At 40.7% G+C, this 144,179-nt stretch overlaps 5 protein-coding genes and 1 long non-coding RNA gene across 15 annotated transcripts in view; 3 read left to right on the top strand and 3 right to left on the bottom strand.

Moving 5' to 3' along the window:
- The window catches only part of LOC116335550 (glucosamine-6-phosphate isomerase 2), a 10,942-nt gene extending 2,025 nt beyond the window's left edge, over nt 1-8,917 (top strand). The window contains exons 4-7 of the mRNA XM_031759278.2: nt 340-522; nt 5,331-5,515; nt 7,290-7,464; nt 7,968-8,917. Coding sequence (XP_031615138.1) covers nt 340-522; nt 5,331-5,515; nt 7,290-7,464; nt 7,968-8,026 — 602 coding nt within the window. The 3' untranslated portion in view covers nt 8,027-8,917. The remainder of the gene's footprint in view (nt 1-339; nt 523-5,330; nt 5,516-7,289; nt 7,465-7,967) is intronic.
- Nucleotides 8,918-12,593: 3,676 nt separating this feature from the next.
- gabrg1 (gamma-aminobutyric acid type A receptor subunit gamma1) lies at nt 12,594-39,311 on the bottom strand. Of its 5 annotated transcripts, none has more exons than XR_005609461.1 (11): nt 39,090-39,311; nt 25,771-25,931; nt 24,124-24,191; nt 23,327-23,547; nt 23,007-23,089; nt 22,068-22,205; nt 20,861-21,013; nt 18,470-18,669; nt 18,364-18,381; nt 13,275-13,408; nt 12,594-13,190 (listed from the first exon to the last, which is right to left on the bottom strand). XR_005609461.1 is itself a non-coding variant. In XM_039603712.1 (11 exons), the coding sequence occupies exons 1-10, from the start codon at nt 39,125-39,127 to the stop codon at nt 13,370-13,372; spliced, it is 1,119 nt and encodes a 372-aa protein (XP_039459646.1). In that variant the 5' UTR covers nt 39,128-39,311; the 3' UTR covers nt 12,594-13,190; nt 13,328-13,369. The 5 variants fall into 5 exon arrangements, 4 of the variants coding, with proteins under 4 accessions (XP_039459646.1, XP_039459645.1, XP_039459644.1 ...); XM_039603712.1 differs by having other exon boundaries at nt 13,328-13,408; XM_039603711.1 differs by having other exon boundaries at nt 12,594-13,408.
- A 910-nt stretch (nt 39,312-40,221) lies between these two features.
- On the bottom strand, nt 40,222-44,180 carry LOC120434766. Of its 3 annotated transcripts, none has more exons than XR_005609342.1 (5): nt 43,615-44,180; nt 43,342-43,416; nt 42,584-42,808; nt 41,309-42,171; nt 40,222-41,133 (listed from the first exon to the last, which is right to left on the bottom strand). It is a non-coding gene; the product is annotated as an uncharacterized LOC120434766 (long non-coding RNA). The 3 variants fall into 3 exon arrangements; XR_005609343.1 differs by having other exon boundaries at nt 40,222-41,961; nt 42,042-42,171; XR_005609341.1 differs by having other exon boundaries at nt 40,222-42,171.
- A 2,475-nt stretch (nt 44,181-46,655) lies between these two features.
- Nucleotides 46,656-53,324, bottom strand: commd8 (COMM domain containing 8). Its single transcript, XM_031759279.2, has 5 exons — nt 53,233-53,324; nt 50,823-50,978; nt 48,754-48,906; nt 47,377-47,532; nt 46,656-46,928 (listed from the first exon to the last, which is right to left on the bottom strand). The coding sequence occupies exons 1-5, from the start codon at nt 53,296-53,298 to the stop codon at nt 46,908-46,910; spliced, it is 552 nt and encodes a 183-aa protein (XP_031615139.2). The 5' UTR covers nt 53,299-53,324; the 3' UTR covers nt 46,656-46,907.
- A 250-nt stretch (nt 53,325-53,574) lies between these two features.
- Nucleotides 53,575-106,706, top strand: atp10d (ATPase phospholipid transporting 10D). 4 transcript variants are annotated; one of them, XM_039603003.1, is made up of 23 exons: nt 53,575-53,876; nt 58,476-58,861; nt 62,971-63,165; nt 74,887-75,091; nt 76,369-76,454; nt 76,825-76,931; nt 78,204-78,335; nt 78,488-78,600; nt 78,784-78,928; nt 81,496-81,710; nt 83,821-83,994; nt 87,193-87,847; nt 87,985-88,082; nt 91,022-91,148; nt 91,230-91,414; nt 94,338-94,617; nt 94,843-94,919; nt 95,249-95,374; nt 96,252-96,452; nt 100,002-100,082; nt 100,215-100,319; nt 101,125-101,312; nt 106,259-106,706. In XM_039603003.1, exons 2-23 carry the CDS (start codon nt 58,581-58,583, stop codon nt 106,440-106,442), a joined length of 3,960 nt encoding a protein of 1,319 aa, XP_039458937.1. In that variant the 5' UTR covers nt 53,575-53,876; nt 58,476-58,580; the 3' UTR covers nt 106,443-106,706. The 4 variants fall into 4 exon arrangements, with proteins under 4 accessions (XP_039458937.1, XP_031615135.2, XP_039458936.1 ...); XM_031759275.2 differs by having other exon boundaries at nt 78,784-79,036; XM_039603002.1 differs by lacking the exons at nt 53,575-53,876; nt 58,476-58,861; nt 62,971-63,165 and adding an exon at nt 65,032-65,589 and having other exon boundaries at nt 78,784-79,036.
- A 5,388-nt stretch (nt 106,707-112,094) lies between these two features.
- On the top strand, nt 112,095-137,535 carry dapp1 (dual adaptor of phosphotyrosine and 3-phosphoinositides). The gene is made up of 9 exons (XM_031759285.2): nt 112,095-112,256; nt 114,412-114,534; nt 115,035-115,168; nt 115,349-115,479; nt 116,038-116,085; nt 116,273-116,335; nt 122,937-123,022; nt 128,470-128,557; nt 136,785-137,535. The coding sequence occupies exons 1-9, from the start codon at nt 112,198-112,200 to the stop codon at nt 136,806-136,808; spliced, it is 756 nt and encodes a 251-aa protein (XP_031615145.1). The 5' UTR covers nt 112,095-112,197; the 3' UTR covers nt 136,809-137,535.
- Nucleotides 137,536-144,179: the final 6,644 nt, after the last annotated feature.

Below are 144,179 nucleotides of genomic sequence, written 5' to 3'. Positions count from 1 at the left end.
GATCAGGTTATGTGTTCAGCTTAGGTGTCAGTGGTGACTTAGCCAAGTAAAAAGAGACAATTTCATGACACAGAAACATGCGACTTCAAGCTCAGAACTGCTCACTAAACCATTTATTTCTCATTGTAGTCCACCCCTCGGCTTAACAGGACTAAAATACTCAGTAGCTTTGGGCTAGCAGTAACAGAATGTACTAACATTAGTAAGTTGTATGAAGAGATTTTCATCAAATCTAAAGAGTGATACGCTACACGATTAGTTACTTTGAGCTATTTATTTCTTTTTCATTGTGCTTTTCTTACTAATTTCACTCTTAGTAAACACGTTTTTGCTGTTCAGGTCTACCTCGTGCTCATCCGGAGAGTTACCACTCCTACATGTGGAACAATTTCTTCAAGCACATTGACATTGATCCAGCTAATGCTCACATTCTTGATGGAAATGCACAGAACTTGGAGGAAGAGTGTCAGGCTTATGAGCAGAAGATCGCTGAAGCTGGAGGAATCGAGTTGTTTGTTGGAGGTCAGACGCTTGGCTTTTAATATAGACTGCACCGCAGTGCTGCGTGGTATGCAAACTATTTGTGAAAGTGTTGTGACTGCAGATTGTGGCTGTTTCACTACATTATTATTATTATTGTTGTTTCTATCTCTGCACAAGTGGAGTGGAATTTTTCTGTTGGGATATTATTAATATAAATAATACACTAATCGTATACAAAGAAATAAAAGAGCTTTGGCATGACTTAATCTTTGATTAGAAAGAAAACCTGTTAGCTTAGAGTAAACTGTATCTTTGCCACATCTCGTTCCCTGTTACTGTGCAAAGTTGCCTGAAGTCAAGGCAGTTGTTCTTTTCTGTGCTTGAGTCTATCACAGAGCTCCTCATTTGAATTATTTTGGCAAGTATGTTTTTTTTCTTCATCATCCATCAGGATTTACTCTTCTTGAATGTTTATGCTAATGTGCTCGATAGCATTACTTGTGTGCCCAGTAGCCATATAATTTAATATATGGCCACTGGGCACACGGGCTGTGGCAACCTCTTGTGAATAAGCGAGCAGCCAAAAATAGCTTTATTGTTACAAATGGTTTGGTTCACAAATTCTCTGTTCCATGTTGTTTGCTCTGTTGTTAAATTTGCATTATGTAAGTAAGTAAGGTTTATTTATTAAGTGCTGTATGGTTGAAGCAGTTCAATGATATGTGGAGTCATGTGACCGTGGAGGGCTCTGAAAGGATCACTAAAGTTCGCATGTGTCACATGGTGTCATACTGGACCTTTCAGAGGACCTGATGAGAAGCCTTGCAGCAGCATTGTGGACCATCTATAGGCAATCAAAAGATTATTTGCTCAGGCAGAGGAATAACCAATTGCAGTGATCAGGGCGAGATGAAAGCATGCGTAATGAATGCAGTTTTCAAGGATGGATCATTTGGCTATATTCTGGGGTTTAAAAGATATGTGACAATTGAATATCATCTGCATAACAATGGTATGAGATGTGTTCAAAGTTAGGATGTGCCCACACGGAAACATATATAACGTCTGTGTAGGTTCTCAGTTATCCAGGTCATGGCAGTCTAAGGAGCCTGGAAAGACAGCGACTTTAAGTTTCTTTCAAAATAAAAACTTAAGTCCAGCCAGTTTCTTTTCAAGATCCTTAGACAAGCATATATAATGCAAACAATGACCAGTGGAGAGTTGCAGGGAGGTAAATGGACTGATTCTTATATAGCGCTTGTCTACTGTCCCGGAGCTCAAAGCTCTTTATACAACATGCCACATTCACACACGCATTCACTCTCCGATGGATGAATCGGAAAGCAACTTGGGGTTAGTATCTTGCCCGAGGATACTTGGCATCAGACTGGAGGAGCCATGAATCAAATCCTCCGATCAGTAGATGACCTGCTCCTGAGCCAGAGCCACCCTTAGGAACCAAGGCTCAGGGAGCCCCAGACCCAGGCTTATCCACACACACACAGAAACTGCACAAAGACACATCCTTCCATAGGCCGGTGAACTGGACTGTCACCGGCCTCAGGCTCTTCACCTTTTCAAAGACAAAGCAGTCATTTAGATAAAATATTAGATATTGTTTACCTGTAAATGCACAAAGAGAATTTAGAAATGTAATTATTGTCAAGAGTGAAAAAGCACTGATAGTGTAATCTACAGCTGTGGCCAAACGTTTAGAGAATGAGAAGTGTTGTTTGTTTACAAAGTTTGCTGTTTCACTGATAGTTGTATATCATATTATATCACTTCAAACAGAGGTGATCCAGTAATGCTGCACTAATGAATTAGACTAACTATTCACTTTAGCTAAAGTTATTAAGTTAGCTAAAGAGTTGGGATGCTGTGTAAGACATAAATAAAGCTCAAATACAAAGGTTTGGACAGCGTTTTGCATGTTTCCCTACTGTAGAGGTCTCTGCAAGCATACAGGGCTCTGACAGGGTACAAGATGACAACTTTGGAATTCTACTAGAAACAGTCGATCATATTTGTTTGTCAAAGCTAAATCCAGGGCAAACTAGGCTAAATTAGCGTTTTTAGCTAACAGCTACAATAAGCATAAAAGTTACTGTACGGCTATCAATTGTTAACATGACGCTTGTTCTTATACATGTAATACATTTATTACCAACCTGAGAGTTTATCCGCTGGTCATTCGACATGACGAATGACTTCTGAAGTCTTAATTCAGCTCAAGACGCTGTAGAGTCCCGTCAGTAACACTTTCGGTCCGCTAGTAAAACGTAGTTCTATTAATCTGCGCTCGTTTACTCTTGAACCGGAACCGGATGTAAGTTCCAAAAAACTGAATTTTGGAACTGAAATTGAATGGTGAGAGTGAAACTGAAATTATTCGAGAGCTGAATTTGTAAAGGATAAAATGCAGTTTCAAAGCAAATGAATTCATTTTCAATATATAAAATTCAATTTCAATTTAGTGATGATCATTTTCAAACCATAAATTCAATTTCAAATTAGACTAATTCAAATTCAGTTTTCAAAAGCATTTATTCAAGTTACAATTCAGATTCAGTCTGAGCAATTCAAATTCAAATTTAACTTATTCAAATTCAGTTTCTGATGGCACAGATTTCTGCCCATATCCACCCACCCTCTACAGGGAGTGCAGAATTATTAGGCAAATGAGTATTTTGTCCACATCATCCTCTTCATGCATGTTGTCTTACTCCAAGCTCTATAGGCTCGAAAGCCTACTACCAATTAAGCATATTAGGTGATGTGCATCTCTGTAATGAGAAGGGGTGTGGTCTAATGACATCAACACCCTATATCAGGTGTGCATAATTATTAGGCAACTTCCTTTCCTTTGGCAAAATGGGTCAAAAGAAGGACTTGACAGGCTCAGAAAAGTCAAAAATAGTGAGATATTTTGCAGAGGGATGCAGCAGTCTTAAAATTGCAAAGCTTCTGAAGCGTGATCATCGAACAATCAAGCGTTTCATTCAAAATAGTCAACAGGGTCGCAAGAAGCGTGTGGAAAACCAAGGTGCAAAATAACTGCCCATGAACTGAGAAAAGTCAAGCGTGCAGCTGCCAAGATGCCACTTGCCACCAGTTTGGCCATATTTCAGAGCTGCAACATCACTGGAGTGCCCAAAAGCACAAGGTGTGCAATACTCAGAGACATGGCCAAGGTAAGAAAGGCTGAAAGACGACCACCACTGAACAAGACACACAAGCTGAAACGTCAAGACTGGGCCAAGAAATATCTCAAGACTGATTTTTCTAAGGTTTTATGGACTGATGAAATGAGAGTGAGTCTTGATGGGCCAGATGGATGGGCCCGTGGCTGGATTGGTAAAGGGCAGAGAGCTCCAGTCCGACTCAGATGCCAGCAAGGTGGAGGTGGAGTACTGGTTTGGGCTGGTATCATCAAAGATGAGCTTGTGGGGCCTTTTCGGGTTGAGGATGGAGTCAAGCTCAACTCCCAGTCCTACTGCCAGTTTCTGGAAGACACCTTCTTCAAGCAGTGGTACAGGAAGAAGTCTGCATCCTTCAAGAAAACATGATTTTCATGCAGGACAATGCTCCATCACACGCGTCCAAGTACTCCACAGCGTGGCTGGCAAGAAAGGGTATAAAAGAAGAAAAACTAATGACATGGCCTCCTTGTTCACCTGATCTGAACCCCATTGAGAACCCGTGGTCCATCATCAAATGTGAGATTTACAAGGAGGAAAACAGTACACCTCTCTGAACAGTGTCTGGGAGGCTGTGGTTGCTGCTGCACGCAATGTTGATGGTGAACAGATCAAAACACTGACAGAATCCATTGATGGCAGGCTTTTGAGTGTCCTTGCAAAGAAAGGTGGCTATATTGGTCGCTGATTTGTTTTTGTTTGGTTTTTGAATGTCAGAAATGTATATTTGTGAATGTGGAGATGTTATATTGGTTTCACTGGTAAAATAAATAATTGAAATGGGTATATATTTGTTTTTGTTAAGTTGCCTAATAATTATGCACAGTAATAGTCACCTGCACACACAGATATCCCCTAAAATAGCTAAAACTAAAAACAAACTAAAACTACTTCCAAAAACATTCAGCTTTGATATTAATGAGTTTTTTGGGTTCATTGAGAACATGGTTGTTGTTCAATAATAAAATTATTCCTCAAAAATACAACTTGCCAATAATTCTGCACTCCCTGTAAAGTGTGGACAGACGGGTGCCCCACCCAGATGCAGCAGCGCCCCCTGCACAGCCATCCCGGCCCCAGACAGGGTTTAGACCCACCTGCTCTCCTCCCTGCTTGTCCGTTTTAAAAGTGGCCTGGTGGGTGCATGTGTTGGTGTGCCTGAGTGTATGAGGTGTACAAAGAGAGTGTGATTGAGGGGACAGATGCAACGCAAGCATGAGCATTCGATGCGCCCCTTAAAGCCCTCGGGATCTGAGAAACACGTAAATGCACTGTACTTTTTTTAAAAGAGGGTCAATAACAGTCTGATTAAACTGCGTAGGGACACAGGCAGGCGTCAAAGAATGAGTAATTCTCTATAAACTCAGGGTCAGATGGCGTAAGAGCTTTTTGAACAGTAAGGTTGGCTGATTGTGGCAAATAAAACTTTTGAATTCCGTCAGCCGCTTTAGATGAAATTAGAAAAATATGTAGCCCTCGCATCTTTGACTGTATTGTTAAAGGAATGAAGTATTTAGAAAACTATGTGTAAAATTTCACCCTTGCAGCACCTACTACTGTGTCATAGGGATCAATTCATTCTTCGAATGATTGTAAACCTTTTCATTTTAAGCTCTTTACCACATGCTGCTGAATTTTGTTCTGTAGGTATTGGTCCTGATGGTCACATAGCATTCAACGAGCCTGGCTCCAGCCTGGTTTCCAGAACGAGAGTGAAAACCCTTGCAAAGGACACCATTGTGGCAAATGCTCGTTTCTTTGGCAATGACCTCTCCAAGGTTCCCACAATGGCTCTAACTGTTGGTGTAGGAACTGTCATGGATGCCAAGGAGGTCAGATTAAAAGGCACTTATTTTAGTCATTTGTTGTCCTGTTTACACACTTTACATGGAAAATATTTGCACAAATTTTACCTCTTGTGTGTGTAAAGGCCTTAAGAAAAGCCAACACTGAGAATTTTGACAGCGATGTCTTTAACGGCTGATGTTTATTGAGACTGTTTCTCTTCTGTAAGGGCTACTCTGTCTCACATTAAGTTGTAGAACATTTTCTACTCGGCCGTCTCCAGTTTGTACAAAAATGTTATCATGCAAAGTTTGAACATAAATAATGAGTGCTGAGAAATTTTAGCTTCATATATCAAATACTTGTCAAGATATACTTTTTGAAAAATGCTCCTCTGACCTCATTTCCAACCCTTTTTAACTGCAAAAGTTTGAACATTAATATCTCCAAACTTCCAACAAACCACTACAAACTGACTTTTTCACTAGTCTCTCTCACCATTAAAGACGAATCAGGATCTAATTTGGGATAGGTGCATTAAAAACAGTCTCTATTGTATTTCATTTATATATGAAAAAAGTCCAGCACTCCTATCACATACTTGATCACACACTAATAAAAAAACTTCAAGTTGCAAAAGACAATCTCTGAATAATCTATAGTTGACTTTTATAATGCTGCACAATAAAATGTGTCGACTCATTTTTAACATGGAAACAAAAATTAAGAAAAAGCTATTTTCATTAAACTGTAATCCTGAATTGAGCAAATACAAAAAGTTGTATCACAAAAACAATAGTCTAATCAAAACAGCAAAACATCTGGAGTTTCTACGTGGAACTGTAATTATAACTTAGAGAATGGTTTTGTTACATATATCATTGTATGCTTTAGAACATTTTCTGTTCTTCACATGCAGAAGTTTGTTTCACAGGGTTCTGAGACCAGTCTCTTTACATTCACATTATACTTCCCTTAGACCAGGGTTTGGCAACCGTCAACATCAGAACAGCCTTTTAGCTCCTCCTACCAAACAGGAGAAGAGCCCCACGGGCCTCGCGAGCCACAGGTCGCTGATCTCTGCCTTAGACAATATTACCAGAACACGGGGCATACATTTTCATTTCTATGTACATGATACCCAGTTATATTTATGTACATGAACTAGTTAAATTATAGGTATGTTTTAAAGACATAAAAGATGACCTGTCATTTTCCTCTTTTAAATGAAAAAAAGCTGAGGTTATTGTGCCTTGGCCTCTAGTAAAGCTGTGAGGAATCATTTTGGACCAGGATAAGTCGTACAACACACACATTAAACAAATATGTAGGACTGCTTTCTTTCGTTTGGATACTTCCAATTTTAGCAATACTGCACAGTTTCAGTAGTGTTGCTGAAAAGCTTATTCACATATTTATTTACTTGTAATTCATAATCCGACTGTTCTAAAACCTCCATGAAAACCCTCAGTCGATCCAAAATGCAGTAGCAAGAGTATTATTAGGGAGTCAAACAAGATCACATTTCCCATATTATGTTCATTGGCTTCCTGTTAAATCCAGAATTGAATTTAAAACCCTTCTTCTGACATAGAATGTCTTGCAGTCAGGCCTTATCTTAAAGAAGCTATATTACCACCCCATCCTGTTTGCTCTCCTATGAGCAAACACTGTTTGCTTTCTGATCATTGGACTTTTCTATCTAATATTTAGTTTCTGTAGCTTACAATATAAAGTGCCTTGAATAACCATGGTTGTGGCTGCTGCCAAATATAGTCATTTCAGTACAATAAAGCTTTAACACACTTTTCCTCTGCTCAGGTGATGATTCTTATCACAGGAGCACACAAAGCTTTTGCTCTCTACAAAGCCATAGAGGAGGGAGTTAACCACATGTGGACAGTATCAGCGTTCCAGCAGCACCCACGTACCATTTTTGTCTGTGATGAGGATGCCACCTTGGAGCTCAGAGTCAAAACTGTCAAATACTTCAAAGGTACCAGTCACTCCTTTTGTTTTACTGTTTTAATACCTGGTTATTTTTAACTAAAAAGCTACAATGCAGGGAACCCATTAGAAAAATGCTAAGTGACTTAAATGTGTACGTAAGTACAGGTATGTGAGCCAAAAAGACTGAAATGTCATACTTAAAGCGATCAAACAATTTAGCTTTAGCTAATAAATGATAAATGGGCTGGTTCCTATGTTTCTCTACCTGACTGCTTTTTACAACTTTCCTCATGCAACATATTTAAATATGCTGAAAAATGCAAAAGCTTGTAGAATAAAATCAACAATGTGTGGAAAACCTTAACTAGTACAATTTTTTTAACACACTTGTGTTTAAATTTACAGTTACACAAATAGACTGAGAGCTGGAAACTGCAAAATATATTTACTTATATATACTTGGTGTTAGATTAGCATTAGCTTGGATATTTGACAGGCATTCAGTCCACATCCCAGCAGTTTGTTTTACTCTTTTCACTTTTGTTGTAGGTTTAATGCATGTCCATAATAAACTGGTGGACCCAGTGCTCAGCATAAAAGACCAGTAAAGGAGCCAGTGACTAAGGAAGACAACTGAAGGTTGTGACCAATGATTTCAGGATTCAACATAACTGTTCCACGTCTGAAGAGCTGGTGTTTGAGTCCTTAACTGTGCATGTTGTTTATTCAGAAACTTACTTTGAATGTTATTCTTTTTAGACTGTTACTGATTATTAGTGAAAGGTCACTGTTCATTTATGTTGCGATGTAGTTATAACATGAGTTTACCTATCTGAGGCGTTTTGTTTAATATTTAACTAATTAAAACTAGTTCATGTTTAACTAGTTTTTTCAGGATTACTTTTTTCCACAAAGTAATGACCATAAACAAAACGCCCAAATTTGTTTGGTGGTTGAAGTGAACCTAGACTCTTTGTCCATATTCATTCCCAAAGTAGAAGGCAACAATGTGCGGACAATAGTTCAACAAAAGTAGCAAATGTGATGTGTATGTTGGTCAAATCTTGTCAACCAAATAAACACTGTACAAGCAGATATATTTTAGGGTCCTCGTAAATTAAAGAGAGCCTGTTACTGTCCAACAATAATTACCAGTCGGTGGATTTGAGTGTCTCACATGTGGAGACCATGAGTGGTTTTGAGCTGATGTTCCCAGTGTTAGAAGACTCTGAGATATGGTTTAATGCTCCTGTTCGAAAACCTTCTGTTGGGATGATTTTTTTTCACACTGCCAAAAAACAAAAATTAGTGTCAAAGTGAAAAACTCCACCCAGTTTTCTTTTACAAGGGGTTCATAACATGTGTGTCCCAGACACGTAAGGTGTTGGTTTCATACACTTACTGGACGAGTGTGTATTGCTATTGTAATTAATTAATGCTGTTACACCCGAGTGTACTGAAATGCAGTGTGACTGCAGCATAAATTTAATTTGTCTTAACTTTACTTGAAACACATTCTTGTATATGTGCATCACAATAACTGCTGCTTGACTTTTTGCTCCATGGATCCTTCTCACTTTGATGTGGCCTTCGAAGGAAAGGGCCAGTTTTGTAGCTGGCCTATTCCCTTATGGCAACTTACTGAATATGGATATTTATGGGTCTAATCTGACTATGCCTCATAGCAGGATTTCACCCAAAGCCTTGGGTCGGGCTCATACGTCAGTTTTGATTTGGTGGGGATAATTAACAAGTGACAAAATGTATTTTTATCACAGTCCTGATCATTTGACCATATATTGATACATACAAAACTACACATTTAAACCTGAACACGGATATCGCCATATGGGAAGACAGAATCACACTATAATGTCAGCATATATGTCATGATCTTGGTCTAAGTGGTCTTGTGTACCCCTACCAGAAGATGTTCACAGTGATTCTACAGTTGATGTTTACCAGCAGAATAGTGTAATGTAACAAGATGATCAGTTGAACTGAATCTGTGTTTTTTAAGTAAATTTGAAGACTATTTTTAAAAAAATTTTATTACACCAAGGGATTTATCACTGATATTGGTTCTGTCTGTTGGACTTTGGGAAACACATAAATAAAATGAAACGATATGATATGATACACTGCTGCTCTGTCCCTTATAGCCAGTGGTGTCAACCAATGGGAGAGGAATTTATTGCCTTTGGGAGAGCACTGAAAGAAGAGGAGCCCAGACTTATATCTGTAGCTGCCTTTGTTGATTTACATAATTTGTTTAAAGAGCAAACCAGCAAATGACCCAAAAAATGGTGTCAGTGGGTCAAAAACACTTGGCCAAGGTGTTGCCAGTGTTGCCCTAATCCAACTGGTTCCCATACAACTTTTAAATATGCTAGCAACCACAAGTAAGAGGGGGGCCAACAAGTCCTCAGCATCTCTGGGAACTCCTTCAAGACCATTGGAAACCATTTCAGGTGACGAAATCATGAAGCTCACCAAGAGAATGCCAAGAGTGTGCAAAGCAGTAATCAAAGCAAAAGTATCTAAAATATGAAGCATGTTTTGAGTTATTTCACACTTTTTTGTTTACTGCATAATTCCACATGGGTTCATTCATAGTTTGATGCCTTCAGTGTAAATAATCATGAAAATACAGAAAACCCATTAAATGAGGTGGTGTGTCCAAACTTCTGACTGGTAGTAGAACAGAATAGAATAAACCTTTATTATCCCACGGATGAGAAATTTGGATATTATACAGCTCTTATAACAAGGGAAATATAAAATGAAGACACAAGGTGGTCCTATATACACATAAAATGTACAGTGAACAAACAAGCTGATGAGTAGGATGACCATGTTAAACTGTGACTCTGACAGCTGCTGGTAAGAATGACCTGTGGCAGCGCTCCTTCCTACACTGTGGGTGTAAGAGTCTACTGCTGAACGAGCTGCTCAGTGCTCGTACAGTCTCATGCAGGGGGTGGGAGGTGTTGTCCATGATGGATGTTAGCTTAGACAACATCCTCTCCTCCCCAGTCTGCTCGATGGACTTCAGCGGACAGTCCAGGACAGAGCTGGTCCTCCTGACCAGTTAGTTGAGTTTCCCCCTGCCCCTTTCTGCCATTCCGCCACTCCAGCAGACCACAGCATAAAAGATAGCAGACGCCACCAGAATAGAATAGAATGCCTTTATTGTCACTATACGGTTGTACAATGAGATACACCACAGTGTCGTAAAATGTCCTTAGGAGTGTCCTGTTCACCCTGAAGGATCTCAGCCGCTGTAGCAGGTGGAGACGACTTAGACCCTTTTTGTAAAGTGCATTTGTGTTCATGGACCAGTCCAGTTTGTTATTGAGGTGAACACCCAGGTATTTGTACTCCTCCACTGTTTCAATGTCCAAACCCTGGATGTTCACTGGTGTAATAGGAGGTGGCGTCAATCACCAGCTCCTTCGTCTTGCTGGCATTGATGCAAAGATGGTTCTCTTCACACCAGCTGACGAAGTCATTGATGACCCCCCTGTATTCCAGTTTGTTTCCCTCCAACACCTGACCCACAATGGCGGTGTCGTCCGAGAACTTCTGGAGATGGCAAGTGTCTGTATTGTAACTGAAGTCTGCAGTGTACAGGGTGAAGAGGAAAGGGGCGAGTACTATTCCTTGTGGGGCCCCCGTGCTACAGACTACCACCTCAGACACACAGTCCCGCAGCCTCACATACTGGGGTCTAAATGGACTGATTCTTATATAGAGCTTTTCTTCTCTCCTGGAGTAGTCAAAGCGCTGTATACAACATGCCTCCTTCACCCATTCACACCCACTCATACAAGCACTTCTAAACTCAAGTGCAAACTAACCAACATTCACACAACTTGGGGTTAGTATATTGCCCAAGGATATTTGGCATGCAGGCTGGGGAAGCCAAGGATCGAACAACCAACCTTCCAATCAGTAGTTGATTTGGCATTATTTGAACTGAATTAAATTTCTCTCACTGGAGCCGTTAATGTGGCAGTCCTTTTGAGAAGCGATTGAGAAGCTTTTCCAGCAAGACACTGCTGCCATTGCTGGTCAGTTTGATGCTGTTGCTTTGTCTGACTTGTCAAAGCTGGCTCAGGGTTGCGGGATGAGCATTTTAAGCAGAGATGCCCAGATGCCTCCTCAAAGTCATCTTCTCCACTTCTTCTGGTAAGACACTGAGAGATGCTGGAGAGATTATGTGAACCATGAGACTAATCTCTCTAGCATTTCTTGAGCTTCTCCCAGGGTTTATATTTCCAAAACACCTCACCTAAGAACCGCCCAAGTCAGATGTCTCAACCACCTGCACTTGTCAAGAAACCAACAGAATGATGGACCTAACCGGTTTATTTATAATTCAATTCAATTCAATTCAATTTTATTTATATAGCGCCAAATCACAACAAAAGTCGCCTCAAGGCGCTTTATATTGTACAGTAGATAGCACAATAATAAATACAGAGAAAAACCCAACAATCATATGACCCCCTATGAGCAAGCACTTTGGCGACAGTGGGAAGGAAAAACTCCCTTTTAACAGGAAGAAACCTCCGGCAGAACCAGGCTCAGGGAGGGGCGGCCATCTGCTGCGACCGGTTGGGGTGAAAGAAGGAAAACAGGATGAAAGACATGCTGTGGAAGAGAGACAGAGATTAATAACAGATATGATTCGATGCAGAAAGGTCTATTAACACATAGTGAGTGAGAAAGGTGACTGGAAAGGAAAAACTCAATGCATCATGGGAATCCCGGCAGCTCACGTCTATTGCAGCATAACTAAGGGAGGATTCAGGGTCACCTGGTCCAGCCCTAACTATATGCTTTAGCAAAAAGGAAAGTTTTAAGCCTAATCTTGAAAGTAGAGATAGTGTCTGTCTCCCGAATCCAAACTGGAAGTTGGTTCCACAGAAGAGGGGCCTGAAAACTGAAGGCTCTGCCTCCCATTCTACTTTTAAATACTCTAGGAACAACAAGTAAGCCTGCAGAGCGAGAGCGAAGTGCTCTAATAGGGTGATATGGTACTACAAGGTCATTAAGATAAGATGGGGCCTGATTATTTAAGACCTTGTATGTGAGGAGCAGGATTTTGAATTCAATTCTGGATTTAACAGGAAGCCAATGAAGGGAAGCCAAAACAGGAGAAATCTGCTCTCTCTTTCTAGTCCCTGTCAGTACCCTTGCTGCAGCATTTTGGATTAGACTAAGTGAACAAAGAAAATCATTGTCTGTGATGCCGTGGCGTCATCAGAGAGATGACAAAGATTTTACAGGTTGTCCAAAGACACATGCAATCAGTCACAAAAGCTTACAGGGATCAGAAAATGCTGAGAGGTATACACAGAAACAGATTAATTCCAGTACTAGACTGGCAGAAATCAAGCAAGCCTTAAATGACTGAGGCCTGACAAAATGATCTGATGATGACTGACTGTTTGCTTCAGTCTTAAGAGGCCAGGATAATAACCTGATGAGCAACAGGTGAGCTAATCAGCTGATCTCTTACAGGTCAGCAACCAACAAGGAAGTGGAGACACCTTGACAAGCCACCTCTAAGGGAAGGCAACTGGACAAATGGAATCGGCAGGCAAAATCTGAAAGAACAAACGCATGATTAGGAGGCCCTCCTGCTCTTTTTGCTTTGCTGTGCCAACCAGAGACTCGATCTCCCAGGTGAGGGATCCAATGATGCACCGGGCTGGGTGGATCAGTTCACTCTCCATTCGGTGGGTGGGGTTCCAAGATTGTGAACTGGCGGGAGAGAGCATCTGGCTTAGTATTCCGGAAGCCTGGGTGGAAAAGGATCATGATGGCTTGACATGTGTTTAGTCATACTGCTGTTTGGCCATATGCCAGGTGATCAGTCCAAACGTCACAGAGATGTTCACCTCCCTCAAGCCAGTCCCTCCATTGTTCCAGTGCCAGCTTCATCACCGGCAGTTCTTGGTCCCCCACATTATAATTGTGTTCTGTGGGAAACAGGCGATGAGAAAAGAAAGCACAGGGGTGCATTTTATCAATCACTCTCTGGGATAACACTGCATCTGCCCCAGAATCTGAAGCATCGACCTCCACAGTGAACTGCAGAGAATGACCCAGTTGAGCCAGAACAGGTAAAGACGGAAACCAATGCTTAAGGTGGATGAAGGCTTCCTGGGCTGAAGTCAGGTTAACGGAGCAAAGATTTTTGTATAGATCCTGGTAAACCAGCAATAAAAGGCTAAAATGTGCTGTAACACTTTTCTGGATGTGGAAACCGTCCAGTCTACCATGGACTGGACTTTGACTGGATCAACACAAATTTGGCCAGCCCAGGACAGAAGCAGACTACATTTTTGTATCTGTGCAAAGATGGCAAAAATTTGTCTCAAAATTGGGTGTTGTTGTTGCAGGTTGTTACCCTCAATATCAAGTATCAGGACAAATGCTTCATGATAGATGGTTTTGTTTAGTTTTTTCTGTACCTTTTCTTTTTTATTATTTCTCCTTCTTGTTTTGGCCCGCGCCAGCTGTCACCTTTGGCATAATAAGACTCTGAGATAATAATGTGAATAACAAAATAAAATAAGATTAACAAGAGGAACCTGGAGTCTATAGTGCTCCTCTTGGCAAAGCAAATGTGTATGACACAACAAAGTCCAGGAGTGTGCTTGCTAAAACTGCCGAACAGGACAAGTTTAAAAGAAAATAGATAAATAATTTTATATAAGAAATATCATCAACAAAATATTCAATTGCATAAACAACAAGTTGCTAACTATCACAAGAAGCATGGCTAAAAGTAATTGTGTGACTGGATTAAATACACAAATTCAATGGCAGGCTATGAAATACTGATTGAAAAAACATGGTTAATATTGACTGACAGTTATATTAATCAGTGTCATCGGTGTCATAGGATTAGCATCATGAAATGTTTTAAAATTTCACATGATAAACATAAGGGAGGTTTTCCCTCTTCAACATCCAGTCATGTAAAACCATTGGAACCGTTTTTAGGCACTGATTTATTTTGTCACAGTGTATTGAGATAGTAGCCACAATACAATATGAGCAACAATTACAGAGAATGGCACTGTATCACAGATGTGTGAGAGATGTGTTAATATGGCTTGAGTAGAATGAACATATAGCTCTATACCAGTCTTCCTCTCACTGTGCTCATGATCACACAACATGCTTTGAGGTTTCTGGGCTGAATGAAAACAGCACTTTTTTTTTTAATGAGCTAATTTACAAAACAATGCTGTGGAAAATATTATTCAATCATTAGAGCAACTATTTAGTTAATCATTCCAGGCATTTGTAAGCAATAAACATTTGTTATATTTGTTTTAATAAATAAAAAGCATTGGAATCATATTATAATCATAATTTTAAAAGTTACAAGAGGGGTGTGTTGAAGCTGTGGTGAATGAAAGACCATCACATTTTCTAGACCCTATCTCGCCATAGACAAGCTATCAGTGCTAACACTAAAGACACAGCTTTGACAAAATGCACATTTTTTAATGAACGATTAGTAATCAAAAGCAAAATATTATTTTATTTCATCAGCACTTTATTGAAATGCAATCTGTCGTATTTAAAAGCACTGTCATGATGAGAGTCAGGCCACTGTTTTGTAAACCATATATATGTAATTTCCTTTTGGTACAGTAACAGGATTATAAGGCTGCATTAACTTCTACACTGCATTCTTTCATCTGAATGTGTTTCAGCTTTTAATTATTTTGACCTGAATCAGTAAAAATGACATATTTGACTGCTACAGAAGATCAGACACTTCTGCTTGATTTTTGGTTTAAGAGCTCAAACATCATTACTAATGACCTGTTATCTAATTTACTGTTTTGTTAATACTAATAACTGCAGTAATTCAAATTTTATATAATTTGGTTCGATCAGTGACGGTTAACTAGAAATGAACACACTTTAACAATAACTACACTGTCAATGTTTGCATAGATTACCACTTCTTTCAATACTTTTGTTTGAGAGTGAGATGTCTATTGACACCTCCAAGTGAGTAAATCATTTTCATGTCACCAATGTCAGAACAACTGTGTTATGGCAATATGGAAATGCTATGGCGTCATTTAATGTTTCTTTGGTGTATCTGAAAATGTACTAAACTATTATCTGTAGTTTTCTTATGGGAAAGTTTGGTGTAGCATATTTATATCTATTCATATTATCCCCAAGTTTGATGTTTTCTCTCTGATGTTTTAAAGAATAAGAATGGTCTGCCTTGCAATATAAAGTGACTGTTGTTGTGATTTGGCGCTTCATAAATAAAATTGAATTGAACTGAATGAATGCTGACCTTTGTTTTAATCTCTTTTTTAAAATAATGCTTTACTAGTTCTATGCAGACACATAGTATGCGCTAGCATAACTAGTGTATCTGTGAAGGTTCTCAGTCATCCAGGTCATTGTAGTTTTTGGAGCTCCTTAAACCATAACTAGTACATTTATTAAGAATGGGTATTTTTAGGAATGAAAGCTGTATCCTTCAACATTTACCTGTAATTCTTAGTAAGTATTTTTTCATAATGCTGTAGGTTCATTTCAGCACTTTGTGTTTGCACATTTGTTAAGCAGTAGGAAATTACCCAATCCTAAATGTATTAGTATACACAGTCATTGTTTATATAAAATCCAATAATAGAACTTATCTTAATACTGGCTAACATCATCACAATTGCGTAGTACTGAGCCCGTTCAAAAACAAAGTTTGAGCTTCATGATTTACAATATTTGTCGCAAATTAAAACTGCAGCGCTGCGGTAAGGTGACCATACTCCGCATGGCTTAGAGCAGCTGGTCTGGGTTTGAACCTGACTTCCCTTTCCTGTCACTCTTCACTGTAGCTATCCCCAAAAATTTTATTAACAAACTGCAGAGTGATTTCAAGTCTGTTATTTCTGTGGATGTGAGTCCCTGTTTTTTTGATGTGGCTATTTTAAGTAGCAACATTGAATCCAAAAATAGTTCTTTAAGGCACCACCTTCTCTTTCATCTTCTCCATCTGACATTTTTCTGTTGGTGCTGAGCACGATGGCACATTGTGCGATACTTTGAGGGCATCATGAAGAGAAATCTGCCTTAAAATGGTAAAGAATGTGTACAATATGATCCACAAGCATAAACTCAGACTTACAAATGTGTGCAGTGATTTGTGTGTAACTTTTGTGGACTCACTAATGCGTACACCAATCCAGACACAAATATGAAGCACGTAAAACTATTTTACAAATGCGTTCATCCAAATCTGAATAAATACTGACTATTTTTCCACAGTTTATTATGTTCAGCTTCAGCTGTGCGGTCACATTGCTTTGTGTCTGTATGTGGATTGGAGCCTGCATTTATGAGTCTGCAGAAGTTCCACAGAAATTGCTGATTTGTAAATCTTAGTTCAGGCTTGTGGATCATATCACACATTCATAACACTTTCAAGGGAAATTGCTCTCCGTAGTCCAGATAGCAATGTTATACATTCAGACAGCACTACAATATGAGAAACTTACTGTACAGTCCAATATCCAGCAAGTATGATTTCAGCTGGAGCCCTAATTTTGATTTGAGTATTACAAAACAACAGAAGACCAAAATATTAAGATCATAGTTTTGAGAACAGGGGTCCAAATTTCCACTGGCATGACTTAAACAGTGATATATGGTAAATAGACTTTTCTACCTCACTGCAAAATAGGCTCAAAGGTTTATGAGCCTCTGTTATTTCTGAGGAAAAATATGAAACAAAGCAAGCTTTAAGTAAAAATCTAGTGTATTGTATTTTTTTAAATTGTTGAAAGCTGCCATTAAAACTTTATTGAAAATGTTGTAACTCTAAGACAATGTTACTGAAAACATTTCAGTACGCACTGCTGTTTGTCATGCGGCAAAAGTCACACTGTGTTTTATATGCAGGAAAAATGTATAAAAGGAAATGCAAGTCTAGTTTGTATCTTCCTTTAAATTCAGAATTGTGCCTTCAGCAGAGCAACATCTTTATGATGTTATAATATAAAATCTGGCCTCTGTAAAAACAACCACTTCTTGACAACTCAACGTTTGGCCGATACTTTATCCTTTCTAGATTCTGAGCAGAAGCTGGTCCAGTTGACCTCACCGATCATAATGCTCCAGTTTTTCAGCTATTTAGCGACACGCTCCGTGGTCGTGTTGTAATGACCAATAGGATCATAGATTTCTCAAACACACTGCTGATATTTCAAATATTGGCTGCTGACCTGATGAAAATCAGTTTAGTTATATAATAATAGCTACTGGCTTTTCTAAAAGAGTTAAAAAAATCAAATAGTTTGCCATTATATATTACAGCTACAATGCACCTTCACAGCAGCAAGGAATAAACAAACTATATTAAAAAGTGACGCCAAAAACTCCTCCGTGTCCTCTCGAGTTTAACCTGTGCAAACATTTGGTGTCATTCCAAATGTCCATAACTATAGTTTCAATGAAATTCAGGGTTCTTTTCCTATTTTGACTTTTGCATCTTGCTGGAATCGGACGGCTGGTAACAGTAAGCCGTTAAAATGACTACCTCCTATTTCTAACTATATACAAGTAGCTCAGTCTCTGTGAAATATTTGTATATGATACGCTCCGGTTGTCCTTTGAGGTGCCAGTTTTATAAATATAAATAACCTATCCAATAAACCAGATTGAAAAGGCCAAAAGCAGTAGGAAAGAATATTCGTGAATAAGAATCGATCTTGGAAACTCGCACGTGCATCCTGTTTTCACGCCAGGCACCTGAACGGCAGTCGTCAAAGCAGCAAAAGAAGCTGGCACAGTCTTTTCCATCTAAACACTCATAAGCATAATCATCCTCCCCATGATAGGGTACAATGTTATTCATCTGCAACAGCGACGGGCTGGGTCGGATATTCACCATGCTTGATGCTTTCTGCTGTAGAGGAACACACACAGTCATTTTCCTGTGTTAGTACTCGATGCTGTGGCTTTAATGAAAAAGGGATCAAATAAAAATCTGGTACCTGTGTGTTGCTGGCTTTAGCCTTCTTTGTCTGTCTGTTACTGGTGAAATAGTGCAAAGTGCCATACTCCATAAGAGCAGCAAAGGTGAAGATGAAGCAGACAGAGACAAAAAGGTCCATGGCGGTGATGTAGGAAACCTTTGGCAGGGACTTCCTGGAGATGGTACTGAGAGTCGTCATGGTAAGCACTGTAGTGATACCTAAATGGATTGAGACAAATTTAGTGGTAGAATATCAGTCCTACAAATATTCATAGACACATAAACACAAGGTGGTTTAAATGTTGGACTTGTTTTTTAGCTTGACTTGAATAGAAGAATTGCAGGAGTATAAGCAGCAGCACCTCATAAGACTTCTATAAAGGAAACTTCTACGTTACAGGAACAGACAAGGAATATTTTTTTAATGTGTATGGCAACAACAGCGTTTACTTGGACATTGTTTTCTAACTTTGTCAAAAGCAAAATATAACAAATACATTTATTTATTTGAATAAATTACTTTTCGTTAGTCATCTAAATTATGACAGGACAAAGAAAAGGAAAAATAAAAAACTGTCACGGTTTGCGGGTGCAAGCCGTGTGGGAATTAATTAGGACCAGGCAGCGGCAGCTCAAGTGCAGGTGAGAATTTATTAACAGTGATACAAATAAACAGAAATGGCGGGTGACACTAACCGGTAAACCTAAACTGGGAAAACTAACAAAGCAAACCAGAAACGAAGATGCAGGGAGGTCCGAGGAAACACATGGAGAGACGCAGGGAGACCGAAGGGAAACAACACAGACGAACCAGCAACGAGGACGAGTGAACACACACAATAAATACACACCAGTAATCAGGGGGATGGGAAACAGGAGGAACACACCTGGGAGACATAACAGCTGACGAGGTGGGGAACGTAAACAGGACACACTGACATAAGACACAGACCGTCACAATAAAACAGGAACTACACATACAAGGACACACACGGGCCGAACAGAGTAAACACTAAACAGAAGAAGAACAGAACCAAAATCACACTAAATAGAAAAACACAAAACGCTGGGTCACACGGACCCAGGATCATGACAAAAACATATATACGTTATTCACCTATTTTACATGTAATAGCTGAGTGTTCAGTTTATGCACTAGTGTGTCCTTTTACTATATCACTGTGAATGGTCCTCCTCACGAGCACATGGTACATATGATGCTGGCAAGAGACACGGGAAGTGAAATAATATTAACTGAGTTTACCACAAAGCTTCTGAAGTTTCTAAAGAATTAGCATAGCAAGAGTGGAAGCATACAAGACAGAAAGAAATTGGAAGAAAGCTGATTCTGTTCAACATGAAGCAGCATTTCAGTGTCTTCATCATGCATTCAATGACTTCTTTAGTCTCGGCTGACTGCAGGTTTTCCCAGCCTTAAAAAAATGTAAATCTGCATAATTACCAAACTGGCACCAGTGACTAACATGGGCCATGAGGTCAGTTTCATGATCCTTAGTATACAAATTGCCATGACCATTGATCAGTGGTCATGAGTGCTACTCACAGAAGAGCCATTGATCAGTCTTTTCACATAAACGGCCTCCTTGCCTCCCTGCTCAGACCAGCAGAATGTGAAAGAGTCCAGTAAAAATACAAAAAAGTACAACTTTTACTGGAGTATTTTTTTACAGTAGTATTTGTACTTCTACTTAAGTACTACTTAAGTACAGCATATCTGTACTTTTGCCATCTTCACCTGTTATACGCATATAGATCAGTTTTTAAGTTTTGACTCTCATCGTCCACTGAAATACACATTGGGTGGGCGAACACCATCCCCATAGAGACAGCGAGCACAGAAGAAGAAGGACATCATATCAAAAAGACCCAGAGAATAGAGTGTATGCTGTAACTTCTACACTCAGGAAACCGAACAACCTCTGGCTATGACACGACACAGAGCACGACCTCGTATGGCCGGGTCTATTTAGACCTGCAGGCCAGTGGACACTGTCAATGATGAGGATGTGCTGGACAGGGAGGTTTGAGCAGTGATGAAACACTTATTCCACTGAAAATGCAACGGCCAGTTAAACAACTTTCAATTTAAGACTGACTGATTGTGAAAAATAAGGATAAATCTATTTATTGAGCAGAGAGTATGCAATCATCCTTTTCTAGTCCTGCACACCTTAAACCAGTGACACCATCACAGGGAGAATACTTCACCCTCAACTTTCAGATATCACAAACTGTAACGTGTGCTGTATAATTTATAGTAAGAATATTCAGAAGCTGATTACACCTTATTATATTTAAATATTTCAAAGATTAAAGGATATTACAGTAATTTACAGGAAGGGGACATTTACAGTCTGATTTTATCTGTGCCTGAATTAAATGATCAAACCTAGAGATGTTCGTGCTGGGACGGCGTCCTTGTTAATCCAGAAGGAGACCCAGGATAAAACCACAATCATGCTGCAGGGAATGTAGGTCTGGATGGTGAAGTAACCCATTCTCCGACTCAGGTCAAAAAAGATTGTCATGATGACATATTCCCCTGAAAGTTTAATAAATGAAGGGCAAAAACAAATTTATGTGATAACGTTGACTCTCTGCTTTCATAAAACAACGACAGCTAAATTCTTGTAGCATAACATTAAAGTCAACATTGATACTATGATAGTGACTTATAACAAATTTCTTGCACTATATAATTTTCCAGTCAGTGTTCGGGAATTCTCAATGGTGCTTGGTGCCAGACCCTCAGGTACTTAATGTTATATAAAAACACTGACAGCTTAATATCTACCTCAGTCACTCTCCCTGATCCAGCTGAGTCAGCAGTGGGAAAAATCTGCTTTTCACAGGAACTTAGTAACAGCAATAAGAGAACACGTAGTTTATTCCAAGAACATATCGTGTCTCTCCCATATATAATATCTTACTGGAACGGATATGTTCCAGATATCAAGTGGAAGACAGTCTGGATGATCCGCATGAATATCTGATGAAATTGAATTGAAAATTCTTCATAAATGTTATCCAGCCAGTCACTACATGGTAAAATTTCAAAGAGACATAAATACTAATTGCACTTTCTGTGGGGATCATCCAGAAACTGTGACACGTCTTTATGGGTACTGTTCTTCTACACACAGATTCTGGAAAGAATTTAGCAGGTTTGTCTTTGTCCATATTTTAAGAGAGTTTTCTTTACGATGGGAAAATGTTTTATTCTGTTTCTTTAAGTTCCCCAAGAAAAATGGAAAAAAAAAATTATAATAAATTTGTTAATACTTTTAGCAAAATGTTTTATCCATAAAAGTAAGTTTATTAATAAAACACCATATTTCTGTCATTTTCTTAAGGATGTGGAATTGTACATACAATCAATATCAGACTCAACCAACAAAAAGGCTCTCAAAACAATGTATATATGTGAATTTTTGCGTGTATTCATATAATTATTTTTTTTTAACCCTGGTTTTGTGTGTTCATGTTCTGTTCTTTTGTATACTTCATCTGTTCGTATGTTGTATACTCATTGTTTGTCAAATAAAGCTCATTTAAAAAAAGATACTATGATAGTGAACTTGGTTACAGTGTCTAACCTGATTGCGTGTGTGCGACATCAGAGGTGTTCCTCAACCCCACAAAGGCAAACTGGTAGAGTCTCCAGTACCGCTGGTCCGCCACCTCTACTGCTCGTCTCTGCCACTGATACATGATCTCGTTTTTAGGATAACCATCTGCAGCCCAAACACACATAACTGTAAATAACTGTGTTTTTGACAAGAAAGTACAAATGAGAGCTCCACCTGAGGTGCGTATTAAAAGAGAGAAAATTCTTTGTCAAAGTCTTAGTTTATTTAGACCACTATATATTCATCTGACTTCTGCTTGTAGTAGTTCTCTAATGTTTACATGTTTGAAGGTTTAAATGATTCAAAATGCTAATTTAAGGATGTCGTTCTAATACTTCTAAGGTTATGGGTTACATGTTAATAAAGCTTAAGAAAGGCCTATGTTTAGGAAATACAATGGCTCCAATTAAGATAAAAGCAAATATCAACTTTTATTTGCATTGACATGCTCAGACTCCATTAACATTGTCACAATGAGATAAACAAAAAAAACAAAAAAAAAGTATGAAAAACTGTTTTTACACCAAATGTCTGTAATGCGTTTGTCCTTCTTCTAACATTGAAGAAGCGAAGCTACAAAGAAGATTAAGACAACAATAAGAGATGAGCAGCCAAAGCACAATGCACGTGACAAATGAAACAGACAACATGACAGCACAGAAAAAAGTGCATAATTCATTAAGTCTGTCCAAGAAATGGGACTGTGTGGCTTCCTCTCCCTCTCTCTCCTGGTGAAGTAGATGATAGATTGGCACAAGCTTAAAGTGGCCAGCCTCAAGCAGATGGGGCATTGGGCAAGGAGAGGGCGAATAAAGGCTTAGTCGGTATGACTTTCTGATAAATTACAGAAACTGCAGTTGAGATGACAGACTCAACAATGAGAGGGGAATATGTTTGACCACCTACAGCTTGAAAACTCCAGTGGACACGAGTGCTCATCCATTGGAAAGTTATGCAGCTTAAGGTAACACTCCGCATTTATAGTCAACCTGACAAAAACAGAATTATGTCAGAAAAAATAATACGTCGGAATTGTTTTTCCCTGCCTAATAGTATTAAAGTCACCGTATGTTCTCTTTTTAAATGCATAAAAAACTATCACACTTTGACAAATTGGATTCACTTAAAAGAGAACTACATGACAAAAAACAGATGTACACACTAAAGCTGCACAAATGACAAATACTTTCAAAGACGTTAGCACACTGGCTACAAAACTGTCCTACCTTAATGTGTACATGACTCTCCCATTGCTCCACAACCTAAGGAGGCGGTTGGGAGTAGTGATCCAGTGGGCGTTTGATTTTCGGGAATTCCGGAAGAATGTGTCTGGAATCCATATTTTGCCTACCATGTTACTGTTGAGCATGAGCAGCTTCATTGAGCTATTGAACTTCAGACGGCTGTCATACCATGTCTGGGCAAAGAAGATGTCAATTGTGTATTCCTGCAACAGATTTTGGAATCAATGCAAATAAACCAGAACAATTTTTAACCAGTTACTAGCAGAATTTGCTTTTGCCACCTCGATAATGTGTTGCATATTTGACTACATATATATTCTATATCCCCTCAGCATGTTCTCTTATCACTTCTCTTTTTTCACTGAGATGTTATAAAAATGTCAAAAGTTTGTTTGAATGCTTCTGAATGACTTTGATGACACATTGACCATAAAGAGTGACATTAAATGATCAACATTCACTAAATAAGTGTTAAAACTGCTAAATAATTAAAGCAATTAGAATCTTAATTTTTGAGATTTTCGCTTAATAAGTATTTTGCACTTTGGACCACATTTCACTTTATTTAAACAGAGGTTTCCGCCTCCATTTCCTGAGGAGGACTCTTCCTCAGTGGGTTGAAGTTGAAAGCCATGGAAAAACATACCGTTAGGGGACTTCTTTGAAAGAGCATTCAAACTGTAGTATGAATAGAAGTTGTCCAGATACTGTTCAGGTTTGTAAAGACATTCAATAACCCTGGATAAAGAATCTAGAGATATGTTCAGAGGCAGGCTTACCATGTTGATAGGGTCCACTGGTCCAATGCTGTTGACATACACAGCTGTTTCAATCACTGTGGGCCTCACTGAAACACAACAGAGAGATACTGCACATCATTTATTTGGAGGTGGGGTGAATTTATGTTTACTGAAAGTCTGGTCAGAATTCCAGAAATGATGGAAAATACATCAGAGTCCTGTGTGCATATTAAAATATTTCTCAAGTATGAGAAAAAGATACAGGACATAATTCAGCATGCATCCAACTAACAGTAAAGTACACATAGGTCAGGTCACCAGCCTGTCACAGGGCTCATCATTAATTCAAATCAAAGATATATAATTAAAAAAATCTGTTTTAATCCACTGCTAGATAAAGCTCGTCTCTTGGACGATATTACAGAACTAATTTAGGAAAACTCTGCACACCTGAATCAGTGACAGGTGCATAGACCATATCTGTTAAACCACAGACCAAAATACCTTCTGTTAAGATAAAATAACCTTTATTAAGATAAGATAAGATAACTGTTGTTACTATTATTCCAAAAGTTCAAAATTGCCCTGAAGATCAACTCTATACAACCTGACAGCGGAAGACAGAAGCCGAAGGGGAGCTGATACTCATGACAGGACAGAATTTCATATGCAGAGCAACATTTATTAGTATTTGGTGAACTATATTGCCTAGCATTCTTCACAGACTTTACTTAGTAACAGTAATGACGTGACTCATTACTATTACTGAACTTTTAATTAAAAAATAAAGAAAAAAATACATTTTTTGTCATCAGTACAGTATGCAAATATTTATGATTAAATCTGAATTTATAAGAGTCTATCTAAATACTTATGGAATCATGCAGTGCTGACTAAATCACTGTTTCACTCTATAATTGTCATGGTTCTGGGTCTTGGATCCAGTGTTTCTGGACATTACTGCTTATTTAGAATATTCTATGTGATTCTGAGGTTCATGGCCTTTGGTTCTTAGTAATCTTCGAGTTCTTCCTCCCTCAGTCCTGTGTTTAGTCAGCTTTCTCTTCATGTTGTTTATCTCTTGTCTCAGTGTTTGGTGTTCCCTTTGTCTCCTCAGTCAGTCATGTCTGTCTGTTTCCCCCGGCTCTCTGTGTGTCTTAGTCTTTGTTTATTGTACTTCCTGTTTTATTTTGACAGTCTCTCGTTCTATGTACACTGTATCCTGTTTTCTTTCCCCTGTCCTGCTGGTCTGTATCGATTCCAGCTCTGTTTCCACCTGTTGCCCATCCTCTCATTATCCTGTCTGTATTTAAGTCCTCAGTTTCCTTCTGCTCGTTGTTATGTCATCCCAGTTTGTTGTGTGTTCCCATGTCTCCTGTGAACTCTGTATTTTCCCTCATAACCTCCGAGCCTCGTAGTTCTCTAGTTTTCTGTCACTAGTTTCTAGTTTTTTGGTTGTTCCTATTAGTCTTTTTGTATTTTTGTTTGTAGTATTTGTAGTTTGGAGCAATCTAGTTGCCTTCTTTAGTTTACTCCCTTTGTTTCCAAATGTTTTTGGGTCCAACCTCTGCCTGCCACACAGTGTTACATGACATAATGTTGTAATATCATCTTTATCGTACAATGAAAAGTCCCTTAAGATAACTATAATTGTGAATTTAGGACAGCTAAATTGAAGTGATATACCTCCAATATCAGGTCGTAGTTTGTTGTCATAACCTTGCAGCAGTTTATTAAGGATCAGCGTTACATCGCTCTCATAGACCTTTGGTGATAACACCCAGGTCTTATTTATGGGTACATCTTCATAGTCCTCTTCGTCCTGTTTACTGGGTCCAATAGCTGAACTGTGGAAGAGAAAACATTGTAAAAATCAAACACAGACACACACACACAGACACAAACACACACACACACACACACACATACATGTATACTACCAGCAAAACATTTGGACACACCTTCTCATTTAATGGTTGGTTCTTTATTTTTACTACTTTCTACATTGTAGGTACATACTGAAGACGTTAAATATATGACACAAGATATATGGAATTATGTAACATAGAAAAATTGATAAATATGTTTTATATTTGTGATTCCTGTAAGTAGCCACCCTTTGCTTTGTTGACAGAGCTGCAACCCTCGGCCTTCTCTCAGTGAGTTTCATGATGTAGTCACCTGACATGGTTTCTACTCCACAGGTGTGCCTGTCAGGGTTCGTTTGTTGCCTTCTTAATGACGCTGGGACCATCAGTTGTGTTGTGCAGAAGTCAGGTTGGTGCACAGCTGACAGCCCTATTTGACAACTGTTAGAACTCATATTATGGTAAGAACTAAGCTAAGTAAAGAGAAACGACAGTCCATCATTACTTTAAGAACTGAAGGTCAGTCAGTCCGAAAATTGAAACTGGCTCACATGAGGACCAAGAGTAACTTCTGCTGCTGAGGATAAATTCATCCGAGTCACCTGCCTCAGAAATCACAAGTTAACAGCAGCTCAGATCAGAGCCCAGATAAATGCCACACAGAGCTCCAGTAACAGACACATCTGTGCATCAACTGTTCAGAGGAGACTGTGTGAATCAGGCCTTTATGGTCAAACAGCTGCTAAGAAACCACGACTGAGGAAAAGCAACAAGCAGAGAGATTTGTTTGGGCCAAGAAACACAAGGAATGGACATTAGCCCAGAGGAAATCTGTGCTGTGGTCTGACGAGTCCAAATTTGAGATCTTTGGTTCCAACCGTCATGTTTTTCTACAACACAGAAAAGGTGAATGGATGGTCTCTACATGCATGGTTTCCACTGTGAAGCATGGAGGACCTCATGAAGCTCATCGAGAGAAGGCCAAGAGTGAGCAAAGCAGTAATAAAGGCAAAGGGGGACTGAAGACTCTAAAATATCAAACATGTTTTGAGTTATTTCACACTTTTTTGTTTACTACATAACTCCATATGTGTTCATTCATAGTTTGATGCCTTCAGTGAGAATCTACAATGTAAATAGTCATGAAAATAAAGAAAAAACATTAAATGAGCAGGTGTGTCCATATATATATATATAAAAACACCCAGCACGCCCCTACGGGCGGTTTATCCTTCAAGCTCGGGTCCTCTACCAGAGGCCTGGGAGCTTGAGGGTCCTGCGCAGTATCTTAGCTGTTCCCAGGACCACGCTCTTCTGGACAGAGATCTCCGATGTTCTTCCCGGGATCTGCTGGAGCCACTCGCCTAGCTTGGGAGTCACCGCACCTAGTGCTCCGATTACCACGGGGACCACCGTTACCTTCACCCTCCACATCCTCTCGAGCTCTTCTCTGAGCCCTTGGTATTTCTCCAGCTTCTCGTGTTCCTTCTTCCTGATGTTGCTGTCATTCGGAACCGCTACATCGATCACTACAGCCGTCTTCTTCTGTTTGTCTACCACCACTATGTCCGGTTGGTTAGCCACCACCATTTTGTCCGTCTGTATCTGGAAGTCCCACAGGATCTTAGCTCGGTCATTCTCCACCACCCTTGGGGCATCTCCCATTTTGACCTCGGGACTTCCAGGTTATACTCGGCACAGATGTTCCTGTACACTATGCCGGCCACTTGGTTATGGCGCTCCATGTATGCCTTGCCTGCTAGCATCTTGCACCCTGCTGTTATGTGCTGGATTGTCTCTGGGGCATCTTTACACAGCCTGCACCTGGGGTCTTGCCTGGTGTGATAGACCCCAGCCTCTATGGATCTTGTACTCAGAGCTTGTTCTTGTGCTGCCATGATTAGTGCCTCTGTGCCTATATATATATATATATATATATATATATATATATATATATATATATATATATATATATGTAATTTAACCCTTTAAAGCCAAGTGTATCGTACTTGATATGTGTTTTGTGAGGTTTTCAAACTTCTACATCATCAGCATGACTTTTTTTTAACCTCAAAAAATGATATAAATTGCATGATATGTTTTTAATCACTAAACTGCAAAAATATGGCTAAATTAAAACTCATGTGCAGCTTAAAATTTGATATATCTTTTTATATATTTTATCTAACAGTTCAACAAACACTCCATTATCAAAAAATTAAAGATTTCTGGCAGTTATTTCATGGTTCAGGTTTTAAAGTGTTAAATGTTTGTGTGAACTTGTAGTTTATGTAAAAATACCAGAAAATATACACCAGTCGCTCACAACAACCACTGAGAGGTGGACTGAATTACAATATGATCTATATATCATATATCTGTATCGCTTTAACATATAATAATGGCTTGATTACATGCTCAATCATTCAATTAAGGAAATCCCAGAAAGTTTATCCTGCCTATCTGGATGTTGTGTTTTCAGTGGGGAGAAACATTTGAAAACCTGCAGTCAGCTAAGAGGTCACCTGGATGAGTGACAAAATGTTCTTCCCACTGAAAATGCAATGCCCACATGAACAGAATCAACTTTCTGGTATGGCAGTCAGGTAGTCAGGGGAAATAAGAGTAGAGCTGGCAGCAGAGAGGCAACAGTATGTGGCTGGAGACTGAGTGGGCAGTCCGTTGTTGTCCACTGAGAGTTAGCCAAGGTTGCCACCCACGGCATGCCACTGTCGCCTAAGCTCGACTGTTCGCTTATGTCCTGAAAGAACAGAGAGCAGTAGGTGAACTGTAGAAGGTCCACAGTGTCTGGGACCACAGAGTTGATGTGTGTCAAGACCAGCTTATCAAAGCACTTCATGACGGTGTCAGGTACGCTATCTGGGGTACCACTTGGGAGGAGGGCGGGTGCACCCTCAGACTGAGAAGACAGCAGTCATCACATTGTGCCTGTCTGAAGACCAAAATGGAGGGGAGGCAGTTTTTAGGGGCTGGCTGCTTACTACTCCAGCTTTGCAGAGCTGACCAGCCCCTTAACCAGTCTCACCCCGAAGGGTGCTAACTGGCACAGCAGCGAGCCATTAACTAATTATGCCTCTTCTAGTTGTGGTGTGTGGAGAGAAGAGACCAGAGCAGGCGGTAGAAAGGTGACAACAATGGACTGGGCCGACTGAGTGCTGCTGCAAAGCAGTGAACAGTAGGAAAGCTATGTATAAATAACACCAACCAAGAGAAATGCTGTGTCTATGATGCATGTGTGAGGATTTACTTAGCGACAGACATGCTACCGTGAGGTTTAGGGTTAGCAAAAAATAAGCAAGTTAGTTTTCAGATAAAGATGTTCTGACTGAAACAGGTCTCCCTTTAAATACAAAGGTTTGCTAAACGTTTGGAAAGAAATTAAGAAGAAGAGACAGAAAGAAGAGAGAACTTAAATTCAATTTACCGCACCAAATGACAGCAACAGTCACTGAAGGTGGTTTATATTGTAAGCTAAAGACTCTACAATAACAAATAGAAATCCCAACAATCAAACAACCCCCTTTGAGCAAGCACTTGGAAAAATTGGGAACAAAAGACTCCCTTGTAACAAGAAGAAATCTGCAGTACAACCAAACTCAGGAATGGGCAGCCATCTGCCATGTCTGGTTAGGGATGATGGGAAGAAGACAGGATAAAAGACACACTCTGGAAGAAAGCGAGAGGTTAATAATCAGTAGTTTGTCTTTGAAATCCAAACTCGGAGCTGTTTCCACAGAAGAGGGCCCTGGAAGCTGAGTGCTCTGCCTCCCATTCTACTTTTAACCCTAAGAAGCACAAGTAAGTCTGCAGTCTTACAGCAAAATGCTCAATTGGGCTGTACTATCGGGTCTTCAAGATAAGATGGGGCCTGATTATTCAATACCTTGTATGTGAGGAGCAGAATTTTAAATTCATTCTGGATTTAATATAGTACAGTATAGGAGTACAGGAGAAATCTGCTCTCTCTTTCTAGTCCCTGTCAGGACTCTTGCTGCAGCATTTTGGATTAGCTGAAGGCTTTTCAGTGAGTTTTTAGGACATCCTGATAATAATGAATTACAGTAGTCCAGCCTGGAAGTAATAAATGCATGAATAAATCCCTAGCAAATGGTATGGGGACTGTAATTAATTTTAGATCACTTTAATAGTTAATTGCATACTGAGCACTCAGAATAAAATAAGTAGAAAAGTTGTTGAGAGTTGTTTGTGCAGACTTTGTGGAACGCCAAGTGTAGGAACCTAGTACGTAGCCTAAAGCAGATGACTCGTAAGCTGGAGAGGAAATGGCGTGTCACAAATTTAGAGGATCATCATTTAGCCTGGAGAAATAGTTTGCTGCTTTATAAGAAAGCCCTCCACAAAGCTAGAACATCTTACTATTCGTCACTGATTGAAGAAAATAAGAACAACCCCAGGTTTCTCTTCAGCACTGTAGCCAGGCTGACAAACAGTCAGAGCTCTACTGAGCCAACCATCCCTTTAACGTTAACTAGTAATGACTTCATGAACTTCTTCACACATAAAGTTTTCATTTTTCTCTTGGAGAAGGTATTTGAATTTGTCCCTTGTGGGACATCTGTTCTGGTGGCAGACCTGGCTGCTCGTTAACTGGATGCAGCTGCAGGCACTGCAAGCGAACAACACTCCCAGTTGCAGGAAAACCTTGTGGCCCAGTGTGGCCACAGCTCAACCACCTGTGCTTCCCATGGCTCCTTCAGTCATGCTATATAAGATGATGGAGACGGATGACTCACAGTCTTTCCTGAAATTTGTTAGGCCACAGCGGTGGGATGTAAATGGCTAGTGGCAGAATGGGCTGCATGCCTGCTTCCCGTACTATCTGGAGAGGCTCAGGCATCGGTGCTTTTCCTGCAATCTTGTGATAATGCTCAGGGTCATCACTTAACCTTTGACCAGGTGATAAAATGCCGTCCTAATGCAGTATAAATGTACGGCTATTTTGCAATGATTAGGGACAGGCTTTCTTGAGTGAGTAATGACACTTGAAGAAAACCCCTAGTTTTAATGCTAAAAAAAAATGCTATTTTTCACTTGCCTCATTTTAACCAGATAACTGGTTACATTGAATATGATAAAACTGTGGACAATTTTATGAGAGTTCTATTTGCTGGGTATCTGAGGGATGCCAGTTCCAAAAGGGTAGTTCCACCCTTTATCAGAAATCAAGGCCCCATTTGACCACGTGTTCAAAATGGATCTAACACGTTATGACAGCAGAATTTGCTTCAGGCTTGGGACTGTCAGCAGTGTCTGTATAACAGGGGACCTAGACTGTGACGGTTTAGACTGGTGCTTATATTGCTCCCTTCATTCAGCTTAAAGTTACTCACCAAGTGACAAGGTGCATTTTGTGGTCAGATGGAAAGTGGGAAATGTCAATTATATTCTGACAGGAGTAGAGCAACACAAATACACCATCTCAACCTTCTGAAAGCTTGGAGGGAGCGAGTGCCTGTGAGGCAGTGAGCAGTGAGTTGTGGTCTGAGGTACCACCTCACTCCTTTGTCATGACCATGTCACAACAGCCCAGAGAGAACATGTTGCAGCTTTGCAACGGTGGTTTGCTGATGTGTTCTTCAGCCATGCCATGATACACCACACTAATACGACATTATATTGAGTGTGACAGTGTAGTCATGACCCTAGAGATTGTAGGACCTATAGGACCCTGAACACAAGAGAAAAGTTCAGAAGGAAATGCTATGCTGGAGATAGGAGTAAAAGAAGAGTCTTGTACAGTGTAGCCCCATAGTTTTAGTCATGAAGAAAGATGGGCCAACATGGTTTTGTCTAGATTAGTGCATGGTCAGTATTAGGAAAATATATTTTCCAGTGCTTATTTGCTGTGTATTTTGTCTGATGCATTTATTGGAGATTATGTATCAGAATTTCAGGAGCAGGACCACGCCTCCAAACACGCTCCTTCCGGCTGTCATCTATATAGGTTCCCCCCGTTCTGCAAGCTGATCATTCTCGTTTAAGTGCCTCACCCTCCCTCCCTCCTTGTTCTCTATTCTTTAACTTCTTCGCTTCTATTTAGTACACGGGGATCTGCCAGGCCCGGGAGCCCTCGCCAGTCCCCTTTGAGGCCTTCCCCAAACTGCATCTCAATTCATGTCAAAGCATTCACCTTTACCTACTAAAACACTGTCAAACCTAAAATGAGGACGTGGGCCCAGCTAGTGAAACAACAGGCTATTAAAAAGGCCACTTTTCAGTTATGAACTGTGTCAACTTTAGCCAGACTGAAACTGCAGAACAGGAAGCTTTGTGCAGAGTTGCAGAGAACACTGCCTATTTTTATGCTGCTAAAAGAGAATAAGAGGAAACAGATTGGGGTGAAAGAGCGTTGAGACTGTAAGTGAAGTGTAAACATTAGTGCCTTAGAAGTGGTTGAACTTAACTGTCACTGTTGCAGGATAATATACTTTGCTTATGCAGACAGGGCGTGGACAGCCCTTTAAATAATGAAGCCTGTGTAGTTCCTCTTTGAGATCTATCGGACCGCACTTTGGGTGGTGTCGGGTGGATCTACCACATATGTGTTTAATAAATAATTGTTGTTGATTGGACCTGCTCTGAGTATTGGTTATTTATTCTCAGCACATCAAAAAAGAATAGGGACATCAGTAAGTTTGCAAAGAAAAGCGTCTGGACTTCTTTAAGTTGCTTGAAGACGTTTCACCTCTCATCCGAGAAGCTTCTTCAGTTCTAAGGTCAAATGGCCGAGAGTCCCAGATTTAAACCCAGTGGGAGTATCCCCCCAAGGAGGGACAAAGGACCCCCTGGTGATCCTCTAATCACATGCGCCAAGGTGTGAAAGCGGGTGTGGGACCTAATCAGCCAGGGTTTCGGGTGAGCCCATTGTGAAACCTGGCCCCACCTTGTCATGTGAATTCCTGAGGTCAGATGGCCCAGGATGTGAGTGGGCATTAAGGCGTCTGGGGAGGGAACTCAAAACTGGATTATAGATGGCAGACAGTTGGTGTCGTAAACCACCGCCTCTGTTCAAAGATGGTCGCTCACAGTGGACATAGATGGCCTCTTTCACTCCTCTTTCAAACCATCTGTCCTCTCTGTCCAATATGTGAACATTGGCATCCTCGAAAGAGTGACCTTTATCCTTAAGATGCAGGTGGACTGCTGAGTCTTGTCCTGTGGAGGTGGCTCTTCTATGTTGTGCCATGCGCTTGTGAAGTGGCTGTTTGGTCTCTCCAATGTAGAGGTCCGGGCATTCCTCGCTGCACTGTACCGCATACACCACGTTGTTCAGTCTGTGTTTTGGAGTTTTGTCTTTCGGGTGAACCAGTTTGTGTCTGAGTGTGTTGTTGGGTCTGAAGTACACTGGGATGTCGTGTTTGGAGAAAACTCTCCTGAGTTTCTCTGATACACCGCTACATAGGGGATGACAATGTTGTTGCGTCTGTCTTTCTTATCCTCCCTCGCTGGTGTCTGGTCTTCTTTTCTGTGCCTCTTTGCTGACTTTATGAATGCCCAGTTAGGATAACCGCATGTTTTCAGTGCTTCCTTTACATGTGTGTGTTCCTTCTTTTTCCCTGAGGCTTAGAGGAACAAGTTCTGCCCGGTGGTGTAGGGTCCTAATTACTCCAAGTTTGTGTTCCAGAGGGTGATGGGAGTCAAAGAGGAGGTACTGGTCCGTGTGTGTGGGCTTCGGTAAACTTCAATGTTGAGGTTGCCGTTCTCTTCAATGTGCACAGCGCAGTCCAGGAAAGGCAAACAGTTATCCTTTGTGTCTTCCCTGGTGAACTTGATGTTTTTATCCACGGCGTTAATGTGCGCAGTGAAGGATTCCACTTCTTGTGTCTTGATTTTGACCCAGGTGTCGTCTACATATCTGTACCAGTGGCTGGGTACTCTCCCTTTAAAAGAGCCAAGAGCCTTTCTTTCCACTTCCTCCATGTAAAGGTTGGCTACAATAGGTGACACAGGGGAGCCCATGGCACAGCCATGTTTTTGTCTGTAGAAGCCTTCGTTGTATTTGAAGTATGTTGTGGTAAGGCAGAGGTCTAACAGTGTGCAAATCTGATCAGGTGTGAAGTTGGTCCTGTCTTCCAAGGAGCTGTCTTCTTGTAGTCGTTTTCTGACAGTCTCCACTGCTTCCGTGGTGGGTATGCAAGTGAAGAGAGAGACTACATCAAAGGACACCATGGTTTCATCTGGATCCAGGGTAAGTTTCTGGACCTTGTCGGTGAAGTCGGTGGAGTTCTTGATGTGGTGTGGGGTGTTCCCCACGAGAGGTGCAAGGATGGTAGCAAGGTGTTTCGCAATGTTGTAAGTGGCTGAGTTTATGCTACTGACTATGGGTCTGAGTGGGACCCCTTCCTTGTGGATCTTAGGAAGTCCATAAATGCAGGGTATGGCATCCCCTGGATAAAGGCGGTGATATTTGAGGCGGTCAATGATTTTGTCCTTTTCAAGGTCTTGAAGGCAAGCTATAACTTTCTTTTGTAGCTGCTTGTGGGGTCTCGTTTTAAAGCTTCGTAGGTGTTGTTGTCACTGAGGAGAGTAGTGATCTTTGTGTGGTAATCTGTTGTGTTTAGGACCACAGTGCACCTTCCCTTATCCGCTGGTAATATAGTGATGTTGTGGTCTTTGCTCAGGGAAGCGACGGCCTTCTTTTCTTGTAGGGTGAGGTTAGACGGAGGGACTTTAGCACTGGAGAGGGTGGCTGAGACTTTCATCCTGATTTGCTCTGCTTCTGTCTGTGATAATTTATTAATCCGTATGGCGGTTTCTGTGGCTGTGATGAGGTCCACTATGGGCAACTGTTGCGGAGAAATGGCGAAATTGAGTCCTTTGGCTAAAACCCTCTTTTCAGGTTCAGTGAGATTCCGGTCTGAAAAGTTCTTTACCCATTTCTCCCGACTGTCTTCAGGTGTGTTTTCTTCTCTGAGTTGTGTGGTTTCAGACTGAGGAGTGTGGGTTTTTGAAAGCAAGGTGTGAAATTTCCTGCGTTGTCTTTCTTTTCCTTGAGAGTGTTGGGCCCGCTGAGCCTTGTCCACAAACTTGTGAACCTCTTCTAAGATTGGAGAGGGTAGAAGGGTTTCCAATTCCTGCAGAGTCTGGCTGATCTTGATCTGGAGCGCATCTATAGTGAAATGGACCTGTCTTATCCTTTCACTTAGAAGGTGATTCTGTGCTCTCTGTAGAATCAAGTCTGCCGGTGTATCAGAGAAACTCAGGAGAGTTTTCTCCAAACACGACATCCCAGTGTACTTCAGACCCAACAACACACTCAGACACAAACTGGTTCACCCGAAAGACAAAACTCCAAAACACAGACTGAACAACGTGGTGTATGCGGTACAGTGCAGCGAGGAATGCCCGGACCTCTACATTGGAGAGACCAAACAGCCACTTCACAAGCGCATGGCACAACATAGAAGAGCCACCTCCACAGGACAAGACTCAGCAGTCCACCTGCATCTTAAGGATAAAGGTCACTCTTTCGAGGATGCCAATGTTCACATATTGGACAGAGAGGACAGATGGTTTGAAAGAGGAGTGAAAGAGGCCATCTATGTCCACTGTGAGCGACCATCTTTGAACAGAGGCGGTGGTTTACGACACCAACTGTCTGCCATCTATAATCCAGTTTTGAGTTCCCTCCCCAGACGCCTTAATGCCCACTCACATCCTGGGCCATCTGACCTCAGGAATTCACATGACAAGGTGGGGCCAGGTTTCACAATGGGCTCACCCGAAACCCTGGCTGATTAGGTCCCACACCCGCTTTCACACCTTGGCGCATGTGATTAGAGGATCACCAGGGGGTCCTTTGTCCCTCCTTGGGGGGATACTCCCACTGGGTTTAAATCTGGGACTCTCGGCCATTTGACCTTAGAACTGAAGAAGCTTCTCGGATGAGAGGTGAAACGTCTTCAAGCAACTTAAAGAAGTCCAGACGCTTTTCTTTGCAAACTCCTTTGACTACGATGACCTGGATGACTGAGAACCTTCACAGACGGACATCAGTAAGGTTTCACAGTTTGATGTTTATCCCAGGGCCTAGGTCAACAAGCTCCTGGACTGGATTAGTACTGCTTGCTTTTTCACAACACTGGATATAACCAAGAGCTTCTGGCAGAGACCAAGGAAACATGATGTTATCCACTCCATATGCTTTGCAACAATTTTACACTCTTCCTTTCAGGATGTTTGGCTTTCCAGTGCCTTATGGGCAGGATGCTGGATGATGTTATCAATTCATTGCAATTCAATTTGATTTACACACAGTTGCCCCAAAGCAACACCTGGGCAGAGAATGTGCAGGGGTTGGCTGCAATCCTGGAGACCCTGGGGCAGGTGGAGCTTGGGGGTTGACTACTTCGTGGTACACATTAATCGTAAGCCGTTGGAGTGGGAGGCTCGACATAACACAGTAGAGAAAAAAAGCCTGGGTATTCAGTGAGTGGTCAACATCCTCCTGGAACTACCAATCAACCACTGTTCACACCACACTTCACTCCAGTGGCCACACCGCATGAAAGGTGCACGCAGATCATTCAGTGGTCTCTCTTTCTAGTCCGTGGAAGTACTCTTTCTGCAGTGTTTTGGATTAACTGAAGGCTTTTAAAGTAGCCTAGAAATAATAACTGCATGAACTAGCTTTTCAGTATCACTCAGAGACAGAATGCTTCTCTTTTAGCAATAGTAGGCAGATGAAAGACAGCAGTGCAACACAGTTGTTTATTGAGCAAGTTGAAGGACAAATCCTGGTCAAAATTTCTCAAAGGTTAGAGTAACTGTATAGAAACCCTATTAGAATAAAGCACAATAACCCTTATTCCTGAGCTTCCACAGAACTGTTATACCTATTTTTTTGGTTTGTTTCATTATTTTCTCTGTTGCTTTTCAATCTTCAGTGCTCCCAGTTTGGGTGACCCTGGGTCCACTAGAGTCTTCAATGATTCACACTCCAATGGATGCATCAGAGAGCAACTTGGGGTTAGCATCTTGTCCAAGGATATTTGGCATGCAGACTGGAGCAGACGGGGATTGAATCACCAACCTTCCGATTAGTAGGTGACCTGCTCTAACACCTGAGCTACAGCCACAAATATCCAGGATAAACAAATATCCAGGACGTCTGTCATCTCTGCTAAAATATTGCTAAAGTTGGAACTATCTCGTTTCAGACTGCTGGGAAACATGACCATGCATTTGTTAATTCTAGGCTGGAATTCACAGAATTCCAACTATAATCCCTTACAGACTGCTCCTTTTAAAACACTTTTATTAGCAGGCTTTTCTAAAAGTTCCCTGAAAGTTCCCATTGTTGCAATTTATGACCTTTTTCTTTCAAATAGGCTTCATAACACACGCTCACATCCACTCTGTTTATCACTCACAAACACACATGCACCCACACACCAACACACACACACAGTGAAATTATATATTTGATTGTGTACCTTCCCGTTTTGTCTTTCAGGTGTCGTGTATTGTTTGAGAGTGCTTTGTTACAGATGCAGCAGTTACAGACCCAGATTGTCTGTTTGCTTCATCCTGGATTTTTCCCCTCACCACCATTCTTTTCTCTTTTCTCGCTTTTCTCTCCACTTTTTTCGCCTATCTTTTGCCAATCTGGCCTAGACCCACTGTCTGCTCCAGCATAATGTCCACGCAGACAATAATATGAATAATAACACAACCAAAACATTACCAAGAGGAGCCTACAGAGAGTCTACGTTGGTCCTGTTGGGAAAGCAAATATGTTTGGCACAACAAAGCATTTAGACCATTAATCTGCTTGCTACAACTGCTGGACAGGACGGGTTTAAAAAAAAGTTCCCTGAAAAGACTTCAGCTGATCCAAAACGAGTGAGAGTGGGATAGATATCCTTTTTTTTATTACTCTGTTTTAAATCCAGAATTGTTTGTAAAATGCTTCTTCTGATATACAAAGTCCTGAATAATCAGGCCATATCACCCCGGCTTGGACAGTCTCGGCCGTTGTGTCCTTGGGCAAGACACTTCACCCGTTGCCTACTGGTGGTGGTGGTCAGAGGGCCCGGTGGCGCCAGTGTCCGGCAGCCTCGCCTCTGTCAGTGCGCCCCAGGGTGGCTGTGGCTACAATGTAGCTTGCCATCACCAGTATGTGAATGTGTGTGTGAATGGGTGGATGTCTGGTTGTGTAAAGCGCTTTGGGGTCCTTAGGGACTAGTAAAGCGCTATACAAATACAGGCCATTTAAAGACCTGTTAGTATTGCATGCCCCTTAGTAAAGCATTTTGCTTTTATGCTTATTTTTGGTTTGGTGAGTTTCCAAAAGTAGAATGTGAGGCAGAGCCTTCAACTATCAGGCTCCTGTGGAATAAGTCACAGTAGATGAATGCGGCTCCTTGAACCTGGGTCTGCTGTACATCAACTGATGAGTCTCTCTCCAATATATGTCTGTGAAGGTTCTCAGTCATCCAGGTCATCGTAGTCAAAGGAGTTTGCAAAGAAAAGCGTCTGGACTTCTTTGAGTTGCTTGAAGACGTTTCACCTCTCATCCGAGAAGCTTCTTCAGTTCTAAGGTCAAATGGCCGAGAGTCCCAGATTTAAACCCAGTGGGTCTCCAATATATGTTAGGTTTTTACCTTACAAAGTCCTTAAAGTGACTGTTTCAGAGAACTGGTGCCAGGGTTGTGTTAATAAAGCTCAAGTTGATTCAGAGTCATGACATAATTCACACCTTGGTGACAAAAGTCCTGATTATAAGAAGACTTTTGCGTCTGTCCAAGAACTAAATCATCAGCTATTCGTTCATGAAGAGACCCGAGATATTCTACTGATGTAACAAGACAGATAAAGCGTTATGGTTTATTACCTTCTCAGTAATAAACTTGTATGGAGGTCAAATAAAAATCTATTAGACGCGACGGAGAAAAAAACGCTGAAATGAAAGCAAAACATTTTTCCTGACAAAACAGCATCCTGCTATAAAACCACCACAAGAAAAACGCAGCGGATTATGTCGAGGACAGAGCGCAGAGGCGGCGACATCTGCAGTCATTACCTCAATTCGTTTGTCGGTGTTAACTGCCCCGATCGAGACATTGCTGCTCATTTGCATCAATACACACTTACCAGACACCCAGAAACACGTAGAGCAGCCAGTGATACATGTCTTTGTCTTGCGCTTCTCTGAAAAGCAGGAGTTTTATCCTCTCCTCTGGAGCGAAGCACACAGCGCTGTCCACGCCAAAAAGGGAAATCGCGGAATATCCGTCGAAAATACAGATGATGCTCAATGTAGCGACAGAACAATGTGAGATGGGTCCATGATATGTGTGGAGGGGGAGGAGGCTGCTGCCAAAGAGCTGACTCTGCTGCTGTAGTTCATCTGCAGTGCTAGCAACAGACTGTTCTGATAGATGCTGCACTGATAGCCCAGTGGTGTCACTGAATCATCCGTCCTTTTGTATTAAATGATCTAAAACCCAGCCGTTTTACCACAATGCCTTAAAGGACAGGTTTTATTTTATTGTATTACACTACAAGTCACAATCAAGGCTTCAGTGAATTTTATTCTAAACACTCGAGGCTTTTATTTGCCCACACACTCATTCACAGACAGATGCATAATGAGTTTTAGTGTCTAGCTCAAGGACATTTGGATGTAGGTGTAAAAACAGGGATCAAGCCATCACATGAGTGGGTGACCTCTGAACACCAGTCCTTCTGAAAGGAGGAAAACAGAGGTCATCGTGAAGATGTAGCCTGCTGCAGCGGAGTGCTGCTGTGCAATCAATCCATAATGTGCACGATCTGCTGTGCACACCCTGTCCACCTGTCCACTGGGAACAACCACAGGCCGTCAACCTTTGCTTGAACAGTTGATGAACTGATTCAGTGCTGTGTTCATGAATGGAGTTTTAGGAAAGAAGTTGCATTAATTCCACTCTATACTTCAGGATTTCTCCGTTTGTCAGCAGGTCCTTGAAATATACATATATATATATATATATATATATATATATATATATATATATATATATATATATATATATATATATATATATATATATATATATATATATATATACACACATATATATATATATATATACACACACATATATATATATAGGTACTAAAACCAGTATCACACACACACATCTATATACATCTATCTCTATCTACATGTAGTGGCTGTAGAACAGCAGTCACTGCAAGAATAGACACTTCTACATTTAACACATACAGAAACAGTCTGTCAAAATGTCCAAACTTTTATTCATCTGTAAAAATGGTTATTACAGATACTCCTGTAATTAATACAACTACAAGATAACAACCAAGTAAAAGTTTTTGTTGCTTTTGTTTTAAATCAACCATGATTTTTAACTGTGTTAGAATGGACTACAATTACAGCCATGACAGGCTGAATGTTTGTGGAATGCCGCTGTAGAAGGTAGGCACCGTTAGGTTGGTTCTTGGTTGCTCCATCCTTACAGCTGACTAATACAGTCCTCTACAGGTTTTGTCAAATAAAGCAGCCTGAAAATATGAATATATATATAGTAACATATAAGACTAAGAATGAACATAAAAATAAGAAGGAAATATGCAATGGGGCAAGAGGGAGAGATGAAAGAGAAAACTGGAAAGAAAACAAGAACATTGTAACTAATACTTTAACGCTGTGGAGACTGATGGTAATTTATCTGTCATGACGTCACGTTGCATTAGTGAATTAACATCAATAAGTTAGATAACAGGGGAAGCGGAGGAGAAGAAAAACAATGTAGTGGATTCTTATATGGAGTGGCGTCAATCAACCAGGGAGTGGTGCTGAGGCTGATCTGTTCATCCACAGCGACCACAGCACGGGAGCCCTTCTGAATGAAGATCCACTGAATGAGGATCAGGACCTCATGTCGCTCCGGAATCTCTTTGGGGAACTGGTTGTTTACACTAAAGTCCGTTCCTTTCAGCTGCCTGTTCCTTCTGCTTGAAATGTTGGAATTTGGTCACAATAGGACGCGGTCTTCAGGCATCATTCTTGCTGCCAGGCCATGGACACAGTGGAAGGTGATGTTCTTCAGCATGTCCTGTGGAAGCTTCAGGTGGGTCCTGATGAAGGTTTTAATGGTAACTTCTGCGTCCTCTTCCGCAGATTCCAGGATGCCTGAAAACACCAGGGGATAGTGTGGAAATCGACCATAGTGTCTTTTATTATTTTAAAATCATTATTATTTTACTTTCTTCACTGAGCTGGGTCACATGACCAAGTCTCGTAGCGAGGCGTTTTCAGCAGTGAGTGTTTCCACCTGCTGCTGGCTGAACACCAAACATTCCCTTACTGCTTTGGTGCGGTGCTCTTTGTCTGTTTGGCATGCTGAATAGAGGAGGAAACACGGTGCCGTTATTAATGTCACAGCCAAGGCCGACCTGGGAAAAAGACTCGATATGGAGAACACTCACGGAGGCACTGGTGAGCGTATTTATCAAAAACTCTTTATTTACAACAGGAAGAACTGATATTAATTTAGAGTGTGAGCTCTGAACCACGAAGCTACTGAAAACTGAGAGAGACTACCTACAGCTCTAATAAAATAAAGAGTACTCAAATGACAATGAACAGCATGAAACACTAGGACAACTAGAGTAGGGAAATTCAAGGGGGAATGTGCACTCGGAACAGGTAATGCAGCAAGGTGTCACGGAGAACTAGAACGAGAGGAAAACAGAGTTAAGAGCGAGGCCGATGGAGTCCAGATGAGAATGAAGTATAAACAGATCTTGTCTTACTTGGCAGGTGGAGGTTTTTAGGCACGAGAGGGGGAAGAGGTCTGGGTGAGGCAGTGCTGTTTCCAGGTGGGGTGTTACGTAGGTGCTGTGACAGGAGGGCAGGTGAGTGAAAAAGAGAGCTTTTTGCACTGAGCTGTCTCGTACTGACCGGCATCGGGATGATGGTGAATATGGCCAGCAGAGGAAATGACAGACAGCAGGATGACTGCAGGTTGAGAGCACAGGATTAATCTCACCATGAAAAAAATCTGTTTTGATGACTACTCCGTGACAACCAGCACTAACTGTAGGTAAGCTGAAGACTTGGCAGAGAGTAGGGGTGAGCGCTGGTCTTAAGTACTGACAGCTCAACTGCCAGCAGGTGTGGAGGCACGCAGGTATGCCGTGACTCCGCCCAGGGGTGGAAACTGAGACTCTGTGGAAAAAACAGACCATGACAGTTAATAAATAATAAATTGTAAAAACTTCTCCCATAAAAAAACCAACAGTGCCATGTTTGCATTCCCCACTGATACAAACAACCCCAGCACACACACACACACACACACACACACACACACACACACACACACACACACACACACACACACACACACACACACACACACACCAAACCACAGTCAAAGGTCCGGAGGTCAGATGTTTCACTGCTACTTCACTACTCCTCCCTGCTTGTCAAGTTAGATATTCTCATACGAAACATATAATCTATTAACTGAAATAACACTAACTAAAATGAATAAATAAACAGATAAGAGAAACACATGGACAAGAATTCACACATCAGTTCATTCAGAGTATAATTCTGATCACAAAAGCTGCCAGACCTTGTCTGTTTGTCTGTGACCTCAGCAGTCTGAGTCTCCTGAAAGACGGCAGCAGCTTAAACACCCGGTGTCCTGGGTGTGTGCAGTCCCGTAGGATGCTGCGTGCCCTGTGGAGACAGCAGACTGCAGCACAGGTCCTTCCGGGAGGGAAAAGGATGTCCAATGATTTTTTGGGCCATTTTTTTAATGACCCTCTGAAGTGCCTTTTTGTGTGCTTTGGTGAAGCTGGAGAACCACACACAGATGCAGTATGTCAGCACACTTTCAGAATCTCATAGCCGGCATTGATGTCCTATTGTTATCTGTCTATGACAAATGAAACTTGCTGTTCTGTGCTGCAGTCTGCTGGGAGGCAGCATCAGAAACATTAATGCAAAGAGATGGACAAGCTAGTGAGACAAGCTGACTGTGGACACGCTGGGGGAGGTGATAGAAAGATGCATGACATTAGAAGTCATCCTCAATAACTCTGATCACCTAGTTTATAACATCTTTATGGAACAAAAAAACATTAGTACTGGAAGACTCTCTCTCTCTCTGTGGTAAAACAGAGAGATACAGAAAATCTATGGCACCTACAGCTCTCAGGCTTTTCAGTTCTCATGGGATAGCAGATGAGCTATATGTCAGACATATGAATTTTCCTCTGGGATAAATAAAGTTATTGTCTTTCGCTGGTTACTAATTATTATTTAATTATCAAAAAAATATGCTTGAAGTTATCAGTTGTGGTCTTTATCAGGAAAAGGACTGAGCACCTATTAAGTGCTTCAGGGATTTGTCTGTGGCCTTCTTTAGGAAGTCAGTGATGTGGGCAGGGTCTTCAAGCATGTCTGAAAAACAGAGAAAAGGTTCCTTTAGCTCCAGTCATGCTCCGTCATCCTGCAAAATCAAACTCCACATGCAATTAAACCAATGTTGCATATCTAAAATATGTTGCATCTTAAAAATTAGATTAATTCAAAAAAGGAATTGGAAACCAGAGCACAAAGATTAGTGATTTTGACTGTGATATCAAAATGAAATCTTACCTTCAAACAATCCAAATCACAAACCTTTCCAATCTTTATATCCTAAGCCTTCCAAGTTTGCCATTCCTACTAAATATGATAAATTAGTCACTGTTCCTGTTGTCTATATGTGTAGTTTAGTTCTGTGTCTTTGTTCCCCTATTTAGTTATTGCTTCTCATTTCCTGACATTGCTTCTCACGGTGACATTTATCTCTTGTCCAGTGTGTTTGGTTTTACTTCCTCCCCTGCTTCTTTGTGTGTTAGTTTGCCCCAGCTGTCTGCACTTCCCTCCTACCTTATGTGCATAAGCCGTCTGCTGGTTAATTACAGAACAATCACCTACCAAAAAAGTACAGCTGAATGAGCTTGTCCCTTACTGCCTCGCTTCAAACCAAGACATTCTGCTCGAAAAGGTAGTTGAGCTCAATGCAATGATGCAGTTCATTTGTTGTCAAAGTGAGTTTTCATCTGCAGCTCCTCACACTGTAGAGAGCCCAGATGTGCCCTCTGCTCCGTTCACTCCATCTCCTCCACACAGAGCCCTCTGAAACAGCTCTGCCTTCACCTGAAATCTTTGCCGGTGAGCTGGAAAAAGGTCAGGGTTTTTTAACACAATGTATGTTAGTTTCCAAGCAGCTTCACTGAACATGTGCATCAGATTTTGCTAAACTAACCTATAACCTATATAATCTCTTGACAGGCAGAATGCTACGATGAACACAGGTTGTCATAAACTCAAATTCTGAGCTGTTGTATGCCAAATTTATTAACAAAGGGTGTTTTTGTTAAAACACCTACTTTGATGTAACCGCTCACTGCATGTACAGTTTGCTGCAGCAAAAGCAAAGTGTGGTGGATTATTCAGTGGACTGAAGGGTGGAAGGAAAAAAACACTTGGTGATGCTTTCCTCATTGGCCTGAGCAACCTGCAAAACATTTACCAGTTGCCCTTGATTAGCTTGTTTCTTTGTATGTAAGGCTTGATGACCACCTCCGAGAACAGCAGTGTTACCGGATCAGACTTACCTGGTGTGTCTTCTGCAGCTCCCATGCCGCTCCCTTAAGAGCAAGGCGCCAGTAGGGACCACCCGGTGGATGCCTTTAATTGTCTACTTTAGCTAGATATATTGCTAAGGTTTGCAACTGATAACAAATAAGTGTTCTATGTGTTGTTTTTATTATTATTAATTGGCTCCCTGTTAAATCCAGAATTGAATTCAAAATCCTGCTCCTCACATACAAGGTCTTAAATAATCAGGCCCATCTTATCTTAATGACCTTGTAGTACCATATCACCCTATTAGGGCACTTCGCTCTCACACTGCAGGCCTACTTGTTGTTCCTAGAGTATTTAAAAGTAGAATGGGAGGCAGAGCCTTCAGTTTTCAGGCCCCTCTTCTGTGGAACCAGCTTCCAGTTTGGATTCGGGAGACAGACACTATCTCTACTTTCAAGATTAGGCTTCAAACTTTCCTTTTTGATAAAGCATATAGTTAGGGCTGGACCAGGTGACCCTGAATCCTCCCTTAGTTATGCTGCAATAGACGTAGGCTGATGGGGGATTCCCATGATGCACTGGGTGTTTCTTCTTCACTCACTATGTGTTAATTTACCTCTCTGCATCGAATCATATCTGTTATTAATCTCTGTCTCTCTTCCACAGCATGTCTTTATCCTGTTTTCCTTCTCTCACCCCAACCGGTCGCAGCAGATGGCCCCGCCCCTCCCTGAGCCTGGTTCTGCCGGAGGTTTCTTCCTGTTAAAAGGGAGTTTTTCCTTCCCACTGTCGCCAAAGTGCTTGCTCATAGGGGGTCATATGATTGTTGGGTTTTTCTCTGTATGGATTATTGTAGGGTCTACCTTATGATATAAAGCACCTTGAGGCGAATGTTGTTGTGATTTGGTGCTGTATAAATAAAATTGAATTGAAGCCTCATAATTCTTTAACTGTGGTTCAGCTTCGAATAAAAAAAATATATGAGATTTTGGTCCAGACTGGCAAAATATCTCACACTTGCTGCAGATTTGTGAACTGAAGATCCATGATACCAATCCAGTACCATCATAGGTCCACTAACTGATTGAGATCTGGTGACTGTGCAACCTGTTGAGTACAGTGAAAGCAGTTCTACATTACTGTGATATGATGTGTACTCCAGTGTCCCTATCTGATGGGTACACTGGTGATAAAATCGTCAATAACAACACAATGTACTGCCTAAAGTTTAAACGGCACTAATGGTTCCAAAGTGTGCCATAGAAGTATCCCTCACACCTTTTATGCTACTAAAGTCACCAATATCTTAATGCATTCTCAATCATCCATCCAGTCACTTGGATGAGTGACGAAACGTTTCTCCAACTGAAAACGCTACGTCCAGATGAACAGAATCAACTTTTGAAGAATATCACCATTATCTTCCAGTTTTGGTAAGTCTGTGCAAACTGCAGGCTCACTGTCCTTTTGTTAGCTCATAGGAGCAGCACCCATGGATGCTACTGCTGTTGTGTCCAGATTAAGGTTCAGGACGATTCATATCTTAGGTGTACTGGGTATTTGAGTTACTGTTGCCTTTCTATCATATCAAAGCAGTTTGACTATTCCCCTCTGACCTCTGGCATCAATAAGGCCCAGAGAACTACTATTCACTGAATATTTTTAGTTTATTTTGGTGATTCTCTGTAAACCTGAAAGAAATCCCAGTTTCTTAAATATTAAGACCATTTGGCACCAGCAACCATGCCACACCGAAAGTAACTTAAATCTCCTTCCCTCCCATTACGGAGCTTGGTGTGAACTTCAGCAGGTAGTTTTGATGTAAAAAAATTTCTTAAAATGTATTTTCACTTTTGTTACATTTTAGATTACCAAATGTAGATTAATAATGTGTGAATATGGGAGTGACAATTTCAATAAGGTAAAATGAAATTAAACAGACTGTAAAATAAACATAAAAGTGAAAATTTCCCTCCTGAAGGGAAAACTAGTTTATCTCTTTTTGGTACTTTGGATTTACAGGTCAGTTAATACTGCTGTTAAAATCAATAAACACCACTTGATTCAACAGTGCAAAATGCAAAATAAACATTTATTGAACATGGTGCAAAAACCCCCAAAACAAAACAAAAACAAAGTGTTGGTATCCAACTGCTCCAGTACATGACGGAACATTCATCACATCATTATGGCTGGATCCTACTGGACCCTGTCCAAAATATGGGAGCTCCTCTTTCATAAACTTGAGGAACATATTATTGTTCCTCTGGATGCTCTGTGGTCTTCAATGAGATTAGTAATCCACAATTTTTCCATCATTTCAGCTGCAACACTACCTGCAAGACATGAAGACCATTAAATCATTACGACTGGGTCGGGGACTTTGTTTTCCCCGTGCCTGGGTGCGTTCTTTTTGGTTTGTCCCTCAGGCCAAAGACGTGCGTGTTAGGTTAACTGATGATCCTAAACTGACAGGAGATGTGAATGTGAACACAAACTGACCACATGTCGAGGGTGTATCTGGCCTTGTGAGTTGTGTGAGGCTCTAGCCCTCCTGTGACACTGAATTTGATCAAGCAGTTAAGAAAATGGATGGACAAATGGAAGTGCAAATATTTACTGTCTGCATAATAACTTTGGAAATAATTTCACACCCAAGATACTTGCATATGTTTAAATAGATGCTGCAAAGGGCTATAGTACTATATGCACTTCTAAGAAAAAGTGTATATAGTAGTGTTATAGTAGTGTGTATATATCTCTAATGCATTTAATATGTTTTACCTTATTAGCAGACTCTAATGAACTGATGAGCATGCCTAGCTCATCTCTGTTCATCTCCAAAGTGACAGGCCGGAGGGCTCCATTTTCTCGCACATCTAGACTGAGACTGAGCAGAGGCGTGTGGAGAGATGATATCTTATCACTGGACAGAGCTAACTGAAGAGAAAAAAAGACGAGAAAAAAAACATAGAAGAGATGAAATGTCTGTGTTTACTAAGGAAATCTGACAATGAATATGATCTTTGTCAATGCTACCAAACTTAAAGAAAATATTAAGAATTCAGCTCACTGACTCATGCAGCTGTCTTTGACCAATCAGTGGTATAAAAATTGCCGTCTACAAACACGAATGAAACATGAGCTATAAATGATCCCAGTGTTGCTGACAGATTGACAGGCATTGTTCCACTGTGCTCTGTCCAATATTTGTTTAGAATTATTTTTATTTGCCTGAATTTGTGATTGCATAAAATTATCCATATAATCCCTTATCAGTAAAGTTTTACATAGTGGTAGTTATGAACATGAACAAACATCTTGAAAAGGTCAAAATTTCATATTATCATTTGAAATGATTAAGTGATAACCAGCTCTGTGGGAAAAAACTTGTTCTGATTTCTATATGATCAAAAACCACAAAGCAAAACTACTAGTTTAAAGTTTGGACACACCTACTCATTCAAAACTGAAGATGTCAAAACTACAAAATAAAGAGAAAAATATTATTTAGCTAATTTATTTGAAACTTGATATTTCAGATTCTAGATGACCCGGTTCATCAGGCTGGGATTTGGCATTCAGTAACTAGACGCACTTTGAAACATGTTTGAACCTCTGCCATTCTCAGTGTAGTTAAGGCCATCACTTGGGTTTTGTACAGGTAGTGTTGGTGCACAGCACTAACAATAACTACTACAGAAATCCATGACTACACTACCAGTAACATGTTTGGACAAACCTTCTCATATAATAGTTTGTCTTTATTTTCATGACTATTTACATTACAGTAGATTCTCACTGAAGGCATGAAAACTATGAATGAACACATATGGAGTTATGTAGTAAACAAAAAAGTGTGAAATAACTCAAAACATGTTTTATATTTTAGACTGAGGAGCAGTTAAAGGTGGACAAGTCTCCTCCTCCTCTGTTTGCCTACTGCGTAGTACTCATAGGAATCAGACTTTTTAAACAGAGAGCCGATTCCAGACATTCCTGTACTGGGAGTGCCAGGTCGAGATCCACAACTGTAAATATTCAGATGCTTTTGCTTCTTTTCATTCAGTTTTGAATGTTAAGCTACATTGTGATGTTTAAATTAGAACAATATCTACAGTAAAAAGTAAGTCAGTTGCATACTGAAAAATAATGAGTCACCTTAAGTTGCCAATCAAAGTCCTGCAGAGTAGCAGAGGAGATGGAGTTGGTTCTGTCCAGCAGAGCGCAGCGGATCTCCTCTTCTCTTGCTCTGAGCACACTCAACACAACCTCAGCTTGGCTGCTGCTCACATCTGACAACTGAGAGAGAACCTGCACACAATCGGCCAGAGAAGACCTGAAAATCTCACCTAAAAGAACCCCACTCACTATCAGTGTTGGTCAAGTTACTTGAAAAAAGTAATCAGTAACTAATTACTGATTATTTCCCCCCAAAAGTAATCCCGTTACTTTACTGATTACTTATTTTCAAAAGTAATTAATTACTTAGTTACTTAGTTACTTTTTAAAAACACGATTTACAACCTGAATAGGTGATAAAGCGATAGATCTTTCAGCCCAATTCTACTTTTTCTGCATAATCCATCAAACAAAATGTAATCAAATGGAAAAGTCTCTTTTTTAAAACTTGTTTTATTAGTTTTAATCTTTTAACTTTATGCATCAAGCAAAAATTAAATTATATGCAACATTCTCTGACTGGAAGAAATTTGTTTAACATTTAAACCTATTTTCTGCACATTCCAGCACATAAAAAATAATATTTTTTTGTGTTTACACTCACTCTTTCAAATAGATGCAAGTAAAACACAGCAGAAAATAAATAAAATCAAAGACTAGCGGTCCTGTTGCTCTATTTTCACCTATAAAGCAGGACTGGGGTAGGCGGAGGTTTACCCTGGTGCAGGTGTGCCGCAGCGGTCAGTGGAAGAATCCGCGAGTTTCTCTGTGAATTTCACATTACGTCGTAGCGCACTCGCTGCTTGCTTGGACGTTTAGGGGTTTAAAAAGAAGTTTTCTTCCCACGCAGTGAACAGTGGACACTAATGTTTTTGTCACTTTTTTATGGAATCAAACTCAAAGGAAGGTCAGTACTTCCACGCTTTAAACGCTGCACGCTCATACTCTCTCCGCACTCGATATATTATCCATTGTTGATCTGCAGACAGCTGTTGTCATGAACGTCGCGCACTCGCCACGCCACTGTCATGAGACATTCTCGCAAAAATCACGGTTTTAGTAACGCAGTAATGCAGCGTTCCTACGGGAAAGCAACGGTAATCTAATTACCGTTTTTGCAATAGTAATCCCTTACATTACTCATTACTTGAAAAAAGTAATCAGATTACAGTAACGCGCCCATCTCTGCTCACTATACAGCGAGCTGATCTGTAACTATTATTAAAAGTAAAGACAATTTCTTCCTACATTAAACTAGGGTCATGCTGATGGTTGAAACCAAACATTTAAAGTCTCAGTTTCATAAAAACTGACTCATGACTCATTCCATGTTACATTTGTAAAATCTGAACAGAATCAGCTGTTTGAAATAGAGTAGTTCTGACATAGTGCTTTTCTAACCTACATGATCACTCACAATGCTTTACACCACATGCTTCATTCACCTATTCACATTTCTCGCTTTTGATCCAGTGACTGCATCAGAGGGAGCAACATGGGGTTCAGCACCTTCCCCAAGGACACTTTAGCACGTCGACTGAAGCAGCCAATCACCAGCCTTCTCTACTTCCTGACTACAGCTCACTCCCACACCTGCTATTCCCACGTGGTCTCACATCTAAGTACTAATCAGGCCTGACAATGCATTACTGTTTTATTATACAATAACTTTAGTATATTTGATTAAGATATACAAAATGTTTACAAAATAAAACTGTAAATAAAATAAAAATACATAAATAAAAATTTATGTGAAGCCAAAATCTTGTTTTTATTCATCATGTTTTTTAGAAGCAACTTTGATCACAAACACCTGTATTAGAATTTCAAAAATAACACTGTCTATGATACTGAGTCAAAGACACACAAATTGGCACCTTCGATGTTTGGATGGTAATGCTGAGTGAATGACCAATCGACTGCATGCACCAAACTGTGGCTAGTGTGTTCAACCCCATGTGCTCAGAAAATGTCACTGCACCAGAAACCACACGCAACCACACGTTCATATCCTTTCCAACCTCTTTAAACTTGTTTCACTTTCTCACCACTTCATCCGAGATGTTGTTGACCACTGCCAAACGGAACAGAGCTGTCAGCGAGTCCAGCAGCTGCAGCCACTCCTGCAGGCTCCAGGTGGCGCTGTAATCCCCCCTGTGAGGAGGCTCCCGCCCACACAGACTATCCACCACCCTGTGGCACAGCTAAACACAAGGAAATACTGTGAGGATCCTAGTTTGGCACTTGGTAGTGCGACACATGAAACATTATACTAGGCCTATTAATTTCATTTATACATATTTGACATTATCGTTTTGTTCTTTTGACTGCTTCCCTTTAGGGTTTGCCACAGGAGATCATCTGCCTCGGTTTCACCCCATCCCTAACCTAACCTCTTCCTCTTAGGTCTTTCTGTTTTCCTCTTTGGTAGTGTGTCATCAGTCACAGTAAGTAAAAGAAGGAAATGCCCTTCATTTTCTTTGCACTAATAAACACTGCCATCTGTAAGCTGCAATCACCAATGATTTTTATTTTTTTTATACTCAGACATATCATTATTGCAAATTTCTTTGAAATATTGTGATATGATTTTGTGGCTATATCGCCCACCCTTATTTTGAAGTTTAATTTAGGCATCACACACCATCTCCAGCATTCTAATGAAATTGTATGTACCAATTTATATCTTTTTAATTTATGCATTCATTTATGGTGAAACTGTTTTTAATCTATGTAAGAGACACACAAACATCAGATACCAGCGAACAGTGGAACAGGAATATGATGTAGTAAGGCTCATCTGCAGTCTGTATTGAAGTATTATCCCTGCTCTCCACTATCAAACATTAAAAAACTCACTAATTTACTCTTCTGTCCTCTATTCTTCTGTTTACGTTTAACAAGCATCAGTATCCAAGTAGAACAAGCTGACATTTCTTTTCAAATATCAGGATACTTCTGGGCAGGTAACTTGTCACCGTGACAAATTTATTTTCATTTGCAACCACCAGGAGCTCAGTAGTTTAGATGTGCTTCAACAACATTTCTTCTCAAATGTTTTGGATATTCAAAACCTGTCAAACCACGTTTACTGTTTTCTATTTAAAAAAGAAAAACCACATTCATCTCAGTTATATGCCTGTGTTACGCCCCTTCCTTTTAGCAGAGTCCCTGAAGCAGAGTCAACACAAAGAGAATGGTATTACAGTTTCACTAGTTTTCATGTTGACTTATGAGATTTGTTCACAATGTCCACTCTCCATGTTCCAGTATCTGCAGATTTGTCCATTTCAGGAAGTAACCACCTCCCTCCTGACTGCAAGTCAGTATCATCATCATTATTATTATTACTTTGTACTTTCTTACTTTGAGAACTTTTCAGAGCCTGTACTTTTTCACTTTTACTATAAAGTAAAAACGTTGTTTCAGTACTTTAGGTGTTACTGGAGTGTTTTTTCACCCAGGTATCTGTACTTCTACTGAAGTAAAGAAACCACAGAAACAAACCACACCAAAGAGTCTCCTCTCTTCCTCTCAGCACGAATGCAAGTGAGTCGAAAGTTGCACTTCCCAAAAAATACAATTTGACACCTTACCACCAGCTACATCAGTCATGTGACTTTTCCACCGATAAGGGCTTTCTTTGTGTTTGATAGACGCACCAACGCTTTGGTATTATCTGACCCATCACTACTCAAAGCGCCCTTTATACAAACACTTTCCCCCCTACGCTTTAAGTGTTTTCTACGACCAACCCTTTGATCAGTATATGACAGATGTCGTGCCAAGGTAGGTTGTTTCCCCGCCGTCGGGAGCGCGCGCTTGACTCCGCCTCCATTCCAACAACCAACTGTGGAAGTTTTACTTTAGTAAAACAGTGAAAGATGAGTGTCATTGCGTTACCGTTAAGTTTGTGGGTTACAACTGAAAATATTACATTTATTTTTTTTTCACATGTTATCGGACGGGACCATATTTAAGCTGATAATTATTTGCATTCTCCTGTAACTTTACTGTATAAAGAACTAAAACCCTCAAAATTTCAGGAGTAGTTAGTCATTATAAGAAGTGTTTGTGAACGGAAAATCAAGAATTAGGGACACTGTTTGTCCGTGATTTGGACAGATCATCACGTGATCCCGATGGAGGGGGACCAGATTCTGTCGGGGATACCTACCTTGTCACGACACCTGTCTCTACCTCCTAACCTGCAGCCATCCCATTATTATTATGTTGATAGAGGTATAGATGCTCATTCAGATAACACTATGTAGCAAGAACATTCAGAAGAAATATCTGGGCAATGGATGGGCTGCTAAACATATTCCTTCGCTGAAATATCGGAGCTCTCATAAAGAAATATAAAACATTAAGTTACATATCTTAGTATTTATGGAGGTACAATCGCCCGTGGCTCCAGTGGACATTTAGAGAACTAAATCACGTTTCACGACTTACTTTTCGGCAGTCCTTGTTAGCTAATGCACTCAGTAAAACCACCATGTTTTCAGTTAGTTCCGCCATCAGTACTGCTGATCAGCTGATGTTAGTCACGTGACTTACATTGTTGCGTTCAGAATGCTTCGGAAAAATAAACCCAAACACTGTAATCACCAAAGAGTTCAAGCAAATACTTAATAGACAGAAAATGCAGGAGAAATGTTTTATGCGGATGTATATCAACAGTAAAACTCTCACACTGATGACAATCTAATAATGTAGTGTAGCCCTGATTGCTGAAAATGTGGAAACATTTGCAAGGGATAGCTGCAAGCGTGAATTCCCACAGTACTTCCGTTAGATCATTTGGATGAAAAAAGCACACCCCCTGGTTCATAGATTAAAGATGGTTCACAGACTATTTCAGTTAAAGCTACTAACATGCTCCCGCCATTGAAGACAATATGACATTTGTGCATTTGCATTGGGGATTCGGTTGGACGACACTCCGCTGTAGAGCGAAAGCTTTCGTGGCTGAGCGACTATTTCTCACATCCTGCTTTGTTTCTCAGTACTGTCTGTCGACGATGTGACCGAATCTACAGGCTGCTTTACTGCGGGTAGTAACTTAAAATTGGGCGGCGTGAGGAAATAAACAGCAGGTACGTGTTTTCTGTGAATAACTGCCGGAGAAACATGTCTGTTTCTCAGATAGAGGCATGAACGCACTCGGGGGTTTTGTCCATTCATTACAGTAGCAACAATATAAGCAACGAACAACTGTAGGCCTCTAAGTTGCTGGACGGAGACACTTTCTTTTGTAGTTGGCCGAGTATCGATACCTCTGTGTAATCGCTTAATGCGGCCTGAGTGTACAGCTGATTGTGGTAGTGTCCCCTTAAAGCTGTTTCCACAACTTCGAGTATGGAGTCGTTTAAAGTCTTTACAGCCTCTTTAACTTCTAAGTTGTGCAAACAGGCGTGGCTTAAGGGTGCTGTGCGGTAAACGTTAGTTTTCTGTTTGATGTGCTGTAAAGACTTAAATGGGGACTTAATTAATCTGTGGTGTAAAGGTTAATAGTAGTAAAACAGATGGTCATTAGGGTCAGTTGTTACCATAACTCATGTTCAGGAAAGTCAGCAAACCTGTCAGTTATTTTTGCAGAAGTAGTGTAGAAAAACCGCTGTACGGTTAGCACCAGGCCGTGCACACCATAGTAAACTGAAGCTTGATTTAGACTTCTGCGGGAAATCGATGTCCTAACTCCGTAACCGGAAACTGCTCCGTACACCGCAACCTTCCACGCCATTAAAGTCATTTTTGTGTGCTGTGACCCGACGTGTAGCTACATTTCTGTGGAGGTGCACGTCAGGTCATGTAGAAGGTTACAGTGCAGGGTTAAAATGAGTTACCGTGTTGTGCCAAAAACTGATTTCCGGTATTTGCCAAAAACTGATTGCTCGTATTTAAACTGCTGTAAGTAACTTGTTGGGCTATAATATGTGAAACATATGTCAAATGCATCCCTCATGGATGACACAAAGTCATACTGAGCCACAAACAACGTTTGTGTAACAAGGTAGAAGGCGCAATCAGTTTTTGGCAGCGACTTTTTTAACTGCATAAATAAAGGTTATATAAAAATGTCATTAACATTAAAAATGTCTTTTGTAAGAGTAAGTTGGCCAAGAGGACAGAAGAAATGGCAGCAAATATTACAATAGTTTTGTAAAAATATTTTAAGTGGGGATAAAGGACCGGATTGGTTATAATGTAAGTACAATAACACAGACTTGTAAAGATACTTGAAAAAGCAGATAATTTTTAAATTCTATATATAACCCCTTTGTAAAAGCTGTTCTCCGAAGTCTATTTACCAACACACGTAAAGATATTACACATAAAAAATACACGGAAACATTGGAAATCAGTTTTTGGCAGGCAATCACTTTTTGGCACAACACCGGCAACAGTGAAAGTTACGACGTGAGAGTAAAAATAACATTTGCTCCTTCTGTCGCTCACCGGCCATTTTTTTTTTATTTGGCGTGTACAGCAATGTACACGAGCAAAATCTGCCATAAAAATCCCCATACAACAAATTATTTAATCAAATTGAGCCCTTTTCAAAGTGATCAAACATTAAATTATTTTCGGGACTGTAACCATTTAAATGCCAATTTAAGCATTTGAATTGTTAGTGTTTTATTGAAAAAACTCACAAAAACCGAAATATTTTCCATATAATAAATAGTTTGGTGATGGGGCATTGGCGGTGAGTAGAGTCTTGGACATGTCAAAGATCAGCAACACAACTGATTTGATTGCATTACTATTTTTTGTGTAGCGCTCTCCACACGTTTCTGGACAAAAATGCCCTTCTATTCAGTATAAAACCATGCATTCTGTCATGTCAGGGGTCATTTCAAAGAAAAGTGGTGACATCTGACATTTTTACTGTGTTCCACCAGTTTCAACCATTTCCCCCGGTAGGCCAATGTATGAAATTCTTGTATTTTTGTCAGTTATATTATGGAGCCGTGTGACCACCAGGGAGCCCCGAGAGTGATTTGGAAACATTTATTATGCAAACCGCAACAACACTGATAACTTCAACAACAGAACATGTGAAGTATGAACAAATTTGATGGGCTTTGAATATGTGTGTGTTTTAGAGAAACAGATAAATGGATTGAGAGAAGATGTGTGTGTTTATAGAAAAAATATTGCTGTATGAGGATTTTATGGCAGATTTTGTGTGTGTACATTTTTCTCCAGGAAGGTGTGGAAAGGATGCAGAATTTGAGGATGGCACGAGGATTAATAATAATAATTCACAATAATCCTTAACATGCCCGGATCATCCAGTTACAGACCCTGGGCACAAATGTCTGCTGGACCCTATATCCAACTTATTTTGCTGATCTGGTTTATATATATTTTCAGTAATTACAGATAAAACAAAAGTATACATGCACACACAGTAGTTGACACTGACTGAAGAAAATAAGAACAGCTCCAGGGTTATTTTGACAAAGAGCCAGAGCTGTCTTGAGCCAAGCGTTCCTTTTAACCTAACTGGCAATGACTTCATTAATTTCTTCACACATTTTAACCATTAGAGAAAAAATATTCACGACCATCTCACAGAAGTATCATTATTTAGTGATTGCTAGCAGTCAACAGCACTGATAATTATTTAGACCTCTGTGAATGATCTTTCTGAGTTAACTTCAGTAATTAACTTTCTTCAAACCATCAACATGTCTTTTAGACCCCATTCCTACAAGACTGCTCAAAGAAGTTCTACCATTAATTAATCCTTCAATCTTAAATATGACCAATCTATCTCTATTAATAGACAACATACCACAGACCATTCACTTAGTAAGCCATAACTTTACCTAGCAGCCTTGGCCCAATAAAATTCTTGAAAGAGTAGTTATAAAACGGCTTAATGATTATCTGCAGAGGTTTTAGAACTCATTAGAGTACAAAAAGCATTAGTGAATGTTAATATGGGCAAGAACAGTGGACTCATCTCTGTGCTTATCTCGGTAGACCTCAGTACAGCATTTATTACTGTTGACCATCATATTTTATTACAGAGATCGGAGCATGCTGTAGGTATTAAAGGTTCTTTGCTAACGTGTTTGAATCATATCTGTCTGACAGGTAGCTATTATCTAATCCAATTTGTTCATGTAAAGGAGGAGTCTCCTCCAGACACTAAGTTTAATTATAGAGGGTGCTGCGCTAGGCCTAATTCCTAATAATTTACATTATATGCTCCCCTTAGGCAGTATCATTCATTTTCATTGCTATGCGGATGACACCCAGCTTTGTCTTTCTATGAAGCCAGGTGACACACACTGATTAAACTGCAAACATGTCTCAGACACATTAAGGCCTGGATGACCTCCCTTATGAGAACTAACAATCTCTGTGATAAATGTTGAAACAATAACATGCAACTAAAAGCGTGCTTTTGAGGTGAGTCCACTTAGAAAAGGAATAAAAACATTTCAATGTATTTAAAATGCATTAATAAGTAAATAAGCAAAACACACATTTTCTTTGGATATTTGCTTCTTCATGTGTCGGAGCAGCAGGCGCTCAGCTGCTGCTGGCAGCCCGGCTTCTTCACTTACAATCAGCCAAAGTGGCTCCTACAGTTAACCTCTGGAGTAGCTTGCACATCATCTTGCTGTACATTGTCTCAACAACTTTTTCAGTGTTTTCCTTAATTGGCTGAACCCCAAAAAAAAAGAAAAAAGAAAGAAAAAAAAAATCACAATATTGCATATTTGTTTTTGTTTTTGTTTTTTCATTTTTCGCTGTCATTTCAAACCCTCCTTCAGCTTGTGTTATTCGTTTTGTATCATTTTGCTATTGTAAGGAGGGATGCTTCTGGCTGTACATTCAGATACAGGGTGTAGATGTACCAGTCATTCCACTCAAAAGTCTTATTTAATTTTTCATACTTTTCTAAACAGCAAATGGGGAACTGAGATCCTCCGCTCTGCCATTCAGATGTGCTACTAGCACGTCAGGCTTCCTCTTTGATGCTCAGATTTTGCGTGTTTTTCCAAACTGACATTGTATCATCATGAAACATGAGGGGAACTTCTTTAATGGCAGGATTCTCATAGTGTCACATCATTGGCATTATGCTTTTACCCCACTGATAAGAAGTACACGGTTTTCCTTTTATCATCTATGTACTTTGTCTTTTTACTCAGTCAGTATGTGAACGTCTGTATTTATCAACACAATACACTCAGAAATGACTTCTTCTGGTTATCATGCATAAGAAACCTAAAGAAGACAGTTTGTTTAGACTTTTGTTTAAACACACACAAAGGTTTAAACTTCAGAATTACTTAATTCTAACGATTATATTCTTATTCAGTTTTACTGAGTCTTGATTAGATTAAAGCAGGATTAACTATCAGTAAAAACTCACACAGTCACAGCACTCTGTGTTACGTTACACCCACAAAATCTGGATTTGATCAGAATCAGAATACTTTAATAATCCCTAAGGAAATGATGTAGGCTACAGTTGCTCCAAGACAACAACAGTAACAGACTAAACCAATTAAACAATACAATATATTGCAAAGTTTACAAAATATAAGAAATAGCTCTAATATATATACAAATAGTTCAATTTAAATATTAAGAATATTACAGAGGCGATTGATTGACATTTAAGTCTAACTTGTAAAATAATAATTTTTGTCGTTTTCTCCTTCTAGGATGGTGACTTTGTAAAAGACCATCGTGAAGCACACAGAAGCCAAAGGCCATAAAAAGCCTGGCCTTAGTACCCTCACAGCCCACCTAGCACATCTGCTGCATAGATGGAGCGGCTGCGCTGGGTGCAGCATCGCTGCCAGCAGCTGCTGGCTGGAGACTCAAGGCGGGGTTGGTACTCGGATGGGCTGCACAACAGCAGCTTGCTGAACACCCACGACCCTCGAGGGAGGGTCTGTGGGAGGCAGAGAACGATATTTCCCCGCAATGGGCTTCACCAACAGGATTATGAGCGTGTATCCAGAAACTACAAAAGCAATGCAATCTCCACTACCAAATACACCTTGCTGACTTTCATTCCCATGAATCTGTTCGAGCAGTTTCACAGGTCAGACCTGACAGTTATTTTGTTTTTCAAACCTGTTATTGAGAGCTGGTCTTTACCAAAGGTTTTCAAGTAATTGCCACTGAAGTAATTCTCAACTGTGCATGAACTCCACAAACTAAGAACATTACTGAAAATGTTACTTTTTTATGGCATGAGCAAACCGCGACACTTTTGCCCACTTACTATATACTTTACATAGCTTCTGACATTTCCAAGAATGCAGCATTCTACTCTTTGGAATGTGTTTCCATAGATGCTCATTAGTTCCCGTTGTAATGGCTTGGTCACTTTTTTAAGAACTCCTATATATCACCTTGCTTTTTGCTGATATATTAGATAAATTTCAACATTTCAGTTCTTCCAGCCTTCATCAGGTATATAGGCAACACTCCTGAATTCTCATTTATATGTAAATATCAGCCATAACATTATGACCACTTCCTGATATGGAAGGTAAAGGCCAAAATGTCGACAGGAGCATTAGGAGCTGTAAACCTGAAACTCTCTCTTGTTCAATTGTTCTCTCTCATATACCTCATATATTGACTGATTGAATCTCTCTAGATATCAGTAGCAACCCATCCGATCCAGAATGAAAGGAAATCTAACCATAGATATCCACAAATTAGGTTCTGAAAGTATTGTCTTCTTCCCTGACTCTTGACGGAGGCGGTTGCTTTTTCTCCTTCTCCCTCTCCCTCCCTTGTCCTTCCTGCTTGGCTTCTCATGTCTTTTGTCTTGCCTATCTCTAACCCTCAGAGAGTCTCCCAGACTTGTTCTCTAAAATCTAAAGAATTATGGATTTGATCAACTGGTCCCTTAACGAAATTGACAACCTCTTCTCGGCGAGAAGCTGGGGCTTGAGAGAGCCCGATTGTCCTGTGGAGACGTTTGCTGCCGGATACTTGATGGTCGGTTGCATCGTGTGTCTGGCGACACTCTCAATGGAGGACAATGAACGACATCTACCGATTTGGAACCATGATAACAGAGTTCTGGCTGATTGGAGCTGGCTCGGACCTGGCTTATCGAAGAACAAGAAGCTGCTACAGCAGACTGTGTTTATTGAACGCAATATGGGTAAGATCTTGGAGGTGGCACTGCAACGGGAATTGAGAGACCTGGTGACCAGTGAAAATTAGACCAACTGCAAAATCAGATGTAGTTTGTTTCGCACTAACCAAAACAACTACCATCTTCATCTCATGGGCCCCCCTGGCGCCAGCTGGATGCTCGAGGCAAAAGCTGACGGGAATAACAATTCTCCCTTGGATAACAAAACTGTTGTTGTGACTCTTCCCCCTCCTTCAAGGCCACCCGCGTCGACTGAAGATTGTTGACTTTTGCCTAACCGGGTGAAGGGACACTTTGTCTCGTTTGAACACGGAACACACGCACACACACATACGCATGTACACTGACACAGACCTACACTCACCCCCCCACCCCCTCCAAACACCTTCGAAGCTTATGTCTTCTATGTTGTGAGATGTGATGATTCATGTGGTTTTTTTTTTGTTTGTTTTTTTTTTCTGTTCTCAAACTGATCTCCCTGTTGGAGCTCAGTCTGGGGGGAGTTCTTTTTTCTCCTCGTCTTTCCTCATGTTGTGCATTTTCCATTGTTCGGGTCTGGGTCGCTGCTTGTGCGGTCAACCGGCCAGTCAGCTGAGCAGTTTTGTGTTCTTCAACATCATGCTGCTCTGTTGTATCTTAATTGCCACTTGGGGATAAATAAAGTCTCTGACTCTGACTGACCTGAAGGTGTAAAAAGGCATACAAGGTCCTGACACCTGCTAAAATCTCAGTAACTAGAAAGCAGTCCCACCACTTGGCCTATAGAAAGAATTCAGACAAGAAACATCTCATGATGGCTAAATCCACTCAGCTCTCTCGAGACTTTCACAACCTTATTGTGGCAAAACGCACTGATAGCACTGGTCACCGAATAATTTCTAAAATACTGAAGGTTCCAGTGAACACTGTTGGGTCTATGATCCAGAAGTGGAAAGAACAATTTCACCATAAACTGACTACGACCAGCTGCTCCATGCAACATTTCAGACAGAGGAGTGAAGAGAATTATTAGAAGAGTTGTCCAAGAGCCAAGGACCACTTATGCAGAGTTACAGGAAGACAGATACAATTGTTTCAAAGTAAACAATCAATAATGGACTTGACTGCCACGGCCTGTATACAAGCTCACCACAGATTCCACTGCTGAAGAAAAAGAAAGTTGAAGAGCATTTAAAGTTTGCTGAACAACATTTACTCATGCCTGTGAAATACTTGGAAAATATAGTCTGATAAGATGAGACCGAAACTGAACTCATTGGATGCCATAAAACACACCATGTTTGGAGTTCAAAAGGCACTGCATATCACCCCCTATGTAACTGAAGGAAGGATGAATGGAAAAACATGAAGACATTCTTGATATAAATCTGCTGCCATCCGATAGGATGATGAAGATGAAATGAGGGTCTATGTTTCAGCAAGACATTGATTCCAAAATAAGGCAAGGAAGCTCTCAGTTGGTTTCAGAGGAAATAAAACTGCTAGAATGGCCCAACCAATCAGCTGGCCTGAATCCCACTGAAAATCTATTGAAAGAACCAATGCTCAGAGTTCATGGATGGTGTCCACAGAACCTTCATGATTTGAAGACTGTTTGTGTGGGACAATGGGCATGCAACTAGTTTCTCCATACAGGAGGTGTCTTGATGCTGTCGTCACCAACAGAAGCTTTTGTATGAAGTATTAAATGAATTTCAGACAGCGTGTTCAATACTTTTTCTCTGTGTTATTTCTCATTATTATAGATAATTAATGGACATCCTGGTTTGATTTCCTTTCATGGGTTGGATGGGTTTTTATACTGACATCTGGTAAAGATTTCCTGTCAATAGCACGTCCAATACTGATTTTGCCCACTCTATATACTGGAATAGGCCTAAGGCTAGGCAGCCGGGGACTTCCCATAGTGCACTAGGTGTTTGTTCTTCATTCACATCTTTTCATGCTTTTTTTATACATCACTATATGAATTTAATAATAAGTTATTAGTAATCTCTGGTTCTCTTCCACATTATGTCTTTTGTCCCATCTACCTTCCATCATCCCCAAGCGGTCTTGGCTGATGGTGCTCCTCGCTCAGCCTGTTCTGCCACAGGTTCCTTCCTGTTAAAAGGGAGTTGTTCCTTCCTGTTGCCAATTGCTAGCTCATAAGTGGTTGTCTGATTGTTGGGGTTTTATCTCCTTAACAATTAAGCACTGTATTGTTGTCATTCACCTCATTTATTTTAGCATTCAGCTGAAAGTGAGACACTGTGCAACTCCATACTGCTAGATTTTTTTTTAGTGCTGCTAGTAATGAGAAATAAGAGAAGGAGAATGCAAAGTATGTGTTCAGAGTTCTCATTTGTGTAAACTCACTTGACCAGTTTTCAGTTAAATAAAACCATACAAAGCAAAGCTCTTAGTGTAGCAATACCCTTTTCACCTATTATCCATGTCATGCTCACTAATGCCTCTCCATACAATTACATATGCTGGGCTTCTCTATAGCTCCAAAAATGTAGTATCCAAAGCTGAATTTCAGAAATGGATTTGTCAGGCCTGTTTTTACAGTTTTTACCTTAGACCGTCTTCACTGACAGTGGTTATAGGAAGTGTTCGGAGTCCATGCTATGAATCATGTCTTATTTTAATTCAGGGCTGCTTGAGAACCTGAAGATGACCAGTTTTGCTTATCAGCACTGTACTTTTCATTTCTGTGATTTCCTGACTTTTAATGATTTTAGTTACTACAGAGGATGAATTTAAATTCTTTACAATTTGAGATTTAGATAATGTTGAACTTCTGAGAGGCTCACCCCTTTTTAATTTAGTCTTTGTTGATTAAATTGAGTCAACTGTTGTTGGTGCTATATAAATAAAATTTAATTAAACTGAACTGAATTGATATGTCAACTGGATTAACAGAAGATGCATACTGGTTATCCAGTACACCACATCCATGATAACTGGTCACCACTCATTTGGCTTCCCTGCTGCAGTGACATTTTGTGACTTCCATGTACTAATTTGCCCCTCTGCTCCTCTCTCTGTAGGGCTGCAAACCTCTATTTCCTTTTCTTGACATTGCTAAACTGGGTGCCAGTGGTTGAAGCCTTTCAAAAGGAAATTACTATGATTCCTCTGCTGGTGGTTCTCATAATTATCGCCATCAAAGATGCCCTGGAAGACTTCAGACGCTACTTGTTTGACAAGAAGGTTAACAACAATGTAGTTCGAGTATTCTGTGGGTAGGTGAACCTTTTAATCTAAGGACCAGTTCATGGGGAAATGCCATTTTCGTACTTGCATTAATATAGATTAGAATAATCCGTGGAATAGAATAGAACAGAATAGCCCTTTATTGTCATTGTACATTTACAGCGAAATAGTGGGTGCCCCACGCCAACTGTGCTGGAATAAAATATAACTAGTAGACAGCATGGGTAAATGGCAATCAGGAGAAATCTTTACAATCAAGAGGGATATGTGGGGCACACATTAGAGAAAGAGAATTTAAAAAAATAACAGTTTTCTGTTGCCTACATTGTACAGGGTAACTTTGCCTCCACAGCTAAACAGTAAACACTGTTTATACCATCGTTATACTAGAGAGTGGGTAATTCAGTTAATTAATCCAAGTATCATCAGCTTAAATGTTAATTAATCTCTGCTAGACCAACGCTGAGCATAAGAACCACAGCCACTGTGTATCAGTCTTTACTTTGAATTCTCTGCATTATTACAAACTAACCTGTTTTTCCTGCACAAAACTTCCGAGTACTTTCATGCAACATTTGAATAACATAAGTTTGTATATTTTGTTATGCAGGACATTTCACAATATGAAAAATGATCAAACCAGATAATAAACAAATCCCACGTATGATTAAAATGATGACTTTCTTATCTTTCTGCATCTTTGAGTGAAGTTTGCGCTCTTTCTTTTCTCTCCCTGTGAAATACAGCAGCTGGACCTTTACCTAGCAACACACTGTGCGACAAACTGCACACAGTTTGTGTGTTTGCTGATGTTTGTTGAGCTGACAGAAACAGTGAATTTGAAATGACCTGACACTTAAAAAAAAACATCACTCCCCTCATACTTCCTCCTCTTCTACCCCGCTAGCTAGATTTTGTAGTTCCGCAAACACAACAGGACACCTGCACTCATTCCAACCCTCTTTAACTCCAGGGTATAAACGCTGTAAGTGATGCAGCTGATCCAAAAGTAACCAGTCTGTTTTGAAGTAGAAAGTACAGATATTTGTTTAAAAATGTAGGGAGTAAAAGTAAAAAGTTATCAGAAAAATAAATACTGAAGTAAAGTACAGATGGCTGAAAATTCTAAGTACATACAGTAACAAAGTATTTGTACTTTGTTACTTCCCACCTGTCTGTGCCTCCTGAAGTCCATTAGGAGTTCTTTTGTTGTTAAAGTGCTGCCTGTAAAGGTGTGGGCTGGACAGGAAGTCAAACTTTCTGTATTTTAATCCCCGTCTGATCGAGTCTTCCTGTGTGGAGTTTGCATGTTTGGTGTGCCCAGAATCAGCTGTTTTTGCAGCAGTATTTATTTTCTGTGCAAATCTTATAAAGCTAAGCAGTGACAGTGCTCAAGCCCTCTGACTGCTTTCTTAATGCTGTGCTCATGGCAACCATAGCATTCATCGCTGAAAATAGTTCAACTTTCACTGCACTCTCATCAGTCAAAGACATGCTCAGTCTCTAATATAACCAAGGTGTGAAAAAGCTGAGCCTGGCTCTCAGTAACAATATACATTTTAAAAAATAGATGGTTTCTGTAACCTCTGCTTCCAGTGACTGTACTGTAGATTTCACATTTTACAATCAAACATAGAACAACAATATAAAACCCCTTCTGCTCAGTGAATAGGGACTCATCTGATCTTAAAGGGACTGTCAGGAAACAATCTTTGCTTAGTGACACTGCTGTCTGATATATCTGATCTGTCTTTTCTGGCAGTTGTAAAACTTGAACTTTGAGTTTCTTTACAGCATTACTTCCTTTTAGAGGAGTGGCAGTGAATTCTGTAAGACTGTCAGCTGTCTTTTGATCAGCCCCATTCCCACCTTGCCTGCCACAGCTGTGATAGGTATGATAGGAAATGGAAACCAGTTGTACAGCAGGATGAGCAAGAAGAAAGAACAAAATAAAAGTTGAAGAAAAATATTTTTCAGATTAGAGCTGTACGCAGTCATGGAAAATTAAGGCTTATGATTGGGGACAAATTGACAAACATTATCTGCTGGAAGAGTGGACTCATGAACAGCACGGAGCAACCATCCTGCCCTCATGCTACCAAGGAGCACCACCAGAAGAAGAGGACTGTGGTACCTTCCTTCACAGAGAATGAGGAACTAAAGGAGCTCCTACAGCTGTATAAAAGCAACAAGATCCGGACAACAAAGTATTCCTTTCTGTCCTTCCTGCCCAAGAATATTTTTGAGCAGCTCCACCGAATCGCTAACGTCTACTTTATTTTCCTTGCTGCACTAAACTTTGTCCCTGTTGTGGAAGCCTTTCAGCCAGAGATCGCTCTGGTTCCTATTGTACTGGTGCTGTCATTAACAGCTCTGAAGGATATCTGTGAAGACTACCGCAGGTTTAAGACTGATCATTTGATCAATGGGCTTCTGTGTCGTGTTTACAGCAGGTAGGGTCAGTTTTATTATTATGGGCCTGAATATTCTGGTCCCTTTAAAGATGGTCTGATTTGTCATTTCAAGCACTTCAGTGACTTAGCTGTGATATATTTGTAGGTAATATAGTATTAATTAATTTTTTTACAAGTTCTATGGTCAAGGATGAACCTTGAAATATCACAACATTGGCTAAAAACATGTACATTCAACTATATTGTAGTCTACAGGGAAATGATGCATTAGTGTGTTTCACCCTGTTCTGTGCTGTTAACCAAGATGTGGTCAAAGGTGGGTCAAGACTTCCAGTAAAGCAGTTTCCACAAAACAGCAACTCACAAGTCCAACAACTCTTTGGATATTTAACTTTTCAGAAATATTCATAAGTAACTTCTAACAATGTAACTTATATTTGACAAAAAAAACATGACAGTGGGTTTTACAGAAGGCAATGTTTACAGTAATTACAAATAAACTCAACTCAGCAGAAGTGAAGTAACAAAGTATTAATACTAATTTTCAAGTATTTGCACTTTACTTGAGTATTTATTTTTCTGGCAACTTTTTCTTTTACTCACCACTTTTTTACACAAATATCTGTACTTATTACTCCTCACACTTATTAAAAAGGTCATTACTTTAAGTTCAGCTGTATCATTTATAGTTTATACTCAGGGGTTAAAGTGGGCTGATAGTGTTGTAGTCAAAAGTTCTCGTCTAAAAAAAAGAAAAGAAAAAGAAACAAGTTGTGATTGCTGAACTTCAGCATCTAGCCCCACAGAAGAAGAGTGAGCGTGGAGGGAGTAACATTTTTGTTTGTTTTTTTTAACTGTTAGGAAATTTCAAATGCAACATTTCTAATATTAGCTCAACATCACCAAACAACGAATTATCTGTGTGCAGTTTGCTGCACAGTGTGTTGCTAGCTAAAGGTCTAGCTGCTGTATTTCTAAGGAGAGAAGAGTGTTTACTTCACTTACAGATGGAGAAAGTTGCAAGAAAGACATTGGAGAAAAGAAGAGAGATTAGATTTAAAGCTAACGACTGCTCAGTGATAATTAATGAACCGCAGATTTAAAGAGTGCATGTAAAATAATCATTTTTCATTACATATTGGACCATATATGATGTGTTTTAATAGATTATGTATGTTTATATTGTGAAACGTTCTGCAAAACAAACTAAGATAAATTCAATTTGTGTTATTCAAATTTTGTATGAAAATATTCTGCTTTTTGCAGGATAAACAGAACAGCTGGCAGTACTGTGGTGAATTAACATTAACGCACTGTGTCATACTAGAACGTTTGGCGACCGCAGTGCAGTGAGCCATTAGTGAATCAAGCTGAATCAGTTTTTGGTAGTGCTTCTCCTTTGTTTGACTGTTGGTTGATGTTCTCCTTTGCTGATTATTGTTCTGGAGCACAAAACCCCCCTGTAGACAACCTGCTGTTAGTTTGGTATTTTGTCCTAATCCGCTTGCCGTACCTCCGTGTAGGTCTGTGTATGTTTTGAGTGGTATAGGCGGCATTCCGTTATTGAGTCCAAGCATGTAAGTTGTCTGCTGCTCTGCTGGTTAATAAAACCACGTTAACTGAATATACTGCTTCATCATTATCATACTGGTGAACATACAACATGGTGTCAGAAGCGACGGAACACGTACTTCGTATTTGAAGGTATTTTTTTTTTCCGTCTCCAGTCTATTTTGTGGGTGCATTTTTTTTGTATCCGGACTGCAGCCGACATGGCGGAAGGATTCAGGAGGCCCGACCCGCTTGTCTTCGATGGTAATGTTGCTGAAAATTGGCGGATTTTTGAGCAAGAGTATGACATTTTATAGCGGCGGCACACTCTGACAAGCCGGCGCACACAAGCCTACATATTGCTCAACTTAGCAGGTCCCGAAGCTATAGAACGGGAGCGGTCTTTTGTTTACGCGCCAGAAGTGAGAGAGCCCGGCGATGGAGGACGAGTTCTCATTCCTGCAGAATCGAAGGAGGATCCTGAGTGCCTCAAAAGGAAATTCAGAGAAATGTGCAGCCCACAAACCAACGTCACGATGGAAAGACACAAGTTCAACACGCGGAATCAGAGGACTGGTGAGACTGTTGAATCCTATGTAAGTGATTTACGGATTAAAGCAAAAAGCTGCAGATTTGGTGATCTGAGTGAAGAACTAATAAGAGACAGACTAGTTTGTGGCATCAACAATGACAATTTAAGGAAAGTGCTACTGCGTGACAGTGATTTAACACTAGCAAAAGCCATATCTGTCTGCCAGATTCATGAAATGACTGAAGAGCATAATAAAACACTTGCTTTTCCTCAACAATCTGCAACAAATGTTGATGTGCTCCAGCCCAAATTTACAAGAAAGCACAGAGGAGATAAAATGAAAAATCAAGGAGACAGGTCTGAAACACAGCATATCACTAACTGTACTAACTGTGGGGTGCTCATGCTGCAAAAAGAGTAAATGTCCGGCTTTTGGGCAGCAGTGTCATGCATGCAAAAGTGGAATCATTTTAAGAAACGGTGCAGAGCCATTCAGCGTACCCAAAATGTAGCAAGACACAGAAAGTCAGTTCATCATGTGGAACCAGACCAAGCTGATGACAGCGGAGATGACACATTCTACGTTGATGGAATAAACCTGCAATATGCAATCCATGCGACTGATGTGCATGTGGAACACAAAGAGGAAGTTTTGTCACCGTGCAGATTAATGGGATTCCTGTTGAGATGAAAGTGGACACAGGTGCTAAATGTAATGTGCTTCCCAAGAAAGCGGTTAACATTATAAGAGCAGATAAACAAATGAAAGCACACCCCAAGTCCGTTAAGCTAGTGGCATTTGGAGGCAGCAAGATTCAAACCTCAGGTGTAATTAAGCTGCAGTGTTTTCTGCATGGACAGTCACATGTGCTATCATTCTTTGTCGTTAATGAAGATGTTCAGCCAATACTTGGACTATGTGCATGCAGAGAAATGGGACTTGTATCATTCAGCAATGACGTCCACCAATTGAGTACGTCTACAGATGACCTGTCACAACAGCTTATCACGGAATACAGCGAATTATTTTCTGATGAGCTTGGAAGGTTGCCAGTCACCTATCGCATGACACTGAATCCAGATGTGAAACCAGTTGTTCGCCCAGCACATCGCATCCCTTTGGCCATGAAAGACAGAGTCAAGGCAGAGCTGGACAGGATGGAGAAATTAGGTGTCATTACTCCCGTCTCAGAGCCGACAGACTGGGTGTCTTCTATGGTAGCCACCAACAAGAAAGGCAAAGATGAAATAAGGATATGCATTAATCCTCGAGATTTAAACACAGCTCTGAAAAGACCACACCATCCAATGCGCACAGTAGAAGAAGTGGCTGCATTAATGTCAAATGCTACTGTGTTCTCTGTTTTGGATGCTAAGAACTCTTTTTGGCAGGTGTCATTGGATCAGAAATCATCCATGCTGACCACCTTCAGCACTGGTTTTGGTCGTTACAGGTTTCTCAGAATGCCTTTTGGTCTTAATGCTGCCAGCGAGGTGTTTCAGCGAGCCATGGAGCAGATATTCGCTGGGTATCCATGTGCCATCATTGTTGATGATATACTCATCGGCGGAAGAACCGTGGAAGAACATGACGACAACCTGAGAAAAGTCCTTGATCGTGCCAGAGAAGTAAACCTGCGACTAAACCCATTAAAGTGCAAATTCCGGCTGAATCAGGTCAGTTATGTCGGACACATTTTCACAAGCGAGGGACTTAAAGCAGACCCTTCCAAAACAGCCGCAATCAAAGAGATGCCAGTTCCAACGGATGTCCAAGCCCTGCAGAGGTTCCTGGGGATGGTCAATTATCTTGGAAAATTCATTCCAAACTTCAGCCATCTGTCAGCTCCCCTGCGACAGCTCACACACAGGGACAGCGAGTGGATGTGGGACACACAGCATCAGACTGCATTCGACGCACTTAAAGAGCACATGTCGAACCCACCTGTTCTGTCATATTATGATGTCAGCAAACCTGTGACACTAACATGCGATGCATCACAGTATGGTCTTGGTGCAGCTTGCTTACAGGGAGGGCAACCTGTGGCATATGCTTCACGTACTCTGACGGACACTGAAACCAGATATGCTCAGATAGAAAAGGAGCTGCTGGCTGTTGTTTTCGCATGTACAAAGTTTCATGACTACATTTATGGCAAGCCTGTGGTCGTGAGAGACAGACCATCAGCCACTGGTCACGATACTGAAGAAACCTATTCATGCCGCACCAGCCAGATTACAGAGGATGTTGTTAAGGCTCCAAAAATACAACATCACCCTCACATATAAATGTGGAAAACACATGTATCTGGCTGACACACTGTCTCGTGCACCCAGCAGATCCACTTTCCAGCAGTCTGAAGAAGAGGACAACTTTGATGTCATGACGGTGAGCTGCATCTCTTCTTCACGCCTGGAGGAACTTAAAGGACACACAGCTCAGGATGAGACACTGCAAGCGCTCAGCTCGTTCATCAAACATGGTTGGCCACAACGACTCCACAACCTTCCCACGGCAGTTCATCCATATTTTCCGTTCAGGGATGAGCTGACTGTGGATGACGGCATCATTCTCAAAGGTTCCAAAGCCGTGATCCCAAAATCACTGCAAGGAGACTACATCACCATCATGCACAGAGGACATCCCGGTGTAGAAGCTACCAAGCGGAGAGCACGGGGGATCGTCTTCTGGCCGTTCATGTCAAGAGATATTGAACAAACAGTTACTTCCTGCTCGGTGTGTAACAGCACTAAACCTCATCAACAAAAGAGCCCCTTCATCTGCATGAAGTTCCAGATCTTCCTTGGTCAACTGTGGCTACAGATATCTTTGAGTGGCACTGTCAGCACTATTTAGTAGTAGTCGACTCATACTCAGGCTGGTTTGAGATTGACCTGCTAAAGGATTTGACATCAGCGACAGTCATCAAGAAGCTGAAAAGACACTTCTCAGTTCATGGTGCTCCACACACTCTGATCTCAGACAATGGAAGGCAGTTTACAAGCCAGCGTTTCAAAGACTTCGCTTCACAGTGGGACTTTCGACATGTCACCAGCAGTCCAGAGTATCCTCAATCCAATGGGCTTGCTGAGAGAGCAGTGCGCAGTGCTAAACAACTGATGGAGAAATCTCACAGAGATGGCACTGATGTATTTCTCAACCTGCTGAATCTCAGGAATGTTCCACGTGATGTGAACCTGGGTTCCCCTGCAGAACGACTTCTATCCAGACAGACTCGAACCACGCTCCCAATCACAACCAAACTGCTCGAACCGCAACACCGTGAATCTGGGAGAGTGAAAGCCCAACTACTCACCAAGAGACTGACTCAGAAGGTCTGTTATGACAGATCCAGCCGACCACTTCCACCTCTTGAAGAAGGACAAGTAGTGAGGTTACAGACCCCACAGGGTTATGACCGTGCAGGTGTGGTGAAGGAACTTTGTAAAGAACCTAGATCCTACCTGGTACAGTCAGATGGGAACATTTACAGGAGAAATCGCAGACACATGTTGCCTGTGTCCGAGCCTGCTACTGTTCAGAAAGACACTGATCATCATCACTACGATGGACTGCAGGGTGTGGGTGAAAACAATGATGTAGAACAGTTTAAAGACAGCACTCATGTTGAGAGCTCTTCTGATGTTTTGCATTCTCCAAGACCTTCCAGGAGTGATGGTGTTTACAGGACACGCTTTGGTCGTGTATGCAAACCAAATCCAAGATATAGGGATTAATTGGGTACTAGTTAAAACACAGAACTTGTTCAGGTTTGATATTTGATCCAACAGTAACTGATGTCCACGTTTCAAGTTAACATTCTGTTTGAGGTGATTTTCAGTAGTAATCATATTTAACTTTATACAGCAAAATGATATTTTGTCATGTTTATTTCTTCCATCTGGTTGCAAATTTAAATGTTCCTAAGGATCAGCGTATGTCACCTTTTAATGCTGTGGTTATTGTTGTTTAGCATGCATTAAACTTTATATCCGGTTAGGGATGTACTAAAGAAGGGGGATGTAGACAACCTGCTGTTAGTTTGGTATTTTGTCCTAATCCGCTTGCCGTACCTCCGTGTAGGTCTGTGTATGTTTTGAGTGGTATAGGCGGCATTCCGTTATTGAGTCCAAGCATGTAAGTTGTCTGCTGCTCTGCTGGTTAATAAAACCACGTTAACTGAATATACTGCTTCATCATTATCATACTGGTGAACATACAACACCCCCCAAACTGTAGAATAATGTATATTACAATATGTAATATATCAGATATATTTAAATTGTTATCTAAAGCACTGAACATACAGGGGTGTAAAAAAGTGTTTGCTCGCTTTCTGATTTCCTTTTTTTTGTAAGTTTCTCACACTTATATGGTAAATGGCCTGTATTTGTATAGCGCTTTACAGGGAGTGCAGAATTATTAGGCAAATGAGTATTTTGTCCACATCATCCTCTTCATGCATGTTGTCTTACTCCAAGCTGTATAGGCTCGAAAGCCTACTACCAATTAAGCATATTAGGTGATGTGCATCTCTGTAATGAGAAGGGGTGTGGTCTAATGACATCAACACCCTATATCAGGTGTGCATAATTATTAGGCAACTTCCTTTCCTTTGGCAAAATGGGTCAAAAGAAGGACTTGACAGGCTCAGAAAAGTCAAAAATAGTGAGACATCTTGTAGAGGGATGCAGCAGTCTTAAAATTGCAAAGCTTCTGAAGCGTGATCATCGAACAATCAAGCGTTTCATTCAAAAGCGTATGGAAAAACCAAGGCGCAAAATAACTGCCCATGAACTGAGAAAAGTCAAGCGTGCAGCTGCCAAGATGCCACTTGCCACCAGTTTGGCCATATTTCAGAGCTGCAACATCACTGGAGTGCCCAAAAGCACAAGGTGTGCAATACTCAGAGACATGGCCAAGGTAAGAAAGGCTGAAAGACGACCACCACTGAACAAGACACACAAGCTGAAACGTCGAGACTGGGCCAAGAAATATCTCAAGACTGATTTTTCTAAGGTTTTATGGACCGATGAAATGAGAGTGAGTCTTGATGGGCCAGATGGATGGGCCCGTGGCTGGATTGGTAAAGGGCAGAGAGCTCCAGTCCCACTCAGACGCCAGCAAGGTGGAGGTGGAGTACTGGTTTGGGCTGGTATCATCAAAGATGAGCTTGTGGGGCCTTTTCGGGTTGAGGATGGAGTCAAGCTCAACTCCCAGTCCTACTGCCAGTTTCTGGAAGACACCTTCTTCAAGCAGTGGTACAGGAAGAAGTCTGCATCCTTCAAGAAAAACATGATTTTCATGCAGGACAATGCTCCATCACACGCGTCCAAGTACTCCATAGCGTGGCTGGCAAGAAAGGGTATAAAGAAGAAAAAACTAATGACATGGCCTCCTTGTTCACCTGATCTGAACCCCATTGAGAACCTGTGGTCCATCATCAAATGTGAGATTTACAAGGAGGAAAACAGTACACCTCTCTGAACAGTGTCTGGGAGGCTGTGGTTGCTGCTGCACGCAATGTTGATGGTGAACAGATCAAAACACTGACAGAATCCATGGATGGCAGGCTTTTGAGTGTCCTTGCAAAGAAAGGTGGCTATATTGGTCGCTGATTTGTTTTTGTTTTGTTTTGAATGTCAGAAATGTATATTTGTGAATGTGGAGATGTTATATTGGTTTCACTGGTAAAAATAAATCATTGAAATGGGTATATATTTGTTTTTTTGTTAAGTTGCCTAATAATTATGCACAGTAATAGTCACCTGCACACACAGATATCCCCCTAAAATAGCTAAAACTAAAAACAAACTAAAAACTACTTCCAAAAACATTCAGCTTTGATATTAATGAGTTTTTTGGGTTCATTGAGAACATGGTTGTTGTTCAATAATAAAATTATTCCTCAAAAATACAACTTGCCTAATAATTCTGCACTCCCTGTACTTAGTCCCCAAGGACCCCAAAGCGCTTTACACTACATTCAGTCATTCACCCATTCACACACACATTCACGCACTGAATGTATCAAATCATCAAACTAATTGAAAATAATCACCTTTATTTAGGAACTGCTTACTTGTGTTATCTTTGTCTAATAATTACTATATATGTATATGTATTTAATATTAACTGTACAATATATTGTGGATTTTAAGAAACATTAGGTTGTGTGCGTGCGTGTGTGTGTGTGTGTGTGTGTGTGTGAGAGAGAGAGAGAGAGAGAGAGGGGATGTGTGTGTGATTGTTTTGCAGAAGATGACTTTTGACCACAAAGCTACCAGCCCACCTTAAACCCTGAGTATAAACTGGGTTTTCTTTTAAAAATACATTTTTGATATTATATGTTGAATTTAAACACAACTGCCTGTTAATTTCTCAGGAATGTTGCAGTGGCGAACACACTGAGTTTGTAATCCAGGGGAAGATTCTATTAAGAGTTTCGTGTCAGTTATCGAAGATGGTGTTTTATGATTTTTTTGATGCTGCTTACTCATCTACACAAAGCCTACAGAACCACGTCATCTACAGAAAGCAAAGATCAAATAACAAGGCTACCAAAGCGCTGTCACCACCTGGCTACACCTAGATATTCTGTCTGTAAAGTCCATGAATATAATTGGTGTCTTGCAGAGTCCGACACCCACCATTGTGCCAGTCCAGAGGCACGGCCTCAGACCTCCGTGCAACATTGCAGAGATATGTCAGCCAGAACAGTTCTACAACATCCAGAGCTTTCAGGATGTCTGATCCACCCCAGGTGCTCTGCCACTGTGCAGTTGTTTAACTACATTAGTGATAGGCAAGTTGACCTCCTCATCCCAAATTCTACTTGGATTAAAGACGGTGTGCCAGTAGGTTTAAGATGTTCCTTCCACCGCCTAACTGTGTCCCACCACTGTAAACGGTGTGTGTAGAATACCCCTCCTGACTCGACTGACAGTTTGGCAGAACTGCTTTAAGCCAACCTTCTTCCATCATCTGGCTGAAAGTTTTTGCCAGAGCTGCACTCTGCTTGGCCTGCTGGTACCTGTCAGCAGGTTGCTGGAGCCCGTGGGACTCCAGAGGCTGCTGGTACCTCTGGGTGCTCATTGGCACGGCTCCTTTAATCTCCGGTGTCCACCACCTGGTTCTGGGATTACAGCCACAAGAGGTGCCAACAAACTTATGTTTTCTTTGATAGATTTTTAATTTTAATGCTCTCTCCCTCTCTCTCCCTCCCTCCCTCTCTCTTTTTTTTGTCCCATAGCACACAGAAATCCTACATTGACCAGTGCTGGAAAAATGTGCGAGTTGGGGACTTTGTTCATTTGTCCTGCAATGAAATTATCCCAGCTGACATGTTGCTGTTGTATTCCTCTGACCCTCGTGGGGTTTGTTACATTGAAACTGCCAACCTAGATGGGGAGACCAACCTGAAACAGAGACAAGTGGTTTCAGACTTCCCACTGCAGGTAATACATGAAAAAACTGATATATTGTCACATAAGTACAACATGGGCAAACAAAGCCTGGATTTTCTATTTTTCATTTCCACCCAATGGTGGCAGAGGGATGTTTTGAAAAAGAAAAATCTGATGCCAGCGATTAATGAAACAGATCGACCTCCATCACCTACCCAATGGAAAATAGTTGTTAATGTTGTATCTATGCTCTCAGCTGCTCTTTTGTGCCGTCTCTGTCCCCTTCCCTCCCAGTTGCAATGAGAGACAGAAAGATGATCCAGTGTCCAAAGAAACAAAGAAAAACTTTGCCTGAAGGCTGCAGAATTACTGCTCATTAAACAGACGTAAAATAGTATTTACCCTTAACAAGGTGATGCTAGAAAACGTGGCATATTTTTTCATGTTATGCACTGAATCCTTAAAAAAATGTAGAAAATTTTTGACAAGTGGAAGACAAAAACCACTGCACTTACCTATTTTCTAAGCAAAATATACAGAAAGTACAATTTGCAGTTCCTGGAGAAATTGCAGTGGGATTGTTCCTACATATCTGTGGGGTTTTGGTGTGTGTAATGCTTAAACCGAGGTAAGTTTGAGTGAGTTTTTTCTGTCTGTCTCTAAAACTGGTTGCAAATTTTAAACAGGCAGTGAATAGCTGTTCAGGATGGATTCCTCTAAAACAAATGGCTCCAGTTCAAAAAGTATACATGTGGGCTTTAATGAAGGGTTAACTGAAAAGAAGACAAGTGTAGCTAAGTTTTGAGGGTAAAATGAGGCAGGTTAAAGCCAGCTTTCACTCTGTCCAACTCAGGCTTCACTCCAGCTCTGCAATACACATGAATGGGGAGGGATTTGACAGATTTTTTTGGTGACATTTTTGAAAATAACTGAAAAACCGTAGAAGGTGGTTTTGTAGGCACACTCATGCTGGCCGGTTTGGTGTGACAACAAAGTGTGTAGGACAAATGGTGTGGGAGAAATTCAGCCTAAAGGAAAGAGAATGGCAGCAGAAAAGTGAGAGAGGTTGGTCTCTCCACATTCAAAGTCAGTGTGACTCTATCAACAGAAAAAGTGGAACATTTCAGAAACTGTATCAAATTTCAACAATCTGAATAGAAGCTTGCAGAGCACAAATGAGCTGTTGCTTTGCAGCAATGGCACTAATAAGAGGGAACTCTTACACGGCAGTGAGTGTCAGTCTTTTCTTTTGTGTTTGTGTCGTTGCTTACTTGACTTTGTATATGTATTTATTTACATGTTTGGTAGAAAGTGTGTCTGTGTTGCAGGGAGAAGAGTTCACTCCTGAGAGTTTCCACAGTCGTATTGAGTGTGAGAACCCCAACAATGACCTCAGCAGGTTTAGAGGTTACATGTGAGTCTCTTTTTTATTTCAGAGTGTTTAAACACATTTGTGTATTTGTCTGTTTGGAGTTGATGTCACGGTGTCATGGAAACACTGTGACATCAAAAATAGACTTTTTTCAACTGCCTGGATGGATTATTTATGAATACATTGTACGGCAACTATTTTAATTTAACAATTGAGTGTCTTTTTTTATTATTTGATGTCAGACCTTTTTACTTTTCCCAGAGTCAGTATCCATGTCTCAGGGATTTCCTCAGACCGCCTTTTAGTTTTGAGTTCAAGTGGTCAGAATGAGCACTGCTTATGGAGAGGCTGGTATTCACTGTATTACCAACTGTTTTTGTCTTTGTATGAGTTTGTGTATTTTGTTTCACAGGGAGCACTCAAATGGGGTTCGTGTAGGCCTCCATAGTGGCAACCTGTTGCTCAGGAGCTGCACCATACGCAACACTGAAACAGTGGTAGGCATCGTAGTCTATGCTGGTAAGCCTGCAGTTTTATTTTTGTCACATCTGAACGTCAACAGTTACACTGGCATTTTTCCAAAGTTTAAAGCAAATTACTTCCATAAAAGAAATGGAATTTTTTTTCATAAGAAAAACTGAAAATGTTGTTTCAACACAACATTTTACTCGTTAATTTGCACATATTGGCCTCTTACTTTGTTACTTTATTTATGGTGCCCCTTTCACAGTATTGCATAGTACCTGTATTAACTTAGAACAAAGATATTACTGAAGCTATAGTGAGCTGTATGAATATGATGATCCAGCTGTAGTAAACAAGACCAGTGGAATGGCATTAGATGATGCCCAGCCACCTGCAGTCACAGATGAGGATGAAGATTGTGGCCAAATTCAAGATCCATCCAGGGTGTACTTTCAGCCACAGGAGACCAATAATACACAACCAATTGGCTGCAACAGTATACAGGAACATCTGCACCTCATACGCACTAAATTTCCCACTGAGAGTCAATACCAAAGGTAGCTGAGAACAACAGGGCTAAGGTCCTGACGTTTGAAAAACTGGAGAAGTGTGGCTCAAGCAGAGTTCAGGCATAATATCATACACTCTTTTTATTTGAAAAACTTGTAGGTTTTTATGTGGTAAAAGCGGCTCTTTTATTTGAACCTTATGGGCTCAATCATTAGTTTCAAGTCATACTAAACAGAACATTAAGTTATTCTCATTCTAAATGGAGAATTACCCACTTCAAAGTTGTTATCCATGAGACTGCAGTTTCGATATCAGATCCGTCCGAACATGTTTATTATTAAGGGGAAAAAAATCCAAACCTACATGGCCCTGTGTGAAAACCTAAAGTAATAACTGTAAGGCCTGATTACAGCCATGCCTGTTCTCAATCAAGAAATCGCTTAAATAGGACCTGCCTGACAGAAGTAGACCAAAAGCTCCTCAAAACAACCTTATTAGTGGTTTTTAAAAACACAAATTAACTGATTTCCCATTTTAGAATTTCAAGAATTTTAGTTAATAAAATTCCATGTCTTAATATTCAAAACTTTCCAAGCACCAATAAATGGTAAATGGCCTGTATTTGTATAGCGCATAGTTATCACTTATTACTTTGCAGAGTTTGACCAAACCAACTGAGGAAGCTGTGTTAAAAGATTTAGAGGCTGTAATACATGTATGAAGACTCAAGTATGAATAAAGAGTGCTGTTCCAGTCTTGCTTATGTAATTTCAAGTCTTCAAAGATGGCTGTGTTCTTCTCTTGTTATGGACTCAGGTCATGAGACTAAAGCCATGATGAACAACAGCGGCCCGAGGTATAAGCGCAGTAAGCTAGAGAAGCATCTGAATACAGACATCCTTTGGTGTGTGGTCCTACTCTTCATTATGTGCCTGACTGCTGCTATAGGTCTGTACTGACACTGTTGAATCACAGCTCTCACTTGACAACAGCTTTGACTGGTCACAGTATTCTTCTGATGGAAACTTTGTAATAGTGCACATTGAATGTTGCCAATAAGAACAGTGAGGAATAGCAGTAAGGATTTCATTTGTGTTCAGGCCACGGCTTCTGGATGAACAGCTTTGAAGAATCCATCTTCCAGGTCGATACTGAGACGTCTCCTGCCCTGGCTGGATTCTATATATTCTGGACTATGGTCATTGTGTTGCAGGTATGTTAGCTTCAGGCTTGGGCACGTTTATCAAAGCCTCTTATTTGCTACTATTATAATCTTTTCTGGATAACCAAAACAATTTTAAAAAGACACAAACTTGATGGTGTAAAAGCACAGGACCTGTGCTTGAATTTTTTATTCGTCAACATGTTAGAAGGATTAATGCTTTTTGTTCAACAGGTGCTGATCCCAATTTCTCTATATGTGTCCATTGAGATTGTGAAACTTGGCCAGATCTACTTCATCCACAACGACCTATCCATGTACAACGAACAGCTGGACTCTAGGATCCAGTGCCGTGCTCTCAACATTACTGAGGACCTCGGTCAGATTCAGTACCTGTTCTCTGATAAAACAGGAACACTGACAGAAAATAAGATGGTGTTTCGCTGCTGCAGTATCTTTGGAGTTGAATATCCTCATGAGGAAAATGGTAGAAACTGCTATTATTGCTAGAATGCTTTGAATTTCATTGATGGCTGTTGTTAACATATTTTTGGCATTGAAGGGAATTTTGTAATTACAGTAGGAATGCAGCTAGGACAATGAGTGCTTACACAACCGCATTTATACAAACAAGATCTTCACCTTGTCTTTAGTGCTTTAAACTTTTGTACGATGATGTCTTTAGTTGATGTCATTGTCCAGAATATCGATGTCACTCAATATCACAAACTAAACTTCTTCATGAAATTCCACAGACACAAAGTGTAAAACAAAAAACAAACAAAAAACATGAAGCAAAAACATTTTCATCTTAATGTTTTTGCTTCTCCAAAGTGTTTTTTGTTTTTGATCATTATCCCTCCATGAAAACCATCTTACTGTGGTAGAGGACTTTGTGTGTCTTGGAAATGTGTTGTCAGTGGCTTTGTTTTCTGTAAGGTCTCACCCTAGTGAGACCTTACAGAAGTTGTACTGGGTGAAGGCCAGGTGAAAACCATTTCAGTGACCCCCGTGAAATGAAGAAAACCAAGAGATCAATTCACCCTGGCCAGGATACAGTTGCCGCACCCCCACCCTTTGGCCAAGTTTGGGTTGGGGCCCGAGGGAGAGTGCCTGGTAGGCGGCCTTTAGCCTATGGCACCCGGTCAGGTGTAGCCTGAGGAAACAACAAGGGTCTGTCTATCCCCCCGGCCTGCTGCCTGGTTTTCCCAGAGGACAAGAGGGTTGCGTTCCTGCACCCTTGGGCTGTTGAATGGGAGCTGACTGTCATTTGCACTTCTGTGCTGAACAAGGGAGCCATCGAGCTGAAGGAGTGCTATTCAGCTTGGTTAGCCTGTAAGACTCTGGAGGCAGCTAACAATTACCAGCAGGCCAAGCAGAGTTTGGCAGTGGCTGAAATTGCTGAACTCAGGTGTGGGAGTAGTTACCAGTCACCCCAAAGCAATTCTTTGAGGTGACTAAGGAGGCAAAAGCAGTGCTCTGCTCACACATGCATAATGCGGTTGAGGTCCTGCCAACTTCAACTGAGGATATAGTCAGATGGTGGAAAGAGGAGTTTGAAGATATCCTCAGTCCCACAGACAACCTTCTATAGAGGAAGCAGACTTTGGGGACTAGGGGGATGGCTCGCCCATCACTAGGTCACAAATGTAGTGAAAAAAACAACAACTCCTTGGTGGCATAGCCTGTGGGGGTGGATGAGATTTGCTGGGACTTCTTTAAGGGCCTGGATATTGCAGGGTTGTCTTGGTTGACACACCTATATACGCCACATGGAAATATGTGGTGGTGCCTCTGGATTGGCTCACTGGGGTGATGGTTAGCATTTTTAAGAATGTAGTGTAGTTATAAGGGGAAGGTCTATGCCAGGATACTGGAGAAGAGAGCCTGTCCATTAGTTTAACTTCAAATGGTAAATGGCCTGTATTTGTATAGCGCTTTTCTAGTTCCTAAGGACCCCAAAGCGCTTTACACAACCAGTCATCCACCCATTCACACACACTCACACACTGGTGACGGCAAGCTACTATTGTAGCCACAGCCACCCTGGGGTGCACTGACAGAGGAACAGTCAGTTTATGTCCTGCTTGTAGAATACTAGACCAGAACTTTGTCCTCTCAAAGATATTTAGTAGGAGTTACACTTTGTGGTCCCAGAGAAAGCATAGGACCACACCCTGTGGAAAGTACTGTGGGTATATGGGGAATCCCACTCTCCTAATGCACCTCCCACATCTCTGAAACCCTGTACAATCACACTTAGAACTTGGTCTACATTGCTGGTAATAATTCTGACTTGTTGTGGGTTTTGGACTTCACCATCGATTGAGTTGATCAATTTTTATCAATGAGGGGAGGTAGACCCAAGACACACTGGAGATGATCTCTCTCAGCCGACCTGGAAAAGCCTTGGCGTTCTGATGAGTTGGAGGAGGTAGCTGAGGGCATCTCGGGTTGTTGGTTTATAAGCTACTCCCCCTAGTGGCCGGGATGGATGGATAGATATTCATTAATAATTTATTGGCAATTTCAGTTAAGCATTAAATAGAGCTCTTCTTCTAATTTAACGACATACGTCAAGTTTCAGTCTGCTGCTGTTGCTCTATGGTCTATGCTGTATTGTTGTTTAATACAATGAAAGAAAGAGGGTCTAAATTTATTTGGTATCAGCAGAGATTTGAAGCACTTTGAGGTGACAGTTGTTGTTGTTTGGCACTATAATGAAACTAAACTTAATTTAATTAAATTAACATCAAAATGCTAGAACTGGAGGAGAATAACATCCAGTGAATAAAACATTCTGACATCTGATCATAAATGTATAAAGATTTAGTAGATTTTAGACAATACAGCACCCATTATCCTTAAACTACAGGTATGCTAATGACAGCCTGCATGGTACCATTGTTGATGTGTTGTAATGGAATGTGTTGTTATGTGTGTCAGCTCGAAGGCTTGAGGTGTACGAATCAGAAAACAGCGAGACGGCTGTTCGCTCTGTGACTCTGAGGTCAGGCTACAGTGGGAAATCTCTGAGCTGTCGCTCTCTTAGCTGCAACCGCAGCTCTGTGTCTCTTCACACACTCACTGCTGAGCCAATGGAGGAGGATCAACTGTCGGGTCACGTCCAGCTCAGGACCGGTGCCTTCTGCAGCCGCATGGTCAGATTCTCTCACACACATAAGACATTAGTTTTGGAACAATTTTACATGTATGATGTCAAATTGCATTCTTTGTATTGTTAAAATAATACTCATGTTAAAAGATGTTTTTATTAAACAAATATTTTGTAATTTTATAATTTATAGACCCTGGTGTATATAATCAGATGCCATGTCTACTCCAAACACAATACCAGCTAAAAGTTTGAACAAATCTACTCAGTCCCTTTTTAACTGTGACGTTATCAAAACTTTGAAATGGCACATGTTGAGACTTGTGTTTAATATAATACAAAGTAGTTACTGTTTACTATAACAACACACATTGGCACACTGCTTAACCAGGTGCATGAGGATCCTCTAGGCTGGCTATTTTGGGAAAATTTGGGGGTTCAATACCCAACGACACCAACATTCTCTGCTACTACAGAGAAGACAAACACCTTATAAATGTGGTAACGGTAGTGCGTGTGGTCAAACAGTGTTGTTACCTGGAATGACTTCTAATTAAAAGATGAGCCTCATCACAAGTTAAACTGGTGGAATTTCTTGCCTGGTCAATGTATTTGAGACCATCTACTTATACTGCAAACCTAACTCGCTCCAGAGCAGGTCATGGTCCAGATTAGAGGTCAGCAGGTATGACATCACCACCGTCTGACTAATCACTTACCAGAAAATGTCTAAATCTAATGTCTTTGTGTTATATAATCTACAAAATCTAGATCCTTAGCTTTATTCCTTAACTTCTTTTTTTCCTACTGGCTGCAGTTTTAAAATTGTTTTATTTATTAATCGTATTTCTGTTTATACTTCAATGCAACCAACACCCTTACCTCTTTAAACTGTATTTATTATAACATTATTTAGTATAGTTCCAACAGCACCCCCCCACTCAATGTGCAATATCATCCCCCCACACACACTCAATGTGCAATATCACTGATCACACTGCACCTCTCAATGCACCTGCTCCTCAGATGGCATGTATGTGTATGTATATAGATGTAAGTGTGTATGTGGAAATATGTGTGTGTATGTATGTACGGATGCATATATGTATATATACATATATGTATGTATGTGCGTGTATGTTTGCAGGTGTATGTATAACTTGTACATATCTTTCTTGTGTAAATGTAAATTTGTCTGTTATTGTGTAAATACTTACGCTATTGTGTACTTCACACACGGAGAGATGCCAAACTGCCTTTCATTGTTCTTGTAACAGTGACAATAAAAACCTATTCTATGCTATTCTATTCTATTCTATTCTATTCTATTCTTCTGTAGGTGTTAATATACAAGGACTGGAAACCTATTTGTACTTGTTGACCTAAAATACAATTAGAACATAGTCTAAGCCTATGTTTGTGCTGTTTTTATATTAATTCTTTACTTACTTTCAAACACCACAAAAAAACTCCACAAAACTGTCCTTTAAACATTCATTTAATGAACTACTGATCACATCACATCCTGTTTGTGAATGACAAATATTACATTTTGATAAGTCTGTTACACAATTAGCACTTTTGCCAGCTTTCCTTCCTGTCTTCAGATAGACTTTAATTTACACATAGTCTTTGATCTGTAGCTGTTATGTTGCTGCAGTCATAACACAGCAGCCATCTGTATTATGTGTTTAACTGCTTTTTCCCTATAGAATAGTTTATCTTCTTTTGTAAATTCAGTTGCTCTTCTGTCAGGACATCCATCCGTGTCTTGTGATTGGTCAGATGTTGGAAATGGCATTTCTTTAATTTGAATGTGGGAGATTCGCTGAGTTAATATGTAAAGTTGATAATCAGCTCTGTGTGATCATTTATCCTGACTGCAAATATTAGTCGAAGTGAATCCTGATATTTAAAAAGATTCCCTCGGTATGCTGACTTCACTTCATAGTTACGGTCTCAAAAGCAGACAAGACGTGTTCAACATTTATAGAATCCACATTAATTACTTTGTGAATCACCCTTTGTGAATTCTTAGTTTTTTGCATATTTCTCACACTACATTTTGCATGTAGTGAACTCCACTGCTTTTACATATTATTCCTATTGTTGGCATGTTGGGTAAGCGCCTGTTGCTCCTGTGTACATGTGTTCAGGCAAAGGAGGTGGTACCAGACCCTGCACTTGTCAAGAAACTGAACTGGCTGACAAATCACTCCTCATCCGAGACTCCATCCAGCATGGAACTCACTTACATAACTGACTTCTTCCTGGCTCTGGCCATCTGTAACAGTGTGGTGGTTTCTTCGCCCAACCAGCCTCGACATGTGGTGAGTAAATAACACAGAAAAGATGTGTTTCCAACATTTTTTTTAAATTTACAATGAAATGACTTACATGGTTTTATTGGAACAATTTGCTCTTTTGTCTATACTGACTGGCCTATTTAAACCTTTTGCTTAGCTTAGTCTGTAGAGTGATCTCGTTCAGTGTGATGTTTAGAGGTCTTCATAATCTTTAGAATATTAGGAAATATTAAGTCCTTTCACACTAACTCGGATTAAAATGTTCTTCCGACATTTTGGATAGAAAAACAAATACGTGTTAGGACTGGGATGATAAAAGAGAAATGATTCCCAGTAGTTCAATTCCTTTGAATTGTTTGTCTGCCTGCCTGTTGAATCCGTTTATCCATTCCACTTGCACTTGTGCTACAACCCACATAGCAAGGAAGTCTGGCCCGGATCTGGTATCAAGCCGGCACTGCTGGCTGACTTCTGGCATGATAAGATGTATGTCTTCCAGATATGTGCCAGGCCTGGCATAGATGGCACTGTCTATGTGATGGCATGCCATATCTGGCTCGATTGTGGTTTGGTTTATGTGGCCCAGGCCCATAGAAAACAGGTCTGGCCCGGATCCGGCATCAAGCTGGCACTTCTGACTGGCTGGTGTCATGGCAGGGTGTATGTCAACCAGATGTGGGCCAGGTCTGGCAATGAATGCACTATTAATGTTCCTATTTTCCTATTTGAGTTAGAAGACCCAAATGCCATGTTGCAATACTATACTGCTATGGTAGCCAACGTTTCAAATGCAGGTTTGACAGGTCACTCACAAAACCTCCGGTACTCCAAAACCTAGTGAGGGTTTACTCATGTTAACCACTGGGTGGCTGTAGCTCAGAAGGTAGAGCAGGTTACCTACTGATCGGAAGCTTAGTGGTTCGATCCCTGGCTCCTCCAGTCTGCATGTCAAGAGTGTGAATGTGTATGAATGTAGTGACTAAATGTGGAATGTTGTATAGAACACTGAGTAATCCGGGAGACCAGAAAAGCGCTATATAAGAGTAAGTCCATTCCCTGTCTGAACAGAGTTTCGTCATGTTACTTTTGCACTGTTTTGCATGTACCGGCACATGTTGTTATTACATGGCTTGATTAAGGTACACATTAGGCTGACATCTGGGGGCCAGAGCTGAAACTGTTCTGGGCCAGCACAGGGCCAGCAGCGTGTCTGCAACTGGCCCGTGGCTGCACACAACTTACACATGGCCCACATACCGCAAAGAATGACGGCCCTTTGGTGGCCCAGATCAGGCTTGCCAGAGGTGGCCCACACATGGGCCAGCACAGGACCACCAGTGTGTCTGAAACTGGCCTTGTGCTGGCCCATGTGTGCACCACATCTGGCAAACCAGATCTGGGCCATCAAAGGGTCGTCATTCTTTGCGGTATGTGGGCCATGTGTAAGCACATTGTGTGGGCCAGATCTGGGCCATACCAATTTTGCTATGTGGGAATCAGCTGATTTCAGATTGTATGCTAGAGGAGGAAAACAGTGGCACGGTCTACAGTGTAGATATAGACATGATAATAAAGTGAAAACTGCATCCACAACAGAAACAACTGCATTATGCTGCTAACACAACTTCAGCTCTTTGCAAGTACCTGCACAGACAGCACAGACTAAACCTAAGATACCCAAGAACCCAGAGTGATGTTAAAGCTGAACAAATACCGACAGTCAAGCTGCCAGACCCAGATGATCAGTCAGGCTGCAGCCTCGGTTTCCACCTGTTCATGTTTCTACAGTAGAATCATTGTGGCAGTTAAAGGCTCTTTGTCCTGGTTTCATCTTTGCTTTGTGCTGCCGGCTTTGTGTTCATATCTAAATACCAGTAGCTTTCCATCAGGACTTGTCAAATATAAACAATATTAACAATATTTAAAATGTACCAAAGTAAAGTGATATCTCTCTTTCATGTCAAACAGCACTGCCACTAAGCGCCTCGTCTGTCGATTAATATGTGTATCCATCGTTAACATTACTGTCATCTTGTGGCTGCAGTTATTTATATAGCGCCAAATCACAACAGCAATCGCCTCAAGGTGCTTAATACTATAAGATAAAGACCTTACAATAATCCAGAGAAAGCCCAACAATCAGACGACCCCTATGAGCAAGCACTTTGGTGACTGTGGGGAGGAAAAACTCCATTTTAACAGGAGGAAGCTGAAGGCTGTGGCTCTGACCATGTCTGGTCTATAATAAAACAGGTGCAGGGTCAGCAGCACTTTCATCTTTTTTTCATCTTTGTTCTGTAAAAGTCATTGCATGCCAGTGCTAAGAGAAAGATCATATGTGTGTCCTGCATGTATGTATGAGACAAGTATGAGACAATGCATTTCACCATTTTATGGAAAAATGCAAAACTAATGTTACAAGTAGTGTAACAGATTACTTACATTACTTTTAAGAAAAGTGTTCTGCGTAATACATTATGTTTTTTGAGTAATGACCCAAACACTGACCATAACAAACAGTTGATGATACTACATGCAGCTAATATTCATGAATGTAAAGTCTTTGATACGCTGCTTAGAGATGATGGTGACTCTCAAACAGAGACAGCGAGAACTGATAAGGAATCAAATCTATAAGTTATTTCAATAATGGAATCATAATTCTGAGTAATATCTCCTTGTTGATTTGACTGAAGACGAGTGTGGAAATGACTTTAGAGTCTGGACTAAATGTAGTTCAACATGGTTTTTTGACTCCAGACGATCGGACGTGTTCTGACAATACGGCACGCTGAAATATGGTTGCAGATTAAAATAGTCAATACTTTCTGTTAATCATCATATAAATAACTTAAATAGCCTAAATGCCTAAACATTTCAAGGTTAAACATGATTTTGAACATAAAAATCATGAGACATGTTTTTCCACTTTACATCACCACAATATCTATTATTGAGTCTAATGGATATTCTTTCCTCAACAGTTCACACAAAATACTCCACAATAACAAAGCTGTAGCTGGTTTTCACTTTGCCTTGTGCGTTACAGAGATTTGACTAATGGGAAAGATTCTGGCTTGATTCATTTAAATTTTAATTTAAAATACAGTAAAGTGTTCAGTAGTGTAAAAATTCAAAGAATATTTTCAGGAGAAACCGTCTTGACTTTTTCAGCCCGAGTTGCCTTCCAGAAGCTGACTCTATGTTTTCTTGTTCCTACAGATACCTGAAGAACGGACACCTCTGAAGTCCCTGGAAGAAATTAAGTTGATGTTTCAGCGTTTCAGTTTCTCTCCCTTCTCTGCTCTCTCCCCTTCCCAAATCAAAGGCAGCCCCCACAGCTTCAAAAGCAGGCTATTTATTAGGGGGAAGAGAGGCTCTCTCACTCTCTCCACTCTCGTGAGCAACACCACAGACATGTCAGGGTCAAGCCAGGAAAATGACTCTAAACCAGACTTATCTGCCAGAGAGGAGGAAGAACAAGATGTGGAGGACCAAGAGACAGAGGATGACTTAAGGGATACACAGACGAATCCTGATGAGACAAGACAGAGCATGCAAGACCTGACCAGACAAGTGGAATGTGTTGAAGAGATAACTGATGAACTGGTGTATGAGGCAGAAAGTCCAGATGAGGCAGCTCTGGTCCATGCAGCACGAGCATACCGCTGTACCCTGAGGGGTCGCTCTGCAGAGAGCCTGCTCGTGGATCTGCCAGGAATCGGCTCCCTGGCTATCCAGCTGCTCCACATCCTGCCATTTGACTCTAACAGGAAAAGGATGTCTGTAGTGGTCCGCCACCCTCTGACGGGACAGGTGGTGGTTTTCACCAAGGGTGCGGACTCAGTCATCATGGACCTGGCTGAAAGCCCTACAGGTAATTAAAAGGAATATTTAAGATTGATTTCCTACTGATTGATGATTTAAAAAACAAATTAAATGTATAATAAGTGCAATGTCTTTCATCAGTATTCCTTTGTGTTTTATATGTGTGTTTGTTGTTCTCCGGCGCAGATCAGACGGAGGTATACAATCACATCAAAGAAAAAACCCAAAAACATTTGGATGCTTATGCCAGAGAAGGCCTCCGCACACTCTGCATCGCTAAAAAGGTAACATTTCTGAGAAGTGAAATAAAATAGCTTCGTACAGAATGTCCATGAATACACTCTTTCACAATGTAGTATATAATTTGATGGTTTCTCACTTTAGCTGGATGCTAAAGCACTCCAGACAGCCATAAAATCTGTTTTGAAGAGTTAACAATTTCCTGATCTTTTGTCCTTAAGCTCATTGTAAATTGTCAAGGAAATACATGATGGAGAACTGATAAAGCAAAAGAGAACTGCAGTGCTTAGAGAATCCAGTTAAACTTGCTACACAGGTCACATGTGATGTTGAGATTTTTAACATGGATCTGTTGTTCTGAAACTACTGTGTTCTGGACGTGGACATCAGAATACAAAAAAACATTGGATACTTTTCCCTGTGCATTCTTGTTGTTTGAAGCAGGTCACATAAAAGAGACTTGTGGAAAGAGAAGTTAAATGCTTTTAAATTTAGCATTTAAGTTTGTTACTAATCTTGTCAGGTCATAACTTCATATCTGATCCTTCAGTGTAACTGAAGTTTTCAATTCAATTCAATTATATTTTATTTATATAGCACGGAATCGCAACAACAGTCGCCTCAACGCACTTTATATTGTAAGGTAGAACTTATAATAATACATACAGAGAAAAATCCCACAATCATACGACCCCCTGTGAGCAAGCACTTTGGCGACAGTGGGAAGGAAAAACTCCCTTTTCACAGGAAGAAACCTCCGGCAGAACCAGGCTCAGGGAGGGGCGGGGCCATCTGCTGCGACCGGTTGGGGTGAGAGAAGGAAGACAGGATAAAGACATGCTGTGGAAGAGAGACAGAGATTAATAACAGATATGATTCGATGCAGAGAGGTCTATTAACACATAGTGAGTGAGAAAGGTGACTGGAAGGGAAAAACTCAATGCATCATGGGAATCCCCGGCAGCCTACGTCTATTGCAGCATAACTAAGGGAGGATTCAGGGTCACCTGGTCCAGCCCTAACTATATGCTTTAGCAAAAAGGAAAGTTTTTAACAAATTACAGTAGTCCAGCCTGGAAGTAATAAATGCATGAACTAGTTTTTCAGCGTCACTCTGAGACAGGATATTTCTAATTTTAGAGATGTTGCACAAATGGAAGAAAGCAGTCTTACATATTTGTTTAATATGTGCGTTGAAGGACATGTCCAGGTCAAAAATGTGTTACCTGGCTTCATGGACAGATAGAGCTGGGTGTCATCTGCATAGCAGTGAAAATGTATGCTATGTCTTCTAATGATGCTGCCTAAGGGAAGCATGTATAATGTAAACAGAATTGGTCCTAGCACTGAACCCTGTGGAACTCCATAATTAACCTCAGCATGTGAAGAGGACTCTCCATTTACATGTACAAATTGGAGTCTATTAGATAGATATGATACAAACCACTGCAGTGCAGTACCTGTAATACCTACAGCATGTTCTAATCGCTCTAATAGGATATTATGATCAACAGTATCGAACGCTGCACCGAGGTCTAGCAGGACAAGCACAGAGATGAGTCCACTGTCAGAGGCCATAAGAAGATCATTTGTAACCTTCACTAAAGCTGTTTCTGTGCTGTGATGAGCTCTGAAACCTGACTGAAGCTCTTCAAATAAGCCATTCCTCTGCAGATGATCTGTTAGCTGTTTGACAACTACTCTTTCAAGGATGTTTGATATGAAAGGAAGGTTGGAGATTGGCCTATAATTAGCTAAGACAGCTGGGTCTAGAGATGCTTTTTAAGTAAAGGTTTAACTACAGCCAGCTTGAAGGCCTGTGGTACATAGCCGATTATTAGAGATCAGGTCTGAAAGACACGTTGATGGTTTGGAGGAAGAAATTATTGAGGTTAACTCAGAAAGATCAATTGGAGAAAAAGAGTCTAAATGAATATCAATGGTACTGAAAGCAGCTGTACATAATATTACATCTGTGAGATGATTATGAGTAATTTTTTCTCTAATGATTAAAATTTTATTTGTGAAGAAGTTCATGAAGTCATTACTAGTTAACATTAAAGGGATTGTTGGCTCAGTAGAGCTCTGACTGTTTGTCAGCCTGGCTACAGTGCTGAAGAGAAACCTGGGGTTGTTCTGATTTTCTTCAATCAGTGACGAATAGTAAGATGTTCTGACTTTGCGGAGGGCTTTCTTATAAAGCAACAAACTATAACTCCAGGCTAAATGATGAAAGGAATAATTTTAAATGGTAAATGGCCTGTATTTGTATAGCGCTTTTACTAGCCCCGCCTAAGGACCCCAAAGCGCTTTACATACCCAGTCATCCACCCATTCACACACACATTCACACACTGGTGGAGGCAAGCTACAGTTGTAGCCACAGCTGCCCTGGGGCAGACTGACAGAAGCGAGGCTGCCATATCGCGCCATCGGCCCTTCTGGCTTAATCTTATATAACCGGGTCAAAATTTTCCTGTAACACTAACTAAGCTAACACAAGACAAAGGCTAATTTTATTTATATAGCACGTTTAAAACAACAGAGTTGACCAAAGTGCTGTACATTAAAAGTATATAGCCCTCCAAAAAATTACACTAAAATGCAGAAAAACTGTGTCACTGCACAGTCTGAAGAGCATGGAGGAGATTCCAGGAGACAAGCAGTTACTCTAGTAAAGCTGCACAGGGCCTTAGAAGGTGATTAAGCCCTCAGAAGGACCAATATCTGTTCCCTTGTGCAAGGAGGAACAGGATGATAGCACCGCCAGAGGCCTTAAAAATGACTCCAGCTGGTGTGAAAATCTTTGACCCAACTGAACTGCCTGTTTCAACTGGAGCTTTGTGATTCTGTTCCCCACTGTTGCTTCATGGTCTCATTTCATATTGAAAGATCCTACAGTCTGATTGAATTCATGACAGACAGCCAACTACTGACTTTGTAGTTACTAATATTTGCTTGATCTGTTATTGATTACCTGCAGGTTCTGAAGGAGGATGAGTATGACTTGTGGCTGAAAGCACACATGCTGGCAGAGAGCAGCATAGAGAACAGAGAGGAGCTTCTTCTGGAGTCAGCTCAGAGGCTTGAGACGAACCTCACGCTGTTGGGTAGTCACTGCAGCTCAGACTTAAATCATTCAATATCAGAGCTGAAATACCAGTACTTCAAGTGTATGCGTGTGTTTTCAGGTAGCACAGGGATTGTAGACAGACTGCAGGAGGAGGTTCCAGAGACCATCGCTGCTCTTCAGAGGGCTAGGATTAAAGTTTGGGTTCTCACTGGAGACAAACAGGAAACAGCCATCAACATTGCTTATGCCTGCAAACTTCTATGTGCCAGTGACAAACTGCTGACAGCTAACTGTGGAAGCAAGGTCAGTGAGTGAAAAAAACGTTGTTATTTTACTGTAGAGCATGTGCAAAAGGGTGTAAGGTCTTCTTCACACACTGTGCACTCTGCATTAGATGGAGGAGTTGTATAGGGAGATGGAATGACACAGGTATGATTTCCTGTGTCATTCAGTGGTGCGTTTGGGTAATCTCAGTCTCTCACTAAACATGCCCTGTGACTACCCAGCACTCAGACCATGACACTCCAAGTACAACAGATGGAGTGCTGAGTGTGAGAGAAACTGACCTGAAAGATAGGATCATGGTAAAGCTGGAAACCTGGACCCTCCGTAGTGGGTTACCAAGACTATGTTAAGTATCCTCTGAAGGTCTACTAGAAGATGTAAATGCACCATAACGGACAGTCCCTACTGCAACCATCACCAAAAACAACCAGCTGATCTACACCACAGCAGCAGTGATCACCGAGGTGCTTGGCTATATGATGAACAGCCCAAGAGAGCAGTGCAGTTCATGGAGCAGTCGAGAGGCCAAGATCAAGGTAGCACAGAGGGAAGCTGAAAGTAGAAAGTTGAAGAAAGAGGTGCCTAAGAAGTATAGCAAGCTGCCCGTGCCTTGGAAACTACCAAACAAAGACTTACAGCCTTAGACAGAAGGCAGGAGAGTAAACCAGCTGTACTGTAGTGATAGCTGTAGCTACACCAAGTGACAGCAACATCAGGAAGAAGGAAAACCAGAAGCTGGAGAAATGCCAAGGGCTGAAAGAAGAGCTCGAGAAGATGTGGAGGGTGAAGGTAACTGTGGTCCCAGTGGTAATCAAAACACACGGTGCATTGACCCCAAAACTAGGCGAGTGGCTCCAGCAGATCCCGGGAACAACATCGGAGATCTCTGTCCAGAAGAGCGCAGTCCTGGGAACAGCTAAGATACTGCGCAGGACCCTCAGGTTCCCAGGTAGAGGACCCGAGCTTGAAGGATAGACCGCCCGCAGCGCTAGAGGGAAATTTTTTCATTCTTATTTTATTATTTTTATATATTTTAATATAAAACCCTCAAAAAAACCTTTCTTATAAATCCTGTCTACACTCTTAAAAATACTTTCGAACCTTGCGTATTAAAAGCACATTTGTTCGTGTACACAGTGAATTAACTGTGTGTGAGATGAATGTACTGTACAGCAAAGAAGAGCATTAGAGCTCTTCAGCAGGCACCTTAGGCGTAAGCATGTCTTCTTTCTTTTTGCTGCTGAGGAACATAGTGATGGGTGGTTTCTTCTGGACAAGGTTTCTATAGACATTTATAGACTCATCCATCGACCAGTAGTTTTACCAGTGCTAATTAATGTGTTCTATTTTTATTTATATTGTTATTCATCGTTTTAGGAAAGAAAATGCTTATTTTACTGCAAAAAATAATAAAAATCTAAAAAAATACGAATACCTATATGCAGCAGAAACCGCTTTCTGCAGCTCGGATAGTTAGCCAACAGCTGCAGAAAGGTGCAATGAAGAAGGTGCCTAAGAAGTACAGCAAGCTGTCCATGCCTGACGGCTTGCTTAGCATTTCTCTATTTTTCTGGTATATCGCTTGAAGAGCTATACCTGAGAAATAGAAGGCAGGAGAATAAGCCAGCTGTTCTCCACAGAATCATCCAAGCTGTACTCTCAGTGGCAGGGGAACAATGTGAGAACAGCCCCACTAAGGCTGGAGACAGGCCAATACTGGAAGAGCATGTGGGAGAAGGACGCAATCCATAATAGCAATGCTCAGTGACTTATGGATCTAAGAGTAAATCCAAACCTACATGGCCCTGTGTGAAAAAGTGATTGCCTCCTAAACGTAATAACTGGCGCTGTTTTGCAGCCTCAGGAGTAGGAGTGGGTTTAAAAAAATCAATTTCCAGATTCGAATCAATTTTATATTGAATAAAGCGATATCAATTCATTAAATCCTGACATTGATATTTAAATATAAATGTATTTTGCCAGAAACACCAGAATCTCAGCTTAAAGCTCACAAAACTATTTCAACAACTGCCAAGCAGCTAAAAGAGCAAAAGATTACAGAGCAGGTCAACGAATTCCACAAAAAGATTCACAGTGAATTTCAACTTTTACAAATTATGCCAAATTGCAAAACGCTTAGCTGTGTCTCTAACAAAACTTCTGTAACGTTGCTCTGCTTCACTTCACTGGGGGTTATCTGCTATAAAAATCCAGCCCAGGAAAATCTCCGTCATATTTTTCTGTGTTTTATCTTCGCTTTTCTTGACATAAATGTGCTGTGATGCTTGAACCTCTGGCCTCTGGTGAAGTCTCACAAGATTGAGATGCTCTAGCGTGACCTTAAAAAGGCGGTTCATGCTCAAAAACCCTCCAATGTCACTGAATTGCAAAAATTCTGCAAAGACAAGTGAGCCAAAATTCCTCCACAGTGCTGTAAAAGACTCGTAGCCAGTTATCGTAAGTGCTTGATTGTAGTTGTTGCTGCTAAGGGTGGCCCAACCAGTTATTAGATTTAGGGGGCATTCACTTTTTCACACAGAGCCGTGTAGGTTTGGATTTTTCCCCCCTTATTAAAAAACACCTACATAGGATCAAAATCCTGAACACCAACAATCAATCAAATCCAATAAAACACTGGACAGGAGAAGCCATGTCTGAACTCACCTGCAGGAAGCAGCCCCCCAATTTCATGAAACAAACAGTTGGTTATATGGTAAATGGCCTGTATTTGTATTGCGCTTTACTTAGTCCCTAAGGACCCCAAAGCGCTTTACACTACATTCAGTCATTCACCCATTCACACACACATTCACACACTGGTGATGCCAAGCTACATTGTAGCCACAGCTGCCCTGGGGCGCACTGACAGAGGCATAATGACTGCAATAAATGCAGTTACGCATTCTGCTCTGGTACATAACAGTCCTTTCTTTTCCTTCAGGATGCTTGTGCAGCTTTATTTGAGGATCTCATACTGGAAGTCCAGAGTGGTGAGAGTTTGACTGACCTTACTGGAAATGGGGAATCCATGTCCAGCAGCTTCATTCTGGTCATAGATGGCCGGACACTGGGTTGGGCCTTGGAGGACGAATTGAGGAGCAACTTCCTGGAGCTGAGCCAGCGATGCAAGGCAGTGATCTGCTGCCGTTCCACTCCACTGCAGAAAAGCCAAGTGGTCCAGCTGATCCGGGACCATCTTGGTGTCATGACCCTGGCTGTGGGTAAGAACTCAGCCAACAGAAAAGCAGCTTGGAAGCTGATTGTTTATTATTCCATAAAGACATTTCATAATCCTTTTTCTGTTCAACATTTGAAATACAGCTGATCTTTTCTTCACCTTCCTGCCTTTTCCATTGTCATTGCATGAGTACTATCAGCGTTATTTATCAAATCACTGCTTGAAATAATTTGACAAGAACAAGTGGAAAACAATGCTGCCATTTCAGGTGATGGAGCCAATGATGTAAGCATGATTCAGGTGGCTGATGTGGGCGTTGGGATATCTGGACAGGAGGGAATGCAGGTAATAACAAAGAAAAAATATAACAATAAAACTACTAATAACAAAAAATACTGTCAAACTGAGGTCTTTACAAAATGCTATGAAGCTACCTTTTGTTAGTATAGGTTTAATTCAGCCTCCCATCCAAGACTATCACAGACAACTCTTAGAGAGCTGTAGCTGTAGCTTTCTGTGGTTACGTTAGAATCAGTGTGATATTACATTAGCCTGTATCATCTGGTTTCACTCACCAGCAGGCGCTAAAAGAGGTTAACACTTGTTTTATTCTTCTTCTTTTTTTTCATTATTTTGCTTTGTGGTCATTTTTGTTGCTTTAAATCTTTCTCCAGGCTGTGATGTCCAGTGACTTTGCTATTTCACGGTTTAAACACCTCAGCAAGCTGCTGCTGGTTCACGGCCACTGGTGTTACTCTCGTCTTGCAAACATGATACAATACTTCATCTATAAGAATGTGGTAAGAGGTTTTTTGACAGCTTTATAAAAAAGGTTCTAAACTGCTTGACTGAAGTTTCAAATTAAGGCAGGTGTTGAACTCACAACAGTTACACTGTCATCCCTAAAATCACCTGCTGTAATTCTCAAGAAAACAACAGCAAATCATTTTTTTAAAAATACAGCAGGTTTTCATTTTAATAATATATAACTGCTGTTATGTTGCTGTATTCTTTTCTGTTTATTCTACCTACTATTTGGCATACCTTTAAACTAATGAATTAAACTAATAAATTTAAACTAATGAATCCATTTAATAAGACTTGTCTCATATAGTGTCACGTGACTTTGGAGGGTTCTTGTTGTGGGACAGTTCTTCTCCCCGGCCACTGAATCCAGTCCTGAGGTCAACACTAGTCTGACTTACCCAAAACCCCTCACGCAGGTTTGAGGCACCCAGCAGCCATCCTACTCTAGCGTGCAATGATGCAGAGGACTTGTTGATATTGAGCTTTGCCTGGTAGTGCAGAGATTAGTAATGACACCTTAAAGTAAGAAGGTTCCTGATTAGAAAGACAGCTGGGGGCCTTTTATATGTGGAGTTTGCATGTTTTCCCTGCGTGTGAGCCAAAAGGACACATTATTAGCATAAAACAAACATACAATTCCCCGATTGATGCAAAATCATTTATCATCGTATCACTGAAAGGATAAAGAGCTGGTCCAGTGATTTACGACCACGACAAAGCTGTGGTTCTCCACTGTGTTAGCATAGACTTTCTTCCCCACAAACACAAAAACCAAAAATTTTTTAAGGCAATTCCTTGTTGACACACGAATAAAAAAAAGTAATAAGTAAGGAAATTCCTCACTGCTGTCTGTGTGTTTCTTACCTGCAGATGTATGTGAATCTGCTGTTCTGGTATCAGTTCTTCTGTGGTTTTTCTGGGAGTGTCATGACCAACTCCTGGGTGCTCATCCTCTTCAATCTAATCTTTACGTCAGCTCCTCCGCTCATTTACGGCATTCTCGACCAAGATTTACCTGCTGTCACTCTGATGGAGCTGCCCGAGCTCTACCAGGATGCACAAACTTCCAAGGTTACTGCAAACACACACTTGCCATAGAAATGACATACAAACTATACAAACGGCAGTTGCTGTTTAAGGATTTCATTTGTTTTTTCATTTTTGTCAAACATTTCCTAGAATATGGTCAGTGCTCCTAACAAATGTATTTTCTGAAACAGAGCAGCTTATGAACACAAACCCTTAGCTGACACAGTTAGCATCATTAAGTCTCAACATGTTTGTATCACGTTGATGAAAAAAGAAAACTGCTTAAATTATGAAAACTTTATTTATCAACACATTTATTTATTTTAAGTATTTTAAATTGCTGAATGTAAACTGGTTCTACACTTGCTATGATGAAACTCTAATACCTACTAATGTATTCTTCACTCTAACCGGGCTGCTAAGTCATAATGTGCACAAACATGATCACAACATTCCTGTATAACAGAAAAAAACACATAAATTCACTTTCATTAATATGTTAACAGTTACATTTCTGTGATCATTTTATTATTTACACAGAAAGAGGAAACAGAAGATAGAAAATAGGGCACTATCATAGCCATACATTGAGCTGTTAGCCATTAGCATGCGTCCGTACTACCTGCCCCGGGAATTCTCACATGTTATCGCGCTAACAGCGTATGTCCCCCCCTCGGCCAACGCGGATGCGTGACTCTCTCCACTCTGTGGTCAGCAGACTGCAAACACAATCTCCGAGAGCCCTTCTCATAATATCAGGGGACTTCAATCGTGCCTCACTGGACTCCACACTGCCCACCTCCACCCAGTATGTGACCTGCCCAACAGAGACAATAAAACACTGGACTTACTGTATGCCAATGCAGAAGAGGCATACAGTTCATCACCTCTCCCTCCCCTGGGCAGATCTGATCATAACCTGGTGCACCTTGTCCCTGTGTATGAGCCCTTAGTGCGCAGGGAGCCACCAGCCACCCGCACAGTACAGAGATGGTCGGAGGAGAGCGAGGAGGCTCTTAAGGATTGTCTTGAGTCCACTGTGTGGGAGGTGATCTGTGACGACCACGGAGAGGACATCGACAGCCTTACTACATGCATTACTGACTATATTAATTTCTGTGTGGATAACACCGTACCTACCAGGACTGTACGGTGTTTCTCCAACAACAAACCCTGGATTACCCCAGAAATTAAAGCTGTCCTCAAGCAGAAGAGGAGGGCCTTCAAATCCAGAGACAAAGAGGAGTTGAAAAGGGTGCAGAGAGAGCTGAGGGGACTGATAAGGAAGGGGAAGGACAGCTACAGGCAGAAGATGGAGAACCAGCTTCAGCAAAACAACGTTGGTGAAGTCTGGAGAGGCCTCAGAACCATCTCAGGCCACAAACATCAGAACTCTCTGCCTGGGGGGGATGTGAGGTGGGCAAATGAACTGAATCATTCCTTCAACAGATTTGATTCATCCATGAGGCAGTCTCCAACATCGGCTGCAGACTTACCCACCCCCACTGCTGCTGTTCCACCTCTGACACCTCAGACACTTCACACCTCCTCTATTCACCCTGCTCACTCCTCCCACCCCAACAACAGCATCCAATACACACTCAACACAAGGCTCCAGCCTGTCTCTCTCAACCACCCAGGTTAGGAGGGAACTGAGGAGGATTAAAGCCAAGAAGGCAGCGGGTCCAGATGGCATCAGCTCGAGGGTCGTCAGGTCCTGCGCGGACCAACTGTGTGGGGTGATGGAGCACCTCTTCAACCTGAGCCTGAGACTGGGGAGAGTCCCACAGCTCTGGAAAACCTCCTGTGTTGTACCAGTGCCAAAGACTTCACGCCCCAAGGACCTCAACAGCTACAGGTCGGTGGCTCTGACATCCCACCTGATGAAGACCCTGGAGCGGTTGGTCCAGCTTCGGCGCCTTGTGAGCTCATCACTGGACCCACTTCAGTTTACCTACCAGCTTGGCATTGGAGCGGATGATGCCGTCATTCACCTCCTACATCGTTCCCTCGCTCACCTGGAGACCGCTGGGAGCACTGTGAGAATCATGTTCTTTGATTTCTCCAGTGCCTTCAACACTATTCTTCCCTCGGTCCTGAAGGACAAGCTGGAGAACTCTGGAGTGGACCATCCCCTCACTACCTGGATTTTGGACTACCTCACCGACCGACCACAGTATGTGAGGACTCAGGGCTGTGTGTCGGACAGGGTCGTCTGCAGTACGGGGACCCCACAGGGAACAGTTCTGGCTCCGTTCCTCTTCACCATCTACACTGCAGACTTCTCCCACAACTCCACCCAGTGCTTCCTGCAGAAGTTCTCTGATGACTCTGCAATAGTCGGCCTCATCACTGATGGGGACGACAAGGAGTACAGAGGACTGACTCAGGACTTTGTGGACTGGTGCCAGCTGAACTACCTCCAGATCAATGCCAGTAAAACCAAGGAGCTGGTGGTAGACTTCGCGCAGGCACAAACATCCTCCACTGCAACCACTGAACATCCAAGGTATGGACATTGAGGCTGTGGACAGCTACAGGTACCTTGGTGTTCATCTGAACAACAAACTGGACTGGACTCATAACTCAGACGCCCTCTACAGGAAAGGGCAGAGCAGGCTGTACCTGCTGCGGAGACTCAGGTCGTTTGGAGTGGAGGGCCCACTCCTGAAGACCTTCTATGACTCTGTGGTGGCCTCTGCCATCTTTTATGGTGTGGTCTGCTGGGGGGGCAGCATCTCTGCTGGGGACAGGAAGAGACTGAACAGGCTGATCCAAAGGGCCAGCTCTGTTCTAGGATGCCCTCTGGACCCAGTGGAGGTGGTGAGTGACAGGAGAATGGCGGCTAAGCTGTCATCCCTGTTGGACAACATCTCCCACCCCATGCAGGAGACTCTGACAGCACTGAGCAGCTCCTTCAGTGGCTGCGGCACCCACGGTGTGGGACGGAGAGATTTCGCAGATCTTTCCTCCCCACTGCTGTCAGACTCCACAACAAAGACTTTAACTGATCAAACACACACATCCACACATGTGCAATAAGACTAAGTGCAATAAGCTTTTCTGGCATCGTTGTATTTTTACTCAGTTCTATAAAGCATTTGTATTCTATTTTTATCCTATTGTATATTTTATTCTATTTATTCTACTGTATATAGTATTTTATTTTATTCTATTCTGTACAGTTGTGTACAGTATTTTATTCTTATTGTATTCTAATTTTGCTATATAACTTTTGCACTGTCCACTTCCTGCTGTGACAAAACAAATTTCCCACGTGTGGGACTAATAAAGGTTATCTTATCTTATCTTATACATATGTACATTACATATACTAGAAAAATCGAAATGCATACAGACGCCACCTGCTTGTTCATATGATCATGTCCCACCATATTTCTGTTTGTTATGCTTTCATCTGTGTCCTACCGCTGGCCTCTTGCCTAGCTCATTACCTCATTATCATTAAGCATGGGTCATTTGTTTTTCATTCAAGTGTTGCGGCTTGTGCTAGCCAAACAAGTACGCGTGACGTCAGTAACACTAATATTTGTTTAGAAAGTGTAATAGATGATTGTGATGTCTTCACAGACGTGTGTTCCATACATGTTCTGGATCACGGTCCTGGATGCTTTTTATCAAAGCCTCGTTTGCTTTTTTGTGCCTTACTTTGTAAGTACACCATGCAAATCATTACTTATCGCATTTCTTCTATTTACATGCATGCGGGTCTGTCTGTCTTGTCCTACTGTTCTAAGATTTTCATGTTAGAGTATTTTAGTGGATTTTTTTCTGTTTTCACAGGCATATGCAGGATCAGATGTTGGGGTGCTGTCCTTTGGCTCACCGATCAATGCATCAGCACTTTTCATTATTCTGCTGCACCAAGTGATCGAGAGCAACACACTGGTCAGACTCACCACCACCACTCAAAATCATTTATACTGAAGCTGGATTGTGTCTCAGTTACTTTGCCTTTGCAATAACAAGTGTGTAGCTTAAAGGTTATGTGTGTTATGTTAGGGTGTACAGCAGGGGTCTCAAACTCCCGGCTCAGGTCACCCCTACTTGTTGACGTGAAGAAATCTAATGCAGTTTGTCCCTTGAAGTGACTTTTTCTGTTCAGGAGGATTTGTTTGTTGTTGAGTGCAATGTTAAAATAAGTTCTTTAAATGATTTAATATGAAGGCAACATGAGCAGAGAGCACAAACATGCTGAGGGATTGGCTGTGTTAGTCACAAACTAATGTGCACACTTATGTCTGCACTTTTATTTGGTACATATGAACAAAATGACAGCAGAAGTGCTGCCACGTGTCTGTCCACAAAGAGAGGACCAATGTGTTTATTTGGTAGTTCAATGAAAGGCTTCAGTTAGTTAAGAGTGCGAAAAAATAATCTGCGTTCATGTTTGCAGTTTGTTATACAATATTTGAAATTAAAAAAACAAAAAAATAACTACATTTTTGGAAATATTTGTGGGTGTTTTGTTGTTTGTTTGCTTTTTGTACTACTTGAACACTAAAGCTGCCCTCACATGAGATGACAGTGGCAGCAGTGGCCCTCGGCTCATTTAGGTTTGAGGCCTTTGGTGTACAGCGTGAGGAAAAATGTAATCCAAGTCAGAATTGGAAATGGAAAGATTCAGGAGCAGCTCTCTGTCTTTAGTTGTGCTCTGGAGTTTTGAATCTTTTTTTTTTTTTTTTTTTTGCAGACATGGATACACGTGGTCGTGTTGGTGCTCAGCTGTGCTTCCTATTTTGGTTTTGTACTGCTCCTCAGTGGCTTCTGTGTGACCTGCAGCCCCCCTGTCAATCCTCTGGGGATTGAATTACTCCAAATGTCCCACTCTCTTTTCTACATCATATGTGTTCTCACTACTGTGACAGCTCTGTTACCCAGGTACACACACACACACACACACACACACACACTAAGACTACTGCAAAAACTCATGCACATGTAGTGTATTTCCTTTGGGGGGTCTTCATAACTCATTAATAATAAAGAGCTTTACTCTAATGACACCTGGAGGTGCCAATGTCGTCATCACCACAGCGATACACTGAATTTGTTTTGTCACTCCCGTGGTTCTCAAGCTTCTTCTACTGATCAGAAAAATTACAGCTACACTTTTTAATCAGACTACAGCATCAAGTCAGTAAAACTTCTGAGTTACTGATCTTGTAGTAGCAGCATGGCTGATAATCCATCTTTGGTGTTAATAAAATTAACAACCGGTGCATTAGAGGGGCAACAATGGGATAACCCCCAAATCAGGAATGGTTTTACAGGTAAAGGACAGTTTTCCTCCTCTTCTGACTATGTTTTTTTTGGCTTAGGCCAGTGTCACTACTGGTAGCTTAAGGTGATACCTGGGCCCTGCTGAGGTTGTACAGCTAGTGTAACACCTCCAGGATGGCATATCAATACACGCAATTGCCAGGTTTACTGTATCTCCCAGCACAGGAGACAGGCAATTACTCTGAGATAGTTGGACAGGCCTGTAGAGGGTCCATCAGCAGAACTGATATCTGCTCTTTTGTGCAATGAGGAACAGGAACAGCACTGCCAGCAGGCCACTGGTGTGAATGTCTCTGACCAAACAATCAGAAATAGACTTCATGAGGGTGGTGGGTCAGTGATGGTCTTTGTGTCCTCCACGCAGACCTCTACAGGCTAGGCAATGGCATCGGGATGAAATCCCTGAACCCATTGTGTTTACCCTATGCTGGTGCAGTACCACATTCACTTTGGTGCACAACAATGCCCAACAATGGCAAGAGTATGTAGGTAGTTCCTGGAGGATGAAGGAATTAGTACCATTTACAGTCCCCCATGCTTCCCTGACCTAAATCCATGGACATGATGTCCCAGTCCATCCAGTGCACATCAGACTGTCCAGGAGCTCAGTGATGCCTTGGTCCAAATCTGGCAGGAGATGCTGACAGGGTATTATCGATCGTCTCTTTAGCATGCTCCAACACTGTCATGCATACAAGCACGAGGGGGCTGTACAAGCTACTGAATACCATTTTGACTTGCTGCAATGAAATTTCAGCAAAAGGGGCGAGGCTGTCGCGTCATTTTTTCACCTTGATTTTCAATGTTTCTCGTTCGCTGTGTGGATGTGGAGAAGAGTGGACTCAAACGCAGGACTCGCAGGCTGGTTGAGGATGTTTATTGTGAAGGCAGGATGAACAGGACATGAGACGGCTGGCTGACTGAACATAATGCACACAGACAGAGGCGAACACAAGAAAACTCGAAGCACATGGAAAATAAACAGCGACAAAGTACAAACTGAAAACACTGAGTCAACAACCCAGGAAACCTGATGTCACTTTCATTCCTAAAACATTACCCAGATATCCAGGATAGTTTTTTAAATACAAATATTTTAATTTGTTTATAACCAGACATATGCTTCGGGTAAAATAGTGTTCGTTACCATGGTTTCCAGTGGTCTTTTGGAGTCTCCAAATTTCTATTTTTGGAAACGCTCATTTTAATTGGACAGACCAATCAAAATAAATACATAAATAAAATATTGCAGTATTTTTAAGAAACATATTATAATAAGCTGCAGGCAATTATTTACAAAAATAAATCAGTGCCAACAGCACTTTAAGGGATCCTGTTAGGAAAAGGTTTAAGTATTAACCTTTAATTATATGGGTTTTTTTAAAAAACTGAAATCATACAATTTCCTGTATTATATATATGTGTAAATAGTAAACACCCCTACACACATAACTACAGTTGTAAAAGAAAAAAAAAAGGTTCTCACAGGACTGGTTTTGGCAGTTTGTTGGTCTGTCACATTCAGGTGTGCACAAAATATTCTGTGCGATGCTCGGGGAAATTACAAAAAGCCCGACAGCTAGATGCAGTTCACCTTTTAAATGTTAAAGTTCATTAGAGTAAAATTAGGCAAAGACTGAAACAGGGCTACAACAATTCATCGAGTAATTCAATCACAAAAAATTATTTGCTACAATGTTTCGTTTCACACGAGGCCCTGTAGTGTGTCAATGTGTTAAACAACGTGACCGTGAGTGCTTTACCCGCATTTGCTGCTATAAACGTTTTGACAACATTAAGCCCACACAGCCTTCAGTTTTAAATAGAAACACTGATAACAGCAGCAGTGATGATGACTCTGGCACAATTTAACATGGAGTCTGTTTACACACCACGAAGAGCAAAGAGGCGGCGGTGTTACTGAGAAACCGAGCTCAGGCTGAGTGAAAGAAAACGTGTTTCTGGCGTCCAAAACAGGAGCACAGTTCCATTACAACCTTTACTGGGAAAAATCTAGAGTCCCCAGTCCTTCATCAAAGCGCCTGATCAACTCCAACGTGAAGAAAAATGAACTTTGTAGCTGCTCCATTCACCATCTATTGTTTTACACAGAGAGTAATCTGCAGTAAGCCTCAGAAGGTATGCAGATGAACTATTAACTCGGTCTGATACCAGACTGGTTAAATTGTGGAGTTTACCGAAGGCTGAAACAGGGGTGAGTCAAAAGGGGGCACGGGGTGTACAAAACTATATTAATTTTAAGGCTTTCATAACATTTTTCAGATTGAAATTGAAATAATATTAAACATTCTGTTAATTCAGTTGCATTGGAATTTAAAAATATGAAAATAAAAGCTTTTTTTCATAAGCCAATAAAAATGTACACATGCCATTAAACTCGTTGTTGTTAGGTTGGACACTGAATTATTATTATCATTATTTGATGTGTACATCATCATAACATCTGTTTTCAGCAGCACAAAAACTTGCTCCCTAATTTTACAGTTTTTCAGGAAGACAGAGCAAAGGTACATTTTAATGCCTTGTGATTGCACATGTATCTTATTTGATTTTGACCTTTGACAGTACATGAGATTATTCATATAATTTTGCATTTAAGAAAATGTTTTCTTTAAAAATGTAATTTAAATATGGTACGTACATACAATCAAAGGGTTTAGGGTTTTTTTGACAGTGTTGTATGGAGTTCAACTTTCTCTTTTGAATATTTATTATTTGTCATTAATAAGACAAAAGTATTTCTTATCCGATTACTTGATTAAACAATGGAATAATCGATGGATTACTTGATTACTAAAATAATTGATAGCTGCAGCCCCTACTGGTGGTGGTGAACAAATGTGGCTTGCTTGTAAGAGTTTTCAGGAGAAAGTCTGTTCATCTAAAGAGAACAGCAGTATGGTTTAGGCTGCATCTGAGCAAACGAGCAGTTAGACAGTGTGTTATGTTGCAGCTACAGGATCTGGGCACTTTGCTGTCACTGAGTTAGGCTCTGTGAAGCCAAATGTGACGCTATCTGTCTGACAGCTATGCAACAGGACAGTGACCTCAAGTATATTCAGCAACTCTACTGAGTAGCTGAAAAAGAAAAGAAACAAGGAACTGAAATTGAAATGCTGCGGTTGGATGTTGAGAGAGCGCTGCAGAAACCAATGCCTGGAAATCTCAACAACTGAAGAAACAAAGCGAAGAGTGGTGCAGAATTCCTCCTCACTGATGTTACAGACTGTTAAAGTTAATGCTGCTAAAGGAGTTTCTGTAAGCCACTGAATCATGAGTTGTACTTAGTTTTTCACAGGAACACAAAACTTTTTTAATGTGACTTTTTATGATTAAAAACATACTTTACATAGTGTGTGTAGTAAGTAACATATGGTAAATGGACTGTTTCTTATATAGTGCTTTTCTACTCTGTCTGAGCACTCAAAGCACTTTATACAACTAATTCATTCACCCAATCACACCAGCACTTCTTCTAACAATTTAAGTGCTCTATCTAACATTCATACACAGTCACACTCCGATGGATGCATCGGAGGGCAACGTGGGGTTAGTATCTTGCCCAAGGATATTTGGCATGCAGACTGGAGCAGACTGGGATCGAACCACCGACCTTCTGGTTAGTGGCTGACCTGCTCTCTATTGCATATACTTCCACGCCCAGCTAACCAGTTGGATTTCACGGTTTGGGGGCTTCAGTAGGGGCTCAGCCCATTTACTCCGTCTAAGGCAAACATATCATATCCTCCTCACTCACTAAGTCGGAGGGTAGGCTAAACTTCCCTTTGAACTGGAAGAAAACAAACGGCTGAATCAGGAGTTCATTCCAACAGTGGACCAGGAGTGGACTACCTCGAATGGCCTGGTCTATTTGTTTAAAGAGAAGAAGAAGTAAAAAAATGTCATATATTGTGCATATTTTGTTTGGAAGGGCCAAACTTCCTTCTTTTGGTCCGCATTTTGTGAAAAACCCAGAGGGGTTTTTTGGCGTGTGCGCGCGTGAGTGTGTGTGTGTGTGTGTGTGTGTGTGTGTGTGTTTGTTCTTAAAATTGACTGGAATGAAATGGTGATTGATAAAACTTAGAGTGGGTTTGTTTTATTTTCTCTTATCAGTGAGTGAAAGTACCTTAAGGTGAAGTGTTGTTGTGATGTGTTTTTTGTTGTCTTGAATATAGTTCTTTACTCACAAACTAACTGAGCTATTTTCAGTCAATGTGTAGGGTGTAAGGTTAGACATTACTTATTTGTAAGGCAACAAACCTGTAACAGCACCATCGTATATGTCAGGAGGGAGACTTGGCTGGCACTCCACAAGGAACAGCTTGCTTGTTAAAGTCTAAGCAAAATGTCACATGACATATTATTTTCTAAATTAGGACTTTTATCAGTAGAAGGCAGAGTCTAAACCGAGCCACTGCTTTAGAGTGAAGTCGTTAATAGAAAAAAGGTGAAATCAATGAAGTTTGAAAATGTCACGTGCAGCCACAGTTCTAGAGGACTGACTGATGTGCTCTTCTCTACAGGCTGTTTTTTCAAGCTTTACACAACACACTGCACCCATCTACAGTTTTGAAATCAGCTCACATGGATACAGTGGACTCTGAAAATTACTGCAGGAGAATGCAGCGCTGGAACATGACCCACTCCAAAACCAACAGGCTCTCGGCGGGCGCCGACAACCCTGGCCTGGAGCCCAGCTTAGCGTGAGAGCTGCTTTGGCCACCCTACGCACATGCAGAGAGTTGTACTTGATACCTCTACCGATGCACAATCTCCCCTGAGAAAAGTATACCTGAAACTGAAGAAACGGCTTCTGTTAATGTGCATTTAAGTGTATATCACAGCCAGAACTGAAGTTTTGGTTCAATATAAGATTTTGACTGCAAAGAACACTGAATATAATTGGCTGCGTTTTGTATGAATGAGAAGTATGCATCTGTGATTTTATGAATAAATTATGTGAAAGTAATCCATCCATGTGATTCATTCAGTGTCTGTTCAAGAAAGATAATATAAAGATAAACATTTGGTGTGATTTTTAAACAAACACACTGGTGTCATGCTTGGAATGGGATTGAAGCTCACACACAGTTCATGTGTAAGCTGTGGGTGACGCATTATCTTGTATGTCAGTTGGATTCTGATGAGATTTGGCAGATATCTGTGAGAATCCTGTGAACCTGTGCGGCACATCATTTGGCATAAGAAGTTAGTTGTGTAGGCAAAAAATGGCACCAAATTTTTCCATGGTCTGGAAAAATTGCCAACGGCTGCTTCATTTGCAGCAAAGCATGAAGCATTTATCTGTCGAGACTTAATAGTGGACCAGTCCTGGTATTTTCTTTTCTTATGATGCTCTAATCAGCATTCAACAAAGGCTCTTATTAACATCTGTACTTGAATGACAGTAAGACAAAGACTGAAGCTGATCAGTTTCTCAGGTTTGACTGATCAATATGCATCATAACTAAATTAGTAGCTAACTGGCAAACCAGTGAGGATGAACACAAATTCAGCCAAAATCGGTATTTAAACATTTATTCCATTTTTTTGTCATAGCTTTCAGCTCCTTGTTTTTATGCTTTGGATTATGTTTGTAATGAATCCAACCAAGTTTTCTTCTGTCCTGCAGTTTAAACAGAAGCCCTCATTTAATATCATCGTATTGATGTAAGTAATTCCTGTGCCACTATAGATACACTACCTGGAAACAAAAAAACTGATTCACATGTCTCAAAACCAAATGTTTTCAAAAAAATATTAAGGATTTTTATCATGAAGACTGTTGTCTGAACCATACTGAATTTAACCAGATATATATATATATATACACACACACACACACACACACACACACACACACACACACGAAACGAACAAACATAGTAACTGACATATAAAATGATACATAACTTATAAAAATAAAAAATAAAGCAAGCACACACAGAAGTCAAAATAAGACATACATAAAACAATTATTATATTAAATAAGATTAAAAGGCAGATACAGTTAAAATAAGCACTCTCCTCTTCACCTCTCCTGTGCACGTTGGCTGGATTCATGTATTTAAAGTTACCCTCCTTCACTACCTCTCACCTTCGCTGCTACACTTGTTTGCTTCTCATTCACACACATATATCCTGTCGTGCTTCTACGGACTCATTCCTCCTCTTTCATACCTCGACCTTGTCAGAGTGTCTTCCTGCTCCCAAATCTCGCTACAGATTACAATGTAGTCTGCAAGCATCAAGGAGACAGCCTGCCTATCACCTTTACAAAGAAGAGGGGCTCAGAGCCAATCGTTGATGTGATCCCACCTCCATCTGTCCCTCATACTGCACATCACACTGTCCCCACACATGTCCCTATGTCCACAAAGAAGCCAGTATCTCCTCTGTGAATGCAGCTATGCTCTCAAAGCTTAATCCTGCTCTCCTGAATCAGCTGACCTTTGGCTATGGCTTCTTTGTGCATGTGCACTTACGTTGATTTATGTGTGAGGATTGTGATTATGTTTTTTCACATGGAGAACTTTTTACATTAATATAATTCCACAGACATCGCTCTTCCTTGTGTTGTTGCTGCTAACCCTTCCCCCTGGAGTTCACAGATGACATGAACTGAGTATGCCTTTCCTGACCTGCTGTCCGTCTACACCAAGTGGTGCAAGACCAAAGCCAGGAAGATTATGAAGGATCTCTCCCATCCCAACAATGGACTCTTCTCACTGTTGAGGTCTGGGAAGTGCTTCCGCTCCCTTAAGGCCAAAACAGAAAGAATGAGGAGCTTCTTCCCTCAGTCCCTGAACCAGCTGTAGGAACCCGTCTCTCATTACTGTCCATCAGCAACTGTTACTCTGCACACTGTTTATTTACACACTTTTATAGTTTCTTAAGTTTGTTAAATTTACACGTTCTATTTTTGCTTTTTTATTTATAAATTTTTTATTTATTTTTTTTTACCTTCAATTTTACTGTAAATTTCACATTTTTAATTTGTAAATTATATAAATTTCTTGCTAGTTTAGTTTTATGTCTATGTTTAGTTTTTTATGGTCAGGCATTGCACAGCAACAAGCCTTTTACTGCATGCCGTACTATGTATGATTGTGTATGTGACAAATAAAATTTGAATTTGAATTTGAATGCCCATAAATCAATGACCTCCATTTCCACTGTGCTGTCAACTTTCAGAGCATCTCTGGTTTATCAGCCTCATCACAAAGGAAGAGGATGAAAGAGACACAATGAAGTGAAGAGAAAAGGGTCTGAACACAACAGAAAAGAGACAGAAAAGATGTCTGCAAGAGAAAAAATACAATCAGTGGAAAGATGAGCAGAATAGTCGAGAGAAGCCAGAGAGCCAAGAGAGTGGAATAATCCATGTGTTTCAGTATAATTTAAATCCATTAAAATATGTTAACAACAATATCACATAAAAATATTAATAATAATATTACGTTGTCATATTAGTAAATTAAAGTTACATTTGTAGAAATGCCACTTTTTGACTGGCCCAATTTTGCTGACTAGCTGTCCTATTTTATCTAAAAACAACTCAAAAATGTGGGATAGCTGATGTTTCAGTTGCTGTATGGCCTCAACAGATCAGAGCGACCTTCTGATATTCAAATTAGGCACCGAATGGGAAATGAAAAAAGGGACTTTGAAAGTGGCATGACTGTTGGTGCCATGCAGGCTGGTCTGAGTAGTTTAGAAACTACTGATCTGTCATTTTTCTATGGTTTACATTGTAAAGAAAGAGAGAAAATATTCAGTTTGTGGCAGTTCTCTGGGCAAAAATGCTTAGTTGATGCTAAAGGATGGGGGAGAGTGGCCAGTTTGTTTCGAGCCCAAAGGAAGGCAACAGCTAACAAATATATGAATATATGAAATGAAAATATGCAGAAGAACATCTCTGAACATGCAGCCTGTTGAACCTTGAAGCACATGGAGCTCAGCTGGTGACCTGAACCAGCTAACTATGATTTATCAAAAAGGAAATCATAATCTTAAAGATAGAGGGGCCTGGAAGCTGAAAGCTCTGCTTCCCATTCTGCTTTTAAATACCGTAGAAACCTCAAGTAATCCTGCAAGAGCAAAGTGCTCTATTGGGTACTGTTGGGTCTGTGTTTCCACAAGCCCCGCTGGTTTAGAGACTTATTTGTCATGAAGAAAACAAGACAGTCAGCGATCGATCGATTTACTTGCAAGGGAGGCCTCGTCTGTGTCTACCACGAAAATGACCCCAAATCCGGCCTCCTCTCGCTGCCTTTTATTGAGAAACAGTTCACACAAAACACATCACAGCAAAGCAACGCCCACATGGTTCTAAGACAAGGCATTGTATGTATATGTGTGAACTTCTGTATGTATGTAAGAATGTGTGTGTGTGTGTGTGTCCTCCTGCTGGGCAGGAAGCTTACATCAAAAAGACCTTCACAAGGATGTGTCTGTAATAAAAGACTACAGCCCCCCACCCAGAGCCTCGAGAATCTGGGGGGAAGGACAGAAGAATTCCTTTCATCACAGAGTTAAAACAATGTAGAGATGGTAAGCCTAAAAATGACAACATTTAACAATTCACTCTAACAGGTACTATGATTTTTTTTACTATAAGATGGGACCTGATTATTCAAGACCTTGTATGTGATGACAAGGGTTTTAAATTCAATTCTGGATTTAACAGTTTTACTGGAGACTGGAGGAAGATAATGAAGAGGACGCTCTAATTGCTGTAATAGAATATTATGGTCAAGAGGCTGACGGCTGCACTGAGGTCTGCCAGGACAAGCACAGAGATGAGTCCACTGCCAGAGGCCATAACAAGATCATTTGTAACCTTGTTGGTTGGATTTTAGACTTTTTAATTGACAGATCTCAGTGTGTGAGAGTAAACGTCTGTTTTTCCAATCAGCTGGTTCACCACAGCGTTGTTTTCTCTCTCCCCTACTGTATATTTTGTACACTAATGACTGTCGTAGTACACAGGTTAAAACGCATTTCATTAAATATGCAGATGACACAGTCATTGTAAGCGTCCTTCATGGTGAAGAGTATTCCCATGGGCCTGTTGTGACATGAGCCACTGGTGGATCATTATAAGTATTTGGGGGTTGTTCTTGATAAGGCTCTGTCCTTTGAGTCACATTTTGATGCTACAGTGAAAAAGGTCCAACAACAACTGTACTTTTTAAGGTGATTGAGAGTTTTTAACGTTTCATCTGAAATGATGACCCTTTTTATGAAAGTTTTATTGAATATGCTCAACTGGTCTCAGGTCCAGTTTGTGGTCTTTTCTAACAGCCTGGTGCTGAGGAAGGCAACCTCTGTCATGTTATGTTCAGACCGTCCTCTCTTTAGAGACTTTCAGCTGCTTGGTATGAAGTGCTGTAGTGAAGACCAAGAGACATCGAGTGTCTTTTATACCTGCTGCTATTGTCATGTTTAATAACACTAAACCATAAGCGTTGTTGCCATCACTGCTGCACATTGCACTTTGTTGATGCTACTGATAAAATTTGGGATGTTCTCTTTTTTTGTTTGTTTGGGGTTTTTGTTTTCGATGTGTGGACATACTGCAAATCAATTTCTCATTAGAGACAATAAAGTTACCTTTGACACTGACCTTCACTAAATCTTTTTAGGTTTTGTGATGAGCTCTGAAACCTGACCCAATCTCTTCAAATCTGCAGGTGATCAGTTAGCTTACAACTGCTCTTTCAAGAATTTGGTAAATAAAAGGTTGGAGATTGGCCTACAGTTAAAACAGCTGGGTCTTTTAAGTTATGGTTCAACTACTGCCAGCTTGAAGGCCTGTGGTACATATCCGATTAATAGAGATCATATTTAAGATTAAAGTATTAATTAATTGTACAACTTCCTTTAGTAGTCTTGTGGGAATGGGGTCTCAAACACACTGAAACACACTGGGTGCCACTCCTGACAGCAAATATCAGGAAACTGAGGCTATAATTGGCACGAGCTTACCAAAATTGGACAAAAGCACACAGGAAAAACATTTCCTGGATTGGATTCCTTAATACCCAATAAGCGTTCTTTAAACACTACAGTCTGCTATGTCCATCCCTTTATCATCTTCTGATTGCTGGAAAATTTCACAAACCTCAAATTATCTCAAACTGATTCCTTGAAGAAGGCAGTGAGTTCACTATACACAAATGGAGGTTCCACAATCGCCAGACCTCAAACCATTAGCGGACTTTTGGCATGTGGGTGGAACAGGAGATTCCATCTTGGATGTGCAGGTGACAAATCTGCGGCAGCTGCACGGTACAGACCAATATCCCTGAGGAGTATCTCGTGTGCCTAATTCAGTGGTTGGTGAGCGTGTGTATTTCCTGTAGGCGTGTCTGATCTGAGCAGTTTTTACTTCTCTATTTGGCCGCTCCGCTTGTTTAGACCAACACCGAACTTAGATTAACTGAAATCTGCTGGAGAGATGAGTTCTTTCAGTGATGAATCTTTCGAGGACTTGAGTGACGAGCTTGCGAGTCTTGGGTAAGGCCGGGTTGGGAATTATAAACAGCTTTCACTTGTTTGAAAACGGTAAACTGCTAGAAGCGATACTTTATGTGATTCTTCACCACCACGATTTTATGATCAGGATAAAAAGCAAGACCATCGCTTTATACCTCTGTTGTTACACATTAAACGCCTTTTACAAAGAGCTAACTCGTTTGTCTGTATTTGGACATTTTCAGTTTCTCTGTCTTGTGCTGTAGATTTTGTTAGGAATGACAGGATCTGCTTCTTAAATCAGTGTTTTGTGAAACTGTGAAATTGAAATCTACAAGAATTCTAACTTACTAACATAAATGATTACCATATAACGTTTTCTAAAAGCAAAATTAAACAGCTGAGCTCCGTGTTAACAGATTGTTACGTAAGTTATGTGTACACTTGTAATTTACTTTGCAGCAGGGGAATATTGTCAGTTGTAACGTGCCAAAAACAAGTTCCAGTACCGACTCACTGTGCAGTCTATTAACACTTGCTCAGCTATAAATTCTCTCCGTGTCGCGTTAATGTTTTGTAGATGTTGTGATCTCTCCTGCGCGTAAACACTGCACGCTGATCAAACTCAGGACAATACTTGCAATTCCAAAAGAAGCGCCATGGAGAGATGTCCAGGACTGTCCGTTCCGCTCCTTAAAGCAGTTTGTTTGTTTGTTTGTTTTTTTGATTTACGGAAGTCGGGTGCTGACAAAATCGCTCCGATTTAAAGCCGCACAGAACTGCGCCCGAGACTCAACTCCGAAAACACGCAGCTGGTATTTAACGGTTACGGTCATACTGCCCTAATAACTTAATGACTCTATCATGGTATGTTCTAATGTTGTTGATACCTTGGTTTTATTGAGGAAGGACAAATATAATATTAAACCACAGGATGCTGTGCGCTGTGCTTATATATTTCACGAATTGTTACAGAAGCTTTCCATAAACGCAACAAATGTGAAAAATTCCAAATCCACAATCCTCTGGATGTATCCACAGACTGCTCTGACAACTGAGGTCTTACTATAAATGCACTGAATAAAGTCAGTATGGAGTTTGTGGAACAGTCTTATATGATACCACAATAACCCTGCAAACATCCATCCATCCATTCTCTTTCACCTATTGTTGTCAGGGAGGCAGAGGGCTACCATAGAGACACAGAGAACCACTTACACGCCCATTAACATCTAACCACACTAACTACATCTTTAGACTGTGGGAGGAAGCCAGAGTACCCAGGGAGAGCATGCAAACTCCACACAGTAAGACTCTGGCCAGATGGTGCATTTAAACTCAGGACTGCCACCCTGCAAACAAGAAATACAGAAACTTAATGTTCAGTTTGGAATTTAAACTGATACTTTAATTCTGCAGCTGTTTTTAAAATATGATCAGAACCCTTTAAATCTAGCGTTTTTTCTCGAGCTGTTGCCTTCAGTGATATTTTTAAACAGTCCCAGCAACTTTTAATGCAAATTAAGAACTTTCACATCCTTTTACCAGTTCCCTTTATATTTCCATACAGTCTGAGGTGCACAGTACTGCACAGATGACCTTGAATCATAACATAAGCCTGTTCTTTAACATAATTTTGCACAACAGTGTAAAAATCATACAGGTTCTGCATATGAGACAGAAGTCTCAGCATTACACTTTCCTAATAAAAGTCAGTATTTTAATTCAGAACCTAATCTTCAGGAAAAATGTTAGATGAAGCCCATGAAAGATTATTTTAACCTACATTTTTATACCAGGCTTAATTCCAGCTTCACTCTCTGTTAAAATAAAAATGGTCACATTTTAACTCACAAATGTCACGTATGGTTGTGATATGGAGAAATAACATTAGTGTTGTATGTAAAAGTTTCAGTATGTCACACTGAGCAAGCAGCTTTAGGTCCCAAATAAGTTTTTCTAAGTCTTTGTAAATTGAGCACAAGCTCAGTTGATCAGTGTCCATGCTGTTATATAAAGACTACTGTTGTTTCTGTTGAAATATTAGAAATTGATTTGACACAGAATGAATTGTAGCTAGAAGATGGGCCGCACGTCAAACTGTAGATAAAAATGAGACCTTTTATATCATTTCTCTAACGATGGTTTTATTTCTTATTTTATAAACTTCTCACATCATATTACTATTGTCTTGAAGGTGGTACCACTATGACCTGTCCCGCCATGCTGCAGAAGCCCTTCTCTTGTCCAATGGGACGGATGGAAGTTACCTCCTGAGAAACAGTAATGAGGGACCAGGCTGCTTCGCCCTGTCTGTTAGGTGAGTGAACGAGGGAAGTGCACCATGGGTTTGGAACCGTAACAGGCAATCAGTGACAAAACAATGATGTCACAACAGATGCAGAGTTATCTTACCTGATTATAACTTTATTTTTTACTTTTAGTTAAATTTGCCTTGTTCCTATGTCTGCTACGGTTTTATTTCTCACTGGTGTGTATAGTATTAACAGAGTCACCAGATCCCCTTAATGTTGAGGTTAAAGGTTAGAGTTTTTCACCAAGTATTCTTGTATTAGTCACACAAAGCGTGTGTGTGTGTGTGTGTGTGTGTTTGAGAAAGACAGAGATGTGATACTGAATCAGTGATACTGAACCACCTAGAAACACTTTGTTAAAAAGAAGTATGTGAATCTTAACAATGATGAAGAAAGGAAACACGAACTTGCTATATTTTTAAGCTAAATATGCACAGGTCTGTGTTTAGTGTACTTTTACTTGTGAATGACTTGAAACATTTATGCTGTTTATCATTTGACATAGGGCAAAGGATTCAGTGAAGCATTTTCAGGTGACACGAAATAGCAATGGCTATGTGTTTGGTTTTAATGAGTTTCCAACCCTTCAAGACTTTGTCAACCACTTTGCTAACCAACCTCTGCTGGGCAGTGATGCAGGTATGCAGACCATGATCTTCATCAAAAAACGTAATGCTAGCTATGATGCATACATAAAGACTGCATCAAAACACACCCAAGATGTATACTGACAAACAGAAATGTATGTCCATCTTTATTTCTTCCGTGTTTTAAAGTCAGCTAGTCGGGCATATAACCTCCTCTTTGTCTCTTAACCAGGAACCCTCATTGTTTTGAAGTGTCCGTATCCATGGCGTGTGGAGGAGCCGTCTATTTATGAATCTGTACGAGTTCACACTGCCATACAGACAGGACGCACAGAGAATGATCTGGTAGCAAATGCACCATCGGTACGGCAGCCATTGCAAACACCCATGTAGTCTCATGTGAGCAACATCTGACGAATTTCGTGGGAAGGCCTCTTTTTTGTCCTAAATACAAGCTCGCAGCTCTCACGTGTTTAGTGAGATTAGTGTGCTCTGATGATGCCTTAACAATTCGTAAAGTCTTTTTTTATTATGGAGACTTTTTTGTGCTGAAATGATCAGTCTTTGCAGTTGTGATACTTTTATAAGCAAGTGTGGATTCAGATAGCTACAGTTGCAACAAGTTTTGATTTCTCCCTCAGTCTTTATTTATGGACAATGATCATCTGACCACAGCAACTTTTGGTGTGATAAACTTTTTTCATTTTCTAGGTGACCTATTATTCTATATTTTAAGCTATATTACTTTAAATAAAATGTAAATATGTTGCATTATTCGTAATGGGTATTCATACAAGTTATTTTAACTTAAAGATTATATAGCCAAGACTTATTCACAGTATGCAGCTTAAACTGGAATAAACCACAGTTACTCTTAAAATGTCTACAATTTAAAATGTATTTTCTATTTTTTTTTTTAAGCTGGGGACAAAGGAAGGCTTCCTGGTGAAGCAAGGAGCAATTGTGAAGGTAACAGCAGCTGACATGCAAGAACAGTTACTTAACTGATTCTCATCACAAATACATAGGAAATCTGGTTGTGTTTCGTTGCAGACAAAAATCTTATGTAACTGTGTGAAACAAGAATAATAATTCAGGCTTCAGAGTTTGAGTTGAAGTAACATTGAAGTGTATATACTGACAATATTTTCTGCAGAACTGGAAGCAAAGGTGGTTCACACTCAACAGATATGAACTTAAATACTTCAAAGACAAAATGGTAAGTCTGCTCAGCTCAGTGGTGCAGTGGCTAGCACTGCCATCTTTCAGAAAGCTTTCCTCTCATAGTCCAAAGTGTATCTTCTCACTGATTCCAAACTGGTTCTGGTGTAAACTCAAAAGACACGACGTCGTAGCCTCAACACAAGCTTTTTATTTCCACACCACGTTTTCCCGCACACGCATACAAACCACAATTCACCGCAGGCTACCGGACTCTCGTGATATAACAGAAAATAACAAGTTAACAATCTCCCTCTTTCTTTTAAAATAAAGATATAAACCTAAAGCATACTATAACTGCACAAAATAAATAACAGTGCATTTCAATGCAAAAAAACTTTGTAAACAAAGGATCGCAGTATCCAGAGTCCTTTGTCTAGTGCTTTTAGAAGGGTTAAAGGTGAAACCCCCTTTTTTGTCAAACAATCAGCAAGTTGAGATTTGGAATATGACCAACAAACCCGTCTGATTTTCTTGGCTTGTATGAGCTCTTTAATGCTGCTCATTACTAGCCTCAGTCTCTTGTCTGTAACCTGCTTAGTGGACTGGAGTGTGTCAAACAAGGAAAGATTGTCAGTCACACAGATCAGCCGAAGAGCATTCAGTCCTGTGTTACCAGTGGTAAGCTCAGGAAGACAGCACTGTCCATTCCATCTGACATGGCACAAGTTTCTCCTGCCAGTTTAATTCTGACCACACGACTGATTTTCTTAGACTGCCAAAAGAGAGGACAAAACTTTCCTCCTTTACCCATAAGGCCGATTAATGCCCCTCCTTGGGTACCTCCATCAGGAAGGTTACCAAAAGAAGCATCACTGAAAACAACCAGTGCCAAATCATCACTGTTACCCAAGTGCTGAAACTTAAGAGTCACTTTCTCTGCCAAGTCTACGGATAACTTTGTTCACTTGAATGGACTGCACAGTTGTATCTTTAGTATTAGATGCCAGGCTGCATGTGTCAAACATCACATCTGGCCTCGTTTGTTTGGCAACCCACAAAATCTGTCCTATTTGTTGCTCCCGCTCTGTTTCACATAAAGAAGCATCCCTCTGTACAGCCCGTGCTGCTTGTAACTGAACCGGTTGTAGGTTGTCAATGTAAAGTTGTTGACGCACCTCTATTACATCATTAACTGTACAAATGTCCATACCAACATAAGAAAAGATGTCATTTTCTTCACGGCCCACAAGGAAGGTAGATTTCAGGACAGGAATGACATGAGTTGCAAAGTGATTTGAACCAGCCCAAAGAAAAATCATCAACGTGACATGCAAGCACTCCTGTAATCTCAGATTGTTCATTCTGCCAATAAAACACCTCAGGATCAACCTGTGATATTTTACCACCAGTGTTGGGCATAATGTCTTTGACCTTATTGCACCAATAAAGTGAAGCATCTGCAAGTGCATACACACACTTTTTTAATTTCCACAGAACATTGTCCTTGCCAGCTTCAGGTGGGGGGTGAAGATAAATATCTCTTGACAGCTCCATTCCCTGCAAAAAAGCAGATTTCATGTCCATTGAATTCACTTTGCACTTGTGTTGACATATCACAGCTAGCACCAGTCTGAGGGACTCAGACGCACATGTTGGAGAGTCTTTCTGTAGTTCTTGAGTATTTACCTCTTCAAACCCCTGTGCCACAAGTCAGGCCTTTGGGACAATACCATTAGTAGTTTCTTTGAGTGTACAGACCCATCTAGTAGACACGCATTTTTGATCCAGGTCTTTCACTTCATCAAATACACTGTTACTTTGCCAGTTCTCAATCTCTTGCTGCTTAGCAGCATCAAAGGAGATATCTTTTGTCATGAGTACATCTGCATCTCTGTTTTCAGGTTCAGTGCAAAGACCATCAACAAGTGACATGTCTAAAACTTTCTTTTCACCTTCACTACCATCAGGCTCAACATATTGCACATTATACCAGTTTTTGTATTGCCCTTTGGCTTTTCCTGCTCTGCCTAACGGTGCGTTCACACCACACGCGATAGATGCAACTAGAGCTTCAGGTTTACATGTAAAGTCAATGGAGGAGCGCGATGAAGCGCGACTGGGGGTCATGTGAAACTTCAGAAGCAGATTTGCGTCGCGAAAACGCTTTTCTGCCTGATTCGCGCAACCAGGCAGCGCGACTGATGCGTTTGAAGCGCGAAGTAAAATACGCGCTGCAGTTTGTGTGGTGCATTCGCACTTATTGCTTCTACCACTCGAGTTGGAAAAATCTGAACTCCAGCGTCAAGTCGCGCCATGACAACCAGGACAAATCAGGAGCCTGGTGACATGATGCTCTGACCTAGTTCAAAGGGTCTCCAGCTCATGTAGATCCATCGCTACTGTCTCACTATACTCAGAAGCTAGGGGCAGACCAACAGCAGGCCTCGGCTTGGTTTTGCAGCCATACTGACTGCTCGACAATCTGGTCTCTCATTTCCATTCCTCAAAACTCTTCAGCTTCATTCGGCTATACAGTGACTCTGTGAAATTACAACCTTAGAAGGTCCATTCAAGGAAGATCACCCTCCAGGAAATATTCCTGACTTGAAAACACGTGTCCTCTTTCTAGCTTCACTCCTGCCTGCTCTGATATCAGCCCTCAGGCCAGGCAAGCCTCTTGAAACTCAGGCTCATCTGTGAAGAGTAGGCCAGTCATGCACCTAAGAGTCTGCACAATCTGGAATAATTTATATTTTTTCTCTCTGTCTCTGTGTCGCTAACTGCACCTGGAGGTGGCCAACCCCACTAACCCTCAACACTGTGTGTTTCAGGTTTCTCTGCACATAGCAGTAATGTCCTCTCTCTTCTTGCTCTCTCTTGCATCGAACAACAGCAGCCCTCCCCTTTAGAACACCTGAACTCCACCTGATTTCTTGTCTGGCCATAGCCGCTGCCAATTTTATCTCATCAAGCATAGCTGACACCATATCTAAAGCTGCCGCAATTATGAGCTCCTCTGCTATCATATGTGGTTTATCCCAGTGGGCAGTTCTGTATCTGACTTTGTATGATGCCATTAGTCATTTGCGGCTTCATTTCATGGAGCATTTTTTCTGCCGACAGTATTCTCCAGGTTTTCTTTGAAAGAACTTGAGTGTGAATGGGAAGGTTACTAACATAACCAATGCGTCACGGTTCTGTGTCATTTTGACCCATGTTTTGGTTTGGTTTCTTATGTTTTGGTTTGATTTTGTATTATGGGTTATATTCTGATTCTCTTGTTGTGCTTGCTTGATCATTATTATAAATCTATGTTTCAGTTTATTCTGTTTATGGGTTTAGTTCTTAGGTTTTGTTCTTGTGCCCTCGTGTTTAGTATAGTTTTAGTTCAGTGTCAAGTCTGCGTCTTTGTGAATTGTTTCCTGTTTTATTTTAAAGGTTTATGTCTTATGTCAGTGTTTCTAGTTTCGCTTCCTCTGTCTCGTTAGGTCTAATTTCTCCCGGTTGTGTTCCCAACTGTTCCTCATTTCCTCATGTGTATTTATAGTGTGTGCCCTCCAGTGTTCAGCGTCACGTTGTACCCTCAGGTTTGCCTGTGTGTCTCTGGTCTAAGTTTTCATTGTTCAGTTTATGTTTTTGTTCTTTGCCAGCGATAAAGCTGTGGTTTTCGAGTTGCTATTTTGTCTTGACGAGTCTGCATTTGGGTCCTCATTTCCGCCTGCCCGCACACAGAGCCCTGACACAATGTAAACTTCATTCCACTGTGCTAATTACTCCAATGTTAGATGTTAGTTCTACATGACTTTCCTCCAAGTCTTTGGCGACGCATGACTCTCATGTCATGACCCCATCTGGTTTGATGCTTTGTTTAAGGCATGGCTCTATTGTTACCATGGCAACACGAGCATTTCACCCCCATTTGCCACAAAAACAAACCTGCAGTATATACGTATTTAGGAACAGCGTGTGAATAATAAGCTTGACAACATTAAGCACACACAGCCTCCAGTTTTAAAGGATGATTGAGTCTTCGGTGGTGTACCTTTAAGCACCTCACCCAATACCTCTAAGAAGTCCGGGTACTCACAAACGACAGTCAGGACCCGTTCCCCAACCCAAACACGCAGGGAACAAACCCTCTTGTTGACCGGAAAAACTCCAAGTGTGTTATCTTGTTGTCCCCTGTGGCAGCAACCCACAGGGGACAACAAGATATCCACCCTAGCCCACTGCCTTTCACCAAGGGCATCTCCAGAGTGGAACAGAGTCCAACCCCTCCCCAGAAGACTGTCTCCAGAGCCCAAGCTGTGCATTGAGTTGTGCATGACTATATTTTGCCGGTACCTCTAAACCTCACGCACTACCTCAGGCTCCGTCTCTACCAGAGAGGTAATGTTTCATGTCCCAGTGCCCACCATGCACCACACATTGTACCCAACCCCTACGATGCCTCCTGTGGGTGGTGGACCTACAGGGGGACCCCATATCTCTGGGAAAGAAAAGCCTCTGGACTTCTTCAAGTTTTCTTTCCGAGCTCCTTAGACTATAATGACCTGGATGACTGAGAACTTTCACAGACATATTCATGGGGGGAATTCAAAATATGAAAGTGGAGTGTTGGTAAAACGGCTGGTTATTGAGTCAACCAAGGGATTTCTCACAGATGTTAAACTGAAAGTGGTGTCTGAGCCTGCACCAGGTCAACTTGTCTGTTTGGTTTTTTTTGGGGGGGGGACTGGTCAGAGTTGCCATCCCTATGTAGAAAAGACTTAACAATTTTTTCACACTCCATCTTTTCTACATTACAAATGTTGGTCAAGGTGGTTAGCAAGAGGAAACTTGTCTGTTAGAATGATAAATCACAGAAACTCTTTTACTTGTTTCTGCTGTTTCCACACAAAGTAAGATCTGATCTCAGTGTAGTGAAAGCAGAGCCAGCGGCAACTTTCTGCGCACACTGGTCTCCCTTCAGTTAACAGTGAAAGACCAGAGGTTTATCCACAATTTGTTTCGCACAAACCACCTGTGAAAAACTACTTGCCTCTCAGTCAAGCCCAGCTGAAGTCATTATCAATGGAAGACAGAGACTACCATGAAATGGAGATGGCTACATGCACAGTGTGTCATGATCTGTGATGGCAGACTGTGTGGAATGGAGAGCAGTGGACCCAAATGCAGACAAACGAAACATGGAAACAGAAATAGATTATAGCAAGAAGCGTGCCTTTCATTATGGCCGAAAACTAAAATAATCACAAAAACATAAACAGGAAAAACAAAATACTTGAAAACCAGGAACACTAGAAAATACACGAATACTTGAGATAAGGGAAGGTTAACAGACGATCCGACAATGAACAGAGGGAGACTTACATACATGTATGGGTAACGAAATAAGTAGAAACACAGGGGGAACACAGCTGACACAAATGAACATGACGTCACAGGGGAAGCAAAACTAAACACACTGAACACGGAACACGTGTTTGTCAAAATAAAACAGGAAACATAAGTGATAAGCAGACTGTGACAATGCGAGCTAGACAATTTGACATGCAACGCGCACACATGAAACACATGAAATACCTACATTTATAATATTCAATTTATGTTCAAAAACAAATGTTACTGAGTGAAAATAATAATAAAGCTCAGAAAACATTTATAGAGACGTTGTAGTTATAGATGTGTTATTATCTATCTGTCTTATGTATGAAATATTTTGAGTTGCATTTTTATTTTTGGCTGTTTTACTACAAGTGCGCTGTATATTTGAACAATACCTAGCCTATGTAATCCACTTTATATGCTCTACTCTAGAACCTTACTTGGCTAAAATCTAAGACAACTGAATGGAAGTGAAGAACCTGTCGCTCTCCTCCTCTTCAGTTTGCCCTATCATAAACTCATCATATTCTGTGTTATGATTTACTTTTATTGTGCTTGACAAGGTTTGTGGCCTTGCTACATATGTCACAAAACGCATCTTGACTGTTTACATGAATCCGCTTACGATCAGCCAATATTGTCAACTGAATGAGCCGTGACACATTTCATATATCACTATGACAGTTCCTACAAATCATTTAGATTATTCCAAAAATTACTGTACAGTTACTGTACTTTCTACCATGTTCCTGGTGATGATAAAGTCCAATTTTCCCCAAGTAATTAAATATTGATATTTTAATATGAGACTCTATTCTAGAACACAAATATCTTGTACCGGAAGAATCAATATTTCAGTATCGACCTGCACACAGCTAAAAAATATTAGTGATATAAAGAATACACAAGCAGCCCACACCTAGCAATGCAGGCAGATGAGCGTATGCACATCTTCTTTATTGAACTTACACATTAAAGCATAAAAAGCTGTAACAAAATGTAAACAAACACAGTAACCTGACCGAGTATTACTGATGTAATGTAACATAGAAAGCTGTTTTGACATACAGGAGATCCGGTGCTTATAGTGGAATGAGTGCCAGAGGACATAGCTAGACTTTTACTGGAAGATCTAAAAAGAAATAACAGCTGCAGTTAAAAATTGTCCTACAAAAATAAGGCTCTGCTACATTTATCTCAGGGAAGGTTTTTTTGAATGTACCTGTTCATGTGCACAGTAAGTATGTAGTATCATTTTTCTGTTCCAGTGTGAGGAACCCATTCGAACCTTAGATTTGAGGTCCTGCTCTGCAGTCCAGTTTGACTACTCTCAGGATAAAGTCAACTGTTTTTGGTAAGTGACCTAACAACAGATCTGTGGAACGTGCCTAACTAGAATAAAAAGAAAGTGATCATTTACTGTAAGGTGGATATTGGAAAGTTAACTGAAACACAACACAGCGTTTTGTAGATGTGGCCAACACATGAACTCTCATTGCCTTACCTCTCAGCCTGATTTGGTATAATTTTATTTATCAACTTGAATTTTTGTCAGAACCCAAACTCATATTCAGATATTGTTATTAATAATCATAATTAATAATCATTTTGGAGGATTTACAAGCTTTAAACTCAGGTTAAAATCTGGAACCCAAAGTTTTGAAATCCATGTTTGGATGTAGAGTGTGTTTCTGAGATGTTTGGGGCCAAATATTATAGCATCAGTTTTCTAAGATTTTTTTTCGTTTTTTCATTCTTTTGTTTAACCACTTATCACTGACCTATCAATCATTCAAGCAAAAGGCAACTAGATCAACTAAGTCAAGGGGTGAACCAGTGTCCACAAAAGGCAACAAAGAACCAGTTTTAATTCTCAAAAACCTTCAAAGAATTTGGTACTAACAGCTTGTCACAATAAAACTTTATTTGTTTCTGTTTTTTCCGTTGAATCTGTGAAAAATGCCAAATACAACATAGTTTGACAGTATAATATAATATTTTTGCATAAGTAATATCCAAAGACTCTATTGGCCCACATTTTAACATATCTTGGCATGGTGTGCAATAAAACAAGAAACTGGACAGTGGGAGACAGTAGATCTAAAAACAACATAAAAACCCTGCAGCGGATGATGTCATGGTCCTGGGTCTTTGATTAAAATCATTAAGATAGGTTTACTTGTGTTCTTGTGCTGTATTAGTTTTCTGTATTAGTTAATCTGGAGCTCTGTTTTCCTAGTGCCTCTGAGTTTTCATTATTTATATTTCTAGCTTTTGATTTCTTGTATTTATTATTTGTGTGTACCCTTTTGTGTCAAGTCTGTCCTGGTCTCTTCTCAGTGTTTCGTTATCTTTTTATGTATGCATAGCTGTCTACATGCAGACTAATACGTTTGAGTTAACATCCATCTTCAGCCCTCCCTTGCCCAGTTTCTTCACATAATGAGCAATATGCATGTCATGACCGTGTAAATGGAGTTGTTTACTCTGACCCTGAATTCTGCTTTATTTATGCTGCAATCCGGTCTTTAACCTCCTAAGACCCAAACTCTTTCATGGCATGCATTTTTAATTTCTCTTTGCTATTTGGGGTGATTGGGACCAGATGAATGTAAAATGGGGTTTTTTTTTACCTGAAATTTGTTTCTGAGAAAAATGAGATCCACATATAAGGACATTTGCTTTAAATTTCGATACGACAGTGGCAGTACAATGTCCTCGTAAATGGATATCAGGCCCTCGTAGAGCAAAATTTAGTATTTTGGTCTAGACAACCCAAAATGTGATGTCCACATATGTGGATCCTAGGAGGTTAAGTGATGACCTGATGAAACCTGCTTCTGGGTCCAAACTACTCTGCGTTAATAAGGCTGTTGTGTTTTTAACATGTTTTAATGTTTTGTATCTAGTTCTATTTAATCTCAACAAGCCCCTAAAAACAGTCAGTGATCACTGTCGGCCTCTCTTGGTTTTTATTACTGCTATTCATTTTAAAGCTCAGTTTTTAAAACCTTACGATGTAACTACAGCCCAGCCCGTACAGCAGTATATTAATGACTAACCTCGTATTGTGGATGGATTATCTCAGTTGTTCTCCTGACTGAAGTTTGGTCCGTTTACAGCATCCTGCCATGCGATTGCATTTTTTACCTAACCATCGGGAACCCTCACGTTAACTTTTATCGAGTGGAAAAAAGGTAGCATTCATCATCCAGCTTCACTGTGTTTATGTTATGCTAACATAGCTGTTAGCTAGCAACTTCAGTAACCCTACAAATGTCATTGCTGTTTAGTTTTCCGTGATAGCAGAGCTGTACGTTTGAATTTTTCAGAAATCTCTCAGTCAGAACATGCTATATCATGTTTAGGTGGAAACTAGCGAGCTAACTTCCTGCTAACTTCTAACTCGGTTAAATTTAATAAATTCTGTTTTCATGGATGTCTGGATGTTAAACTTAATTGTTACACCTGGTAAATCAGCAACGCTGATCATTTTATTACAGATGAAAGAATTTAGACAGTTTTTCAACTCTCAGTGATGCCGCAGTGTTCGTTTGACTTTGGGACCTGAAGCGGCGTTTGGACCCAGACATGGCTAATAACGTCAGACTAAGTCTATGTTCACACTGCAGGTGAAAGCGCATCAAATCCAATTTTTTTTTACCCTATGCGACCCATATCCGATCATGGTATGACAGTGTGAACGGCACAAATCATATATTTTTAAATCCGATCTGGGTCACTTTTATATGTGGTACTGAATCCGATACATATCCGATGTTTTAGAAAGCGACTGCTGTTTGAACGGTCATGTCGCATTAAATCCGTCTTTTACGTCACTGACACAAGACAGACGGCAATTATCAGCGCCGGAGAAGCGCCCGAGAAGACATCGCGAACGCTTCCTGGCCATCCAGTGTAGATGTCAGTGAAACTGTTGGGAAGACAACGTGAACATTTTATTTGTACTGTATAATCTGCAGATTCTGACAGAAATCTGCAACTATCCTTTGAAGCACCGCCTCTCTAAAACAGCAATAAGGATAATTATTAGGTTATCTACATTATTATGTAAATAACAAAATAACTTAAAGCAAAAATTGGGAAACGTAAAGTCCGAAGTCTTTATATTAAGGGCCATCAGTCAAACAATACTGTTTGGTCTGGGTCTAAACAGAGCGCGTTGTGTGTGACGTCTTCTTTTGCGCATGCGGGCCACTTTGATCGTTCACACTAGAGCGCGTTTGCTGTCTCATTTTATTTGTAGTGTGAACAAGCAGACAAAAAAATCGGATTTGATCAAAAAATCGAAATTGAGCATTAAGACCTGCAGTGTGAACGTAGTCTTAAAGACCGGAGAGGTCTAGGCTGCTGGGGGATTCCCATGATGCACTAAGTGTTTCTTCTTCACTCACCTTTCTTATGCACTATGTGTTTGTACACCACTCTCATTTAATCATTAGTTATTATTTATCTCTGGCTCTCTTCCACTGCATGTCTTATTTCTGTCTTTGTCCCCCCAACCCCAACCCGTTACAGCAGATGGCCGCCCCTCCCTGAGCCTGGTTCTGCCACCTGTTTCCACCTGTTAAAAGGGAGTTTTTTCTTCCCACTACTGCCAAATCGCTTTGAAGCAGCTGTTGTTGTGATTTGGCACTGCATAAATAAGACTGAATTGAACTGAATTGTAGTTTCTGTTTATCCTTCAGTCCTTTTATTGGTTCCTTATCGTTTTTGTTCTTTATCCCCTCAGTTCTTTATTTTAGTTACAGATAACCTTAGTTCCCTTTTCCGTTCCCATTCTTTATTAAGTTCCCATCTCTGGGTCAGATATGTTCATGTTTATGTTACTTCCCATGTTTTTTGCTTGGTTTTGACACTTGTGTTTTGTTTTTAGTTATACTTCGTCTCTCTCATCCACCATGATTAGTTTCAGCTGTATCTGTTCTCCTTTCCTTCATTATCTTGTGTGTATTTAAACCCTCAATCTCCGCGTCTTCTTTGTCACGATTAACAGTTTGTTTGCTATTGTTTCCTGTTGTCTGCTGTTTGTGATGCTGTTGCATAGTAAATCATAGGATTTGAGAACTTTTTTCCCCTAAAAATCATATCCTTGGAATGACAGTAGCAATTCTAGTAACTGAAATTGGACTTTTGAAGTTGGAGAAGTAAGGGAGGCCAAGGGAGAGAGCGATTTTGCAGTGGCCAATGAAAACATAGGCCAGTTTGAGGAGCCAGCGCTCCCAAGGTGGTATATATAATGAGAACTTCCAGACAGGTTTTTAAAGGCTTGCAGATGTGACAACCCTGAAGCAAACTCTTGAGATTGCACAGTGCTGAGGCTGAATGCTGGCAACACGAATTGCTGAGAGGAGAATACGCTGTAGCTCTCACAGAATGCAATGCAGGAACTTTTACTCCAGCTATTGCACAGGAGAGCTTCACGGTTTGGGATCATGATGGGGTTGAAAGATAATGCTGCCTGAAATCAAAATGATTGAAAATATGCATAAGCTTCATTTGTTGTCTGTTGTGGTCGTACTGACAGTGTGCATGTGAGGATGGATGACTCACGACTGCAGAACAAATCAACCTACCGGGACAAATAAAGTAACCTGAATGTTACAACCAAATTTTATGATGGATATGAAAAAAATTACAAATTTGTAGCAAAGTACTCAGCAGCTGTGAGACCTCTGTGTTTCCCCCCTGCAAAATTTTGTTTGCCACACAGGCCATTGTGGAAACACACATCTTTGGCTGAATAGAATGCAATCATTTCAGTGTGCCTTTTGAAGCTGGATAGTTACACAGGTTACAATAATGATACACTGTAACTTTAAAAATCCAGAGCCAAAGTGTGGCTTGTGCTGCTCCAGCTCCAGCAAAAAATAAACAAACAACAAAACAACAACAAAAAAACTACAAGACTCAGAGAGCACAACCCTGAACCTTGACTTTTATTTTTCACCTAAATTAAATCAGCTCAAACTGTTATTTGTATCGACCATCACAAAAAATTGAACATACCTGCAAACAGACAAACAGACACAGCTGATTACATACTCCCTTCAGGGGGAGAATAGCAGCACCAAACACACTTAAAATAAGCATGTTACAAGTTTCAAGCTGCAACTGTATCATTACACATTTTTATATCTTCAGCAGGTCTGCTTGTTTGTAACTTTACACTGACTTGCACTGCTGTTGTTGGGTTGCATTGTGAATGAATGCATTTGTGTTTGGGGTGGCTGTAGCTCAGGTGGTAGAGCAGGTCAGCTGCTAACCGGAAAGCTGGTGGTTCAATCCCAGGCTCCTCCAGTCTGCATGCTAAATATCCATGGGCAAGATACTAACCCCATGTTGCTCTCTGATGCATCTATCGGAATGCGTATGAATAAGCACTTAACAGCTTAGAAAAAGTGCTTGTGTAGTTGGGTGAATGAATTAGTTATATAAAGCGCTTTGAGTGGTCAGATAGAGTAGCAAAGTGCTCTATAGAACCAGACCATTGGCAGCATCTCCTTCCATTAATTTTAAGACTATTACTGTAACACCTAATTTGCCGCTCCGGCATTGTTTTTTTCACCTCTTGTCTTTTACTTCATCCTAGTTCATCCAGTGTAGTAAATCGGGCCCTACGGGTCTTTTTTACCATAAGATAAGATAAGTCAGTCCGTTGAATGGATGGATGTTTTTTCATACATTTACATGCACAAACACATGTGCACATGTACACAGTCACAAACGTCAGAATACAGGATGTTGTAAAACTCATCCTTCTGCTCTCTGTGTCCACAGTCTCGTGTTTCCAGATCGAACATTTTACCTTTGTGCTAAGACGGGTGTGGAGGCAGATGAGTGGATCAAGATCCTGAGGTGGAAACTGGTGAGTTTGTCCAAACTGCATGTGATAGGTTTGTAGCTTAAACCTATTCGCTGGAACGTTCAAGACAATTCAACTACACAGCAAAAGCATTGAACACCAAGTAGGCAAAGTTCTTTGTGTTACTCATATATGAGGGAGAGAACCACGACAAGCGCCGTTCCTTCGCTTGACCCCAGTCGCTCTCGTCCGCTCCCCCGTAATACTGCTCTTTTATTGAGGTTACATGAATATACATAGGTTCATTAACATATGACATCTTACATAGGTATACATGTGGACAAAGAATACCTTGTCTGTGTGTCGTGTAAGTATGTGTGTGTGTGTGTGTGTGGGGTCAAGATGTGACCCCGTGAAGACTCCCCAAAGCTGGTGCCAGGAGTCTAGCGGTACATCTGAACAAAAGGCTCTTACACTCAAACAGATATACGTGTGTTTGCTATACCATACAGGGCTCTAGACTAACTTTTTGACATGGGCGCACCGGTACGCCTAACTTAAAAAATTTAGGCGTACCGGCACAAAAGTTAGGCGTACCGGCACAAAAGTTAGGCGCACTCAAATTTTTCAACCGCTTCGCTTAACACCGCAGTTTTACATGTGCACCTTCTTTGGGGGGAAGTCCATACAGACAATATTCATTTCTAAATTATTAACTAACAATCTTGTGCTTAAAGTGCTTTGTCAATATTGTAGAAAATGTTAAACTTAATCATCATCTTGGCTCCTCTGACGACCTGTTTGCTGTTGCATGCTGCTGAAAGGCAGTGGGGAGAGGGGACACTTGGGCAGTGCATTTATTGCAGCATAAAGTGTGTTTTCTGGATACACTGCTGCTTTTTCAGCATTCAAAGATTGATGGCACCGTGTCAGAGCTGGCAATGAATTACAGACAGATGAGTCCTTAACTTAACACAAAAGTTATCAATGGTTCTTTTCATCTTTTCTTATTACCCACAGCTACATCCACTTCTGTCAGGCCTAGGCTGCTCACTAGGGCTGGGTATCATCACTGATTTCTATAATCCATTCGATTCCGGTTCTCAAAGTCCTGATTCGATTCAATTTAGCCTCAGACAGTCAGAAATATTATAATTCTGATCATTTATCAGTACTGATACATGTGAGACTTCATCAGAATTGTGAACATCACAGCAGATGCCTTTGTGTCATAGTAACTGAGAATAAAACACAGAAAAACATGAAGGAGATTTTCCTGGTCTGGCGTTTTATAGCAGATAACCTTAAAAATATTCTGCAATTTTGCATAATTTTAAGAAGTTTAAATTTCTTCAGTATTGAACAGCAGAAATTAGGCTTTCTTGTCAGACGTCATTTACATGAAAAAAGAAAAAGACAGCGCTGTAAACAACGGTAGACTGGTGGGTAATAAGCGAATGAATAATCCAGAAAACAGAGATTTGAGACGGGAAACTGTTCTTGAAGTACACACAGGGAGCTGTGTAGGAAGTGTAATTTTTATCGTGGTGGAAGCAAAACAGCAAAAGTCAGAGGGAATTCATGGCGACATTGATCAAATGTGAAGCGCAGTTTGCTGCTTCTTTTTTTGGCTCGGCGAATTTTGGTTGGAGAGAAAACCTGCAGCTCAGAATCAGCGCAAAAGACGGAAACACAGCGCGGACCTGACGCATCAGAATCGCTAAGCTCCGACAGCGTGTCCGTCTGCGGGCCGTCCGGTGAGAAAGCCGAGAAAGACAAAGCTGATTCTGATGCGTCGGGTCGCTCTGTGTTTACGTCTTTGTGTGGAATCCGTTAATGAATTGATATCGCCTTATTAAAGCTACTCACCTCCCTCTTCTACCTGCACTTTCCACTGGACCACGGCCAATCAGAGAGGTCCGCCCTGACTATCTCTGATTGGTTTAGTCCACGATAGGGGCATAATGTGTGTCTGTTGTTGACCACATGGAGAGTTACAGAGATTTTTTTTTTGTTACCCAAACAGGTGCGACCAAATGTTTTTTTTTAGTCGCACCACGGAAAAATTTGGTCGCATTTGCGACCAAATTGGTCGCACTCTAGAGCCCTGCCATATATCAGTAAGAGCAGATATAACGTCTCTCCTGACCTTAAGCTGTGTGTGCATGCCAGAGTGCTCTGGGAGGCACACAGAGTCTCCACAGACTACAGGGAGTGCAGAATTATTAGGCAAGTTGTATTTTTGAGGAATAATTTTATTATTGAACCAAGGTTATTATCGTTAACGAAAACTAACGAAATAACGAAAACTAGAAGTGAAAAAACATTTTCGTTAACGGAAATAAAAATGAAAACAAAAAAAGGAAAACTAACTAAAACTGTAATGAGTGTTCACAAAACTAACTAAAATTAACTGAATTTATAGCAAAAATATGTTTAGTTTTCGTTGATGTGTGCGTGTCATACAATAGTCAAGGGTAAAAAGAAGTTTAGTTTCAGGTTTTTTTCTTGCTGTGTCTCATTATGCCAGCAGGTGGCGAGTACGTTAGTCGAGTCGTCTGTGTTGCTGCTCTCCCAGCGCGCAGAATCATGTCAGGAAAAGTCTGGAGAAAGCGCCAGAGTCCAATATGGGATTACTTTGAATATGACTGTTTTGGATAAAGCAAGTGTCTTGTAGTGGAACGAGACAAATTATGAGGGACATTTCTAAAGGGAAAAAAATCCCACAAACCTTAAAGTGCACTTGAAAAGCTCACACAAGAAGGCTAACCTAGCTTACCTGGAGAAGGTAAGGGAGCACGCCCAACCCTCATCCCCAGAAACAGAAGCTAACCCCAGGCAAGGCAGCGTGATGCATCCCGAGACAACAGGACTGGGATATCTACATAACTGTGTGAGTCAATTGCCTTAACACCTGGTGCTGCAAGAGTTAATAGTCTCATTGGGGCCAAGATATACATTTTATAGTTGCCTGGTATCAATGATTGTTCATCTGCCTTTATTTATTTATGTAAAGAACCCATAGGTGGCAACGTGAGTTGTCTTTCTCTGCGTGTTAGCCCTGCGACAGACAGGCGACCTGTCCAGGGTGCAGGGTATGGTAGCTGGAATAGCAACATACCCAAGGATAAGCAGAAGAGAATGACTGATATGATGAAACTGGGATTTTGTTACACTTAATTATTGCAAACACAACTAAAACTATAACTGAAACTAATCAAAACTAAACTGAAACTAAGGATTTTCAAAAAAATAAAAACTAAACTAGCAAACAATTGGTAAAAACTAATTAAAACTAATATAAAATTGAAAATCTGAAGTCAAAACGAAATAAAAATAAAAACTAATGAAAATTGCAAAACTATTAAAACCCTGTATTGAACAACAACCATGTTCTCAATGAACCCAAAAAACTCATTAATATCAAAGCTGAATGTTTTTGGAAGTAGTTTTAGTTTGTTTTAGTTTTAGCTATTTTAGGGGATATCTGTGTGTGCAGGTGACTATTACTGTGCATAATTATTAGGCAACTTAACAAAAAAACAAATATATACCCATTTCAATGATTTATTTTTACCAGTGAAACCAATATAACATCTCCACATTCACAAATATACATTTCTGACATTCAAAAACCAAACAAAAACAAATCAGCGACCAATATAGCCACCTTTCTTTGCAAGGACACTCAAAAGCCTGCCATCCATGGATTCTGTCAGTGTTTTCATCTGTTCACCATCAACATTGCGTGCAGCAGCAACCACAGCCTCCCAGACACTGTTCAGAGAGGTGTACTGTTTTCCCTCCTTGTAAATCTCACATTTGATGATGGACCACAGGTTCTCAATGGGGTTCAGATCAGGTGAACAAGGAGGCCATGTCATTAGTTTTTCTTCTTTTATACCCTTTCTTGCCAGCCACGCTGTGGAGTACTTGGGACGTGTGTGATGGAGCATTGTCCTGCATGAAAATCATGTTTTTCTTGAAGGATGCAGACTTCTTCCTGTACCACTGCTTGAAGAAGGTGTCTTCCAGAAACTGGCAGTAGGACTGGGAGTTGAGCTTGACTCCATCCTCAACCCGAAAAGGCCCCACAAGCTCATATTTGATGATACCAACCCAAACCAGTACTCCACCTCCACCTTGCTGGCGTCTGAGTCGGACTGGAGCTCTCTGCCCTTTACCAATCCAGCCACGGGCCCATCCATCTGGCCCATCAAGACTCACTCTCATTTCATCAGTCCATAAAACCTTAGAAAAATCAGTCTTGAGATATTTCTTGGCCCAGTCTTGACGTTTCAGCTTGTGTGTCTTGTTCAGTGGTGGTCGTCTTTCAGCCTTTCTTACCTTGGCCATGTCTCTGAGTATTGCACACCTTGTGCTTTTGGGCACTCCAGTGATGTTGCAGCTCTGAAATATGGCCAAACTGGTGGCAAGTGGCATCTTGGCAGCTGCACGCTTGACTTTTCTCAGTTCATGGGCAGTTATTTTGCGCCTTGGTTTTCCACACGCTTCTTGCGACCCTGTTGACTATTTTGAATGAAAGCGCTTGATTGTTCGATGATCACGCTTCAGAAGCTTTGCAATTTTAAGACTGCTGCATCCCTCTGCAAGATATCTCACTATTTTTGACTTTTCTGAGCCTGTCAAGTCCTTCTTTTGACCCATTTTGCCAAAGGAAAGGAAGTTGCCTAATAATTATGCACACCTGATATAGGGTGTTGATGTCATTAGACCACACCCCTTCTCATTACAGAGATGCACATCACCTAATATGCTTAACTGGTAGTAGGCTTTCGAGCCTATACAGCTTGGAGTAAGACAACATGCATGAAGAGGATGATGTGGACAAAATACTCATTTGCCTAATAATTCTGCACTCCCTGTACTAAGGATCAAACCTCTACCAACATGACATTGATTATAAAACTCTAAGCATATATGAGTAGATATTTCTAAGCATAAATGACAATCAACAATACAAATCTAACAGCATGTTTTACATGAAGGAATATTTTTGTCGTCAACTAAAATAATTAAAATCAAACATTTTTTCAAAGAACTACTGACAATGAGATATTGCAGTAGAAGGTTGAACATGTTGAGGGAACATTAATATTTATTTGTATTGGATCCAGTGGAATTGGCTCTGAAGGAGGATTTGTACTTTAAGCAGTACCAACATTGTGTGAAGTGTTGTAATAGCTTGTGTAACATTAGGCCACTTCCTTTTTACTGACAAACACAACATTTCTTCAACTCCAAGTTGTTTAAAGAGCCTTGAGACAGTTGAACAGTGATGTGTTAAATGGAAGAAAAGGTTTTTATACCAGACAAAAAATAAGGAGCAATCCTGATACTACTAGTATTACTAGAGTATACCTTAACTATAGCTCTCTCATCATAAAGAAGAGCATTACAGCCAGTTACCAGTGAACAACATGTTTCAAACGGTTCAAGTACTGCAGTTGCAAAATTTCCCTGAAGCAGTGTACCAGTGACAGACTAATCTGTCTTAGTTGCACAACCCAGGATTCAAAACCTGGTGAAATGGGTTAGTAAGCCATTGTTTCCTTTTCTGCTTTTCATATTGGTCCATATAACAGAGCCAACGAACACTGATAATTACTGTTATAAAGCTGTTGCCGCCTCACTGTTTGGGAGGATTTATATGGGCTCAAAATGTGGTCATAAATATTTTGTACTTGTAAATCAGGATTTGTATGTGTAAAAAGAATTTGTGCGTGCGTAAAAAAGATTTGTATGTGTAAAAAAGATTTGTGTGTGTGTAAAAAAGATTTGTATGTGTAAAAAGAATTTGTGCGTGCGTAAAAAAGATTTGTATGTGTAAAAAAAATTTGTGTGTGGACTTAGCCAAAAACCCCCCTGCAAGTTACAAGTACGAATTTTGACCCTATTTTTCTTCCTGTCATCTGATTGGTCAATGTCATGTCAATCACAAATGTAACAATCCAATCAGAGAACAGATGGGTTTGGCTGTCGGATGGGCACTTTTTTGAACTGCAGGTCCTTGAAGGGTAATACAGTTTGAAGCTGGAGGATCTCTATATAAATATCCGATAGCAGCTAGGTCCGCTAACTTTAAGTAGCTGTTGAAAGGATAAAGTTGTGGTATGTCAATGGTTAGAAATACCATTATTACTTTAGGATTAGTTTAACACAAAGTCAGGGCTGACCGGGACCATTGCTGTGAGTCACAGTGCGCAGCATAAAGGTCCTTTCACATCGGACGCAGGATGTGCTGCTAATGCTAACTGCTAACTAAAAGCAAAGGATCCAGAATTTGTTGCGCTGGCTGCTGAGCTCTGTGGGTTTTGCAGCAGCTCTACCTGTACTAGATGCACCTGCTCCTTGTCGTTTCTATCTCTGACTTTATGTCCTCTACAACAGTTTCTGGTTTTTTTGCTAGTTCTTCAAATGTTCAATAAAAACATGTATCGAAGAAAGCTTTGTAATGAAGACTGTCATTTCAAAACACTGCCCCGCCCCCCCACGGTCCGCAGCGCTGTTGAAAAGGCTGTGGAAGTCCCTGTATAAAGCACGTAGACCTGTGACACAAAAATCACCAAACTCGGACGACCACAGACTGTTTTCCTTCGTGGTGATGAAGGAAAACGCTGGGTTGGCATGTAAAGGGCATTTATTCCTTCAAGGACCTGCAGTTCAAAAAAGTGCCCATCTGACAGCCAAACCCACCTGTTCTCTGATTGGATTGTTACATTTGTGATTGACATGACATTGACCAATCAGATGACAGGAAGAAAAATCGGGTCAAAATTGTACTTGTAACTTGCAGGGGGTTTTGGCTAAGTCCACACACAAATCTTTTTACACATACAAATCTTTTTTACGCACGCACAAATTCTTTTTACACATACAAATCTTTTTACGCACGCACAAAATCTTTTACACATACAAATCTTTTTACGCACACACAAATCTTTTTACACATACAAATCTTTTTACTGACGCACAAATTCTTTCTACACATACAAATCCTGATTTACAAGTACAAAACTGATTTACAAGTACAAAATATTTATGACCACATTTTGAGCCCATAGATTTACTACTACTGCTGTTTTGTTCATAATGTATTCACTGTTTGTGTGTAGTGTTAGTTTTGGTAAGTGTTGGTCAGTGTGATTATCCCCTTTTCTCATGGTTGTTTTAATTATTACAAAATATATTAAACCACACTTTGAATATATACTCTTAATTGACTATTTATAAAATACTATGAAAGTTTCATACATTCCATACAGAGTATTGCTGCTAAAGGTGGTTCAATAAGCTACTGAGTCACATGATCTGTTCCACAGGACTTTACACATTTGAAAACGTTTTTCACAACATTGTACATACTGGAAAGTTTAAACAAGTGGTAAGATTTTATAATAATGACACGCTATTAAGCATAAGTAAGGGATCATTAAGTACTAAGTCTATGCTTTGAAAAGCTCCTTGGTATGTAATTTATAAATACAGATATAAAACTTGATTCTTGATTAGAATCATTTATAACTTGTTCATGGTATTGTTTAGAAGTAATTAACAAACAATTTAAATGTACATTGATACAGTGGGTTAAATAAGCATGTCACCAACTTTCAAAGTAAACATATTTCTAAAGGTGCTATTGACATGACATTCTCACCAGATGTCAGTAATAACCAATCCAATCCACACGTGCAAAAAAATCAAATCTGATAATTCTTTTCACTCCTCTGTCTGAAATCTTGTGGGAGCACCTGGTCATGGTCAGTTTATGATGAAATTATATTTGTCTGTCTGTCTGTCTGTATCTGCAAGTCCCACAGGATCTTAGCTCGGTCATTTTAAAGCACTCTAGGGGACGTGTCTCATTTTGACCTTGGTACTTCCAAACCGTACTCAACACAGATGTCCCTGTACACTATGCTGGCTGCTTGGTTATGGAATTCGATTTATGCCATGCCTGCTAGCACCTCGCACCCTGCTGTTATGTGCTGCATTGTCTCATGGGCATTTTACACAGCCTAAACATAAACATTTATATCTGTACTCACACATTATATACTAAGGAGTAATGTTTTATAAAGAATGAATTAAGCACTTACTGATACTGTACTAATGCTTAATACCTTAATAGTTTGTCATTATTATACAGTGTTGGGTATAAAGTGTTACCCAACAAGCTAAATTTGTAGGTAATCTTAAAATGAATAAACTTACAGTTTAATGTTTCAGTTTTTGTGTCTTTTTAGTTTCATTTTGATTTTTTTTTCAGTCCCAGATAAGAAAAGGCAGATGATGGCTGTCACTGGAGAATCAAGATGGAAGGAAGACCCAACTGCACCGAAGGACTGAGATCAACAGGATGCACAATAATGAACAACAGGAAAAACAGAAGGAAAACAATCACTGAGTTAATTTGAATTACAATTTGAATTGAATTAGCTGGGCTGGATAGCAAGGTGTATCTATAGATTGTATGGGTTAATCAAACAGACAAATACCTGCTAATGGGTAACGCTAAAGAAAATAATAGAATTTCACTCATTCACTCAGATAACTGAATCTTGGAAGTTGTGTTCTTCATATCAGCAGTGTGGCTGTTCTCCACTGACATCTACCATCAACAAGACATTTTCACCCACAGGACTGCCGCTCAGAATATGTTCTGTTTTTCTGATCATTATCTGTAATTCCTACAGACAGATGTGAGAAAAACTCCCAGTAGATCAGTAGTTCCTGAAATACTTTGACCAGTCTGTGTGGCACCATCATCCATACCACTTTTAGAGTCACTTTAACCATTTTATTCCTTATTCCGATTGAACTCGGCTTGAACTTCAGCAGGTTGCTTTGACCGTGTCTACATGTCTGAATGCATTGAGTTGCTGTCTTGTGATTGGCTGAGACATTTGTGTTAACAAGCAATTTAACTGGTGTACCTAATAAGTGAGAGTTGAGTGAATGAATCATATTTGTTTAGTACAATAATTTAATGTGATATATTAAAACTACTTGAAAAGCCACAGTGGATACTTTGTCTATTTATTTAGTAAATTTCTTCTTAAATTAGATCAGTAAAAAGTCTGGAGTTCATTCGAAAGCAGGAATTATACATTCTGCATCTGTGAGTCTGCTTGGGACCTGGTAATGTAAATTTTGCTATCAGACAGTGACTCCTCCTCAGAGGATTTACATTACAATGCTCCAACTATGCATGTTCCCCATGTTGAGAATATCAAAGAAGTACAACAGGAATGACTACTCATCTACTGGGTCTCTGGCTGTCCATGTCTGTATTGGAGTAAAATCTAGTTTAAAGTGTGGCATTGAATTTGGAAGCTGTTATGAGTGAAATAAAATTGCAGAGAAACATTGTAAATAGTACCAGAGTCCAGATACTTGAGTTAATAATTGAGTTTGCTGCAATTACTGTATAAAAAACAGGGTTAGGTCCTCTTCCTCCCACTGTATAAAAGTGAAATGAAATGTCCAACTTATTGTAGTGGCCATCTTGCATATTGGGAGTCAGAGTCTAGAGTAGGGCTATGGGATTAGAGTTACTGTATCTAACTCCCATCCATCCATATGTTCACGCAGAGCAGGAGGCTCGTAGCAAAGGCCTGGCCAACACAGGGCTCACTAGATGCTGGTGGCTCAGGTTTGACGCGCTCAAGATACTCATGCGTTCTGGTGTCCTCGAAGACTTGGGCTGCAGTTTGATATAGAACAGTAGGAATGATTTCCTGCATTCTTTTTGATAATAGGGTTGAATCAGTTTAAGGTAAAAGTAGCTCTGCTGCCTCAGAAGTATGGAGTGGAGCAGGTGAGATGGGTTATCCATGATGGAAAGAAGTCTGTTTAGTGAGCTCCTATCCCTCACTGACTCAAACGCCTCCAAATTCTGACCAGTGATGGTTCCAGCCTTATGGATCAGTTTGTTCAATGTCAGGCGAGGGGAGCTGTTCCTTCAAGGTAACATGGATTGAACTGCGCCACCTTTCTTCAACAAACACTTCAATCCCTCCAGTCTTCTTCTTACCATTCATCTTGGCATCTCCGTCAACCCGAACACTGGAAAAGCTGGGCACTGAAGTCAGGGTGCACCCATGTCTCTGTTAAGCATTATCAGTGCCCACAATTTATCCATCTTATTAGCCAAAGACCTCATGTTCCCCATGATGGCCAGTGAAACGGAGTTTACATTTCCTTCTCGTTGCTTTAACTCTTACTCCACCCGGCACCTGCAATTTCTCCTCTTGAGTTTCTGCTAGATGCCCAGACTGGCTCCGGACATCAGTGTGTTTTGGAGAGCGCTATCAGGTAGTCCCAAGCGTATGTAAATACAGAGCGACTGCTTAACATTACCCACAACCATGAAAAATGTAAAAAAAAGAGCTATTAAGAAAAACGTCTTGATGCATGCTCAATCATCCAGGTAAGTGAATCTCCAAAAGTTGATTCTGTTCATCTGGACGTAGCGTTTTGTGGGAGAAATCCAAGTGACTTCTTCAGTCTCAGCTGACTGCAGGTTTCCCCAATCTTATAAACAGTACATTTGCATAATGACTGAAACCAGCCCACTGAAGGAACAATGGGCTGTGAGGTCAGTTCCTTAATCTTAATTATGCAAATTCTCATGACCACTGATCAGCAATCACTGACCAAAACCCACTGATCAAAGAACACTGATCAATGGCCATGAGTCCCATTCACAGAGAGTTGGGGAATGGCTGCAATCACAGCATTGTAAGATGGTGACAGATGTACCCTTAGGCCCCCTCCTCGATTCAGAGATGGTCTTTCCCTTTTCATGTAAATGGCCTCCTTGACTCTGTGCTCAAACCAGCGTTCCTCCCTGTCCAGGATGTGTACATCCTCATCGTTGAAAGAGTGTCCACTGGCCTGTAGGTGTAAATAGACTGCAGAGTCCTGGCCTGACAAGGTAGCTCTTCTTGTGTTGTGCCATCCGCTTCACCAAAGAAGCGGATATTAAGAAAAACACAAAGTACCAGAAACTCCAGGAGCTGCTGCAGAAGTCTGCCAAGCACACAGTGGGTCAGAAAGCAACCCTAAATCCTTCTTCTTTTTCCTGCTCCCTTAGGGCTCTTCCTCTTTTCCTCCTGCCTGACAGCTCCATATTCAACATCCTTTGTCCAGCATATCAATTGTCCCTTCTTCTCAGGAAGGACAATCTACTAACCATATGTTACAAGGGTAACTGAACATTGAGCTACATTAATATAATAATGAAATGATGTTGACAATAGTACAAATATTATTCTAATTCTACACATGCAGCAAAAGATCATTTTTAAAAATAACTATTTTCTGTTGCCTACATTGTAGAGGGTTCCTTTGCCTCCACACATAAAGAGTAAAATGAGTTTAGTCAGGGGTTACTGTAGGAGTCAGCAGGTTAGGGAACCATAAGTTCTGTACAGTGGCTCAGCATAGAGAAAAGAATCAAACTCACAGTCACTCCACTAGGTTTCCTTTGTGTGCAGGCTGCGATCAGCTGACCTGCTCCTCTTTGTGGATTTACACAACCGAATTTAAGAAAATGTTTGCAGTTGGCTGATGTCCATCCTCAACAAGAGAACAACACTCTTGACTCCATTTGTATGTCACAGCTCCCACATCTGTTCGTACTTAAGGTGGCCCTCTGGAAGGGAAGGCTCCCTTTTCCATATACGGCAGACATCTAGGCGCCATGCACACTCCAAAGGTCACAGATCACACATATGTCAACACGTGTTCACATATTATAACAACATTAAACTGTGTACATTAGACCTTCTTTATGAGAAACCAGAACCATATGCTGAGCCTAGATTTGTGTGAATGTGGAGGTATCAGTACAGGTGGGGGTGTATGTCTCTGTCGATTCATCTGTGTGTGTGCTTGTATTTGTGTGTCGTTATGTGCAACTATATATATTATTATATCTATGGATGACACATGTGTATATGCTGTGTGTATATGTGTATGTATACATTCAAAAAATATGGACACATATATACAGTGGCTTGCAAAAGTATTCGGCCCCCTTGAACTTTTCCACATTTTGTCACATTACAGCCACAAACATGAATCAATTTTATTGGAATTCCAGGTGAAAGACCAATACAAAGTGGTGTACACGTGAGAAGTGGAACGAAAATCATACATGATTCCAAACATTTTTTACAAATAAATAACTGAAAAGTGGGGTGTTAGCATGTAGAGCAGACAGAGTTACCCCCTGCATGTTGCAGGTGTCACAGCTGCTGTCTTCCATATTCAAAGATTGTGCCAACCTAAGCCAGCAGTTTATCTGAATGTACACTCTCTGCTGTTGCCTTAAACCATTTACATGTTTACACAATACAATCCAACATCATCATTCACACATTGTCACAGCACAGGCACTCTTGTCTTGAAGAAGAACAAGCACTCACATGTTAGCCAGCTCTTGACTGAGGATGGCAACTTCTGCTGAAATGGTAAAGTTAAATTCAGTTAAATTCAGTTGTTTATTTACAACGTCCATTTTTAAGGCAGTCGGCCAAAGAAAAGAAAAGAATTAAAGAGCATGAACCCGACCATCCAGAATCAGATATTCAGCAGCAGTCCATGGATCTTGGAAGAGCATATATACAGTCGTTCTCCAGCACGCTATATTACGAGCGGAGATGGCTTACGGGACGTAATGTGAGTAACACCTTCTTTTGCTTTCCGTGTCTGCTGTTGTAAAGTCCTGGTGCCAAAACATTATGGACCACCATGGGTATACGGGACTTAAAGCACTTAACAGAAAAGTGCAAAAGACAAGACAGTAGCTGCAGCCCTTTGGACAATAGCATCAAGCTACACATTTTTTGCAGGCTTAACATAGTAGAACAGCTGGATGAAGGCTATAGAATTGGCAGAAGAAGCACATTTAAGCACACCAAAGAGACGACAAAAACTGGCACGTTCTGTCTGGAATCATAGACTGGTGTGAACTTTTGCTGGGACTTTGTGTTAAGATTTGTGTCAATATTTGTGTTTTAAAATTTTATTCAATTGCTCAGGTTTAAGGAATATTAAAGTGTTTGTGGAGATTTTAAATTTGTGTTTTTGTCCTGACCTGTAAAATGCTTTATTTTGTGTGACCCAATTGCCCCCCACCCCCAAAATATTGTGTTACCACCGGCCAGCACTGATTTCAACTTATATCTTTATCTTAAAGACCCCACACAACTATCCAGCTACCCCTCTCACTTATTAATAAGTATGTGAAAATGATCAGTAAAGCATTAAGAATTGAAATGCTTAATATATTAAGACCAAACCTGTTTCATTAAATGTCAACACTCCCCGAGTAACACACAGATTATTAAATTTATTAGCTCAGTCTCTCAGACAAAAAAAAGAATCAGTTATTGTTACAGTGGACATCAAAAGGCTGTTGATGAGGTAAACTGGAAACTCTTATTCACAGTACCACAAAAATTTGGATTTGGAGAGTCAAATATTAATCGGATTTAAGAATCTGTTTTTTGCCACTTTTGCTTTGCCACTATCGACCAAAAGGTCTGCTTACTTTCAGATACCAATCTGGCAGGGGCACGGGCAGTTCCTGAGGTTCGGGTTCAAAGGGGAAGCTCCCCGGACGGTTCTCGCACCTGTGAGCCTACGGGGCCTCAGGGTCCCGAACTACCTTGACAAGGGGCGGGCCGCCCTTGCCCACCCTTGGCCCCAGACTCTATTCTATGCTTTACCTCCTTTCTCCCTCCTCGAGTCTGTCCTCTGCCAGGTTCAGACCAAGGACAGGTTGAGGTTGATTCTGGTGGTACCTCTTTGGATCCGCATGCCCTGGTTTTTTTTCCGCTCGTTGCCTTAGGGCTGCCTGAGCCAGTGATAGAAACTCTGCAGGAGTCTTGTGCACCATCCACAAGGGCTGCCTATTCCTACCGCTGGGGACTGTTTGCAGGCCTGGACCCCTGGCTCTCCTAAGGGACCTGGAGTTGGTCGTTGTCACCCTTCAGTGTCTTCCCTTTGACCCACTTGAGGATGCTGATGTGAAATTGCTCTTCCTCAAAACGGCCTTTTTGGTGGCCATAGCATCTGCCAGGAGGATTAGCGAGACCCACGCTCTGTCAGTCCATATTGACGAGAAAGGGGTAATTATCTGGTACAACAATGCATTCCTGCTGAAGGCCCTGTCTGAATTTCAACTGTCCCAGTCGGTTGAGCTACAGTCAGCTCCCACTTGGGGCTTCAATCAGGAGGTAGCTTGGCACCAGGCTGCTCTGTGCCCTGTCAGGGCCTTTGCAGATTATGTTAAGTTACTCAGCCTTCTAGGCAAACAGACCAGCTGTTTGTCAGTTTTTCTAAATCCTAGCTGTCCAATTAGGTTGTGGAGGAACCCTTAAAAGTAATGCAGTACGTTATTTAATTACACCCAGGACAAAGACATTCTTCATACTACTCGTTAAGTTACTTTCATGTTAGTCTGTAAAATGATCTGAAACACACTGTCTCATAATTACCAATTAACAATATAAACCTAGAGGCTACATTCCCACACACCAACACAAATCCCTATCCTGATGAGAACACGCATGTCTTTCTCTTAGTATTTAGACATGAACACAAAGCTGACAACACAAAGCAAAGATGAAAACCAGCACAAAGACACTTTAAAGTGATTGTCATGGTGCTTCTACCGTAGAAACATGAGCAGATAGAAATGGAGGCTGCACCTTGACTGCTCATCCCTTTGTTATCTGTTGAAGTTCAGCAGCGGCTGACTTTTTCACGGGTCAGCATCCACTCAGCTTTAACATCAGTCTGGGTTCTTGGCTAGCTTAGCATTAGCATGCTATCTGCACAGGTGCTTGCGAAGAGCCGAAGTTGTTTTAACAGTATAATAATAATAACAGTTTCTGTCCTGGATCAATCTCCACTTTACCATCACGATCTCATCCTTTTTTACAATAAAAATAAAAGTAATGTCCATATGATCGTAGTGAGAATGCAAGAGTCGATCAGCGGCATTGATAGACTGGCAGACTAACAAGTCCAAGGAATTGTTCTACCAGGAACTGGTTCTGTACAAGAACCGTATGGGCTCAAAATGTGGTCATAAATATTTTGTACTTGTAAATCAGTTTTGTACTTGTAAATCAGGATTTGTATGTGTAGAAAGAATTTGTGCGTGCGTAAAAAAGATTTGTATGTGTAAAAAAGATTTGTGTGTGCGTAAAAAAGATTTGTATGTGTAAAAAGATTTTGTGCGTGCGTAAAAAAGATTTGTATGTGTAAAAAGAATTTGTGCGTGCGTAAAAAAGATTTGTATGTGTAAAAAAGATTTGTGTGTGGACTTAGCCAAAAACCCCCCTGCAAGTTACAAGTACGAATTTTGACCCGATTTTTCTTCCTGTCATCTGATTGGTCAATGTCATGTCAATCACAAATGTAACAATCCAATCAGAGAACAGGTGGGTTTGGCTGTCAGATGGGCACTTTTTTTGAACTGCAGGTCCTTGAAGGGAATAAATGCCCTTTTACATGCCAACCCAGCGTTTTCCTTCATCACCACGAAGGAAAACAGTCTGTGGTCGTCCGAGTTTGGTGATTTTTGTGTCACAGGTCTACGTGCTTTATACAGGGACTTCCACAGCCTTTTCAACAGCGCTGCGGA

The sequence above is a fragment of the Oreochromis aureus genome, linkage group 19 (genome assembly GCF_013358895.1).
Source record: "Oreochromis aureus strain Israel breed Guangdong linkage group 19, ZZ_aureus, whole genome shotgun sequence".
NCBI classification, from domain to species: domain Eukaryota; kingdom Metazoa; phylum Chordata; class Actinopteri; order Cichliformes; family Cichlidae; genus Oreochromis; species Oreochromis aureus.
This window is presented reverse-complemented; position numbering and strand designations above follow the sequence as displayed.

Bases quoted from the DNA above. Each gene is read 5' to 3' on its own strand.
- gabrg1 (XM_031759286.2), bottom strand. From the start codon at position 39,127: ATGTATCACTGGCTGCTCTACGTGTTTCTGGGTGTCTG. The intron at 25,932-39,089 runs GTAAGTGTGTAT...TCTCTTCCACAG, and splicing joins TACGTGTTTCTGGGTGTCTG to TTCAGCTATTGGACCCAGTA. The intron at 23,548-24,123 runs GTAAGCCTGCCT...AATCTGTTGCAG, and splicing joins CAGTGGACCCTATCAACATG to GAATACACAATTGACATCTT.
- commd8 (XM_031759279.2), bottom strand. From the start codon at position 53,298: ATGGCGGAACTAACTGAAAACATGGTGGTTTTACTGAGTGCATTAGCT. The intron at 50,979-53,232 runs GTAAGTCGTGAA...CCTTGTGTTTAG, and splicing joins CTAACAAGGACTGCCGAAAA to CTGTGCCACAGGGTGGTGGA. The intron at 48,907-50,822 runs GTGAGAAAGTGA...GATTGTGTGCAG, and splicing joins ACAACATCTCGGATGAAGTG to GTTCTCTCTCAGTTGTCAGA.
- atp10d (XM_031759275.2), top strand. From the start codon at position 58,581: ATGGAGCGGCTGCGCTGGGTGCAGCATCGCTGCCAGCAGCTGCTGGCT. The intron at 58,862-62,970 runs GTCAGACCTGAC...CTCTCTCTGTAG, and splicing joins CTGTTCGAGCAGTTTCACAG to GGCTGCAAACCTCTATTTCC. The intron at 83,995-87,192 runs GTGAGTAAATAA...TTGTTCCTACAG, and splicing joins CCAACCAGCCTCGACATGTG to ATACCTGAAGAACGGACACC.
- dapp1 (XM_031759285.2), top strand. From the start codon at position 112,198: ATGAGTTCTTTCAGTGATGAATCTTTCGAGGACTTGAGTGACGAGCTT. The intron at 115,169-115,348 runs GTATGCAGACCA...TCTCTTAACCAG, and splicing joins TCTGCTGGGCAGTGATGCAG to GAACCCTCATTGTTTTGAAG. The intron at 116,086-116,272 runs GTAACAGCAGCT...TATTTTCTGCAG, and splicing joins AGCAAGGAGCAATTGTGAAG to AACTGGAAGCAAAGGTGGTT.